This window comes from Gorilla gorilla, chromosome 9 (genome assembly GCF_029281585.2).
Source record: "Gorilla gorilla gorilla isolate KB3781 chromosome 9, NHGRI_mGorGor1-v2.1_pri, whole genome shotgun sequence".
NCBI classification, from domain to species: Eukaryota; Metazoa; Chordata; class Mammalia; order Primates; family Hominidae; genus Gorilla; species Gorilla gorilla.
Window position 1 is genome coordinate 38,119,141 of NC_073233.2, and position 144,179 is coordinate 38,263,319.

The 144,179-nt window shown below is 44.5% G+C and overlaps 3 protein-coding genes across 15 annotated transcripts in view; 2 read left to right on the plus strand and 1 right to left on the minus strand.

Annotated features, from left to right (window-relative positions):
- ELP4 (elongator acetyltransferase complex subunit 4) overlaps positions 1-8,776 on the plus strand; it is a 274,197-nt gene extending 265,421 nt beyond the window's left edge. For both annotated transcript variants that reach the window (XM_055356452.2, XM_004050887.5), the window contains exon 10: positions 8,388-8,776. In XM_055356452.2, coding sequence (XP_055212427.2) covers positions 8,388-8,519 — 132 coding nt within the window. In that variant the 3' untranslated portion in view covers positions 8,520-8,776. The remainder of the gene's footprint in view (positions 1-8,387) is intronic.
- A 5,246-nt stretch (positions 8,777-14,022) lies between these two features.
- PAX6 (paired box 6) lies at positions 14,023-42,941 on the minus strand. 12 transcript variants are annotated; one of them, XM_004050883.5, is made up of 14 exons: positions 42,801-42,941; positions 35,838-36,025; positions 31,847-31,923; positions 31,401-31,461; positions 27,697-27,827; positions 26,867-26,908; positions 26,557-26,772; positions 25,687-25,852; positions 19,646-19,804; positions 19,080-19,162; positions 18,706-18,856; positions 18,492-18,607; positions 15,695-15,845; positions 14,023-15,014 (listed from the first exon to the last, which is right to left on the minus strand). In XM_004050883.5, the coding sequence occupies exons 4-14, from the start codon at positions 31,408-31,410 to the stop codon at positions 14,929-14,931; spliced, it is 1,311 nt and encodes a 436-aa protein (XP_004050931.1). In that variant the 5' UTR covers positions 31,411-31,461; positions 31,847-31,923; positions 35,838-36,025; positions 42,801-42,941; the 3' UTR covers positions 14,023-14,928. The 12 variants fall into 12 exon arrangements, with proteins under 12 accessions (XP_004050931.1, XP_063567127.1, XP_018892419.1 ...); XM_063711057.1 differs by lacking the exon at positions 42,801-42,941 and adding an exon at positions 37,096-37,114; XM_019036874.4 differs by lacking the exon at positions 42,801-42,941 and adding an exon at positions 36,125-36,322 and having other exon boundaries at positions 26,758-26,772.
- Positions 41,494-111,959, plus strand: LOC109028876 (uncharacterized). The gene is made up of 3 exons (XM_055356459.2): positions 41,494-41,631; positions 110,211-110,291; positions 110,458-111,959. The coding sequence occupies exons 1-3, from the start codon at positions 41,494-41,496 to the stop codon at positions 110,545-110,547; spliced, it is 309 nt and encodes a 102-aa protein (XP_055212434.2). The 3' UTR covers positions 110,548-111,959.
- Positions 111,960-144,179: the final 32,220 nt, after the last annotated feature.

Sequence of the window (144,179 nt, forward strand, 5' to 3'; positions counted from 1 at the left end):
GCTGTGTTAGCACCTACCCTGAAGTCCACATTTCAGCAAGTGGGAAGAGGGAAGTTAGATTCATCCCTAACATTCAAGGAGCCTAGAGCAAGAATGCAAATAAAGGACCACATAATTATTATATGCCTAAATACTTTAAGTTATTAAGCCAACAAACTATTAAATATGTTCTATCTTCCTTCACACATATACCTCCCTGAAAAGCCAAGTTTAAACTTAGGATCAGGGCTCCACTCCAGAACATGAAACACACGGAGAATTGGCCTACAGCATGCCTCCTTTCTCTTCCCACCACTGCCCCCTTACCACACACAAGGGCACATTCACACATGTTTGTGGATGCCCAGCTTGCACATCAAAACTGTATCCCCCACAAATGGCCATCTCTTGGCTACTCCTTGGGCCCCATGTTATACACACAGACAACACAGTCGACCCTTGGGGAATGAACCTGGGGGAGAGAACTGTGCAGGCTTTGTAGTCATTTGGACAGGGAATTCTGAGGTTATGAGTACCCAGAGCATGTTTTATAAAGAAGGGCAGGATGGACGTGGTAACTGACACCTGTAATCTCAGCACTTTGGGAGGCCAAGGCAGGCAGATTGCTTGAGCCCAGGAGTTCGAGACCAGCCTGGACAACATAGTGTGACCCTATCTCTACAAAAAAGCTTAAAGGCCGGGTGCGATGGTTCACGCCTGTAATCCCAGCACTTTGGGAGGCTGAGATGGGCGGATCATGAGGTCAGAAGTTCAAGACCAGCCTGGCCAACATGGCAAAATCCCGTCTCTACTAAAAATACAAAAATTAGCTGGGCGTGGTAGCACATGCCTGTAGTCCCAGCTACTTGGGAGACTGAGGCAGGAGAATTGCTTGAACCCGGGAGGTGGAGGTTGCAGTGAGCTGAGACTGCACCATTGCACTCAAGCCTGGATGACAGAGTGAGACTTCGTCTCAAAAAATAAATAAATAAAAATTAAAAATTAAAAAAAATCAGTTGGACTTGGTGGCATGCATCTGCGGTCCCAGTTGTTTGGGAGGAGAAGGTGGGAGGGTGGCTTCAGCCTGAGAGGGGAAGGCTGCAGTGAGCTGTGATTGCGCCAGTGTACATCAGCCTGGGCAAAAGAGTGAGACCCTATCTCACAAAAAAAAAAAAAAAAAAGAGTATGGGATCTAGAAGCACATCTCCTTTAGCCCTGTAATTCCTCACCCTGTAGGATGGGGCATGGCTAAAGGAGGTGTGGATCAGGACCTAGGGCAGGGGCTCTCTTGCCAAGATCTAATAGCAATTTTAAGGGAAAGGATAAGTAGATGGTGCCTCCTCTTTAAGGAGCTCACCCTAAAGTTAACCATAGCACTTCTGCTCCAGATGAAGTGACAATAACTTAGTCACTCAGCCTCTTCTATTGGCAAGGGACCCTTAGCTAGGAACTGTGACCTCTGTTCTAGAAGGCTATGTGCCTCACTAATATTTAGAAATTCTTGTACTCTCTGAAAAGGAGAATAGATTTTGGGAGTAAACTGGCAATCTTTGCCACAGACACATGCCTTTTCACAAATCACACTTTTGTTTAGACTGAGTTCTTCTCAATCTGCTTTCAGAGAGGTGAATTTGGAGGCAAGACAATACTGTCAGTTATAATTGACGGTCAAAATAATTGCACACCTGAGCATTTTTCAATGGACAGCCAATGTGCAGTGTTCCAGTGCTGAAATTTTGTCTAATTTTCAAATCAGTCAGGAAGAACCCAATGAATATTTTTCCATTTAAAGGATATAGTATGATTATGACATTCAATAAAATTCAATTAAGATTAATCATTTTAATCTTAAACCCTGGGCATGAATTCGGCCTTAAACAAAAACTTAAACCTAAAACCTAATCATGTTTAGCAGAATTTGCTCCAGAAATATTCAGCTGCTACCAAATGTACACTTGCCAATCCAAAAAGAGCAAATATTTGGTTCTGGCATTGTTTCCACTGGCCTATTCATATATGACAATAATGCAAAATTCAGCAGATGCATCCTCCACACTGCAAATCCTAACCAGATGTAGAATAATTACAATATAATATTACATTGTAATAATGTAATAATTAGGGAGTACTACAAATATAGCAATATAAAATATAATGATTATATAATAGCATATAACATTGATTTTTTTTTTTTGCAAGTTGAAACAACACTCTGAAATCTTGTGAAGATATCATAGCAATACTATGATGGTGAACATAGTCTGTCTCCTCCCCTCCATCCTCCTCCTTGTGACCCTGAAAGGAAATCTGTCTTTCCACAAAGGAAGGAGAAATTCTGTGTTTATCCATAGAGCAGGGGAGACTATGAACACATTGCTTTTATTCCCACCCTCTGGACTAGTGGGGTCATCAGGTATGCATTTCTTGGTCGGAAACCATGAATGGGGCCCTCGCAGTCAGCTATAGTTCACATACTGAGTGAATGCTTCTGGATGGTGATCATTTTGCTGTGGCCCTTCTGGAAATTGACATGCCACTAGTTGTCTCCCAATATCCATTTACTCCTCCTTCCATAGTAATATATTTGTTAAACATTTTTACACACTTTTAGACATTTCCCAGCCTCCCTTGCAGCTAGATGTGGCCATGTCTTTGTTCTGGGCATGAGTGGAAGTGATGTGTCCAACTTTCAGGTCTTGCCTTCCTGGCCTCTTTCTTCTCACAAGCTAAGAGCCAGCAAGAGCATCAGCCTTGCAGCCAGAAGTGGAACCCCTTGTTGAGAATGGCAGACCAGTCCTTCCCACTCTGAATTGCTTACTTCTGGACTGTAAAATGGAAAAGGAATAAACTACCTTTTATAAGCCATTTTTGGAAGAGGGTAGGAATGTCTCTGTATTATAGCTACTTAGCCTGTACTCTAGTTCATTCCCTACCACTTGGAGCAGTTCAGAATACAAACTGTGGCTGCAGAGATGAGTATATCATCCTGCAGTGAGTGCATCACAGCTGAAAACCTGCAGTGGAATAGGATGGCGTGCCTTTTGAGCGTTTGTTTCCTCCCCATTATATAAAGGGGGGATATGCTTTTAAAACTTGAGTGGGAAAGCTTCATCTTCTGACATTTCCTTTATTAGTTATTTTGCCAGCAGGGAAGACATGTGCAAAATACAGGTTTTAAAAATAAAATGCACCCTAAATTGCCTCCTTAATACAGCCATGCATATATACACTGGCCCAGAAGCCAGGCATCTTACATACCCCACTTTCACTCCTACCTTACTCAGTATGAGGGAAAGTATTTAGACTTTTAAAACCTCAGAAGCAGGGACTGCAGTTGCACTTTCCTTTATATGTCTGTAAGGAGCCACAGTAGAGAGTAATTATACTAAATACTCAGATTCCAGGCAGACTGAGACCTGGTGGCTAAGTCTGATGTGCTGTTGCTATTGTTTATATTTGTTAATTATATTTGTAGATTGATTTCCTTGACCTAATAAACTCACTTGTTTTTGTCTTGTTATACCATGTGTACTTTTATGAACCACCTCAGATCCATTTTTGAAGCAAGAAGAGATAAATAAATTAGTGTAGAACTTGATAGTTCACAAAACACTTACACATCTCATTTTATTCTGACGAGAGTCTTATGAGGGAAGAATCATTCCCCCATGATAGATGAGGACACTGAGGCTTAACCAGCTGAATTGACTTTTCTGAGGTTACATGGAGAGTGAATGACGGAGGCAGGTATCAAACTGTCACTCTCTGCCTCTGTGTCCAGTGCCCACAAGTCCTGGCCACCTCTGTTAAGGGACCGATGTAGAACCTGTGTGTTCTAAGGTATTTATAAGTTGTTGTTTTTTGTTTTTGTTTGTTTGTTTGTTTGTTTTTTTGAGACAGTTACTAAAGTTTTAAAGGTTTTTTTGTAGAGATGAGGTCTCACTGTATTTTATTGTCCAGGCTGGTCTTGAACTCCCAGGCTCCCACTTCGGCCTCCCAGAGTGTGGGGATTACAGGTGTGAGTTACCCCGTGCCTGGCAAGTTTTCATTTAAATCGGCAATATTTTAAAGAAAAATGAAAAAAATCTATTAGGAGTATTCTGAAATATTAATGCTTATTTCTGTGATCCTGAGCAATACAAATTGTGACTTTTCAGGAAATGTCAGAAATTTTTAAAAGGTTTAAAATAAATCTTTAGTCATCTGCTAAGGGTTAAAGTATACTACATCAGTTGTTTTCAGAAAACAAACAGTGCCTGATGGTTTGGTCTTGGCAAAATGTGAAAAATATAAACTGATTAAACTTATTTTAATGAGTATTTACCTGCAATTTGTCTCAAATCCAGGTGTAATCTAGATTCATTATCTTGCCCCTTCTGTCTGGGAACTGTGAGCACTGAGCACAGGCCTGGCAGGCTGGGAGAAAAGGAATTAGGAAGGGAACTGTTGAGCCAGGAATTCCAATCTTATGTGTCTATAGGATCAGTTTAGCTGCTGGCTCAGAAGGAACAAAATATAGACAGTGGCTAAGCCCAACAAAGAGACGGAGAGGCAAGTAGAGGGGAAAGAATCTCAAAGTCCAGCTCTCCTCGGTACCTCTTGGAGCCTCAGAGCAAATCACTTCTCCTGCTGCTGCCTTATTATGACCCTGGGCTTCCCATGGGCCTAAGGGTGCCTTTTGGCAGGAGTCTCTATAATCTGCCAGAGTGTTTTGCTAGCCTCACTGTTTCCCTCCTTGCAGCATTGATCCAGTGGGATTACAGCAAATCACACTGGCCTGTGCAGGAACCGTGGAAGTTGTCACACCTTTCCCAGATCCGTTTGCCTACACAGAAATCATTGTTTTAGACAAGGCATTAATGGAAAAAGTAGGCAGCCAGCCAGCCAGCCAGCTATCCATCTCCTGCATCACACAGTCTCTTCCTCCCAGAATCTGAGAAAAGAAAATCAAGTGGAAAAATTTCAGCTCAAGAAGTAAGATATGGTTTTGGTTTTGGCCGTTGCTTCAGAACCCCAGGTATAAAATTAGAAATATGAATACCTTGATTTGGTTTTCAAGGTTGAGAATAATATGATTTTTTTGTGGTCTGATTTTTCTTTAAACCATTACTCAGTGAAACCTCAATGTCTAAAAGTTTATATACCCTACAGCCCTGTAGTTTTAAGTCTAAAGGAGGTCACCATGCTATGCAGAGTATCTTGCAGCATTTTTTTTCAGAAGACAGATCTGGGATACAGCAGCATCTGAACATTTACATGTCAAGTGTGTAAATGCTTTGGAAGCCTCAAAGGAAAAATCCCTGACACACCTGGCAAGCCTGGAACCTGATCTCTCGTTCTTCCTCGCTGTTTCACATCGCACTGACATGGCACACAGGGGGAGGCTCAGAAAGAAAGAAAACAAAACCCGCTGCTTGAGAATTTAGATTGCATAGTAAGCTCATTCAAGTAATAATCAACAAAAGCAGGCAAAATCACACATAGATTCACATATTTCCAAGAGCCATCCTTGGGCATTTTCAAAGGGCATGAATATACAACTAGCTTTACAATGTAGCATTTGGTTAAAAGCAGTTAATCGTATTACCCCTAAATTTTTATGCTCAGAAGTCTCACACGAATGATATTTGACTTTACTTCAAAGCCATTCAACCTGAAAGATTTCCAAGCATGTCACATGTCACATTTAGCTACTTTTTCTCTGAAGGGCTTTTGGCCAACTGGCTCACCACATTCATTGCCTAGAAAAGCAGAGGCCAAGAAATGCTGAGCCAGTCCACAAGCAAATAGGTAGGCTCCTGAAATAAATTGTGTTATGCTTGTTCTAAATAAAGCACGCAAGTTTTCTCATTTAGATTATCAGAGCAGTATGACCCATTAACTAAATGCATCATGTAATCGTAAAGATATATTGGTTCTCCTGTTAAGCAAATCTCCATTCTTCATGTCAGAATCCAGTTCATTACTTCAGACCCAGCCCAGATCCCTACCCCATAAAGCTTTTTCATGTTTTCCTTCGCCAACTGTGATTTCTGGTTTGTGTCTGCCTTTCTTGTATACATAACTTGGAGTGTTCCCTGTGAGGGTTACCTGTGTGCTTGCCTTATTCATGTTACTGTACTGTAAGGAAATGAATGTGGAAGGTACTCTATTGACATAACCTTTCAGAATCCCTTGCTGCAAGTGGATTCTAAATATTTGTTGACTCCACTTGATTTACCAAACAGCCTAATCACCATCTGACGTCATTTGTCAGGTCCCAACCAAAAGTATATACATGCACGTTTCTTTATGGTAATTTTTTTTTCAGATAACCTTCAGATTATGCATGTATCCTGGTCATTTTTCTTTTGCTCATTAGCAATAACTACAAGATCTTAAACATTAAAACTCAGACATATAATTAAAGGTTTCTTTCCCTCCTGCTTCCTCACATGGACACTGATAGAATTAACCCTACACAGACATTTGTAACCCCGAACTTTAGAACCATACCTGCCTTTTGGATTCCTGAGCCTTTTTTTTTTTTTTTTTTTTTTTTTGACAGAGTCTTGCTCTGTTGCCAGACTGGAGTGCTGTGGCACGATCTCGGTTCACTGCATCCTCCGACTCCCTGGTTCAAGCAATTCTCCTGCCTCAGCCTCCCTGGTAGCTGGGATTACAGGCACACACCACCACACCCAGCTAATTTTTGTATTTTTAGTAGAGACGGGATTTCACCATATTGGCCAGGATGGTCTCCATCTCCTGACCTCATGATCCGCCTGCCTCAGCTTCCCAAAATGCTGGGATTACAGAAATGAGCCAGTGTGCCTGGCTGGTTCCTGAGCCTTTCATACCTTTGTTTCTGCCTGAAATCTTTCCTGGAACAAACTAGAGCATAAAGAAATGAAAGAATTGCTTAAAACAAAGAAACAAATATGTCTTTATTTGTGCTTTTTTATCATTCAAGAAATAGACATTTAATTGCTTAATAAGTGACAGGCTGGGTCCCATGGATACTAAGGAATAGTTCTGTATGGATATTACTCTATGAGTGTTACAGCTTTTCTTGACCCTGTTAACCTTTCTGACATCTTCATTGATCATGCATTTGTATAATAGTATCTTTTATCCTAGATATATTTGTATTTAAAATAAGTACAGGCAGGTTGAAATCAAGGAAGAATATTTTTTCATAAATTATTTTTAGTTTTAAAATATTTTGATCATGTGCACACAGCTTGTGTTTACATGACAATAAAAAGCCTTTATTCAAGAAAGAAACTAACTGGAGCATATGCTTGTGGACCACAATATTTTGACCAAAATAATATGGTTCTCCCCTTTTTCATCTGTTTTTCCCCCCCATATTGAAGAGAGTTTTCCAAATGAAGGGTTTCAGCTAGGTTGTCTCCAGGTCAGTTCTCCTCTAGAAGGCTGTGTGCAGTCATCAGCGGGGAGCCCTATGCTGCCTTATCTTTAGCCTCCCACACCACTTTGTGTCTCACACAACAGATATGTTCCTTTAAGTTTGGATTTTTATGAAATAAATTTTGCGAGCTGGGAGCACGGAGAGTTAAATGAATTTGATATTCTTTTGAAAACAGAAAAATGTTATTTTGAAATATGGATGTTTCTCCCTAATTGCAGTAACTTCTGTAATTGTGGTCAGTTGCTGGGGTCAGTTTAAATCAGCCTGTATCTGCAGAAAAACAGTTGTGATGGGCGGGGGTTGGGAGGGTGTTCAAAGCAACACTATACTTTTGAAAACCTGACCCAACATTATGCATAGAAACAAACTTACCAAGACCGGTAATAGATGCTGTGGCTGACTTACCTGAACATATGAAAAAATTGACCCTCCAGTTGGTATCATTTTTTTATGTTGTCAATATTTCTGTGAAAATTTTAAGTTCCTAGAGAAAGTATAACTTTGAAAAAGAATCGTCAGGTCAACTAATAGACAAAGACAAACAAGTATTCATGGGAATCTATAATTGCTGAAAAGCTACATTTGACCTTAAAAATTGCATGTTGGAGCTCTGGCAAAATAAAACAAAGCCAAAAAGAAAAAAGACATCTGCCGTTATTTATGCGATATTTCCAACGTTGCTGTTATTTATGTGTTTACATGTGTTCACTTCTACCTAATGAGAAAAGATCTTAATACATTTTGGTTTGGACACTGAAAATGTTCCACTAAGATTCCTGGTACAGTTTCTGTGATGGCTGTAATTTGTAAAATCCAGTAGGAACAGGAGGTGATTATACTGGAATTCAGTCTGAAGAATTGTTTTAGCAGGAATTTTATATGCAAGACTAAATGCTGATCAACAGAGCATAATATTGTATTCTGAAGTATGCTAGCCAAAGCAAAATTAATTTTTTTTCTTCTTTTTTTCTTCTCCTGAAATCTTCTGCCATAGCGACTGCATTTGCCTCCAGACTTGTCAGACACAGTGAGCCGCTCAAGCAAAATGGATCTGGCAGAATCCGCCAAGCGGCTGGGCCCAGGCTGTGGCATGATGGCCGGAGGCAAGAAGCACCTGGACTTCTAGGGATTCCTCCTTAGTCGCTGCATGCAGAATTCTATGACACTCTAATTATGATTGCTAATAGCTTATGTAAATATTTTTCTTAACAATTTGACCCTCCACTCCTTGAAAAACACAGGATTATAAAATGGTGCCGCCATTTCTCATTTTTTAACTTTTTACAGAACTAGCACAGCAGAAATACTTTTTAATTTTTCCTTCATGCTCTAGAGAAAATAATTTTATTTTTAAATAAACGCCAAAAAATGTCAAAATCTCAAGATGCCTGACAGTGGTCATTCGTGTGTGTACTAAGGCATTTGGTGTCATGGTAAAGTGCATGTCACATCAGGTAGCATACAAAACATGATGAAATTCAAGATTGTATGTGAAAACATACTTTCTCTTTATTACAGAAACAGTCACTTGCCACCAAAAATGCTGTTTTTTAAATGAAAATGTGTTTACTAATATATAAAATAAATTTGCATTTATGTATCCAGTTATTAAATTGATAAAGACAAAATAATATTTTGGAATTTAGACTCCACTAGAGATAATTAGTCTACCGTAGTAGTTATTAAATATAAAGAACTTGAGTGATAGGAAACATAGAAAAAAGAAGTGGATGGTCTTTAGTTTAGTAATCCTAAACAATTGAAGTCAGTACTATGAAATTATGTCAACAGGCATCATTCAGGATTGAAATTCAAACTGACAGCTACATTAATGCTAGGATACCAGGAGAAAAACATATACTGAAGCTTGTTGAGAGATTTTACAGAACATAGGTCTGAGACAAAGTGAAAACATGAAACTAACTCAGATTTCCATTGCATCACATAAATATTTTGTTAATAATGAACATTGGTTGAGTGTGTAAATTTCTAACCATGTAAACATGTCTTTGGGGGGGTATAGCATATCGAACCAGTTTTCATATGAAACATTAGGTGTTTTAATTACAATTCTATATTCTCAAAGCTTTTGACAGATAATAGATAAAAAATGAAAGTTGAAAAGTAACTTGCATATTTAAGAGTCTTGATTTTTTAAAAGGTGTTTAACATCCATTGGGAGAAACTGAATTTCCAAAATACATTTTCAAATGTATTTAATATTTTGAAGCAGTTATAACTAGCATTTTTAAGCAGCTTGCTTTTAATATACCACAAATTATACTTTATTTGTTCTTGACAACATTGTAGAAAACAAAGACTAGGTTTTTAAAACTGTCTAACCAATATGATGAATGTCAGTCACTTAAAAAAACCCACTGTAGCATAAACACATACTGTATACAGCTTTTATTCAGAATTAGAATAATTGAATCAATGACAGTGATTTGCCAGGATGTCAAATCTCTCCATCATATCCTGTCACTACCAGTTTATTTTTTGTGATCGAAATCAAAAAGACAACTATTTTGTCACCCGCTATTTCATTAGTACTAAAAATCAGGTTTCTTATTCTATTTTTTTAGAATGTCGGGTTTATTTTTTTCATTTCTTTTAATTCTAAAGACACAGATTCTTCCCCATTTTCTTTTCAAAATAAAGTTTCAGAATTGATCTGTCAGTTAAAATTAAAGGGCTTTATATTAAGCAAAAGTGCTTTTAAATTTTAAAGCAACTTCAAAAAATTGATTTAGTCCATAGATAATAAATAATGTTGTGCGGATACTCCACAAAAGCTCTGCTATGTCCTTTGAAAGCATTATGAACATTCTGAATAAATTCAAATGAGTATTTTAGTCAGGTTATTATTTTAATAACTCTAACCTTTTTCTTACCGTGTTGATTCATTTTATACAACACACAATGGAACAATTACATAGCATTTGACTCGCTGAAAAAGAGATATGAGGTCATCAGATATGTAAATTGCTTGTCAAAATACTTAATAGGTCATTGATATACATATACTTTCATAATGTCTATGAAATTAACAGCCAATTACTAGTTAATATATGCTTTGCAAATAGATAACTACTATAAAAATTGAATAAGCATATTTGAACCCTTATTTTAAATATAGAAGAAACTTTTCAAACTCAGTAAAAGTGCATTTTGAATAATAAGAGTACCTGGGCTTTCCAAAAATCATATCCAAGTGCTTTGTTTTTCTAATTCACTGGGCCGGCTTTGTAAAAATAAGCTACTGGAGAGGGGTGTGTATTTTTGTCTTCCTCTGATAAAAACCCACTCTGAAAATGTGTTTTCCTTTCTTCTGGAAACATTATTCGTTACTCATTATGTTAATAACTTACTACATAAACATATCTCTCTTCAATAATGCTACCTTAGGTATAGACACCATTTTGATACATTATGAAATATACACTCCATTAACAGATTTTTTAAAATTATCAGCTTGACTCAAAGATATAAATACTTAAGAACAATGCCAAACATAGTATCTGAAATGATATCTCTTAAGTGTTTCTAGTATATGAACTTCAAAACCCTATATGGTGTTCATTTCTTACACTAGATTTGCCTTTCTTTAACATGAGATAAATATTTTGACTACTGCAGTTTGCTCAGGTGCTCGGGTTCTAAGACTTTTTGAATTTCCTTTTAGTAGCCACCATACAATATCTACTTTTCTCTTCCATTTATTCCTTATGTCCACCTCCAGGATCTTTAAATACTAACAGTAGACAAAATAAAACTACTTTAGAAGGAAGCGACACTCTGCAATCAATTCCCTGTCCATCTTTTAACAAATCAGACACACATAGGCATACAAAAGGAGAGTGGGGGAACCCCCCTATTCATTTGTTTAAGCCCATTATTAATGTCATTTCTAAGACAGCATGTTACTGCTTTCCAAAATAGTCACCATCAACATTATTGAAATAAGCAGTACTAACCCTAAGTACTTACACTTTGAACTTTAAAACCGAGCAGTTGAGTCATTCAGTACCAAGCCAAAACACAGAAAAACAAAAAAGCAGATGAGGTTTATTCTTGAGAAATGAAAAAGAGAAGAATATATATTTCGCCTTGGTGAGCCAAACATACAGAGAAGAAAAGCCTTTTTAAAATCTTATTAATATGAGAGGCCCAGAGTAAAAAGAAATAAGCAAAAGAATATAGACACAATCCTAAGATGATATTCACAGAACAAAGCTGAATCTTCAAATAATACTGTATGAGTGAATCTTAGGAAACCTAGTGATGATAAAAAGTAAGAAGAAATGGCAGTGAGCTGTAGCAAGAAACCAGTTGTTTACCATTTAAGGGTTAGGAGGCATAGCTTTGGGGGAAAAATATTCTAGAAATTCATTGCAGTAAAATGCATTTTTTTACTTAGAGCAGTTTGAACGTTTATTACTTAAAACATTCAGCTCTTATTCTATTCACCTGGTTTTCCCAAGTCAGTCAAGTTTGGAGAAAAATTTTAGACGTTTAGTCCTGGGATTCTACTGAAGTCTTCACAAATAATCTCCATCCTGGAAGATGGTGTCAAAACATCCCTGCAGATACCCCATTGATAAATATATAAATATATGTATCATTAAATAAATAATAAGCAAAAATAAATTATTTCAACAATGAGTAAAAGGCCAACTCCCAGGCACTGCTACCACACAGAGCCTGCCATGCAGTCCCCAAGAGAGTGCCTGGAGCTCTGTTTGGAAGGACAGCTCATGTCCCTAGGGTGTGGGCAGAAGGCAAGGCAGCCGTTCCCATCCTGCCGGACCAGAGGGCTTGTGCAGCTGCGCAGCCGCTTCTTCAGACTATACCAGACTGTGCTACTTTGCCCTGGCAATCCTGACCTTCAGAGCACACATATATGTGCCCAAGTGCACACATACAGACCCTCCGCTCCCACGTCACTCCTTTTCTCCCATTCCCACCTCTTGCACCTGGCGTGCGACACCCAAGTCTCCAAAGTCTCTGCTGTCTACACAACAGAACCGTGGGCCGGAACTGGCTGCCTGACCGTGGTGGAAATTACAGCCAGCGAGAAGGAAGAAGTAAGCCAGCCAGCAGCTGTGGCATGCACTCCCACATAGCCCTTCTCTGACAGTTCCCTCAGCACACGGCCCTCAGGGAATGTAGGCTGCAAAATGTCAGGAGGTAGAAATGTCTGCACTGGCAATTGTACCAACAGTGCGTATGTGTGCGCACTCCCCTGCAGAAATGTGCTGCTGTGCAGTGCAGGCTGAACAAAACTACATGCACACATACAAAAACTGCAACTTAGGAAGGTGTCTCCAAATGTGCAGCAACTCTGGCGGAATAAAATTATTAGTATATTTCATGCCGGAGCAATGAATCTCAATTATCTGTTCACAAGTAATTCCTTAACTAAAAAACAGTAGATATTGAACAAGAAGGTCATGTTTAAATCCTTCCATTAATTTCTACATTTCTGATCATTTGCTTTTGGGGATTTTTTTAAAGCAGAGTATAATTCAGTGGAAGTGTGTCTTTGTCCCCAGAGGTTTCTGCATGTGCAAGCATTTTAATCTAGACTGCCAGAACCCCCAGGCTTTTTAGTGAAGTTTGCAGAGGAAGACTTATCTGTATTGACTTATATGTTGCACAGAACAAATAAAAGTCTCAGACAGTCCTTTTTTACCCAACAAAGGCTTATTTTTTTCCATCCTTTGCTTGGGCTCAAGCACTCCTGCCCTGCGTGCCTCCACTTTAAACATGATCAGATCTGTGCTTCATTGCAAATAACAACTGACCAACAATGGGCCCTGCTTCATAGATTTGGGAATGTTTGGCTTAAGCTGCCAATGACTGAAGGTCTTTAATTCCCACCGGCCAGTCACAGTCTGCTTTGTTGTTGTCTGTTGATGTGTCTGTGCTCATTATTCCTTGACATGCAACATCCCCCCTCCACCCTCCAACCATCCACAACCGCACAGAAAGCAAGATTCAAATGGGAACAGCTGTAGTGGTTCAATGGGAAATGATGCCTCTTGTGCAAAGGGGAGGGAGACAGAAAAGGGAGAGGGCCTATTTGAAAAAGGCAACAGCTTTCAGAAAGTCTCCTTTAAGAAATCTACTTTTGAATATACTTCAGTGAAATCATTGTTGAAATAGGCTGACAATGGAAATCTGCCCAGATTGAAAATGCCAGTCCTAATTCAAAAAACAATTCCTAGCTAATCGCTTGTTGCATTTTTAAATTATTTCTAGACTTTGAGCTTTTGAATTAAATGGCTAACTGGGAAATGTTACCATTTTGTATATATGTTGTGGGTATAAATGGGCACAGATCTACACCCAGCTGTAAGTGGAATTTTTTTCTAACACGTTTTTGATTTATGGTATCTATAAGGATTATTTTTTAAGGATCATCAGGATGTAAAACAGAGTGTGTATGAAAGTAACCATTGGTTTAGAATGTTGATCTAACATGGAAATAAAATTTGTAACACCACACTATAAGGTTAAAAAGAAAACTGTATAATAAAGGAAATACAAAGGCTTTGGCATGGTTTTTTACAATCAACAATGGTTAATTTTGATATGTAGTTGTGAACAACTTCAAAACACTTAAGTTTAAAACTCTTGCAAGCACTTTTAATTGATTAGGAATGAACTCTAGATGCACAAAATGATTGGACCGTGAACAGTAATACAACTATATCTAAGAACAATTAACTTTTGCTGGCCAAAAAAGAAACGTGTGATTGCATGAAAATGTGTATAAAACATCTATATTCTTGTCAAATATAAATGAAATTAACTTTATTATAGAAATCATTCTGAGGATTTCTAGGGAAGACAAATACTTACATTTTGACATAAAACAAATTGGATTATATCGAAGACACACTCTACCTTTTAGCTACCAACTTTTTTTCTTCCTTGAATGTATATCTTACCCTTTTTTGCACATAAACTTCATCTGTTAACAACCTTTGGAAAACCAACAGATATTTCTGACATAAATCTAGTGCATGTTGTTCCAGGTTTAATTATATGCAAAGGAATGATACAAACTTGGAACATCAGTCCATAAACTATGAACAGATGGGTAGAAGTATTCAATATATCTTGATAAAACTCTTAAATTCGTGGCAAAGCTTGTTGATCATGGTTTTCTTTTTTAAAAAAAAAAAAACAACTTCATGACCAACACAGATCAAACATCCATCCAGTCTACATTGTTCTTTTTTTCATTATAACATACAAATGCCCATTTACAAATAATACACCAAAATGAATAAAAGTTTGGATACCAAAATGAAGATTCGTTCCAACTGATATCGTGCCTTCTGTATACAAAGGTCCTTGTTTCAAGTCCATTCCTTCCCCAGTGGTACAATACAGGACACAATTGTAGAACTGAAGCGGCTCTAACAGCCATTTTTCTTTCTTTCCTGAAAGCTCAACTGTTGTGTCCCCATAGTCACTGACTGAACTAACACAATATTTCCTTTCCTTTTTTTTTTTTTTTTTTTTTACTGTAATCTTGGCCAGTATTGAGACATATCAGGTTCACTTCCGGGAACTTGAACTGGAACTGACACACCAGGGGAAATGAGTCCTAGAAGTGGATGAAAGAAATAGCCATGTAGATATTCCCTTTGAGAAACAGACATGGAATACAAATTTATAGGTTTACAAAAAAAAAAAAAACTAATACTTTCTAACATTTTTTACTCTATTAAAAAAACTTCAATTGTTACAAATAAAAGTAGCACCTTCAGAAACTAGACAATATGTTTATATATACCTATTGGATCCCAAGTACCCCCCACCCCAATCCAAAGGAAAAGAAAAAAAAATCCTCTGTTTGTTTGCATGTTTGGAACTTTTACAATAAAGCTGTCTCTGGAAAACCAATGTGTCACTTTTTATTTCCAGCCAAAGGTCTAGAGGAGCTATGAGGGCAAGAAGCATTTCAACAAGCACGCACCTACAGCTCAGTGGGCCCCCTACTGAGCTTCGTCTAATAATCTGTCCTCAGAAAACTTGCAGTCTCAGGCCTTGTCTTCATACACAACTTTTGTGACCAAATTCAGGAAAAACAATTTTAGTTTTTGTCTATATGGTGTAAAGTTACTAATTAGCTTAACTGAATTTCGCTTTTCAATCACCATCCCCCAGGGACAAGGACAGCAAAGAGTTAAACACGCCCTCCCACAAGACCAGGAGATTCTGTTTGGGTAAACTTCTAGTGAAGAGAGATCGCCTCTGTGCAGCCTGCAGAAAGCAGTGGCTCACCTGTTGAAGTGGTGCCCGAGGTGCCCATTGGCTGACTGTTCATGTGTGTCTGCATATGTGGGGGGGTGTAGGTATCATAACTCCGCCCATTCACCGAAGGGCTGGTGGGCAGCATGCAGGAGTATGAGGAGGTCTGGCTGGGGACTGGGGGCTGTGAGGAGAGAGGCAAACCTGTGGTTACTGAGGAACACATCACACAGCCACAGCCCCAGGCTCCCTCCTCCCGAGGAACTCTGCCAACAAGTCTGATCATTAAAGATGCCTTCACTTGAAGTACTGGAATTCCATATGATAAATCTAAGATTGGGCCTCGAGCTAGTCCTTCCACTGGCCACAGCTAGAAGAAAGCTGCCTATGTATCAAGCCTCTAAAGCACTTTAGGTTCTGACAACTGTCCAGCTAGATGGTTGCCACTATCCATAAATTAATAGGATTTTTGTCTCTAACCTCTGCTAGCATCTTTGAAGAACCTATAGCATGAGGACCTTCATCAAAACACATCCCCTCTCCCTGCAAATCTGGATTTATTTGGGAACCCTATGACCCCCAGAGCCCATATCTCAAGCTTTGGGACAGAGAGCAGTGGGAGGAGCTCTCAGTAAAGTATGGTTCAGGGACTTTGGGAACCTTTCACTGATGGGATTAAAGATTCTTTGAAGAAGCAGATCTGTAATGACCCCAAGTTAAAGTGATCAGAAGTGTTAGTAAATATAACCACCTCCATCCTGAGAATTAACCACGACTTCCTAATAGACCCAAACCCCAGACTGAGTTAGTATATGTAACCCACCTCCATCCTGAGAATTAACCATGACTTCCTAACAGACCCAAAATCCCAGACTGACTTATAACTAGAAAACTGTTTTCACCCTCGAACTGTTCGGAATGGCAGCACTGAGGAGGTAAACCTTTCTCCTAACAAAACGCCTCATGAGCTCTCATGGTACTATGCCATGGCAGCAAACTTGGGATGAATTAAAAGAAGTGTGTCGGGAACAAGCAGGTCAGATGATAGTACAGTATACTATCATTTCTCTTCTCTGCAAACTGGAGAAATGTTTAATTTCCAAAATCCATATGCTCAGAGAGGGAAGCATATCAGAGAAGGTCCAGAGGAAGACACCCACCATTTTTAAAATGATGATTTTGGTCAAGAGAATGAATAAATGGATAGACAATCGGGCTCACCCACTCCAAAATTCAAAGAGTAGTTTTCTCTGAAGAGTAAAGTTATTGATCATTTTGATTTTCTTTATGCTTAATGAATGCATGTACTTTTTGAATTATACAAATTATGTAATTTTTAAAAGTCAGTGTTTGAAATAGATTCCCCACACTGGTCTGTATGTGGAAACAGCCCTAATATAATTGCAGCATCTACTTGTTCGTCTTATTATTTTCTCACATACACATTTTGCTATCTTCACAGAAACCTGGATGTTGTTATAATACATGAAACTGAACAAGACACTCTGTGGCCTTATTAAAGTCAGATGATGAATGCTAACATCAAGTTCAAAGAGGCAAACAGGCCTTGAGGGCCCTGCCAGAATTTCAGCTTGCATTTGTTTCTAATTCCTGCAATGAGTTCCTCTAGGCAACCTGACTTCTGGAAAATTCCAACGCAGTTATAGCAACACCAACTAATGGGCTGTTAATCCCTTAATTTACATCAATTGCACTATGGCCAACAATATCCAGATGCAATAAAAATAAACATGTGAATAATTCCTCTGAAGTTGCTTATCTAGCTGCTCCTATATTAGTCTGAAGACTGTGAAACATTTATTTTGCTGTTATTTGGATTTGAAATCCAGCAAAAAATGTTCAATGGAGAATAAACAATCAGTGTAGCCCCAGAACTGTTTCCAGCAGAGGCTCATGCTGGCCAATATTGTACCATCTAATATCTCTAATTGTTGCACAAACAGGAGTTCTAGGAAAACCACTGGGAAAGGCCTACCAGAAGATGGACATTTTTCCTGTCAAGAATCCATCCAGCAACAAAGGTCTAGTACAAACCATCTGCCTTATCCAACTTACATCATAAAGGGTGAGCCTAGTGCAGGACCTCTAAATGTAGGGGCTAATAGATATTTGGGACAGAACTAAGAGGAGAGGCAGGCTGTCATACCAAGTGAATAGCATCAAGCTTCCCAGGCAGCTAGGAGGGCCACAAACTCGTCACACCATTCACAGCAAAGACACACTAAATTTCCAGCAAATACCTGCTATGCCTTTTCTTATTGTAGATACAGACAGAAAACTAGCATTCTCATTATATTATGTATATCTCACCATGTAAATATGAATCCCATTTCTGATCCTTTTTTCTTTCTCACTAGTTTATCACATATACCCAAAGTAATGCCCCAAATGCATGCACAGATTCTATATTTAGCATACAAACACATTAATATAAACCCAAATTTTAAATTACTAATCTGCTATGTGATGATGTGCCAGCATTATTTCCACTTTCTGGTGCAAGGCTCCCTGGTACCCAAAACATGCTCCACCACCACCCAATGTTATCGAGGTAACAGTATAATAAAAGGCAGATCAACCTGACAAAACTGGACAGATTTTTATTACTAATTTTTTTAGGGCATGAATTAATGAGTCAATCACTTAAAAGTGATGGGATTGACTGTCTCCGACTTGACTGGTCAAGCCAATCACTGTAGTGCAAAAAGCTCTCAAGGGTGCAGACACAGCCGATGAGGTCCGCAGGCCCTGAGCCACTCCTCACTTCTCTGGGGCCTGGATTAGGCAGGCCACCACCAGCCGCACTTACTTGCATAGGCAGGTTATTTGCCATGGTGAAGCTGGGCATAGGCGGCAGAGCGCTGTAGGTGTTTGTGAGGGCTGTGTCTGTTCGGCCCAACATGGAGCCAGATGTGAAGGAGGAAACTGAGGGCAAGAGAAAGGACAGTAGTCAGGGTGAGAGTCAGAGCCCGGAGCAAACAGGTTGAAAGACATTGATTCGTAGTATTAGTATTTCAAATTACCAGGTGTGGTGGGTTGTGGAATTGGTTGGTAGACACTGGTGCTGAAACTACTGCTGATAGGAATATGACTAGGTGTGTTGCTGGCCTGTCTTCTCTGATTCCTCAGTTTTTCTTCTCTTCTCCATTTGGCCCTTCGATTAGAAAACCATACCTGGAAATCAGGTGGGACAGGTTAGCACTGTGTCTACGTCGAGCCCAGCCCCACCTTGGCACCTCCACTGCTGCCCTCCCCACGCCCATGGCAGCAGAGCATTTAGCAGACTGAACCTGTTATTAGTCCTATAAATAAATAGTACTCTGTACAAGCACCTCTGTCTCTAGGAAAGACAAATGGTATGAATCACAAAGTGTGAAACTGCACAGTCTCTCGGTACCTGTATTCTTGCTTCAGGTAGATCTATTTTGGCTGCTAGTCTTTCTCGGGCAAACACATCTGGATAATGGGTTCTCTCAAACTCTGAAAGAGTAAGTTGATTTTCCATATTGTGCCAGAACTACACAAAATATGTTGACCAAACTGTGGATCAAACTGGTTCCCACCTCCCCACTCCCATTACCTCCAACCAATTCCCTTTAAAATGCTTCTAGTATTGACTGTACTTGGAAGAACTTTCCCACCAGAACCAAGTTAAATTTTCTTTGGAATGGCATTCAGTGACCTTTCTGTGGCCTGAAATAGCCAAATCATCATTTTTCCTTATAAGTCAGACATTTAGTCTTTGAATTACTGGTAGATGAAAAGAAGAAACACACACACACACACCACACACACACACACACACACACACACTGAAAAGATGCCCAGAGAAATAAAAAGACAGAAAAAAGGAAATCTTTTCATTCTTCTATGCAAAGGGCCCTGGCTAAATTTAGCTCTTTGTACTGAAGATGTGGCATTTACTTTGATTTACTGCTTCTCTACTTTGAAAAACTCTATCACCTTTCTCCAGGGCCTCAATTTGCTCTTGGGTAAAGGATGTTCTATTTCTTTGCAGCTTCCGCTTCAGCTGAAGTCGCATTTGAGCCTCATCTGAATCTTCTCCGTTGGAACTGATGGAGTTGGTATTCTCTCCCCCTCCTTCCTGTTGCTGGCAGCCATCTGGAACAAAAAGAATAGGATGGTAAGAGAAATTTGGATTAACTTGGAGCCTCCAAAAGGGGCCTGGTGTAGTCTTAAACTCCAAGAGCATTATATCCCGACAGCCTCACCAAAACATTCCCAAGGTAACTGTCAGCCTTCTTTTAAAAAAATACATTTGTGACGTTAGTTACCTGACCACCATTTTCTTTGTTTTTATCAAGATGAGACTTTATAATACACACACTAAGTGGCATTTCTTGAATGAAAAAATAAGCAATGAAGTTTCCAATTAAAATGATCTTTTATAAGTAACCCCAATTCCCCAAATGCCTCACTCCACTCCCTACAGAATCTCTTTACCTATGGCTGTGTTGGGAAAATAGAAGAGTGATGTTCAAGATTTCAGTTGATCTATAATCAGTAATTCCTATCTAATCAATTAGATGTTGATAGGTTTGTAGAAAATGCTATTAAGAAACCAAACCAAGCTTGTAATCTTTTTAAAAAAATATTTATCTAGTTTTTATTTGAATTCTGCACAGTCAATTTCATTTTAAAGGTTGTGAATTTAGAAGTGCTCGCATTGTTCTGCAGTTTTATTCAACTATTGTATGAGTGCGCTTCGCCTTGACACCTATTACGAGCACAGCTGTAATTATATCATCACCAAGAACAGGCTATAATTGCTGAAAATGGAATTTTATATTTAGATAAAAGGACTGTCCATTCTTTGTAATGTGTTGCACCAGAGAAAAGTAAGATTTCTTTTAAATTTTTAACGTGTAATTTTAAAAAAGAAATAGTAGAGAGTTCACTAACTAGCTAAATATTCTATGCTGCAGCTGAATCTTTGGCATATCATTTAAGTGGTACATTTTTAATTAGGGCATTTCCACCACTTTTAATGTAATTTCTATCATTATACAGCGGGAAAGTTTTATGGTTTTCCCTTGCTGCCTGGAGGGCAAGATGTGCACTTGGGCTAGCTGGCTCCCGGCTTGCACCTTGCCTGTAAGGCCACAGTGAAGGGAAGCAGGATTGCCTAAACTCTGACTGGGCCTCCAGGGCCACTACAGGCTGGGTCCTGGGTCTGGGGTCCTGAAATGACCCCCAAGGGATACCAACATGGGCTACCCACCTCCCTATCCTCAAAACTTGGCCAGAGGCGGGGTGGAGGGGCCCCTAGGAGCGCCTTGGTGGGAATCGACTTGGCCAGGAATATTATTTATAACCAGGAGACAATAGGCTGCGCCTTCAAAGAGTTCAGGGAATTGTGACAGGATCTAGTGGGATCTTTTCAGGAACTTTGAAATGTTTTAAAACCCCAACTTTCTCCCCCATTTAAACAGGCGGATTCATCGGCACTGGCCACCATATGGGCCCTTGGAGATCTATTGAGATGACCACCAACACTTGAATAGCGAGGGGCTGCTTTTCAGCGCTGCACAATGCCCCGCGAGTAAGGGAAACTATTAAACTCCTGGGGCAGGAGCGTTGGCAAACTTTCGTGGGCAGAATTTTGAGGCTACAATGAGCGCGGACAACAAAAGGATTCTCTTGAGGCGTGCAGCGGGCCACATTGTGTTACAAGAAGCCCAGTCAACAGACTTTTCAGTGAAGTGTGTTAACCCCTCTGCTCTGCTATCATTAATCACTGTCCGAAGAGCGGGCGCCTCCGTGCTATTTAGGGCGCTTGGCTGGGGGGATGGAGGGTGGATGGGGGGCCAGGGCCCAGCATGGGGGGAGGCAGGGAGAGTGGACGGGGACCAGGGCTGGGTTCCTACATAGAGGAGATGGAGGGGAGGCAGGATGGAAACCAGCGGTGGGGGTGGAAGCAAGGGGGAAGGATTGGGGGGCCTGGGTTAGGGGAAGGACAGAGGGCGATGGAGGGAAAAAGAGGGCTCAAAAAAACACAGAGGCCAGAAAGGTATTTTTTAAAAAGGACAGAAAAGAATGCTGAGAGGAAAAAGAGACACGAGGGCCGAACAAGAGTGGGAGAGAGAGGAAAAGGAGGATGAGGGACAGAGAATATTAGTAACTGAGCCTCAGCTGGACTCTGGGTCTTTGCACTCCATCAGAAAGGTGGGGGTCGAGGAGGGCTACTTAGCTGACGGAGACGCGCTCCGCTCACGTGTGCGGGCACAAGCGTCTGTGCTAATTTACTGCCCCAAGTTTCCGGGGACTTTTCAAAGCGTTTTTCAAGGGAAGAAATGAAGCGACCACCCCCACCCCTCGCTTTATTTTCGGGTTTGGTGAAGAAGGAAGACTGGAAATAGCTCCTTTTGGCCAACTAGAAAGGCCGGAGGGTTATTGCTTTTGGAAAACAGACAAAAATCTGTGCACATCTGGTACGGGGTGGGGGGCACTGAGGAGAACACAATGCCCATCTCCCCATGGCCACTCATGCCCATGCCTTCCTAGGGGCCCCATCTCGGTCCCTTTCTGGCACATTCGATCTCGCCAATTAAACAAAGTTGCCCGAGTCTGCCTCCGAAGACCCCCGCCGATAGCATGCTCTGCTCTCATTTGCCTCTTTGACATTTTCTTAATTTTAAAACATGGAGATTCACATTCTTATCCATGTTCTGTCTCACACAAACATACACACGGGTTTACACAGGCAGCACGCGATCGCCGCCAGGCCCTGTGCTGCCTCCAGAACTGACACTTAAGAGAGAAAAGTCAGCAGGGACAGTAGAGCTCAATTTTAAATCTGGAAAAAAAAAAAAAAGATAGGAAGCGGGGATTGGAATTCCACAGCAAAAAGAAACCTGTCGCTGCAGGATCCCTTCTCTACCCCACGGGGAGAGCGGCACGGAGACAGTTCGTTACTTTAGAAGTGGCAACTGTTTGCAGCCAGGCGGTGACCTAGCGGCTGCTCTTACTTAAAATGGGTGCATTTCCCCCCACTTTAGTGGATTTGCCTTCCACTCTTAAAGCTTTTAACAAAATAAAACTAGAAGTTGGATCTCGACTCCCCCACCCCCACGATAAACCTAAGTGGTGGACAATTAAGATATCCTCTTCAAAAGGCGCCCCCTCGGAGCCGCGCAAAGCAGGGGCCTTCAGTGGGTGCCGTTCACCTTCCAGCCTAATCCGTGAGAAAGCGAGTGAAAGCGCCTCCCATTATCCCAGCCCCAGGACCATCTGACGATGGGAATAGGATTTGTTTCCTGGAAGGAGGTGAGAGAGAGAGAGAGAGAGAGAGAGAGAGAGAGAGAGTTGCTGGGAAATAAAGTCATTCCTTAGTTTCTTAGTGTCTTAATCAGTGAGGCGGAAAACAAGCAAGAAAAGATAGCAACCCGGTTGCGGCACCTTTTCAGCTCTGGAGCGCGGATCAAAACATTGTAGCATCTGTTGAAAGAGAGGCTGACTAAATCCTATAGAGCGCCTGGGTATTATGGGGGGTGGGGGTGGGGTGAGGGGAGGAGATAAGGAAAAGTGTCTCCGTGATCCCTAAAACCACCAAATCGCCGGAGAATTGGGGCTGGATAGAGTTGTCTCTTGTTGTTGTCAGCCCACGTCGTCGCGATTTTATTCACCGCCGCATGGCGTTGATCAGATGGAAACCATATTTGTCTCCCTCTGAGACCTAACCCCCGCCTTATGCTTTTGGAGTAATGGACTCTTTAAAACCCAAGAAAGGCTTCCTGGGCTGGGAAAGGGGGCTAGGGAGGGAGGGGGACCCTCTTAGCACCAAAAAGTCTGAGGATTCCCCGGGAACGTGAAGCGAAGCTCACCACCGGTGCCCCCTACCCCCACGCCGGCAACTCTGTGCTTCGTTTGGCCCACGTGTCCTCCCCACGCAACTAGGGGCGACGGTCCTATGCCTAAGGTGACAATCACCCCCCAAAAACCTCACTTGAGGGTAGGGGGGGGGGTGGTGATTATCAGTTGACCCAGAATTTTCTAGCAACTAGGTGCGTTAAAGTGAAAAGCCCCTGGACTAGCTCCACCTCCGGCCCCAACCATCACAGGCGGACCCTAGCCGATTTGACTCTCACTTCCCGCCCTCAGACAGCCGGCGACGAAAATCCGCCCGAATCGGGCGCCACCTCTGGTGGAAGCTGCTGTCCTCGGCTTCTGCCCAACTCCAAGAAGCGGGAGGGGGGTGTCTCCTGCGCCCCGAGCTCCTGGGAGCCCACGCACCGGGGAGAGCCCGGAGTGGAGGCTCTGGGCTCAGCCCTCCCAGGCCTAGGCCACCGTGCCCTGAGTCCCTCCCCAAGACTTCTCGGACTAAGTGGGCCAGACTCTTGTCAGGGGAGGGATCACCAGGACCTTAGATTGCTGGGGGCGGAGGGGTGGACGCTCGTGAGTGCGAATTTCGGGTGTCACTTGGGTGTGTCCAGTGTCTACAAGTGGGAATCCTACGGTTTCAAAAGTCAGGCAGGGATGGGGTTGCCTACACTCGGTGGGGTCAATCGCTAGTCTCACCAGAGGCGGGAGCGGGCCTGGGGGCCCTCTGAGCTCGCGGAGGCGGCGGGTTCGGGGCCCGTGCGGGCGGGGTCGCCCAGGGGAGCCCGGGCCCCGCGCGTCAGGAGGCCTCCGCCGGCCGAGCGGCCGCGCTGGGAAACAAGAAGCGAGCGCTTTGCTCCCTATCTTCCCAGTGTCCGTCCTATATTGTTTTCTGCTCTTAAAACTGACATGTCTAATTGGCAATTGGTGCCGAATCGTGTCCAGAGGTCTCTTGTGGAACATTTCTACAGCTGTCTCCTTCAACTAGACGCTTATTCATGTCGCCTTAATGAGAAACAAAACGTTCTCTAATGAGCAATTACAGAGCGACAGGATTGTTCCCATAACAAATTCTTGCGAGTGACAGAAGCATCCTTTGTACCAGATATTTCGCATACTGTTACCGATTTTCCCTTCCCTCGCCCGACTCCATGGAGGCGCCGGGCATCCGGAGCCGGTCCGAGAGCTCACGGACGCGCCGGCAGCCTCCTCGCAGTCCCGCGCGCCGCCCCCTGCCCCGAGCCCCCCGGCTCCGTTGTGCTCCTGGGAGTGAGACGCCACGTCCCATTATCCCGCATATTATCTCCTTGTCACGAGGACAACAAATACCGATTAATCTTCGGAGTAAACTGTTTCCTATTCTTGACCAAGCTACCTCGGGGTGTGGAGGAGGGCGGAGGGGAGCCAACTGACCCTTCCCTCCGCCGCACCCCCCCCCATCCCCCGCTCTTCTTCCTCCAGCCCTTCTCACAGAACCTGGGGTGTTTCAGGTCCCATCTCTCCTCCCAGACCAGAGCGGCTCCCGGCATCCCGCCGTCCTGCTCACAGTATCTTCACCTCACCACTTCCACATAGTCGCCACCCACAGAGAGTGAGAAAGTGGGGCCCAGGGGGGCGAACGGGGGAGGGGCAAGGATAGTGGGGTGGTTTTAGTTGGGAGACCACCACTTCCAATGCCCCATCCCCGACTCGCCCTGCATCTCCCTGCTCACCTTTTCATGTGCACCCTACTCATAGTCACATAATTTGTCAATTACAGCAAAAAGCAACACGATACAATTATGTTTACCTCGCAGTCTGTCAGTGCGTTAACTTGTCACACTTCTACAAGGGGGCTCTCCCTGCATTCTAACGTCAAATTTGAATAGTGCACCACGCAGCTCGCTCTTAAGCACACAGTGCTGCCCACAAACACACACACACACCCACCAGCCACCTTCATACCGCTCCTGACATACACAACCCTCACATTCCCAGGCCAACAAAATGGTTCAACAAACACCACCTACATACAATGTGGTCGATGTGTCCCAGGCCTTCAAATGCAGTCTCACCCATGACATTCCCCAAGCATGGAAGCCCTGAGAGGAAATGGTTGGGAGAGTAGGGGACAGGCAAAGGGATGCACATATGGAGAGCTGCGTGGATGGCTGCTTGGGTTTTACCTTGCGTAGGTTGCCCTGGCACCGAAGTCCCCGGATACCAACCAGGGCGGGTGCCCCAGCTTCCGGTCTGCCCGTTCAACATCCTTAGTTTATCATACATGCCGTCTGCGCCCATCTGTTGCTTTTCGCTAGCCAGGTTGCGAAGAACTCTGTTTATTGATGACACCTGCAAATCAAACCAAAATCAAACCAAATGGTAGTGTCTCCTGAAGACACAGTCACCCATCTCAGCTCACCCACAACCTTAAAAAGCAACTCTCAACCCGTTAAAAAGCTCCCAGCCACCCCGGGACAGTGGGTGGATTTGCAGATACACCGTGGAAAAAATGATAGCTATCACTTTGGGCATGGAAATTTAGTTGGATAGAGAATTGGGGGGAGGGGGTCCTTCACCATTGCTTGGTGTCTCTGGTGACCTAACTCACACGGTTGCTTTGCTTTGTTAAAAGACTGCCCGAAAATAAAAACTATTTCGACTTGGTGTAAAGCTTTCTTTCATTATATTGTTTAATGTTAGGATGGAAATGGATGTGTGACACCTGAAAGAAAGTTCTGGCAGGTGGATTAGGACGAAGTTACAATCTGGTTCTCATTTTCCTTCTTCATTCAAGTGCCTTTCCCTGGTGCCTCCGCCCTCTGTTTTGCAGCATGCAAATGAAGTGAATGACTCCCCACACTTGACTCCCATTTTCCAGACAGTCAAAGAAAAGTCAGGGCATTCCTCTCTGTTCCCCCAGGTACAAAGGAGACAAATGTGGAGCAGGGAGAGGACACAGACTAAGAGACAGTGGAGAGAGAGGGTGGGAGGAGGTAAAGAGGAGAGAGCATTGGGCTTAGGGCAGGGAGGGCAGATGTTCTCAATGAACTTACACTTGGTATGTTATCGTTGGTACAGACCCCCTCGGACAATAATCTGTCTCGGATTTCCCAAGCAAAGATGGACGGGCACTCCCGCTTATACTGGGCTATTTTGCTTACAACTTCTGGAGTCGCTACTCTCGGTTTACTACCACCGATTGCCCTGGGTCTGATGGAGCCAGTCTCGTAATACCTGCCCAGAATTTTACTCACACATCCGTTGGACACCTGCATAGGGGAAGTGGACAGAAAACCACATTATTAATAATTTCAAGACAAAAATAAAATTGTTTAAGTATGCATTAAACAATGACAAGCTTACGTTTTGATTGTCCAGCACTTGGACTTTTGCATCTGCATGGGTCTATAACACAAAAATATACCTTCAATGGTACGAGAACTTACTGTAGAGAGCTTTTTTCTTAAAATTACATTTGTAGCCCTAAAAACTACAAATATGATGATACTTTCAAACAATTTGAACTAAAAAACGAATTTAAAAGCTTTTTTTAAAAAAAAACTTTTCTTAAACACTGCCTGAAGATGCATCAAAACGAAGTAGATAAATTTATTTTTGTGCTGACCTTGCTTAAAGTGGCGTTATGTTTAAAGAACAAAGGTAAAAAATAAACTGATTTTTTTACTTCTTCTTCTTTAAAAAATACTCAGTTGAGTGAATATGAGTTAGGGAGGAGTAAATAGCATTTGCCTTTTAAAATCAATATATATTATTCATAAACATGAAGAATAAACAAATACCTCAAAAGCTGAGGTAAGCATGGGCTGGGGAGAGCAGAATGAAATTATGCTGGTTTATATAACTCAGCTTATTACAGTTCATAAACTGTTCCCACAATGAATGTCTTTACCAAATAAAAAGAGAAAGACTTTTTAAAAAAAATCCGCACACAATATTTTTCTGAAGCAGATGGGTTATCTTATGTAACTGACCCAGGTTGAAAGAGATAGGGAAGGATGGTGGAAGGAGAGGGGAAAGTGGGAAGGCAGGGGAGTGGGTGGGGGGACTGGGGACTGGGGTGGGTGAGGGTGGGGGGGTCCATAATTAGCATCGTTTACAGTAAGAAATGAAGAGAGGGCGTTGAGAGTGGAGGGCCGCGGGGGCGGCGAGTGGGGCGGCGCCGGGAGGATCACCTGCAGAATTCGGGAAATGTCGCACGGCCGGGCCCCGCTGTGAGCTAGCTCTACAATCTTCTGCCGGGTGGAGTCCGGCAGTGGCCGCCCGTTGACAAAGACACCACCGAGCTGATTCACTCCGCTGTGACCTGAGGAAAGGGAGAGGAGAGGAAAGGGGAAAAGAAGAGAGGAGAGCAGAGTGAAGAGGAAGAAGAGGGAGAAGAAGGAAGAGGAAGATGAGGGAGAACAAGAACAGAAAGGAGAGGAGGAAGGGGAGGAGGAAGAAGGAGAGGAGGAGGAGACAACCACAATGCATCCTCATTCCCCTGCCAACCTGTGCCAGCCTCGGCGATCAGTTCCCTGCTATCGATCAAATAAAGGACAACAGGACCACCAGCCATGCCAGACATCGGGCAGCCCAGTCCCAAGCAACCGTGCCCCTGCCCACTGTACTGCAGCAGCAACACAGAGTCAGACACATGCCAAGGAACAAGTACACATGGACCTCACTACAGCCATAACCCCAGCAGTGTCCCCAGCCCACTGCCCCTCTTCATAAACACTGCAGCCAGCCTCTGAACCCACAAAGCGCTAAGAACCGGCTCTATAAATCTCCCAGAGATCCCCTCTGAGTGTCACCGCAAACCATGGGTTCTACAGATCCCACACTGAACCTTCAAGGTCTCTGCAGTGTTGGGACAGTGATAGCAAACCTTACAGCCCTTGAGTGCTCCCTTAGACGCTAAAATCCAGAAATGTTTCCATCACCGTCCAAACTGGCCAAGGCCTGGCGCAAGCATCGAGTTGGGTTTTGTTTGGTTAGAATAGAAGAAGGAAGAGGAGAGAACAACCAGAGCAGCCAGTCTGTGGCTGGCGAACCCCAGTCCAGGTTTCCGCACCTCCAGTGCAGACGTGAGAGTCAGAACCCGGGCTCGGCTTCAGCCACAGACAAGTCCGGCCACCGCAAGTAAGGCTTAGAGCCGGGAGTCGGTTCGCACCAGCCACTGCTCGCTTTATTTCCGCCGCTGAACTCCGCCCTCCCCTTAGCCAAGGATAGATATTAGCAAAAATCAAAAACAGAAAAGAAAAAGACCACATCATAGTGTTCCCCATCCCTCCTTTATCTTTGTATCTCACAGCCTCATCCCTGTGGTCCAACCTTAGAGAATAGGGAGAGGGAGTTAGCCCCTCTTTGTAGTCCTCCTCCCCAAAAACCACAGACACACAAAGCCAATTGCCAATTTCCACTTCCTTAAAAATCTCCAACCTGCAGCCCCGACTTAGAGAGCAGCCCTCCCAGGAAAAGACGTGGCTCCCTGTTCAGTTCTCCTCTCCTCTCCTCTCTTCTCCTTGGAGCCTACTGATAAATTGACTCCAGGAGCCTGAGCTTCTTAGCAATAAATAAGCTCCAAATATAGAAGAGGGGGGAAAATATGATGAGCCTCTCTGACATTTGTCTTTAAAATAAAACTAGCTGCACGTCAAGTTTGAGCTTAATTTCTGGAAATAGGCGGAAGTCGCTCCGGATCATGCATGGAAGGCTAATTGAAAAGATCAGTCGGGGCGCTTGTGGCAGCCTTGTCACTTTGTGACAGTGCTCCGCTCCGGGAAATTGCATCGTCACGACAAACGGGACCGTGATAAAACGACCCTTTCCGTCCTTATTTGTAGATCACTCAGACGAGATTGAACTGCACTTGTTTCCCCTTCGAGGGGAGCCGCGTTTTCAGGGTAGCCGAAGGCTTGGGGCTGAGGGGGGGCCCTCACCGAGGCGCGGGTGGGGGCCGGAGCCTCAACTCGATGAGAAGTGACAGGCGTTTGGGGGATCTGGGCTCCGGCCGGCCGGGACCAGCGCAAGCAGGGACTTTGCGGGGACACCGCTTCTCCAACAGAGCAAGGCCTGGCCCACGTTTCCGGTTTCTCCTAACTTCCTTTTATTGCCTTCCTTTGCTTCGCAAGTTCCATCTACCCCTCCAGCTACAGAGCCCCACCTCTAGGCACAGGGAGCTTCCCGGAAAAAGAAAGGCTGTCCCAGAAAGAGACCGAGAGAGACTTTCCAAACTTCGAGCATAGCCACGGCAATTCCCAGTCTGCTAATGCCAAGGCGGGCGCGTGAGGCCGCCTAAATCTAGACCTCCCTCCTCACTCATTTCAAAAAATAACAACGTGCCAGCCACCTCCGCAGCTACCGCCGGCTGGTGCTTGCCCAGGAGACGCCAGGGCCAGAGCGCCACTCCCAGCATCGAAATGGCAGAGAGAAAGCGCAGCTCCAAATTCCCCTTCAGAGGTTAAGCCTCAATCATTGTGTCCCTTCCCTAGGGACTGCTGGCGCTCTCGCCCACTGGCGATGATTATGCGCCTAGAACTCGACCGCGAAGCAACTAATGGGAAAACATATGGTGTCAATTTGGATGCTCCGCGCCTCGCGCACACCCGGGAACGAGCGGCACAAAGCCCTGCGGGCCGGCCCGCGACCCCGCGCCCCTCGGGGCCTGCCAGCCGGGCCGCAGCGACAAACGCTCAGGGCTGCGCGCCCTGGCTGGGGCCCGCCCGAGAGACAGCCTGCGGCTGGGGAGTCTGAGCTCCAAGGGGAGAGCCCAGCCGCCGAAGGCGAGCCTACCGGCCAAGCCCTGGGGTCCGGCAGGTTCTGCACAACTACTCCCGCAAAGCTCGCCACCTTTGTGCCCCTTCCTCAGCTACGTGCTTACCAGCCCCGGAAGCACCAGGGGGCGACCGGCGTTTCCAGAACAGATGGATAAGGTGCTGGGGACCCTTCTTAAGCCTTTGTGGTTCGGCCAGGGCAGGCTGCTAGAAGACCCGGGCCTTTCCACACTTCGAGTTCAGTTGAGCCCTGACGCCGTGTGCCTCAACCGTAACCTCAAACCGGGCCTGGTTTCGCTGGGCCTCCAGGCTCCCAGGTCGGAGCTCTAGACTAGCCCTGCCGCGTACCAGCACCCACCACGAACAGGAAGGTGGGTGGGACCCCACGGGGTCTGGGCAGAGGATAGCAGGGAGGTACAAGGGCCATAAGTATCAAAAGCGCTCTGGGCCTGGGACTATCAGGACCCAAGCAATTGCAGTTGTCAGGGCAGGGATTTTCCAATTCCTGGGCACCTCCTTACCAGACCCAGTAAACCGTGCTCTCTCCCGCGCCCTGTAACAGCGAGTTTACCACCCCTACCCTGCTGCAGGCCTGGGGGCTCCTCTCCCCATCCCTTCTAGGCCCGTAGGTGGGGTGAGGAGGGGAGGAGCTGCCCTGAGAGTGACTTGGGGAGAGAAGCCCCCAACCCCGCCGGGTTGGTGGAGACTTTCAGTCTTGGCTAAGCCCAAAGGGGCCTCCTTCTCGCGCAACTAGGAGAAGACTTCGCCCCGCCCTGATCAGCCCAGCCCCTCTCTCCGGGGTCAGAGCCCGGGCAGGGGCGGGAGGGGGTGTGAGTTACAGGATTTGGGGGGGATGGGGTTTCTCTACCGCAGCTTCGAAAACTCGGGCGGGCTGTTCTTAAGGGCCCAGCCCCTGCTTCTCCAGTATTGAGAAGAGCCAAGCAAACGCCCTCCCCTCCCGGGCTGCCGGGCGCGGAGAGGGGAGCAGCCGCCGCAGGTCCCCGGGCCTCAGTCGGTCGGCGGCCGGGCCAGCGCGGGCGTCGCGAGCCCCTGTGTCCTCCCCTGACCCTCGGGTCCGCGCACCCCGAGCCCGAAGTCCCAGAAAGACCAGAGGCACTTACTGTTCTGCATGCTGGCTCTGGCTGGGGGCCGCGGGATTCCACGGGGCTCGAATATGGGGCTCTGTTAGCAAGAAAATAGGAGTTAATCCCCGGGCAGCTGCATCAGGTAGGCCTGAACTCCCAACCGAGGTGGACCTGGGGCTAGGACAGGAGAATCTCCGTTCTTTAGGAATTGATCCACTCAACCGCTTGGGGCGATCTGAGGGTCACCCAGCTCTGCCCTGCAGTGCATACAAAATCTACCCTTTGGGGCTTGAAACAAAGTACTGGAATATCCCCAATCTGTTTCCCCTACATTCTTTAGCAGTTAACCCTTTAATCAGTAGAAGCGATGCCCCAATTTTGATTTTTTTTTTCTATCTGAACTATAGTGAAGAAGCATACTGAAATAGTTTGTTTTGACTGTTTGTGGGTTTTGAGCCCAAAGCAGCCACCACAGAACTTGCCTGAAATCTCGGATGTCTGTCCACTCTCACAATAAAAGGCCTCACACATCTGCGCGCCCCTAGTTAAAGTCTTCCCCCTAAGACAAAACAGAAGGAGAGAAAGGTATATCAAGCTGTGGTTCAACAGCATACGTCCATGGGCTCTCTGAGCCTCACTCTCAGGAAAAACACATGCATCTAGGGCTCAGTCAAACTGTCATCAAACTCTAAGTCCCAGCATTACACCCACATTTTCAGCGGCGTCTGCCACAGAAGTCTCCATCCTTTAAAAGAGGCTGCTCTGGTCTGGCTTGGGAGAATTGGAAAATCTAGCAAGTTCGGATCCCACTTTGCAAAAAATATAAAGAACCAGGAAAAGGGGAAGGGGGAAACAGGAGGAACAGTGGAGTAAGGAGTAGAGGCCAAGAGCTGAGGTTGAGGGGGTGTGAGGGGAGAGGAATACCTGAAGTTTGGAGACCAGGGGAAGGGAACCTTGGAACTTCCTGGTGCCGGAGAGCATAGGCTGGAGCAGTTTGGGAGGGCTGCAGGGCCATACTCCCTCCTTCCTTAAGGAATTTCACAAGACCCCCAGAACCCAACACTCTGCTTACCCTTTATCTTCTACTCCTCTCCCTACACCAAAAAAACTTCCCAATGGCCCCCTCTCCACCTACCTCGCAGCTTTCTGGGACTTTGAAGGGGGCAAGCCCAACTTTTTATCCCAAACCTCACTTATTGTGATTAACTTCTCTTTTGGCATTTAGATCTTCACCCCTTTAACTGTACTGTGACACACCCTGTCTACCTCGCCTCACTGCTTTAAAAAGTACGAACAGGAGGGGGTGAGCGTGGTCGACAAAGCCGACAGACGGCAAACAATGGCTTCTATTCTCCAGCTTTCCTCGAACCCAAGGAGCAAAACCGAGTCTCCCTAACCAGCAACACAGCTTCCAACCAAATGTACCAACAACCCACCAACTCACAAAGGCAACAGAGGGACGCTTCTAGCTTCATAAGCCCTGACCCAGTGCAGGGTTCCCCGAGGCTGCTCCCGTACGAACACCTCCCTACCTTTCCCAAAGAAAAAAAAAAAAAGTCTTTTGGGTGAGTGGAGAAAATAGAAAAGTAATTTCTTGTTGTAAATATCTGGAGGTAATTGTGTTACTGGTGTGAGTTGTTAGGGGCTGTAAAAAGATACAACGGCACCGTGGGGAGCTCAATTGGGAAGAGAGAGTTACAATAAAGAGCCCATTCAAGAGGTCTGCCCCCCAAAAAGAGGTAAAATAACAAAACAGTCACAGCATCATTTCTCTCTGTTTTTTTTAAAATGCGTTATTTTTTTCTGTTTTACCTATGGTGATTATTGATCTGCCTGCCTGCAAGCAAAGAATTTCAAGAAGCACATTTTACTCTACAAGGCCATTCCTGGTCTACTTTTTAACTACTTGGTAGACAGCTTAAATCCATAAAAATAAACCGAAAATGAGGACTTTTTCTCAGCATTGGGTAAATACTGGCCACAGCAGACGGTTACTAGTTACCCTTATCTAGGTTGGCTCTCCAATGCTTCCTTCCTGTCTCTCAGTCCCGGCACCCATAGCCATGCCCTGGACAGGCAAAATCTCCAACTCTAATGCAAAATACCCCACCCCAACAAATGCAGGACCCTGAAGCGGCAAAGGAGTACTAGGTGGGGAGATGGGGAATGGAATTCCCCTAGGAGGGGTAAAACTTCCAGAACTCCACTTTGTAACCCACGCTGTGCACAATCACAACAGAATGCTCCCATCCTGGCTTGTAACTTCTTGATACCATTTTTTTTTTTAAATTCAGTAGCTGAGCACAAAGAGGCCTCGTTGATTAGTTTTCAAAGCAGCTGGGAAGGTGGTAGTATTTCAAATTCCAGTTCTGCTCCATTCCCACTTCCCGCTCGCTAAGAAGCTATCTAATTACTTAAGTAAACGTGAATACTAAGTGCAGAAGCAACCCGGGAAGTGGGGCACATCGACACCCGGAAGCAGTCCTGTGCACCAGAGAGGTCAGACCCCCAACTGCAGCCTGAGCCCCCCAGCTCAGCCCGAGGCTCTGTACGGCCTCGTTGGGGCCATAGAACCACATCCTGAACGAAGGAGTCTCCAGACATTTTGGAGTCGCCCCGGCCTTGGACCACAAAAGAGTGGTCACTGCCCCCACCTCTCTGTCCCCAACACAAGCCTCAGTTTTCAAATGCTGTTCTTTTTTTAATTACTTAATTCTCAAATTCCATCCCCAAACTCTTTAACTGGGGTAAAGGGGAGAGCTCTCGGTCCTCCCGCCCCCAGCCAAAAGAGTAATTAGCAATTAAGATGACAAAGTTTTACTCTCTAGGGCCAAATAAGATAACAACTAATCAAACTGCCTTCAGACGTTTGCAAAGGTCACTGGCTATAAAAAATGTAATGTCAACCGCAACAACTATTATTTCTCTTCAGTAAACTCGCCAGGCTTTCAAGCTCTTTGCCTTTCATTTCATTTTCTGCTCCCAGCCGCTTCTAAAACCTTCCCAAGTTCGAGTTAAACGTCCAAAATGGCTTAGAGAGCTTGGGAGAGTATAAGAAAAATAAAAAGGAAGAAAGAAAGAAACCACGTTCACTTTGTTTTTAAACTTTCTAGAAATCGCTCATGAATGAAGAGCCAGGTTTTAGCACTCGAAAAAGAAAGCATTTCCACTTGAAATTCAACTCCATTTCCCCCAATTACACTTGCTAAAATTCAGGGCTATTATGGCGCAGGGAGACTGAGAAAATCTGCACAAGGAAAGAGGCAACAACTTTATGAACTTTGAAAAGACACTTTTCCTCCTGGGATCTTAGAATCGAAAGCTCTCAAATTACTCCGACTAATTAGCCGGGAGAAGTGATCAGACTAGGGGGAAGGCCAATGCTTTCATACAGATTTATTCTCAAGGCCTTACTAAGAAAAACATAAGGGGATTCGGAGTAAAACAAACAAAAAAGCAAACCACCTCTGCACCTCAAAACTTGCTGAAATCCCAACACCTGGTGCGACTGGATCAGAGGAAAACAAGGAAAAATACCCACCAAGCGCAGGGGGCCGGAGGACAGGGAAGAGCCCCAGCCTCCGCCCGCAGGGCAAGGGAGATGAGAGTCGGGGGAAGCCTGGGGAGCAGAGAGTTTTCAAGTTCCGAGCTCAGCGCTCCAGTGGAGTTGGGGGCAAGAGCCCGGGGGCTGGATGGAAGCTGACAGTCCTCCCGCTCGGCTCTGAGCTCCCTCGGAGCGCGCGTTCCACCGCCTTGGCCTGGTGGCTTCCTTCCCGGCTCGCGCTAGCTCTCTCTTCCCTCTACCTCCAGCGTGCGGCTGCCTTGCCGACTGACTCCACTCGGGCTGGTGGCGGGCGCGGTGCCCCCCTCGGCGCTCGAGTGCCGGCTGACTCTTCTGCGCCGGAGCCCAGTGCGGCACAAAGCCCGAGGGCCGGCGGGCGGGCGGAGACGCGGCGAGCAGGTTCCCTCGGCGCTCCCTCGGCGAGTCCTCGGAGCGCCCGCTCTCTGCGCGCTCGCTGGGCCTCGGGCTGGACAAAGCAGCCGGCAGCGGTTGCTCTCTGCGGCCGTTCCAGGGCCTTGGGCACCACAGAGCCTCTTCGTCTTTTCCCGCGGGTCGGGAGCATTGGGCGACGCTGGGGCTAGAAGCTGCGGCTGCTGTCGCGCCTGGAGTCTCCCTTCTTCCCGCGAGCTCAGCCCGCGCTGGCGCTGGCGCTGGCGCTGGCGCTGGGTCTGAGCTGGCGGCCCGCCCCGAGCCCTGCGCCGCTCCCGCTCGCAGGCGGTCGCCCTCCGACGCGGGCTTTCGCTGGAAGTAGAAAGTTTGGGCTCCTGCGTGGAAACTTCTCCGGCCCAACTCTCCCGGCGTAGCAGTGGGGGAGGGGACCGGCGAGAGGGGAGGAAGGAAGGGGGGAGGAAGGGGGAGACCTGTCTGAATATTGAAATAAAAATAAAGCGAGAAGAAAGAAGCGGACTCACCTTTATGAGGCATCCTTTCTGGTTGTCACAGCTTCTGTCAAGAGTTTTGTTTGGTTGGGGTTTTTTGTGCTGCTGTTGTTGCTTGAAGACCACAATGGTTTGAAATGACGGTGTTTTAAAGGAGTTGCTGGTGAGAGTTTTCTCCACGGATGTTGCTGGGTTGGTGTGTGAGAGCAATTCTCAGATTCCTGGGAAGGAGACAGAGATTGACAATAAAATGGGCTGTCAGCGGCTGGAGAGTGAGAGATAAAGAGTGTGGGTGAGGGAAGTGGCTGCAGCCAGCACACCTATGCTGATTGGTGATGGCTCAAGTGTGTTAATGTGTGTGTGCCGGCGCCCGGCCTCGCCTCCACCGCTCCTCACTGGCCCATTAGCGAAGCCTGACCTCTGTCATCATCCTCCAGCAAAACACTTCCTCCTGCGCCTGAACCAGAGCGGGAAATGAGGCCGAGCCACGGTTCGCTTTTCAAACCCACTAATCACTCCGCAACATGCAAATGCACCGCTCGCTCTCACACAAAATATTGCTTTATGCAAAGCAGCGCCGGGGCCTCGCGCCAGCCGATTGGATGCTCCCTCTCCCCGCCTGGTGCAATTGGTCCGTTTGTTTGAATATGAATACACTTGTTTTCGGCTCCGCCGGTGGGTCCCGGCTCCTCTCCCCGGCGCAGGGCCCCCGAGCCCGGGCTCTGGCGCTCGCCTGCATCTCCCCGCTCCGCGCACGCCGAAATTCGGCGCGGCCCGCCCTGCTGCCGCGAACTTGAGCGGTCAAGTGAAGGTTTCTGGGTTGGGGGTCGCGCCCCCACTCCCCCTAAGCTGGACTCGGGACTCCCAGCCCTCGGAGGGCGCAAGTTTCTGCGCTGTCCTTTCTTGCCAACTCCAGGACAGCGTGGCCTGCCGCCCCGCCCCCGCCCACCCCCACCCCATCCCAGCCCGGGCCCCAAGACACAGAGCACAGCGGCGGCCGCACCCCAGCCCACCTGGCCCCTTGGAAGAAGAGGAAAGGGGCGGGAGCGTCACTGGGTCCTGGCAGCTCCATTCCAGCTGCGGAGGCCGCGGCGAAGCCTAGGCCGAGAGGAGGTTGCCGGGCCGAGAACTAAACGAGGCCAGAGGCCTCCCCAGCCCAAGCCTCCAGGGCCTGTCCAAATCCTCCACCCCGCTCTCCCGGCCCTTTCTTCTCTCCTTTCGGAAGCCGCGGTGCGCAGCGGAGCAGAGGCACAGCTCTGGCTGGAGAGGCCCGAGTAAACACGCCACTTACTTTGTGTACAGAGGGTTCTTGTGAAAAGCCCTGAAGAGTCCTCACCAAACACTCACCAACTTCTCCCACGTGCCATTTGTTGACTAAGTGCGGCTGCTTTTCGCAGCGCCCGAGAGGAGGGGAAGCCAGGGGAGATAAGAGGGGAGGGGGAGTGGAAGCCTGGGTGGGGGGGCGGATGACCAATGCTGGGAGAGACTCTCTGTGTGTGTGTGTGTGTGTGTGTGTGTGTGTGTGTGTGTGTGTGTGTCCCACTGGCGATGTCGGTATGTCAGCGTGTGTCGTGTGTGCCACCGGTCATCTGTGTGTGGTGCGTGTGTCTCCGCACCACGACTCCCTCTCCTGGGTCTGCTCAGTCCACGGAGGCAGCTCCCCTTCAGCTGTTGCCAGAAAACCGGGGAGGAAAGTAAGTAAATGGCTTTTCTCTTCTGACCACACACCAGAAGTCCATTTGTTGAATGCCGCACGATTAGGACACACCTCAGTACACTCCAAAGGCGCCCCTCGGAGCCTGCAGTTAAGGTGACAGGAGAGCGAGCGGCTGCCTGGTCCTGCGCTGTCCCGAGCTCTCTCGGCGGCTTCGGGCCATGGAGCCGGGAAGGAGAAGGAAGGCCTGGGCTGCTGTACACACCCCAGGACAGGGCGAGGGGGAATAGGGCTGAAGAGCTGAGGCAGGGAGGCTGAAATGAAGCCGCCGAAGGGTACGCTAGACTCTTCTTGACTTAGGGAAAGTGCTGAAAGTCAGAGCTCATCAATAAAATCTGCGCGACCTGAACTCGCTGCTGACAGGCCGCGTCGCCGCAGCCCCTGGCAGCCGGGACAGTGAGGACGCTGCAAGCCGCCCTGGGCCGCCGGGCCACGTGTGGGCCTCACCCTCTCGTTCCTGCCTGGGACCCAGCAGCCCTGCGACCAAGGAGCCCGGGCAGGGCTCCCGGGAAGCAAAGGCCTCCCCGGCCCCAGCCAGAGGTGGGGTCGCATAACCCTCTCCCCTCCCCGGGCTGGGGAGGGCTGCCGGCTCTAACCCTTCCCCGGGAGCTCGCAGCGCCGGGGGGAAACCTGGGTCAGAGGCGAAGGAGGTGGCGCTGGGTGTCCAGGTCCGCGGCCTCCTGGGCGAGGTTTCATTTCGCAGGAGCGCGACTTTCGGAGGATGCCGGCAAGTGGGGCCGCGGCCCTGAGTCCCAGACCAGCGAAAGTCGGCTTTCTCTTTCTCTCTCCTTTTACTTTCCAAGCGAGCATTAAAGAAGCTTGGACTCAAGACTCAAGTCCGCTGTGCATGAGCGAGGGACTTGCGGGGGGGCGGGGGGGGGCGGTCAGTGATTCTGTCCGAACTGGAGGCGTGTATCATTTTTACAACCTCTCAATTAGCGACCGAGTGGATTAGCACCTTCTTAAGCTTTGCCTCGGAAAGAAGCAGCCGTAATCTTGTTGCTATTTCCCCCCAGGGCACTGGCTCTTTGAATCAGCTCCTTCTCCCACCCCTCCAACCCCCATCTCGCTGCGGAGAAAAGTTTTAACAAAAAATCAGAAAAGGCAAGGAGCGAGGAGTGAATGCCACTGACGTCATTGGGTGGGGAAGGGGGCTCCGGGAAAGACTCCTGGAAACTCCTCCGCACAAACAAAAAACAAAAAGGACTTGGCTGCTTCCCATGTGTCAATATTTGGGGAGGGGAGTTCAACCCCAGAATGAAGCCCAGTTTTCAAAGTTTAAGGAGAGAGGGGTGAAAGTGAGATTTCCTCGTTCTCTCTGGACTGGTCTCAAGGAAGGTGGGGGTGCTGTTCTGCCTGGTGGGGAGCCTCACTCCCTCTGCCAAGTACCGGCTCTGGGGGCGACGCGGCCTAGGGGTGTGGGGGCCGAGACTGAGGTGCGGGCGCGGTTGCCAGAGGTGTGTACAAAACCGAGACAACTCGCAGGTCGCCATTTTAATTGCGGCTACCAACACGCCCGAGGCCCACTTGCTGCCCTCCAAGACGCGGGGGGGCGGCGGGGATTGCGCTTTAGGTTCTGTCTCCTTTCCCCGCCTCTCCACAGGCCCCGGTTCCCCCCTACCCTCCGCCCCCTGTGGCCAGAGGGAGGACCTCTCAGGCCGGCGGGTGCGTTCCCGCGGGGGCCGCCGGGGTCGTCCCACCCGGTAGCGGGGCTGTCTGCCTGGAGGGAGTCCCGCTGGGGGACCGTGGCTCGCCAGAGCCTGCCCAGAGCTTCTAGCCAGTATTGATGCGTCAACATGAGGTGAGGCAAGCATCTCACCCGCACCGATCCCTGGCATTCCCCTGTGCCCACCCCATCAGGCCTTCGGGGAGGCAAAGAAGTGCCCACTTCTGGGGGAAAGTGCCTCCAGCTCCCAGCTTCAGAACCGAGAGCCTCCCATCCGGAGTTCTGACAGTTCTGACACCTCCAAACTCTCTCTTTCCCCGGTCAAGCAGAGGCGCAGCGCCGGCGCGCTGGAAAGGGTGAAGACTGGCATTTTTTGGAGAAGGAAAGTCTTGGCAGACACCTGCGTCACTTTGTAGTGCCCCAAACGTCTCTCTTTTTGCAGACCCTGGAAAGGTGGGATCCCTTGTCCGCGGAGCTGGCAAACGGGTCCAGTGAGCCCTGAAGGCAAAGGCTCCCATCCCGGCCGCCCAGTCCCTGGTGCCTCCCCCCCTTCCAGGCCTTTGTCCCTCTCCTTTCTCCAGCAACCTGCCGGTTCCCGCTAACCCGGCAGCCTCGCCGAGCCCAGAGCCTAGAAAAGCCAAGAAGATCCCAGAGCCGCCCCGTGGCACCTTCAGGCTGTGGCCACTGCTCGGCTTGGGGGGAAGCCGCGGTGCCCTCGCCCTTCCTCGCCTCCTGCCAAATGGCCGGTGCTAGGGGCTCCCTGGGTTCAGTCCTCAGTCCTCTTCCATTCGCTCTGGGAGGCCAGCCTGTCTCTCTCTCTCTCTCTCTCTCTCTCTCTGTCTGTCTGTCTGTCTTCTCCCTGCCCACCCCCAAAATACCTTTAAAATAACATTGTCTAGTGGAGTCTCCCAGCAAAGGGATTCCTAGCAGCCCAGCGGGTCAGACTCCCAAGGCTTTGCCTCCCAGTCCCTCCATGCTGTTGTTCAGATAGGAGTTAGGTTTAAAACTCCTGACATGTAGGACAACTGAAATCAGCGGCACTCTCCGATTTTTGCAAATAGGGTTCCTAGAAAAGTTTGCTTTCCATTTCATCACCCTGTGACGATCCCCCCATCTCTCTTTTCCCTGTAACCTCTGCCCCCAAGAGGCAAGAGTTCAGCTTCAAAGGAAAAGCAAGCAAGTCAAGGCCACCTCAGTCCCTTCTCCCTGGATATCCCCTCTCTAAACCGCTGCCTATTCTAAAGGCCAACGACCCGGTCCTGCGATTTGTCCCGTTGTAGACCTGGGAACAGGCAGGCGGGAACTGGGGGCTTTACTGGGGGATTTGAGGCTGGGGAGGAGGAGGGAGCAAATGTCATGGCTGGCTCGCTCAAGCATCCAGGGAACCGGAGCTAAGCGCATCCTGACGGGCTTTTAAAATGACATTGATTAGGACAAGCTGTTCCCAACCCCAGTAAGAGTTAATCTGCCTGTTAATCAAGGCACTAAGGGGCTCAATGCGAGTTTTATTAGCGACAGGAGAACAGAGGCGGCAGCCAGGGATCAAAAGCCGGGATACCATATATTTGTCAGCGCTATCTCCAAAAAAAAAAAAAGTATTTTCAATTTGAAAACAATTCGGCGCTTTTCGTCACTTCCTAACCCAGTCTCACAGAGGGTGACTTCCAAACCTGGCTAGCGGGGAAAACCGCTGCCCGGGGGACAGAGGGGCTGACAGGAACTGCGGGTTGGCTCAGCCGAATGCGGCCGGGGAGAATTTAAGAATTCTCAGCCCGCGCGGCCCGATGCCTCTGATTCCTCACGAGAGGAAAGGGAATGAAAAATGAAGCAACAAATGACACCACCCAGGCTGGCAGCCCTCGTTCCCCGACAGACCCCGCTCCTCAGGCCCGGCTCTGGCGCCGGGTGGCGTCCAGCCCCTGCACGCGCGGCGCGGCCCGCGGGAAAGTTTGTGCAGCGAGAGTGACTGTCCTTCCGCCTCGCGCGCGCTGCCCCCTTCTGCCCCGGAGGGGCGTTGGGTTCCCTTCGGTTTTCCTTTCCAATTCTAAAATAAATAAATAAACTCCGGGCCCTGGGGAAATCTGAATAGTAATTCCAGTCATCCAAATTCTATGAGAAGGTCTGAGGAAAAAAAGACAAGCCTATCACGGGCGCCCTCCGATCACGAAGGGCACGGGCATGAGAAGGCGACAGAGGAGGTCCTCGGCTCGCCCTGGGCGCGGAGCGAGGACTCTGGTCAGAGGTAATTATGTCACCGCGTTTTCTCGCCGTGACAGCCGAATAAACACGATCTCCAATAAACATCTCTAATGAGGGAGGAGGCCCGAGGATGGCTGGGTTTGATTTATGACTGGAGGAGAAGGTCCACTTCCCACTGCGAAGCAGGCAACCTGCTCGCCGCCCAGCTCCAGGGAGAGGAACCCGCGGAGGAGAGGATCCCGGCCCAGGTAAGGCGTGCGGCCGGACTGCCACTGCGCTCGTCCCCCGTTTCCAGGTGAGGTGAGCAGGGGGCGGCCACCTCTCGGAGTCGGGCGGAGGTCCCAACACCTGTCACAGGTGACTGAGCTCCGAAGGTGCTCCCAGAAGACCTAGAAAGGGGGCGCAGGAGCGCGAGTGGGAGTGGGGGTTGGGGGCTAGCCGGGGCCTGGCCCAGAGGCCGCCCCAAACTCCCGGGCGGGGTTCTTGGGTGCCCCGCCTAAGCCGGCCTGGGCGTCTCCAGCTGCTTTTAGGGCCGGGCTCCCAGGACTTTCGCTCGGCTGAACCACAAGTTAGTCTAAGTTTGGGTCGTCCCTTCCCTGACTCACTAGGGGACACTTCCGGGCTCCGGCTCCGGCCCTCCAGGGGCCGCAGGGTGGTGGGCGCTGCTCTTTCCCGGGCTTGGCGGCCCGGCTCCCATGGCGCCCGCGCGCTTCCCGCCGAGGCAGCCAGCTCAGCGCCCGCAGTAACCGGAGCCCGCGTTCTAGCTCAGTGAGAATCGCTAATTATTAGGTCTTCCGAAGTGAAGCTCAAATCACACGCTGGGGGCTTTACGCGCTGCCCAGCTCTGTGGGCCGCATTCTTTCGTACTCCGCGTCTTTCTGAGAAACGAACCCCATCTCTAGACTTTGTTGCGGTCCAGCCATCTGCACTTTGCAACCGCGGGAAACTTCTGCTGCACCTCGCCCGACCCGCGGCAGGGTGTCTTTAAGCGCTCCAGGCGCGGGTACGGACTTTCCCAAGCGTGGATGTCGTGAACTGCGACGCAGAGGAGGTCTGGATGCAAAGTGCGTCCCCACCTCCTGCATTTTTCGCGGTCGCGAGTGGCTTTAGCAGACAGCAGCAGTAGACTCCCGCCCCCTACTCCCAGCTCAGGGCCGGACTGGAAGTCCACTCTTAGGAGTGGAACATTTTGCTACTTTTGCAGAAGAGCACACTCGGCAAAGACAAGTCCCTCCTCCACCCCCCTTCCTATCCCTCCCTCAGTAACTCGCTTCCATCTTTGTATGCCTCCTTTTAAAAGCAAAAATCAAGCCCCGGGGCCACTTGGGGCGGGCTTTGATTTGGGGACAGCAGTCGCGGGCAGCGGAGAGGCCCCGCGGGCCCCGAGCCGGGCCGGGGCCGGAGCCCGGGCGGTTACCTGGGAGCGGAGGGCGGGGAGGCAGGTGAGCCTGGCAGCGCCGGTTCCCACACTTCTCACCGCCGCTCGGCAGGGGAAGTGGCAGATCTGACAGCCGCGTTCTACGCGAGGACCTGCCCCAGAGTTTAAATGTCAATGATAAGAAAAGAGGGTGCTCAGGCAGGCGCTAACTTTCCTTAATATCCACGCCAGCGCCGTCCTCATTGGCTGCCCGGCCCGCGTGACGTCATGGCGGCTAGAGTTGGGCACAGCTCTGCGCCGACTAGTTTTCCGGCCGGGCGGGAGCCTGCTTCTCCCCACCCAGGGTCCGGCCGGCTCCAACCCCTGCTCTGGCCTTCCTTGGCCCGGCCTGTGACTGCCCTAGCCCGGCCCGGTCCGGCCTGGCCCGCCCTCCTGTATGGCGTAGAGTCGATCCCCAGGAAACTAGTCTTGCCGAGTGCGCTCCTCCGCACCTTCGGGCACTAGGGCCCCAAGATCTCTGCCCTTAGGCTGGCCAGCTACCTCTCTGGGTAATCACCCTGTCCCCTCCTCCGATCCCCAAGGGAGTCACTTCATCGGAGAGACCTGAAGGCTGCGCCGGGATTGAGAGGCGCTTTTGGCAGGAATCATTTTTAGGAGGAGTTCGAGGCTCGATGAGTACCCTCAACCTGGCCCTCGAGCCCGCAAGTCACTAGCTGGGCACAGACGGGGGCTCCGGGAAGAGGACAAGCGACCCCTTTTTCAGGGCCTAGGCCAAAGGTCTCTCTAGGCCTGCTGGGTTCTCAAGAGGAAAGCCCTAAAGGGGGCCTACCCGGGCTTCCCTCGCCCTCTGGCTGAAAGGCTCCAACCACATTAGAAAATGTAGGTGATTGTATTTATCTTCGACTTTGAATTAACTGCTGACTTTGTGACTTAGAGGAGGAAAACAGGAAAATCCCAGATTCTGAAGTCAATACTCATAGAAATTGGGGCGGGGTCTGCAGGACACTGACTTGTTGGTCTGTGCCTGTTTTTCCCTCACACCTTCTGTGGACTGCGAGATGGCTTAGCGGAGCTAGGCCTGGCTATCTTGGAATGGAGATTTAGACCCTCGTTGTCATTCCCGTCCCCCATCCCTCAAAACAGGAGGCTTCTCAACTCCTTCCCCTGTGCTTCCATCTGGCTCTCCAATTTGAAAGTGACAGAGGTCGGGCCCGGAGGGGCAGGGGTCGCTTGAGGAGTTTGCGGGAGAGGAAGGGGCGGGGCGTGGAATTTCCTTTAGGCAGCTCGTGGAGACCCAGCCTGGGTGGACCCGGGAGTGTGTGTGTAGAAGCAGGGAGGGGGACGCCTGGGCCGGAGGAGGGTCCTAGGGCCAGTCCCTGCGCGCCTTGATCCGGGCGGCGGCTAAGGGACAGCCGAGCACAGATGGCGCCGAGGCGGAGGTCTAGGATTCCCACTCCCGCCCCTGGCACACCTGGACAGGTGCCGGGCCTCGCAACCGGCCAGGAGGCAGCTCCAGGCAGCCCGTCTGCCCACTCCTCTTAGCCAGGACAGCTCCTAGCTGGACTTGATTTTTTGTCTTGTTCAGCCCGTCGAGGACTGGAGGGCAGAGTAGGGGTGGGAGTGGGGGTAGGGGTAGAGGTGGGGGTGGCGGTGAAGGTGGGGAGGAGAATGGGAGCTTTGGCTGAGAAGTTTCCGCAGGATGTTCTTAAGTATTTACAAACATTCTCCAAACTTTCTTTCTTCGTCCTAACGCCCTGGGCATCCTGTGTTAAGGCCTAGGAGCGCCCACCTCCCACTGGCCACTCTAGTCTGGGCCTAGACCTTTCCATGGTCCTGTCGCCCTGCTCGGCTGGGAAGGGATGCTAAGAGAGGCATTTGTTCTGGTTTCCCTGTCGCCGTCGGCCATCTCCAGTGACCTAGTTTCTTGGTAAGCCCCTAGCTCCCCTCCAGGACCTGGCCCAGCCTCCAGCCTCAGATGTCCTGAGGTCTCCCAGACTCCGCCGTCCGCCTTGGCGTGTGGGCTGCGGATAGGCCTCGGACCTGTGTAGGCCTTCCTAGCTGGCCAGTTTCTGTCCGGGTCTCACTCCCCACACCGTACCAACCCTAGGCCGCCGAGAGGGCTGTTCTGGGCTTGTTTGGAGTCCAGGCCATTAAGTGTGCGCAGATCCCTGCAACCCAGCAGGGTGCTCGAGAGCGACTCTGGAAACGCCACGGCCCCCGCCTGCTTATCTGCCTGTCAATAAAGGGCGCGTTCGGGCTGCGCGGGAGCGCCGGTGGTGCGGGCGAGGCCCGAACTAGGCCCTTCCGAGCTCCGGGCCAACGCAAGAGCCGCTCTCCATTTGCCCTGGGCACGGAGGCTGGGAGGGAGGGAGCCGGCGCTGGGGTCGCCGAGGGAGAAGGTGCAGGTTTAGCCGCTGCCTCAGCTGGATTCTCGGAGAAGCGCTCGACCTCGGAGCACTCTGGAGACCCTACCAGAAATCTAGTGCTGGGGGCTCCTCTCCGCGCCTGCCACCAGCCTTGGAGGAAGCTGGGCAGGGCCCCGCGTGGTGCCCAGCCTACGAGGTCCCACCTCGCCTCGCCCGGGCAGAGGCATCCTCTCTAGGCCACACTGGCTCGCATTGAGAGAAGAAGGGCACGGCGGGCGGCCCGGGGGCATCATCGACGACTCGTAGAGCCCCAAATGCTGAGTGCTACCTGAGGCAGGCTGTAGCTGGGGTGCAAAGGACCGGAAGCGGGAAAGAAACCTCTTTTCTTTCAGGCCTCCCTTCAGCCCGGGGTAGCACAGACTGCAAATTTCCGACACCTAGGGCAGCTCCAGGCTCTGATTCTCCACCGCACAGTGAGCGAGCTCGGCAGCCGCCCAGTCTGAGTAGGCTCCCAGGCCAGCCCCGGCCCCAGAGCTTCCCCATCAGCCAGCAGAGGCTGGGTGGAGAGCCTGGATGGGCGTGAGAGGCCTTGAAGTAGGGGAAGTAGTGGAGAGAGAGGAAGATAGAGAAATCGGCTCTTGGCTTGAACTGTTGTTCTTGTCGAAGGTATGTTTTCCCCTCCCGGCCTCTGTCGCTTTTCCTCTCTCCCCTTAACTACTTTATGCAAATAAAGCCGCTTCCAGACTGGAGGAGCCCCTACCGCTGGATCTGTGCTACCAGGTGGGTGGGAATTGATTTAGTATTTGCCTTTTTATTGAGAATGGGCACTGAGTCTCCCACCAATTATAAAATAAAAATGGATTTTCCTCTTAAAATTTAATTTTACTCAATCTGGAAGATAATGCATCCTGTTAACTTCTACAATATTTTTTAAAAAGGATTCCAGGGTGAGCGCTAACTTATAAAATGGTTTAATAAAGCTTTTCCATATACAAATTAATAGGAGAGGAAAAAGCCCCTAAATAATTGATTTAAAATACTGTGTATTATTTGAGTGTCATTTCAAATAGCTGTACAAGCCAGTAATCAATATATCATCTAAGGAATCTAATTTACTGGGCAGTACGTGTGGCTCTTGCTCTTCCTTCCCTCTCCACTTCCTCCCCTTTAAACAGAAAACTTGTTTTAACAAGATTTTTATTTTAAATCAAAATTGAAGGAACGTTTTGTGAATTCGAGCGTCAAAAAGGGAACTATTTAGCAAAGATAATATTTGCCATCTCTTCACCCCGGTCTCAAGGATTGCATAATGGCATGATTATGTGCAATTCTGTGGTTTCTCTGCTATTAAATTATTTTCCTGCTCTCATTTAAATAACTACTTTACTTTTTTCTCTCTTCTGTCTATTTTGCCACACGATAAAAAGTTTTCCCGGACCTCTGTGGAAAATCTCCAATCCTTCCAGTTAGCTTTGTCACAAACAAACAAACAAACAAAAAACAAACAAACAACAAAAACAAAACAAAAAACTCTACAACAATCAATTTGAGAAAACTCTGCTTTTTCTTTCCTTTTAAACATTTTCATATTAAGTCAGTTTGTGGCACCATGTTTGATTTCTTTCTCTCCCTTGTCCGGGTAGAGATGGAGACATTAGCTGAATTCCCTGGGGGTGATTGGATGCAATTCACTGAAAGTAGACAGGCACGTCCTGGATGTTAGAAATTCACTTTTTCTCAACGTGACAAGGCCGGCTTCGATCTACAATTGTATTTGAATGGGCAATGAGCGGAAAGATCTCTCATCATTAAGCTTGCTTCTACTTTAGCAAAATAAGGAGAGCCTTCATTTGCACACAAATGCTCATAAAACTCGGATTCCCTGCAACCCTTTAATAAAAAAGGATTGCTGCATAATTTAAATTGGAGGCCAGAGGAAGGCTGAGAGAGGGAGATGAGGGGGTTTCAACTGAGTCCCCTCCCTTCCCCCAAAAGGTCCATGTGATCGAGTTGACTTTTTTACTTTAAATCTTAAATAAGATGTGAGTTGTAACAAGAGGATTGGCACTTACTCCGTGACCCTTATAATTGGATTAAATATAGACTGAGACGTACAAAAACACACCAAGATTGACACCTGCCAACTGGACTTCCTTATGATTGATTGTGATGCTTCGTGCTGGCAACAATAATGAAATAAATTGTACGGATAAAACAGCACATTTGTCATTTCCGTGCCATGAGTGAGGAAGTCAACGAGTTAGGCAAGCTGTTAGCTGACAGGCGCGAGCGGGAGGCAAGCTAAAGAGATAAATAAGGATTCCAGGCATTGACAGGACAAATTATAACTTGTCACAACCTTTTTAAATTCAGAAGTTTTCAATTAACATATATATTGCTGTTACATATAAGATAAGGGGGCACCGACGTAAACATGCGCGGGGTGCAGGGACCCCCCCCCCCCCACCAGCGCCAAGGGTTTGGGCATCCGGGCTTGGGCATCCAGGCCTCTCTGGCTGTGTTCTCCCATTCTGGCAAGCCGGAGGGCACCCAGGTTTGCATGGCCAGCGTGTAGGCCCGGGGCTCCGTAAGGTGGGTGAGAGTGTGATAGGCTAAGTGCAGCTGCTTCTTTTGCTAGGAGCCCCAGTTCACAGGTCCAGCACCCTTTCTTCATGGAAGCAAAGCTCCCAGATCAAGGGAGAGGCTGGGCGAGGCCTGGGCCCAGGTCTGGAAGGACAAGTCCTGCTCTGTCTCCTGGAGTCCTATGTAAGGAGTAAGAGATAGAGGGCAGAGGCACCCCCTTTTGCGCTCCAAAGTCTTGCCCTAATAGGAAAATCTGAGCTGCTGGACACAACATATCAACAATGGCCACATCCTGTGGGCAGGCCTAGGCCACTGAAACCTGGTGTGGCCTGAGGCTGCTCCTGAGCTCTCAACTCCTTCTCTGACTCACTGGCCCAGTGCCGCCAAGGAACCGGTCCTGTGTCCTATCTAGGAAGAGCTGCTTTTCCCTCCTCAGACTTTGATTCTGGTACAGTTCCCAGGGCTCTTCCTTGACCCATGGGTAGGAACGAGTTTGCCAGTGGGTCCCTGATAACCTGAGGCCATTCACCTAGAGCGAGTGAGATTTTCAGAGGAGCAAAGCGCTGGAGTCACCCTGCGAGGCTACAAGTTAGGGGAAGCCATGAGATTTCTGGGGAAGTCTAGGTGTTGTGACTGTGACTGGGGACTGCTGTGGGTGAGGTTTGAAGAGTGTGGAGGGACTGTAAACTCTGCAACCGTCTTCACCCCAAAGGAGGCTGGCTTTTTGGTTTTAAAGCTAACCCCCATCCTAAAGCAGAATCTAGACTTGCAGGGCCTCTCTGAACTCAGGTCCCGGCCTCCCCGCAAAGTCCAGCTGGGAAGGAAAGTTTGGGCGGGAAGCGAGCGTCCCCGGGTCTGAGGCTACTGGGTGGGAAGCTGGCCTAGGAGGGCGAGTAGGGAGCAAAATAGGGCCTGGTCCTTGCGGGGCCGGGAAGCTAGAGGCCGCAGGAAGCTGGGAGGGCCCGTTCCAGGCAGGCGGGGCAGCCTCCTGGCGTGGCCCTAGGCGCGAGGCAGCCGCTGGCTGGGGAGGTCCAGTCTCCTGCAGGCCAGGGAGGGCTTCCTCTGGGTGCAGCCGTCTCCCTCCGCTCCTCAGCTTGGCTACGTGGTGCTCGGACCCCGCATCCTAGTCCTCGTGCTTGTGGGACAGAGGCCAACCTTGCTGTCGAGGCCCCGATATGTCATGTCACCACAAACACTCCCAGAACAAGAGCATCAACCCCAAGCTCCAGAACTCCTGGTCTTAGCCTACTGGAGCCTGCCACCAAATTAAACACCGCGAAGGCTTTGAATCCCTGCAAAGACGGAGGCTGGAAGAAAGGGAGGGAGGGAGGAAAAGGGAGGAAAAAAAACAAGTTACATGGAATTAGTTGGAAGCGGGCGCATTCCCCAGCGACCGCAGCCATTAACATTATAATCTCAAACGCCATTTTTTATGTAACACTATTGTTAGTAAATCAACTCCTCAGGTCCTCAGAGACGCTGACCCCTGGCAATTCAGTGAAAGTGTAATTATCTCCCCGAATCTTGGACAGATTTAAGAGATTACATTTCAACTAAATCTATATCAATGCTAATTCCCTCTCTCCCCCCAGCCTGCAGGTGCTAGGCACGGGAAATGGCGTCAGGCCCCAGCAGAACGCTTCACAAAGAGGAGAGGGCTAGCTGTGTACAGGGCCAAAAGAAATGAAGCCCCACATAAAATTACACCTATTTTTTTTTTTTTTTTTTTTTTTGCTACAAAACCTGGTTCTTATATAGCAAAGTTAAACAAAGCAGCTATGCTAAATTAGCGTTACATAAAGGCGAGTTTAATGCTCGGTTACAGTCAACTGGTGTATCTCTGATGGCTAATTGTCTATCAAAATTAAAAAGAAAAGAACAAATGATTCGTTATAAGAAGGTGTTAAAAGCCTCAACAAAAGGACATTTCACAAATATAATATCGGCTGCTCCCGGATTGCCTGCGGGGTTGTTCAGGCCCCGGGCCTGCACAGCTATGAGAAGTGGGGTGCAGGGTGCTATTTGCCCAGCAAGAGCTCATTTCCTCCCAAATGAGTATAATGAAAACCCGAGAGGCGATATTAGTGTAAAGATCGGGATTAGTCCAAATAGGAGCCGCGGACTTGGGCTTCAAAGGCGACCCCTACTCTTTTTGCCCAGTCTGGGGGCGGAGGGCGCTCGAAGGGATACTTCAAGGACACCACATCCAACTTGTCGCAGCCCCACGTTCAGGCACGGGAGGGAGCGAACATTGGGCAGAGGGTAATTTCAACAAAGGACGGCAGGCTCCGGGGATCCCGGCTTTTCCCTGAGTTCTCTGGGTTGGAAGGAGACGGTCCGGGCTCTGTCGGAGAAGTGGGTACAGTCCAGCACGTGCTTTTCTGACGCGCAGCGCTGGCCTGGGGAGGTGGGTGCAGGCTGCTGCAGCCAGCCCCCACCCCGCCCCAGGCTGGGAAGGACGCAGAGTATAATACGACGGCCCCTTTCCCCAAGGCGACACTAGATCCAGAGCTCCAGGCATATTTGTTGTTCAAAGTTAATTATACCTGAAAGCAACCAAAATGCGCACGACAGGCCCACGGAGCCCGATTCCCGACCAGCGTAGCCGGCCCGCAGAGCCAGAGAAGCCGCTCACTCCGGCGAAGTCTCTGCAAGAGAATCTGAGGCTGGGGAATAAAAGCCGAAACTAAATCAGGCAGCAAGAGTAACAAACCGTCTGGAAAACGGACCCACGGAGCCGCAAGAATGTCCTTTTTTTTTTTTTTTTTTTATCCTTGACAACTTGTGTCCTAAAGAAAGTGTGTTGAAGATAATTGAAATGATTGCAATTCATTGCTGCCTGACTTTGAATATGAACAGTCACATAATGACATCCCCGCCGCACGACAACAGTTTAATTTCCATTATCCGACTTCGGGATCCTAGCGCCAGCCGCCGGGGCAACGCGGCGCTAATGCAGAAATCTTGGCTCCTGCCTGCATTATTCATTTCGGGGACGTAAGGATAGGATAGGAGTGGAGAGTGGGTTTGTTCCCCTCCCCCGAACTTATTCTGAAAATCCCGGGGACCAACGGACACCGAGGAACCGAAAGCCGAGAGAATCGCTGTCAAGGGGCCACTTTGACCGACGGGGCTGCGGTCGACGGCGCTCCCGGCCTGTCTTGTTGTCCCAGGGGTTCCCAGGCCCGCAGGGCTAGGATCCCCCAGCTCCCACCCTAGTCAGTCCCAGTCAGGGAGGACCTAGGCCAGGGCCTCCTCCCAAGGCTGTCATCTGGCGGGGCAAACGCTCTTCTCTCATTCCTTCGCCTCCCTTCCAGCCCTCGCATCCTTTCCTTCTTTCTGCTTCAGAGATCTCAGGCTCGCGTGCAGGGCGGGATGGGCCCGGATCGGGGGCCCCTTCGCAGATTTGAAAGTTGCCTCGGCCTTGATCTTCTCCCAGCCTCCCTGCTGGGGACTCACCCCCACATCCCGCGACCCCCCGGGGAAAAGCGAAGAAAGCCAGAGTCTCTTTGCACGGCGGGGACGCTGGCGCTCACCTCTGGGCGCGGCCTCGGTGGAGCCTCAGGGCCAGGGCGGGGTGTGGCGGGGTGTGGCCCGGTGGGGTGAGGGAGGGACCCGGGGTGCAAGCCAGGCCAAGGCCTCCTCAGTGCGCAGGCGCCGTTCGGGCCCGCCGCCCCCTCCCAAGGCGTGGGGTCCCGGGGACAGACCCCGAGCCCCTCTCTGCGCAACTACCGCCTCTAAAAAAAAGACCATCTGGTAATTGTCTTTCTTTAGATCTTCCCTTAATTATGCTTTTAATTAAAGATGGTTCAAGGCACCGGACCACATGAAGGGCAGTAATTACAAATTACATTACAAACCCGACAGATGTAGCAGGATCTGCTGGGAAAAAGGTACCGGAATAAAAATTTGACTAAAGTTTGGGATAAATTAATCGGTGGCTTGAAGAACAGTAGCACATTTCTGATTATGTAGGCTCCAGCCAGGATTTAAGTTTTGTGTCATGATTGTTTTCATATTTCTTTGACATCTATTGATTTGGAGGCAGCTGCAAGCCTTTGTCACAGGAGAGAAGAGCAGTCACAATATATTAGCTTGATGGCATAACTCGAACCGGAGAAGCGAGGGGAGTCTGAGTGACTGGGGGGCACATGACCCCCCTCCTGGGGCCTTCGGGCTCAACCCTTACTTTTAACTTGTTCTAACAGGAATAATGGAGTAGTACTACTAATGCATAGTCAGAAGGGGCTTTTCTGTCTAGAACGCAGGCGGCGGGAGTTGCATCGCCACAGCCCGGGAGACCAAAGAGTCTCCACTTCCCGCTCCCGGCGCCTCCTCGCCGACCGGAGCCCCGCGCCCAGTGAGCCCAGCCGGTCCCACGTCGAGGGGCGCTGGGTTGGGAGAAGTTCTGCTGGTCGTGGGCTCGGCCCCCAGGCGCCAGGCCGAGTGCCCACCTCGGCTTCTTTAGGGGGCCTACAGCGGGCAGCCGAGCGGCTGGCGGACCCGGAGCTTGGGAGGCGACCGCAAGGCTGGTGCCCGGCCTGACCCGGCGTTCGCGGCCGCCCGCTCGCCCGCCGCGGGCCGGGAGCGTACAGGAGTGTGACGGAGATTGTGAAAACAGAAGGGAGGGAGTTGGGTCATTTCCTTCGCTAATCATCGCCCCCTCCTGCTCCTCCTCCCCACCCCCATCCTATCCTCGCCGCCACCCAGCCTCGAACACTTCCTTGCCAGAGTCTGCCTCACTTTGAGCCAGTGGCTGCACTTTATGGAGAAAATATACGTGCCCATCACTCACCCATCTATTTGCAGCGCCCATGCAGCGCCTCGGGGAACACGCATGGACAATTAAACACACCCACTTACGGCGGGATGATGAGGCTTTCTATTAACCACATGTGTTCAGAAATGGATACAGCCCTAATTTTGACACGGAATACAGCTAACGCACCTTGCTATAGATGTACGTCTGTTGGAAAAGTGTGTGATGGGCACCTGATCTAAACGAAGAGAACAGGGCTGTCTGCAGAAAACCCAGCGGCCTGACACCTTTTCTTGTTGCCGGGGAAGGAAAGTTTTTCTTTTGATTTGTCCTCTCACGATTTTTCCCTTTTCCTTTGCATTACAGTTTCAGAGAGGAATGTAAATATTTTGACTAGACCTCTGCAGGGGACTTTTAAACACCAGGCACAATCATCTGTGGAATACTGTAGTTCATACTTTCAAAACTTGGGTGTTAAAGAGTCTGTCTTGCTGAGGAAACCCATAGAACTAGTGGCGACCTTTCAACTCCCTATTTGTGTGATGAAATGAAGTAAGCCCTAGTGATTGTCGAATTTTAAGGACTTGTTCTGTCACTGCTACTTTCCGATCGTTTGCAGGGAAGAAAAATCAAACAGACCTTTGATGGGGTTGTGGCAAGGTCACATTTCACTGTGCTCCAGGCTTACCTCTTCTTAACGCCCCTCCCTGCTGTGGAGCGTGTGCAGGTAGTATGCAAAACTCTAGAAATAATATTTGAAAAAATTAACACCTTGTTTATCTCTTCTGTGTATTTGATATAGGGGTTTCTTTCTTTTCCTGTTTTGGTGTTTAATACAAGGCTGATATATTTGAACAGAATGCAGACTTCAAAGAAACTAAAATTAGGAGTCAAATAGCGTCAAGGTTTCCTCGGTTTCTGTATGTAGTACAAATAGTATAGCGTCTTTTCATCCAAAAAGAAGCAAAAATTGCCAGGAGGCATAAAGCATCTCTGAATATCCGTTTTTTTTTTAAAGAAACAAACATTTCCCAAATATTGATGTACCCATGGTTTTATAGTCTGAAAATATTTCTAGGCACAAATATGGCATAAAAACATTTGTTTCAACTCTGTCTTTGTTGTTAAAATGACAGTAAATTATAGTTTATTTTAAAATACCTCCCTGTTAATGTCAGTTGAGGTTATTTTAGGGCCTGGATGCTCTAGGAAGACCACCTAAAATGTGTTTATTTCTCTGCCCAATTCACCTATAGTGTAAGGAGCATTTTATTTTATTTTATTTTACTATTATTATACTTTAAGTTTTAGGGTACATGTGCACAATGTGCAGGTTTGTTACATGTGTATACTTGTGCCATGTTGGTGTGATGCACCCATTAACTCGTCATTTAGCATTAGGTATATCTCCTAATGCTATCCTTCCCCTCCCCCCATCCCACAACAGTCCCCAGAGTGTCATGTAAGGAGCATTTTAAATAAAATATTTTGGGCATCCTTAAGTCCTTTTTTAAAAATCCAACACTCTACAATTGTGACAAATAGGCTGAAAAATTTTGTTTTGTTTATACCAAATTCATTTTAATAAATAAAGCATTTGCAGAGATTTTAATACAACAAATGCCAACAAAATGCATCAGAGTAGAAAAAAGAAAATATTTTCAGAATTGCCTATAATATTGCTTGTGATCCTAAATTTTTTGATGCAAGGAACTTGAATTTTTCAGCTAATATTATTCTGTTTTCTTATTCTGTGTTTCTATTAGAACACTCACCTATGCCCTGCTTCCCTTGCTGTCTTCCTATAGCTTATGTGTGCACTATGAATTTCAATAAATATAAATTACTGCTTAAAAGAGTAAAGAATGGCTACTTTATGACTCATTGTTCTCTCCTTACAATCTGCTCAAAAATCTTTTTTACAAATCCCATTGTAGCTACTTCCCCTCAATTCCACGATGAAAGTGAATGGCAAATGCCATTCAATTTAGAGGAACTCAAGCACAGAGAATATAAAGATGTTGTTCAAAGCCTCCATCAAATCTATTTGTAGGCTTGCAAACAAAATGAGACTGGAGGCAACATCAGTACACATCTCCGACTCCATATGAGGTTACTTGAAGCTTTGGGGTTCACTCTGGAAACAGAAGACATGCATCAAGGTATGTGTTCCTTAGAGACTGACAAGCAACAGTGGACCTCAGGAGAAATAAAACAACTCATGCTCTCAACTGCCTTTGATTTGCAGACAAGGAAGAGTTTTCTCTATTTTTTTTTTTTTTTTTTTTTTTTTGCCTGCATTACTTTTTCTGTGCTTGGTGGCTAAACCAGAGAGCAGCCTGCAACATTTTGCTTTTGGGGATTTCCTGTGGCTTTGCCACATTCCCTGGAGAAACTCATAAAGTCCTGGAGTCCATGGAGGGATTACAGAGAACCATAAACATCATTCTTCCTCTAATCCATCTGGGGCAGATGCAGTATTGATAACAACCTTTCTGTTACTTGACAGTTTCAGACCATTCAGATGAGAACAAATAATAGGAATTTGGTAGTGGAGGTGGGGAAAATAGGGGCAATTGGTATAGTCTTCTGAGTTGAAAGGACTGGTTTCCATTCCAAAATCGTGGAAACAAGTACAAAATTAAACACTTTCCATTCAATTCTTTAGAAGTGATTTCTTCTGTCTTTGGTTATTGTAGTGCATTTGTGTTGGGGAATTGATGCATTTATTCACTTTGTCCCTAAGAGAAGACAGTGCTCAGTTGCTTGCATTTTGTAGCTTCAGTTTGTTTGGCTCTCCCAGCTTGAACCTACTATGTTAGGTAATAAGGAAGCCCATTTGCATTAGATAATAAGAATCAGGGACAAGGCAGACACAATGCTGATTAAACAAGGGCTCATATCCCATTTTGAGAGCTCCCTGATAACCAGCGCCACAATCACATTGGTAGGTCAAGCAAAAATCTGAAGATAAAATCAATGTCAGTTTTCTGTCTTGGTGACAGACAGCGACCCACCAGAATTATATCCAGTAAATCCTGTTATCAAGTTCCTCACTGTCGTTGATGAATTCACTTATGCTGTGGGTCAGAGATTATGCTGTGGCCACCACCTATGTGATGATGTCTACAGCATCCCTCACTTTGACACAGACTTACACAGAACAATACGCTAACAATTATAGCTGTCCAACCGCCTGGTCTGCTTTGTAAGGTAAGGGGAGTGAAGACACTGGGAATGTTCATGTGGAATCTGGGGTGTGGGGAAGAATAAACCTGCATGAAGGAGTGGTTAGGGAAATTAACTTACTTCCCAAACTGTATCAGGGCCAGAATCATCCCAGAAACATTTATTTTATCTATTGGTTATTTATTAAATAATTTAAATATGATTACTTGTCAAAATGAAAGTACATTCATGTGGTTCAAAATTCTGAAGTTCAGAAAATATTTTGTGAAAATTATTCATATCCAGTCATACAGCCACCCCCTTCTTACCTATTGAAAGCAACCAACACTATCAGTATCTTATGTATAGGGGAGCTTTAAAAATATGGAATTCCAAGGCCTACTTAATGAGACTCTTTGGAGACAGAGGCTTTGCTATTGGTGTTTTAAAAAAATCTTTCCAGATAAGTTTGTTGATATGTGGGCACTTAAGTGATTTTTAGACTTCTTTCAAACACTGAGATTTTATGGAAATATATAATGTAATACTACTCATCCCCTATGTTCCTACAATGTGTGTAAAGTATTTTCAAAGCTAGTATATATTTTTTTCTTTTTGCAACCCTGTAAAATAGGTATTATTTTCTGTCCCCTTCCCATTTTTCAGAGAATGGAAACTTCTGAAAAAGTCTCAGAAGTTTGGACAACTAGACCAATGTAACTCAGCTAGTAAACAGCAGGGTCAGGTAGCATCATTCAAGGCCATGCTAGGACCTAAGTGCTTTTACTTTGAGCTTTACCCCACATCACATCAAATGATAACATGACCCATACTTCAACATAATTATTTGCTATAAACTGTTTTAAAATAATTTTGATAAATTTGAATTTCATTAGGAATGAATTATTCATTTCATTTTTATGATTAAACTTTACTACATTTATACATGACATATAAGTTGAGTTGCAGCTGGTGTGTTGACATGATGTCAACTTTTTTAGTCATGTAAACATTTACCAATGCTGACTCTGTGTGTGTATGTGTGTGAGACAGGGTGTTACTGTGTCGCCCAGGCTGTAGTGCAGTGGCTGTAATCTTGGCTTACTGCAACCTCCACTTCAAACGACCCTCCTACCTCAGCCTCCTGAGTAGCTAGGACTACAGGCATGCACCACCATGCCTGGCTAATTTTTAAATTTTTTTTTGTAGAGATAGGGTTTCACCATATTGCCCAGGCTGATCTTGAATTTCTGGGCTCAAGCGATCTGCCTACCTTGGCCTCCTAAAGTGCTGGGATTACAGGAGTGAACGCTGCACCTGGCTGATGCTGACTTTAAAGTTGCTGCCTTTTTTTTTTTTTCATATTTTGGAGCTACTAATTTTGGGGATAAGGGCAAGAATTCAAATATCTTTTCAAGCTTTTGAGGAGCTTGTAGGTTTTAGGTTCTATACTTGAGGTGCTTGTTTTAGTTAGGTTAAGGCTAAATTTCTCTAACAAATAGCCCCAGAAAAAATTCAGTGGATTAAAGAGAGTAAGAGTTTATTTTTCTTTCATCTAACAGTCTGAGGTGTATGTTTCAGGGTAGCAGGCAGCTTGCTTTATGTAGTTTTCCAGCCATCTAGGATTCTCTATCCCTTAGGCTATTGCCTTTATCTGCATGAACCATAGATTCCTCCAGGTTCTGGTTCGTAAGTGGAGAAAGTGCAGGAGGTGTGTCCATGGTTTTTAGGTCCATGGTCTACCTTGAAACTGGCACACATTCCTTCTGCTCACATTCCTTTGTTCAGAACTTAGTCACATGTCCACAGCAAACTACAAGTAGAATTGGTCAACCCATATTGACCCAAATGCGGTGGTGACCCACATGTGGTGAAACAACCAGCAGCATTCACAACAATGCATAATGCAGCTAGGAGACTGTTACAATAATCCAGGTAAAAGCTGATGATGGTGGCAGTGGTATTTGTGGGAGATAACTGAATTCTGGATATATTTTAAAGAATATCCTAACAGATTGGATAAGGCTGTGAGTCAAAGAAGAGTCAAGGATGATGTCCAGGTTTTGGCCTGAGAAACTAGAAGAACAGATTTCTCATTTATAGAGGTGAGGAAGACTGAGGAGGAAATTTCTGTAGAAAGGCAAAGAATTTGGTGTTGGATATATTGGGTGTGAGATGCCTATTAGAAATCCAAGTAAAAATGTCATGTAAGAGTTGAGCATATGAGTCTGGAGTTTTAAAACTAAACACTGAATAAAGCCAACAAGGAAATCAATATAGGCAGAGAAGAAGCCTAAGGATCAAGCTTTGGGACATGTTGATGTTTAGAGGTCTGGAAGATGAAGAGAAATTGAGGGGAGCCCCTAGAAAGGCAGGAGGATAACCAGGAAAGGCTGGCACACAGGAGTCCAATTGGAGAAAGCATTTTAGGAAGCAGAACATGATCAACCTTTAAACAACTATAGTGTTAAATACTGTAAATAGGTCATGTTGGATGAGAACTGAGAATTGACTGTTGGATTTATCAATATGTCTTGGATTTTTGGGGAAAGTGACTAGTAGGAATAGAATATTGGAATAAAAACATAATGAAAGGAGAGAAATTTGAGGCAGCACAAGTACCTATAACTATTTCAGTGATTTTTGTTGGAAAGGGGTAAGCAGAAAAATGGGGCAGTAGTTACAGATCAAGGTTTTTTAAAGGTTGGGTGAAAAAATCTTCATGTTTGGATTCTATTGGGAAATCATTCACTAGAGAAGGAAAAATTAATGATGCAAGGAAGGAGTGGAGAATTGTCTTATCAGTGTCCATGAGAAGGCAAGAAGAAATAGGACCTAGTTCACAAATGGAGGTGTTGGTCTACTTGCAAGCATGGATGATCCATTCACGATAATGGGACAAAGCAGAGTGAACAGCTCAGATATAGTGTAGCAGGATGTGGTGGAAGTGCTTGTTCTTTTCTGATTTTCTCAGTAAAATTGTAAGTCAGGTCATTATTTCAGAAGATGGAGAAGGAGACACTGTGGGTTTGAGATGAAGAGGGAAATTGGGAAAGTCAGCTAGACGATGGGTGTGTGAAATAACAGGAGACTTGTATAAGGTTTTTGGGCATCTCTGGGGCCTAGTCGGCCTCACTGGTGTATACTTTTCTCTAGGCACAGCTCAGGTACAGAGTAGGCTGAGAGTTGGATTTGGTTAGGATTGGGCTGTTGCAAGGAGAGACAGTATGATGAAGGGAGAGAAAGAGGCAAGGGAGTTACTTGTGTGTGCAAACGGGTTACTCCATGGAATCTAAACTGGGTAGAAAAGGAAGTGAAAACCTGAGGGGATAAAGACCAGTGGAGAAGTGATAGGATTAAAGGATTTTAGATTTAAGTGGGTCAATGAGTTGTTGAAGTGATGGAGTGAGCAGGAAAGATAGTAAATGATAGTTGGAGAGTGAAGTGGAGATGACGGAGGGGTGAAATTAATGTCAAAGTATAGCATAAGACCATGGGAGTGGGTGGTAGCTGGAGCAACAGAGGTCAAGGAACTGAAAAGCAAGGGCACTGGAAGGATCATAGATATTGAAATTCTGAAGAATTAGGGCAGGGGCCATGCTGGAAGGAGGGATGGTGAGATAAGAGCTAAAGCCTTGAAGAATGAGTGGGAAAGACCTGGGAGTCTATAGACTTCAGCTACCAGTGTGGGATAGCTGGATAGCCACCAATGTGGGATAGTCTGATGGCATGAGAGTCAAAGCTGGAAGATTTTAGGGAGGAGGAAGAAACAGGTATGAAAGTGCCAGAGAAGGCAGGCCCTGTGGTTTGAGTGACATGGAGAGAAGCTACCACCTGAGGGGGCTGCAGAGGAACAGCCCAGTGTCAGGAAGAGAAAGTGAAGGTCCCTCAAAGAAGAGGATAGAGGTGATTGTGCTAGGACAGACCCGAGGGCACACTGGAAGGATATAGGGACAGATTAGAGCACGTATGGAATTCTATGGAATCTTGAACCTTCCAGGTCCTGGTTCATCTATGAATGTTGATATCTTATGACTTCAAATTTACTCCCTCCCTCTGGGCTTCTCTCTCTTGCTTTTATAGGACAGTCCTTTCTGGTCATTCAAATCATTTATCTGTCCTCTCTGCCATCCCTCTCATGTACCTTTCAGGTCTTCCACTTATTCTATTCCCTCCCTCCCTCCCTACTTCCTTCCCTACCTCCTTCCCTCCATTCTTCCCTCGCTCCTTCTCTCTCTCTCTCTCTCTCTCACACACACACACACACATACACACACACACACTCACATCTATCTCCGTGAACAGAACTTTGGCATAAACTGCTGAGCGTACGGAAATAGATTTGGCTCCTTACATTAATAAATAATAGTATGCATAATGAGGAAAACATTTAAATCTAAACAATACAGAACTTAGTAAGGTAGGAAGTCAGTTTCCCCTACTTTCATTTCAGTCCTAACCACAACCTTTTTTAAGCAGAATCCATATAATGTTTATTATATAACCTTCCAAATTATTTTTAACGCTAGACATTTACGTACACACACTTGTATATACTCATTAATGGAATAAAGGTCCTGGTTTTTTTTCCGGCGGAGGGTCATTTAACATAGATTATCTTTGCAAGTCACTGTCATATTATTTTGTTTTTAGCGGACACACATTATGCCATTGTGTGAATAAAACATTCTGTAGTGATGGACATTTAGGTTGTTTGGAACTTTTTCTATTATAAATAATACTGTAGTATATTTCCCTGTACATATCCTTGTGCTAAAAATTTGGAAGCTAGACTCCTACAGCTAAAGTTGCTGAATGTTACACTGAATGTACATTTTAAAATTTGGCTGACACTGCCAAATTGTCACCCTCCCCAAATCATGCACCAATTTATACTCCCACTAGCAGTTTATGAGTGTGCTTCTTTCCCCATACCCTACCCAGTAATTTGCCTCCTTCTGGAGGTTTGTAAAGAAGCAATCTGTCAAACAGTGGAAGAGGCAAATGAGAATCTGTGTACAGTGAATACACCTGACACCTTGTTGAATCCCAGGGTTGGTTCTGCTGATCTGGTTGACTAAGCAGGGGGTCCCCCTTCTCCCCCTCTCTCTGGGCTCCATGGGGATCCCAGCTGAGGAACGGTTGATGAGGGGCACTGGGGTGCTCGCCTTCACTTTGATTTAAAGTCTGCTTCTCAGTCCACTGCTACTCGGGGACGACATGCTCTGATGGCTAATAATATGCTCTATTTGTATTCTAGCTGGATATAGGTATTAGAGCCAAGTGTTTATTCATTTCCATCAGGGGAAGTCTTCAGGCACTGGGTGCTCACCTTGATCTTTAATTTTAATCACAAAATCAAAGCCCTGCTGTCATTTCAAAGGCTCACTCAGACACTAAACTTTAGAAGGTCTATTAGTCCTCATCCCAAATGGGTAGGAGAGGTGGATGCTTCCATTACAGGGCTCCATCCCCATTGCCTTTTCCCCTGATTTAAACTAAGGTGTAAAGGAAGAGAAAGACTGCTCACTGAAGCTCAGGACCTTTTAAAGTACCAATAATTTGCATGAACAATGATGCCCACTTTTGTTTTTAAGACCACTTAATAGACTTCATTTCTTAAACCAAAATCACTGGTTAATCTTTCCAGACTGAGTCCTCAGAAGGGAACTGCTACAAATTTATTCAGAGGATTTCAAGCAGTAAAAATAATGTGCAGTTCTTTTTAATGGGTAGTAAAAGTCCCCAAGAAAAATGAATCTTTCTAGGCATAGAGTAGATGCTTTTCAAAGGAGACTCACTATCTCCTTTTTAAAAAAGAAGAGCCTTTTTGTTTTTGTAAAATCAACACATTTAAAGTTTAAAATTCAAATAATGCAGAAAAATATAATGAAGATGGTTAAAAAACACGTGAAATTCTACAACCCAGAAAAAAATCACATTACCATTTTTGCCAAAACACATTTCTATAAACACACTATAGATTTATACATATATGTGAACCATACTCTTTTGTAAATTGCTTTTTATTTCACTCAAGAATGTGCAATATCCATCTCCTCATATATGTTACTTTAATATTGGTAAACATTTTATTGTATAGATGCCTCATCATTTACTTAGCTAGTGTTCTAATGATGGACAGTTAGGATCCTCCTAATATATTTCTGCAATTGCAAATGATATTGCTATGAAGAACCTTAGAGCTAACTTCGCACATGTCTTTATATACTTCCATGTAATACTTTCCAGAAGTAAAATTAATGGCAGGTAAGAATTCTACCACTGAACCACCCATGCTAGAAAGTAAAATGAATGGATTGAGAACATTTGTACTTTTTAAAGTACTTTAGAAAGGTATTGAATTGTAATTTCACAGCAAATTATGAGACTGCTATTTCCCCATACGGTAGCAGATATGAAATAATACCATTGATGTTGATTTTTGCCAGTTTGATAGATGAAATAGCACTGATTTTTGTTTGTATTTTTAAATAGCAAAGTTTGACTCTTTTTCTTTTCTTTCTTTGTTTTTTTTTTTTTTTTTTTTTTTTTTTTGAGACAGAGTCTTGCTCTGTCGCCAGGCTGGAGTGCAATGGTGCGATCTTGGCTCACTGCAACCTCTGCCTCCCGGGTTCAAGCAATTCCCCTGCCTCAGCCTCCCGAGAAGCTGGGACTACAGGCATGAGCCACCACACCCAGCTAATTTTTTTGTATTTTAGTAGAGACTTGGTTTCACCATGTTGACCAGGATGGTCTCGATCTCCTGACCTCATGATCTGCCCTCCTTGGCCTCCCAAAGTGCTGGGATTACAGGTGTGAGCCGCCGCGCCCGGCCGACTCTTTTTCATATACTTAATGGCCAGTTTATATACTTTGCTCATTAAAAAATGGGATATTAGAATATGTATTAAAAATAACCATTTGTCTGTCTTATACATGTTACATACATTTTCCCAGTTAATTTTCAAATTTTGTTTTAAATTAAATTTAAACAACCATATTTTTGCATTTCCCTTTAAAAAGTGAAAAATATATTTTTAAAGGGGAAATGATACATGTATCATGATGCTGCAGAGAGCTTTGACTGAAGGAAACTTGGAGGTAGGTGGCAAAGTGGGACAGATGGCATCCTTGGTTGAGATGCAGAGGATCCACTTGGGAGTTACTCAGCCAGAGGCTTTATTTAAAGATATTCTAATCGTTTTTGCTTATGTGTTTTCAAAAAGTAAGAGAAAGAAAAAAGCCAAATGGAAATATCTAAGTGTAACACACACTTGTTTTTCCATTGGTTTTCCCCAAGTTTTGTGAATTGCTCAGGCTACTAAAGACTGGAGTTGTTTTCAGGGAGAGTTTGGATGGTTATAGCACGATGGCTGCTAAAACAAAAACATAATGGGACAGGTCTTCCTTGACTGTAATTTGCTTTCTTCCACTCTTTCCTCAAGGGCTTCATATCTAAAATCGGCTTGAAGATTAAATATGTGGTCCTTTGCATAAGGGATTAATGTCAATTTAGCTTTACTTGGCAATTAGAGGGTAAAGGCAAGAAACCAAACCAGAAAGAAAACAACCTTAAAAAACACTATTTCAGGTTTTGATGTGCTTGCATTGTAGCACTTAAAAAATGATTCTACTTGAATAGGAAATCTTTATTCATTTGGGCTTCAAATGGCTTTCAAAATTATAGGGGAGATATGTTGCTTACTCAAAAGAATGCTCTGCTTCCAAGAATTTTGGCAATTTTATGTTGTAGAGGTGGATTAATATTCTATAAATTTGAAGACATTTACTATGGGTCAGACACTGTTCTTGGTGCTTTTAAACATAAATATAAATAAATACACACACACACACACACAGATCTGTATGTATATCTTGCTTAATTTGCTTGATGTGACCTTGCCTTCCCCCAAGCCTTGAAGGAGCAAACTGAGGAAGCTTTAGGGTGGTCCTGGAGTTCTATGTCATTGAAGACATGGCCCTTTGCATAAATACTTCAACCTCTTCTTAGAGGGTTGGACTGAACCAGGTGTATAAGGCCTGAGTCATCCTAACTATATGAGGAGTCAATGATAGGGACTTATCCTTCAGTCAATATCAAACCAGGATTATACTTTTCATTCTTAATCTTATACGTTTAAGGAAAAACCTAGGTTTTTAAAAAGTTATTACTTTTTTAAAATAAATAATTGATCCACGTGGTAGAAAATTTACAATGTACCAAATGCATACACTGAAAGATGTCTCCTTCCCTTTCCCATACCAACCAGTTCCCCTCCTCAGAGTCAACTATTATTGTCATGTATATCCATCTAGAAATATTCTGTGTTCATATAATTATGCATGTGTTCATGCACACACACACACTCACTCTGCTCCACCTTTTCATGGAAATAGAAACATACCATAACACTGTCTTGCTTTTTTCACTTAATACAGTATCTTGGAGATGCATTATTGTATTCTACTGTGTTGATGTGTCAAATTTATTAACCAGTTGAAAATAGTATTTTGCTATTACCAACCAAAATGGCAATGAATATTCTTAAACATACAACATTTTGCGTGAATGTGGGTGTATTTGTTGGACAAACGATCAAGAAGTAGAACTGATGCATCACAGGGTTCATGCATTTTTAATCTTGAAAGATAATCAGGCTCTGTGATTCTGCAGAACAAGTTAGTAGCCCTTTTTTGTAAGATCTCCCTGTTTGATAAATTAGCAGGGTCCAGGTCAGAAGTGACTTCAAAGTTCCTTTCTTGAAATGTCTCCGCTAGGTGCAAACTATGACTCTCTGGAACATGTGAAAAAGATATCCAACTTGTAGATGTGGTACTCACCTGTTAAAACCAATGTCAAGGTAGACCTTAGAACCCTGCAGATCCTGAAGGGCAATAGTAAGAGACCTCAGAGTCATTGCAGTATGACCCACTGGGGCCACCAAAGTTATACACTGTATTTGATGCCACCTGCTATTAATTAGGCTGAATAATATGAAATTATTACAGGCAGTGGCTCATGCCTGTAATCCCAACACTTTGGGAGGCAGAGGTGGATGGATCACTTGAGGTCAGGAGTTTGAGACCAGACTGACCAACATGGTGAAACCCTGTATTTTGTAAAAATACAAAAATTAGCCGGGCGGGGTGGTAGGCACCTGTAATCCCAGCTACTCGGGAGGCTGAGGCAGGAGAATCGCTTGAACCTGGGAGGCGGAGGTTGCAGTGAGCCGAGATTGTGCCACTGCACTCCAGCCTGGGCAACAGAGCAAGACCCCATCTCAAAAGAAAAATAATGAAATTGTAGACATTAGACTAGTTTTTACCTACAAAAATGGCAATTTTTCATTTCATTTGATAAGTAGTTCAACTAATATTAAGTTTATTTTTTGGTGTCTTAGGGAGAATTCCTTAGGGAACTGGGAAAGATTTCACACAGAAGGTAGGTTTTCAAGCCTGGGAAGCAGAGAGATAGGAAGGAAGGTTGGGAACGTAGACAAGAACATTGCAAGTTGTGAGTATAGAAGACCTCTGGGAATGAGCCTGCATGGAAGGTAAAAGTGTGAATCAAAGGAGTGATGTTTTGTTTCTACAACTTTTCATGAACTGAAGTGGATCTCCCAGCTCCTTGTGTGAAGCAGAAAACTGTAGTTCATCAAAAATAATTGGGTCAGTGAAGTGATGGTTCACATTCCCAAATATGTACATCTGGATTAGGGTTTTAACCTCAGAACAGAAGGCGATGGGCATTGAAATTTTGGTATATCCGGGGTTTTGGTACTGAAAACTTCAGTTGAATATTGGGGTCAAAATCCACCCCGTTCGTATAGACTTAGAAGTGGCCCTGAAGTTCATTGTCTTAAATGGTTGCTAAAGGGATGATTATAGGGATTTCCCCACACTTGGAGAAGAGTCATCCTGGAGCACTGGGATAAATATAGAGTGAGGGAAAGTGTGTTTCCTTTTAAAATTAGAAATACAATATAACAACATTGGAGGGAGTTTAGAAATAGAGGGTTATCTTCACCTATAATCACCACCCTAACAAAACAGCCCTGAATGTTTATGTAATCCTTCGACTTCTTGGCAATTTGCTTTCATATTTTTACTCCATTGTAACTACAAGCTTTTCTTATTTTACATTTCAGTTTTGCTAATTATTATTTTAAATGGCTGCATACTAGTCCCTTGAGTGGTGGCATTATAATTTGCCCACTTATTTTCCCATTCTCAGACATTTCAGGTTACTTCCAATTTTTTACTATTAGAGAAAAAAGTCTTTTTAATCTCTAGGCTGATAAAAGGCTTCAGTCCACACTTTAGTTTTTTCTTTCTTCTTTCTTTCTTTCTTTCTTTCTTTCTTTCTTTCTTTCTTTCTTTCTTTCTTTCTTTCTTTCTTTCTTTGACAAGGTCTGCCTCTATTGCTCAGGCTCGACTGCAGTGGTGTGATCTCAGCTCATTGCAACCTCTGCTTCCCCGGCTCAAGCCATCCTGCCACCTCAACCTCCCAAGTAGCTGGGGCTACAGGTGTGCACCACCATGCCTGGCTAATTTTCTGTATTTTTTGTGAAGATGAGGTTTCATCATGTTGCCCAGGCTGGTCTCGAACTCATGAGCTCAAGCAATCCTTCTGCCTCAGCCTTCCAAAGTGCTGGGATTACAGGTGTGAGCCACTGCACTCAGCCTAGTTTTTTCTTATTAAAGTAAATTACTCTGTCACATGGCTTCCCTCTGTCAGCAGAGAAACCTATTTCTCTATTTTACTAGCACTAAAGGCAATAGTATTTATTGCAAAGTGCATGGGATAGTGTGTGACAAATAATGAGGGCTATGTCAATATAAGTTATTATTATAACTAGGATTCCTGGTCACCAATACCAGAAAAAGACCTGTAGATAAAGAACCTATTGAGAAGATACTGGATCACCCACAGAGAATTAGTATCAACGAATATGGAGCAGCCAAGGGAGGCTGGCAGCAGAACTGTAGCCTAAATTGTGCCATAGGACTTGCCTGGTTTCTGGACAACTCCGCTGAAACTGCTACCACCAATGTCCCTGGACTGGATTGACAGTACTCCATCCCCACCAGGAAGAATTCTACCCCTTGTGTTTTTTCATTATCTACTTAAGATTCAAGATAGCTGAATCTAAGTTATGTTGCTAATTCTTATGCATCTATAGTGGGAGATAGGGCTCTGCGTCCCACCAGGACTCTGACAGTGGGGAGAACACCCTCAAAGGGGAAGGTTGTTCAAGTTCTGGGGGGTCAAGTGGTAAATATCTTCACTTGCTCAGACTGCCTCTCACCTACAATATGGCTCAGTCAATAAAGGAGATTTCTACTCTACTGATTGCCTAAAGGTAAAAGAGCTTTTGGGATAAGCAGCAGGTTGAACCTTTGTTATCCAAGGGCTCTTTTTGAGGGGGAAAAATGGCAACAGAAGGGAGGTTCCCTGCACCAGCAAAAATGCCCATGAGAAGCCTTCTGTTGCCATTTTTCCCCTTCAAAAAGAGTCCTTGGATAACAAAGGTTCAACTTGAACTATGACTTATATCAATGATGGGGTTATTTTGTTTCCTGGGGTATTAGATCCCGGTACAATTAGTTAAATGTCTCCTCCCCTCCCCACCTCTAAAATAAGAACTGAAAGCAGAGACGAAGTCAGAGTAGAAAATAAATGACATGTTTCTTATGAAAGCTTACTAACAATTAGGAATTTTTTTTTTTTTTTTTGAGACGGAGTCTCACTGTCACCCAAGCTGGAGTGCAGTGTCACCATCTCTGCTCACTTCAACCTCCGCCTCCCAGGTTCAAGCGATTCTCCTGCCTCAGCCTCCCGAGCAGCTGGGACTACAGGCATACACCATCACACCCAGCTAATTTTGTATTATTAGTAGAGAAGGCATTTCACCATATGGGCTATGCTGGTCTCGAACTCCTGACCTTGTGATCCGCCTGCCTCGGCCTCCCAAAGTGCTGGGATTACAGGCATGAGCCACCGCGCCCAGCCAACAATTAGGAAATTTGACCCACTCCCGAACTTGAACAGTACTGTACTGACTCAGAGCTCTAGCAAATATACAAATTAAGAGGAATAGATTGCAACACAGTTACATAATTTACTTAAAACTCTGTCAGTGGCTTCTCGTTACTTTAGAACAAAATCCCAAATCGTTCTTCCTGACCTATCAGACCCTACATGTTCTAGCCCTGACCTTTCTATCCAGATCCTGTTTAATACCCTCTAACCCCAGTTCTTGGCTTTCTTTCTGATTCCTCCTTCCTTAGGTCCTTGTCATGTTGTTCCTTCTGCCTGGAAGGGTCCCCTCTGTGTCCAGGCAGCCCTAGGCCCCATCTAACACTAACTTCTGATCTCAGGGAAATCATCTGCTGCTTTAGGGAAGCCTTCCCTGACCCCAGGTTTGGCACCCTGTTATATACTCCCATAGCAACCTGTCTGTTGTATCACTCATTATACCTGTTATTTCTGTTAGGCTGTAAGTTCCATGAGTGTGGGCACCTCAGTCATGTTCAACATGGTCTCCTCTGTGCCTAGAACTGTTCCTGGCAGAGCATGGGCACTCAATAAATGTATATAGAACAAACTGAATTAAAGAATGAATGAATGTTAGCTTTGCTTGTCCTTATATTAAATGTGCCCATAATCATGTAGATTATTTTAAAAGAATGTTTTAAGAAATAATTTTAAGTTGCAAAGATAGTAGAGGGTTCTTGTAAAGTCTTCTTCCAGTTTCCTCTGTTAACATCTGACATAACCATAATACGTTTATCAAAACGGAGAAATTAACATTGACACATTACTAGTAAGTAAACTACAGACTTTGTTCAGATTTCACCAGTTTTGCCATTAATGTCTTATTTTCTGTACAGTGTCCAATCCAGAGTACTATGTTGCGTTTAATTATTCTGTCTTCTTAGTCTCTTTCTATTTATAATTTTTCCCCTTTTTCTCTTTCTTTGTCTTTCATGACCTTGACACTTTGGAGAACTAGTGGTCAGATATTTTGTAGAATGTCCCTCAATTTGGGTTTATTTGCATTTTCTCATGATTTCTGGAGTTACAGATTTGGGGGAAGAATGTCACAGAAGTGATATGTTCCTCTCATCTCATCACATTATAAAATACATAATGTTGGTGCATCTTATTACAGCAATGTTAACCTTGGGCACTTGGTTAAAGTGTCTACCAGATTTTGCTGTGTAAAGTGTCAATTCTTCCTTTTCCATAGCCTATTTGGTAGAATCAAGTCTCTAGGTTAAGCTCACACTCAAGGGCAGGGGAGTTTAAGTTCCATCTCCTGGAGAAAGGAAAATCAAATGATTTGTAGATACATGTTAGAATCACCACAGCTATTTACTTTGAGGGAATTAACCTCAAGGCTATGCACTGTCCTGCCTCTCCTGAAAGTTTTACCCACTTATTTTAGCATTCATCGTGGATCTTGCTTGCCCTACGTTTATTATCACAGTGTCCATGGATTCTTTTTTTGTACAAAGAATGCAAATTCTTGTTCATAAACTGCTATGAAATTTGAAGTTTAGTTCTTGTTTCCTTTTTCTTTCTTTAGAGAGAGGCTCTTGCTCTGTCACCCAGGCTGGAGTGCAGTGGGGCAATCATAGCTCACTGCAGCCTCAACCTCCTGAGCTCAAGCAATCCTTCCACTTTAGCCTCCTGAGTAGCTGGGACTACAAGTGCACACCACCACACCTAGACAAAAGTTTTTATTTTTTGTAGAGATGAGGTCTTGCTATGTTGCCCAGGCTGGTCTCAAAGTCCTGAGCTCAAGTGATCCTCTTGCGTCGGCCTCCCAAAGTAGCGGGATTACAGGCATGAGCCACTGTGCTGGGCCCACGTTTATTTTTCTTAGTAACTGAAACATTATTCATATGTCAAAGACTATTCATCCTGGAGGAATGAAAATGAGGTATTGCCCTCCCCCCGACCTTTCTCTAGCCCTAACTTTAAAGTCAAACCACAGCTCTTAATTTATAAGGACACTGTAAAGTTTTCAGCTCGGATATTTCTTATGAAAATTAAGATGGGAGAGTTAAAAATAACAGAAGAAGTACCATCAACAAAGTGGGATAATTAAATACTTAGGCAGAAATTAATAAGACCCAGAGAAGCTTGTTGTGTTTTCAGTTTCATTAGCAAATCTCATTACTTCTGGAGTCTTAAATGTTGCTTAAAACACAAAGTTATTATCCCTCTCCTATGCTCTTTCTGGCATCTAGAAGCACATTTTATAGTCAATTCTCTTAGGAGAGATCAGGGTGGTGGCGAATGAAGGGACAAGAGCTTTATAAATTGTAAAAGTCCTACAAAGGGGAGAGATTGGTATTACCATTTTTCTAATTGCTCAATTTAAAAAAAAAAAGCAAAAACTTGGCAACCCAACATTGCCTTGTTTCTTGGAGCAAAAGTGGGAAATAACTTTGTCTCCATCTGCTAGGGACACCAAAAACAGGCCGACTCTTTACTGAGTGTGTAATCTCCATAGGAAGTGGGATAGAATAAAATGGAAGCCACACCAGAAAGAATCCTGAGTTCTACATTTTAACAAATGGCAGGGGCTCTGGAAGAGCTTCAAAATGAAGAGAAAAAAACAGTGGTATCTGACAGTGGTATCTGAACACTGATGTGGGATGATTAAATATTCAGAGGATAAAAAAACATGCACATAGAAAGCCATTCAAAGGATTAAGAGACAGGTTATTTTGTGACTAAAAAGAGAAAAAAATTAAAATACCCACCCCCATAACGAATACTTCCTAACAGTACCATGGAACCTTGACTCTTGACTCTGTGCTGTACCTTGCATTCCAGATGACTTGTAAAGCAATGATTTATTGGTCCCAGAGCCAGTGAGCTTGGGAGCAGTTCAATAAGACAGTGTGGTCTGTGGGTCCTGAATCATTATTCTACCTGGCAACCTTATGACACCTGCTGAATCTTGGAGGGGGCCAGGAGGAAATGATGTTGATTTATAGAGGGAGTGAAATTGTTTGTCAATGAAGGTATAACCGTGCTTCTTCCAGGCTCAGGCAACTATAGGAAACCAGATTGGCCTTTACTGACAAATTAACATAGGCCAAAATTTGGAAAAGAGAGCATTGCCTTGCATTTTTATTAAAACCTTGTACTTTTGTTAAAGATTTCACTATAGCTCTATTAACATACTTTCTATAATATTGGTCAAAGAATACAAAATGTCATTTATATAGGAGAAATAAGTTCAAGAGATCGATTGTACCATATGGTGACTATAGTTAACAATATACTGTATTCTTGAAAATTGCTAAGAAAGAGGATATAAAGTGTTCCTACCACAAAAATGATAACTATGTGAGGTAATGCACATGTTAATTATCTAGATGTAGCCATTTCACAATGTATGCGTACTTGAAAACATCATGTTATACATGATATATTCAATTTTATCTGACAATTTAAAAATTAAAAAAAAAACTTTCTTTGAGATAATTGGTACAAACTTCTTTATAACATTCCCCATAATGTTTGTAAAGTGGTGCTCTGGGCCAGGCCTGGTGGCTCAGGCCTATAATCCGAACACTTTGGGAGGCAGAGGTGGGTGGATCACTTGAGGTCAGGAGTTCAAGACCAGCCTGGCCAACACGGCGAAACCCTATCTCTACTAAAATACAAAAATTAGCTGGGCATGGTACTGCACACCTGTAGTCCCAGCTACTCACGAGGCTGAGGTGGGAGGATCGCTTGAGATGGAGGTTGCAGTGGGCCAAGATTGCGCCACTGCACTCCAGCCTGGGTAACAGAGCCAGATTCTGTCTCAAAAATAAATAAATAAGTAAATAAATAAAGTAATGCTCTGATGAGTGAGCGTGATGCACAGTGTACCTATATCTTTCAAGAACTAGTTTTGTATTTTCTAAATGATCATAATACCCTACATTCATACGTGTATGTGTATGATATTACACTCTTAGTTTCATTTTCTTTTTATAAAAATCATGTGTTAAACCCATTTTGAAAGATGAGGAAACTGAGACTCAGAGACCTTAAATAACCTGGGTAAGGTTAACCAGATAGTCACAGAGCTAGTAGCCATAGAATGGAATGTGGCCCTTCACCCAGTTTTTCCACTGCACTGGTTCCTGGATAGAGAGTTTTGTGCTGCTAACCTCCTAATACCCATTGGAAAATAAGACAGGTACATGCGTTGTGGAGTTTGGCAGAATCAACCAAAAGCAATTCTATTTTCTTTACATTAAGCACCAAAAAATTAAAAGCCATCCAGGCTTGAATTTTAGATAGACAGGTAATAAGCTGTGATTGCTCTTAGATAGGGCCCCCCAGGAAGAAGCTCTCAGCTCTGGATGGAAGACACATTAATAAATAGTCAAACCCATCATAAGAATAATTCTGCCTGGGATTTGGGAAGGAGCTGCTCAGAAAAAGTGGGGACGATTCTTTAATGGACTACAGAGTCTAGAGCTTCAAAGCCGAATCTGGGAGAGCCTTGCGTATGGCACAGAACCTTGGAAGGAAATTAAAACCAGCAGAGAATGTAATTACTTGAGTAGGAAATGGGCTGCAATTTACCTTCCCCAAGGGTGTGCATTCTTTGGTTACTAAAAAGGTACTTGCTTTCAATGAGTTTAGTACAATAAATGGATTTTCTCATCCTTGTAGTGGATTTTAAAATCCAAATGACTTGGGCTGCAATTTAAAAAAATTCTGCTATTAGGGGCTGGGTGCAGTGGCTCACGCCTGTAATCCCAGCACTTTGGGAGGCCAAGGCAGGCAGATCACCTGAGGTCAGGAGTTTGAGACCAGCCTGATCAACATGGAGAAATCCTGTCTCTACTAAAAATACAAAATTAACCAGGCATGGTGGTTCATGTCTGTAATCCCAGCTACTCCGGAGGCTGAGGCAGGAGAATAACTTGAACCTGGGAGGCGGAGGTTGCAGTGAGCCAAGATCATGCCATTGCACTCCAACCTAGGCAATAAGAGTGAAACTCCATCTCAAAAAAAAAAAAAATTATGCTATTAGGGACACACATATATGTATTATGGATTATATATTAATGGCCTCTTAGTCAGTAAATTAACATTGAATAGAATTTGTTCAAAGTACCGATTTCATTCTAATTAAGCCTGAAGTCTATGTTGCTCTTGAGGAGAAATAATGAAAATATTTTAACAATTCCAATCAGATACCATTCTTTTAAGAATAGGAGTTGGTGGAAAGAGTGAGTGATGTAATCAAATTCCAGTAATTATTTATATCCACACATTCATTCTTGTAATGCTGGCCTTCCAAGTATTTCCCAGTGTAGAAACTAACTTTTATATATTGAAGGCCTTAACTGAAGATGAATCCAAGATCCTGATAAGACACAAGACGTTTTAAAAATGTGAACATTTAACCTTCCACATTCATAAATAAACTCATCAGGGTGAAGCAATTTCCAGGGGCATGGGCAATAATGTTGGGGCCTAAAAGTCAGTATCTCATTTTAAGTTCTGTGTCTTGGTAGGATTTGTCCACTGCACTGGATTTAGATTCCTCCCATTAGGGAGCTGCCATTCCCCAGGATATTACCAGGAAAACCCCTAAGTGTCAGTCTCAGGCCAGGTGACTCTCTGACTAGGCTTCCTTGGGAAGCAGAAGAGCCAAGGTGGGCTTCATGGGGTGCTCAGATTCCCCCACCCCCAACATTGGGAGAGCTCAGAAGCAATCACATCATTTCTGGGTCCTTGCTTTCTCCTTTTGCACAAAGTGGACATCCAAGTATTAATATTTAAGTATAGAAGAAATTACTGAGGAAAAATATAACATTGAATATTGCTGAGAAATGAGGGTAGTTCTAAAATAAGTCAGTTGATGAGAAGACAATAATTTCAGTGTAAATGGAAAATGAAACCTTTAGTATTCATGTTATCTTCTCTCTGAGCCTTTCTTTGAGTCTCTATCACCAGGATTTTAAGAGTTCATGGTAAGCTTTAAGTGAAAGCAGGAGGGACCTCAGCTCCTCTACTTAAAATCAAGGTCCGTGAAGCACTTGCTGACTGGCAGTCCTGGGGACATTCTGTGCAGAATTGCAGTGCCCTATAGTGTGAGACCACTCACATTCCCAGCTTGTTCTAAAATGCCATTCAGAGCAACCACAACTCCAGACGGCTGGTCTTTGTGCATTTGGAAGAAGGAGAAGTGGGGCTCAAATTTAAAGCTTTTCATTATTATAGAGACAATAGCCAAGAAAAGTTCATTCTGAACAAAGTTTTATGTTAAAATATTTTTTTTTCTGCTTCCTGAGACTTGCCCAAATAGTTTCAGAAAACTTGGAGAGATTTTTGCCTATGGCCCTATTATAGTGGAACATCATGTTTCTTCTTGTCCTTTGCATATAATGACAAAGGAGCTAGCTGTGCTTCTAGTCGGCTCTGATTCTGCATTTTCAGCAGCATAAAGAAAAACATCTCATTCCTTTTATAGAAATGCAATCCCCTGAGGTTGTCCCTTAAAAGCTGTTTTGATTCATGGATGTTGTTGCTGCCAAATTCTCCAACTCCCAAACTACCATTATGCATTTTCTCTTGGACAGGGAATTTTAGGATCATCCCTCCTGACCCCATAATAAAGCCATTTATTTCTCCCTGAGATGGAAGATTCATTAATTTTTTTCTTGTTTCTCCTTTGCAATTATCTCTATTACTACCCATAATCTTCCCAATCTTTTTCAATAACATCCTGTGATTAAAGCCAATTGGCTCATGTTGAAAGCTAGAGGAAAGTTAACCAGGCACAGAAATATCACCCTTGGGTTAAAGAAAACCAACTTTCACTAGGGTGGTGCTTGAGAGATTTTTGATAAGGAAGGGTGGATATTGAGCTGACACTAACGTTAAATATTGTTGTAAAAAAAGAAAAAAAGCTGATGCTCAAAATAGGGCTGAGTAACATATGGTAGTTCCTTACGGCAGGCCAAAGGACAGTTTTGCCTGCAAATGAGGTCAAAGGATGTCTTGTTGATTTTCAAATATCATCCTAATTATTATACTGGGCAGCATTTCAGAAGAAGAACTAGGGAATCTTAATAATAATAATAATAGTAGTAGCAGTAGTAGCCACCACTTATTTAGCTGAGTCATTTGCATTTATTATCTCACTTTATTCTTTCTATAACCCTTTAATATAGGCATTATTATCCTTGTTTTATAGAGAGGCTAAGTGATTTGCTCAAGGTCACCCAGCTGGTAAGTAGCAAAGTGAGGATTTGAACTTGGGTGTGAACGCCCAAGTTATTTTATGCCCAGGATTGTGCTTGGCATCGTAGGGGAATATAATAGAAGCACAAACACTTTTCTTGCCTTGAGTTAACAGTTTGGCTTGGGGCACTAGGAATCCTTAAAGAGCACTGAACAATCGTATACAACTAAATCCCCTCAGTACTTAATCCCGTTACTAGTTAATACCTTTTTAATATTAGATAGTCCTTGTTCATGTTACTCGTGTAGCTTCTGTCTCCTGATTAGATCCATGCCATGGAGGCCACACACTGATAGGAGCTGAGAAGAGGCAAGGAATGTGGAGGGCAGTGTTTGAAACCTGGAGATACTGTTTATTGGCGGTAAAACCTTGGGCACATACCTGCTCTTTCAGTTAGCTTCCTCATCTAAATCGACCCCAAAGGAGTGTTGGAGAGAAAAATGAAAAAGTGTGAGGAAGTGAGTTTGTACACAGTAAGTCTTCCTTTAACAAAAATGACAACATCAATACTAATATAATAGCTCAGAAACAGTGCTATTAAAATTCAGATGTAGGCTGGGCTCAGTGGCACATGCGCCTGAGGTCCTGCCTACTCAGGGAAGCTGAGGTTGGTGGATCGCTTGAGCCTAGGAGTTCAAGGCTGCAGCGAGCTGTGATTGCATCACTGCACTCCATTCTGGGCTACAGAGTGAGACCTGTCTCTAAAATTAAAAAAAAAAAAGAAAAAAAGTGAACTCTATTACAAATAAAAGGCATACCACCACCACACTTGTTTTTAGTAGGAACATTTTAAATCAGGCTTGTGTTTGGACCTGTGAACCTGGTCCATCATTTCAACTCCTCTAAGGTTCCTTTGAAAATGCTGAGTACCGCATTATGGGGTGCTTTGTTATATGATTTTGTGGATGCTTTGGTATTTCTTTTTGTTGTTGTTGTTATGACAGTCTCTCTCTGTTGCCCAGGCTGGAGTGCAGTGGCACGATCTCAGTTCACTGCAGCCTCCGCCTACCGGGTTCAAGCGAGGTTCTCCTGCCTCAGCCTTCTGAGTAGCTGGGATTACAGGTGCCCACCATCATGCCGAGCTAATTTTTGCATTTTTATAGAGACGGGGTTTTGCCACGTTGGCCAGGGTTGTCTCAAACTCCTGACCTCAAGTGCTCCACCCGCCTTGGCCTCCGAAAGTGCTGGGATTACAGGCGTGAGCCACCACGCCCGGCCTGGATGCTTCAGTATTTCTGACCAGATGATAAGCCACTGAAGAGAGGGGATGACAAATCTTATTTCTTGGGTCTCAGCTCTCCTTTATGTCAATTTTAGTGCCCTGTACACATTAATTTACATGCAGTAGGTGATTTTTATTCAGTATGCTTTTTTGTTTAAGGTCCTCTTTCTCAAATATCTCACCTGTTAAGGTGCCACAGTGGGTAAATGTTACCATTTTTCTGATTTTTGGATAAAGACTACTATCTGTAGATATTCTTTTTAAATTGATTTACTCCTGGAAGGATTAACATATGGAACTGCTAGTAATCATTCATAACTTAGTGTGAATTAACCTATCAGGTAATTTCCAAATAGGAAATGACCAGACAACATGGAACACCTGGGAGAAAGAAAATGCATTGAAAGTTAGGGGAGGAGAGTGAGGGAAAGGAGTAGGCACAGACTACTAATTCTACTAATTCTGATGAGAGCTACACCTACACACTGGATATGTACAATAAATATTCTCTTATCTCACAGATACAGATTCTCTTATCTCAGATATAGGAATTATAGCAGAACTTTACCTGCTATCAGTAGATTTGGGTGATAACATAATACAGAGCTTAAATGTGTAGGCTCTGTAATTAGCTAGATCTAGGTTTGAGTTTCAGCTCAGTCATCATCTAGCTGTGTGATATTAGGCAAGTCATTTTACCTCTCTGATTCACTGTTTCCTCAGCTGTCAAATGGGGACAATAATGGTAGCTACACAGAAAATCTCACTGAGGATTTAGAGAAATAATGCATGTAAATGATTAGCACAGAATTTAGCATGCAGTTAGTAGCATTAACTATTATTATTATGGTTACTAAATATTACCCAGAGTTAGGCCATGGAAAAATAGTCTCATTGTGGTATTATGAATCCTATGACAATCACAGGATACAAACTACTGTGGTCAGCCTGATAATGACAGTATTAGATGTTGATATTTTCCTAGAAATCATAATTAAGTCCTAAAATTTTTTAAAAATTTTTTATTTGGAATAACTTTAAATCTATAGAAAAGTTGCAAAGATAGTATAGAGAGTTCCCAGGTACCTTTCACCAGCCTCCCCTAATTTTAACACACTGAAAATATCTTTGAAATGTGTTTAGATATATTAATAATAACATTCTCACCATTCTATTAGTTCTAGTTCTTGTCTTTTTTCTGGTTCCTGTTTACTGATATCTAGCATGGTAGACATAATTTTTGTCTTCATTTCTTCATTACCAATGGTAATTTTAATATCTGCATCCTTGCCATAGTCTCACAGTGGGCAGTCTCACAGTGGGCAGAGTATATGCCTCTATTCCTTGTCTTAAGGTTTGGCCATGTGATTCCTTTTGGCCAGACAAAACACAAGCAGAAACTTAAAGTGAACTTATGCAGTTGGAGCATTTGGGAAGAGAGGAAAAATAAACAGAGGTGCAGTCAGTCATCTTGAACTTGAACTTGAATTCCCCAATCAATCTTCTGTAACAATAATAGAAGTGCTAAGACCTCAGAATAATTTATTGAGAAATACTGAGCTCATATTTATAGTGGGATCTGTTTACAATCTTAGCTATATTTTAATGTAAATATGAATATATACACATGTATTTTATTGTATGCATTCTTTATGTCCTCTATAAAGGATATGAAGTGAAGTTCTGGTATTATTTTCTTTTCATTGAGTCCTTTATTTAAAGCACTGGTTCTCAACCTTGGTTACACATAGATATCTGATGCCAATGTCTTGCCTATAGAAACTACAATTCAATTATCTGTTTTGGGACCCACTCGCCAGTTGTTTTTTGTCTCTGTTTTTGTTTTGCTTTGCTTTCTAAGCCCCTAAGGTAATTGTGATATGCAGCCATGTTTGAGAACCACTGCTTTAGAGTATATTTTGAGATCCTAAATGTATAGTTTCACACCTGATTTCTCTTTCTGCATCAGATTGTTTCAATGAGTCCGTTCATTCCTTCATGCAATGCTGATGGCCCTGTCATTACAAAGACTGGTAACTGTAATATCACCTGCCCTATAGCTCGTGCTTCAAGCAACGCTGCAAAAGTTGAAAAACAGGAAATGCAGTTGATTTGGAAAATGACACCCCCTGGAAGGAGGAGGGAATTATAGCATGAAAAAGGAGCTGAGTAACACACATATATGGGTACACTTATTCTATAACTGCCACTTATATAATTATAAATATTTAAAATCAGTGTGGCCAGCATTGTCCTCAACTCCTGATTCACCTGTATGTGCTCTGGCTTTCAATTTCTTGAAGAAATATTTCTGGGAGAAAACAAGGGCAGTCAATTATCCATGTCATGAGAAAAATCTCTCACCTGCTCAGATACCTGCCCAGGTGAGATGATGTGGTTAAGAAAAAGAGCTAGCAAATAAGATCACGCACTCCCTTTCCTGTATTGTGTGAAGGCAGTTTCATTGGGCTCAATGCAGGAATCAAAGGGAACGTGGTCAAATGCATCACATCACTGGCTCATTGGCATCTAGTCTTCTCATTTTTAAACCAGAAGCCAACAGGAGGTTGACTTGGAATTTTGACTTCCTTCATTTTACATCTTTGCCTTTCTTCTTTCAGACTTTTCCAGGCTTGAATTTCCAGTCAACCCTTTGTCTTCACTCAAGGTTACGTTATTCCAACCTCTTTTCCTTTCCTTCGTCAATGGTGTCATTAGAAGTCAGGATCCTCAAGTTCCAATCCAGCTCTGCCTTTCATTCAGTTATTTCACTCTCTGAGCCTTAAGTTTTTTACTTCATTTTCTAGATCAAAAAAAAAAAAAAAAAAAGAGATAGAGAGACTCATGATACTTGTCCATCTCTAGGATTATTTGTAGGTTTAAATGAAATAATGTCTCAGAAAGGGCTTTGTAATTGTCAATTTATTCTCAGTGTTGACTGCTTACCTGCCATTGCTATGGGAAAATGGGAAGCTATTAAAATATTCAATCTTGATCTTTATTCTTCCCTTTGAAACCAACAGGGATTTTGGGTGACAGAACAAAGAACAATTTTAAGTGAATATTGAGTAGACAAATATGCCCAGATTGTTTCAAATATTACAGAAGAAATTAGAAACCAAAATGAAAAATTTAAAAAATTCCAGAACAAGGAGGTTTTCTTTATCAGAATTTGTTGATTATTCATTTTGGAATTTGAGTAGAAATAAAATTCCTATGAATACACTATTTTCAAATATGGATTAATAAGAACAGGAGAATAAAGTCTTTGGCATCAATTTCTGGATTCCTTACAATATCCCCCAACTTATCAATCACACAAGGAGTTATGCCCTACAGAGGTGTTTGTGAAAGTCACAGGCAATGAGTACCAACATAAAACATTTGGATTCTCATGTGCAATTGAGGAAGGTCAGCTACCACCAACCAGTTCCCTTCCTGTTTTCCTCTATCCCTCTTTGGGCTAAATTCCTTCAAGATCACCTTGCAGTCAGCAACATCTTCCTGGTAATAGCAGATAACGCTTACTAAACACTCCCAATGTTGCCACTGTTGGTATATTGGTATATTTTTGCTTTATTGGTATATTTCATTTGACTCTCACAATAAGACTACAAGGTGGATGTAGTAGCCTATAAATAGCCCCCCAAAAGATATCCATGTCAGAATCCCTGGAACCTGTAGATGTTCCCTTATAGGCAAAGAAAAGGGTCTTTGCAGATGGGGATATTATTCTAGATTTTCAGGGTGGACTTGAATGCAATCACATACATCCTTATAGGAGGGAGGTAAGGCCGGGTGCGGTGGCTCACACCTGTAAACTCAGCACTTTGGGAGGCTGAGGCTGGCAAATCACCTGAGGTCAGGAGTTCAAGACTGGCCTGACCAACATGGAGAAATCCCATCTCTACTACAAATACAAAATTAGCCAGGCATGGTGGTGAATGCCTGTAATCCCAGCTACTCGGGAGACTGAGGCAGGAGAATCGCTTGAATCCAGGAGGCAGAGGTTGCAGTGAGCTGAGATCGCGCCATTGCACTCCAGCCTAGGCAACAAGAGTGAAAATCTTTGTCAAAAAAAAAAAAAAAAAAAAAAGAGGGATGTAGAGGAATATTTGACATACGGAAGAGGAGAAGGTAATGTGACCACGGAGGAGGCAGAAATTGGAATAATGAGGCCACAAGCCAAGGAATTCGGGAAGCCACCAGGAACTGGAAGAGGCAAGAAGTGGATTCTGCCCTAAGACCTCTGGAGGGACTGTGGCCTTACTGACACCTTGATTTCAGCTGGTAAAATTGACTTTGGACTTCTGGCCTCCAGAATTGGGAGAGAATAAATTTCTGTTGTTTTAAGCCACCAAGTTTCTAATATATTTTACAGCAGTCACAGGAAACTAGTACAGCACACATTAATATCATCATGGCCATTTATATAAGGGGAGAGCCACATTTGAGGGAAGCTGAGAAACTAGACCAAAGTCAAGTGGCATAGTCAAAATTTGAATTCTGAAAGTCAAACTTCAGAGTCAGCACTTTTAACTGGTGACCCTTAACAGTCCATAATAGTACTGTTGAATGCTGGCCCGGTGTGCAGCACCTGTGGTGATCACACATGGTATCATTACTGGTTTCCCAAATAGTCATTTTCCAAGACCTTGGGGGTAAAGAAGAGTTCTACACTCCTTCCCTGATATCATTCAGCCTTTGGGTAGTAGAGAAATGGAATCACCATCCTATTTCCCTCCCTACCTGCTATGGTCTGAATGTTTGTGTCCTCCTCAAATTCAAATATTGAAACCTAATCATCAATGTGATGATATTAGGAGGTAAGGCCTTTGGGAGGCAACTAGATCATGAAGGTGCAGTCTTCATGTTTGGAATTAGTGCCCTTATAAAAGAGGCTCCAGAGAGCTGCCTTGCCTCCTTTCATCATGCAAGAATACACTAAAGAAGCGTCATCTATGAACCAGGAAATGAATCCTTACCAGACACAGAATCTACTAGCACCTTGATCTTGGTCTTCCCAGGCTCCAGAACCATAAGGATAAATTTCTGTTGTTTATAAGCCACCCGATCTATGGTATTTTGTTATAGAAGCCCTCATGAACTAAGGCTCTACCCTTTCAGTTTCCAGCAAAGCATTTAGAGCTTCTAGATACATTCAGAATAAGGGGAGTTTGTTGAAGGTGACACTAGATCCTGAGTTAGCAGAAACTCACACCTCTAGCTACACCAATGGATATTATTACAATTTCTTGTTAAGTACTGTAATTAGTCATACACATGGGTCTGAATCATCTTTTGGCCTAAACTACCATTTCAGTTTCTCCTTAGGCAAGGGAAATAGTGCAACTGCTATACACAGGTGGATACCTGTACATCACGCATACATACCTATATTTATTTACATATCCATTGCAGCTCACAAATAAAGATACCAATGATAAATAATGACTACCTATTTATTGATGACCATTTATGGGCTACGGTCTTTATACACATCCTTACTTACTTGATTTTTCACAATAGTCTTGTGAAATATTGTAATACTGTCTCTTTTTTTTATAGATTTGAAACTCCCCAAGATCACTAGGGGAAGGGGTATTTAAACTCAAATTTGTCTTGCAAACCACATGTTTCTAATCACTCAGCTTTTCTGCTTTTCTATTTTGCTTCCTTACACAAGAGTCTATTAGAGGCGTGCTCTCTCTCTCTCTCTGTAGAAGCGTTATTGTGTGATTAATAGAAGACAGAGATTTTGGTTTATCTTCACCAGTGGAAGGCTTTGATACATTACTCAATGTTCTCTGTGGTATCCTATATTGGATAACAGTCTCAAGCTCAAAATTAAAGATTTCTTTAGATCAAATTTGATTGCAATCAACAAAAATTTACCTAATTAAAACTTTGGAGAGATTTCTCAGGTTCTTCACCATGGGAAAAGGGCTTTGAAAGCCTAAAGAATGAAAATAAGGCATTTCCTATCATGAATAACGGTGCGAAATTGTCTTAGAAAGGATTTTGTTGTTGTTATTGCAAAGGATAGACACCTACTAAGTCAGCGAAACAAAGAGAGGGAATGCATAAAGAAGCACAGATGTCTAACTGAACCCAGAATAATGCAATGGGGTCTCAGGAGAAAAGGTATCCACTACAGACCCAGCTCCTAGAACAATGCCTAATTTAAAGTCAGGGTTCAATAAATACTTGTTGAATGGAAGAATGAATGATTTCTAAATTTCTAGGAAATAGAATCCACTTTGCTCAGCTTGGGTCAGGTGTTCATAACCCAGTTCAATCAGTTTTGGCCAGAGGCAGAATTATATAGGGCCCTGGTGGGAGGAGAGGATGTGTTTCTCAGAGAAGGAAGGAACACTGTGACTGAGAAGACACCTCAAAAGGTGACAAAGAAGCAATGCCTACCTTGCCTCGATGGAGGGCTGAGTCCCCTTTCGAGTGTAACAACATGGCCCTGTTAGGGAAAGTGTCGTAAAATTGGGACAAGGTAGAGGTAGTTGAACAGAAAGGTCATCTTGATCATATTTTGCCTTTATACTTTTGAATATTGGAACAAATGAAATATTCTGAAAAGATGAAGAGAACACTTCTTTGTTTATGGAACTAACCAACTCTGTTGAAAGTGTCATGGATGTGTGTGTGTTTGTTTTGCCCAGTAAGGACAATGTTGTTAGGGGATGCCATGGTGTGAATACCTGTGTCCCCCCCAAATTCATATGCTGAAATCTTGCCCCCTCAAGGTGACAGTATTTGGGAGGTGATTAGGTCATGACAGCAGGGCCCCATGAATGGGATTATTGCCCTTATAAAAGAGAAGCCCCAGAGAGTTGCCTTGCCTCTTCTACCATGTGAGGACAGAACAAGAAGTTGCCATCTATCTGAAAACAGGCCTTCACCAGATACCGAATCTACTGGTGCCTTGATTTTGGACTTCCCAACCTTCAGAACTGTGAGAAATAAATTTCTGTTTTTCAGAAGCCACCCAGTTTCCGGTACTTTTTTTTTTAAATAGCACCCTGAACGGACTTATATATGGTGCTACTTTACAAGGCAAAGATTAAAGTCAGGGTCTATGTTTGGGGCAGAAACACCTAATTGACAATTTGCAGGCTTTGATTAGCTCTAGAGAAACCACTCGAATCTGAGCTTGGTCAGGGAGAAGCCATGCTTCTAAGGACAAACAGGACCTCTCTCAGTTTGGTCATTGCCTACTTTCTTGGCTCCTCTGTCTTTGTTTATCTCCCCCGACTCCATCCTCAGCACATTCACCAATGCTTCAGCCATACTAAATGTCTCATCTTTCCCCAAACCTCTCTATTCTTCCAGGCATCCATGCCTTAACTCAAGCTTTTCTCTCTGCCTGGATTTTCTTATCCTTTGGGTGAACAACTACTTACCTTTCAAGGTTTCACAGTCACCCATGAAATCTCCTCTGACCTTCTCTCTACATCCTCAAACTCCCCCTTTTATACTGTTCGTTACTATAGAGGATAGGAAGACAAAACCATATTCTGAGAAATTCTTGCAGTAAGCTTATGTGACCAAGGTTTGAGGAAATGGCTTTGTTTACCTGACACGTGGAGGTAGAAGTGAGAAACAAAGATGCAGGCCACATAGAGGGAGGCTGTCCTGGCAAGCATGATGGTAGAGGCATTTGATTCTTCTGAAACCAGGTGGCAGCTTTGCCAGTGTTCAGTCTCTGGTATTATAGCCTCTAGCAACAGAGAGTGTAGAAATAGGGATACTGCTAGGATAGTCCCGAGGTGTTGATGATAAGGCTTTTTTTTTTTTTTTTTTTCTGGATGTGTAACATCCAAGCCTGACTCTCTTGGAAATTCTGCAAGCTGTAGTAAATTAGTAAATTCCTTTGTACTTACACTACAGAGGATTCTGTAGTCTTCAACTAAAAACTCTTATTGACACTGCACCCCAGTTCAGGTTATATATATATATATATATATATATATATATATATATATATATATTTTTTTTTTTTTTTTTTAAGATTGAGTCTCACTCTATCGCCCAAGCTGGAGTGAAGTGGTATGATCTTGGCTCACTGCAACCTCTGCCTCCCGGGTTCAGATGATTCTCCTGCCTTAGCCACCTGAGTAGCTGGGATTACTGGTGCCTGCCACCACGCTCAGCTAATTTTTGTATGTTTAGTAGAGAGAGGGTTTCACCATGTTGGCCAGGCTGATCTCGAACTCCTGACCTCAGATGATCCACTTGCCTCGGCCTCCTAAAGTGCTGGGATTACAGGCGTGAGCCACCGCATCTAGGTTCTAGATCTGAATAAGTGCTGTGTTTCAAATATCTTGGATTTGGTAAGTGCTGAATAATGGATGCATGAATGAGTGGGTAGATGTGTCTCAAAGGGCAATCTCTAATTCTCTAGGTTCCAAGATAGAAATGGGAAAACCCTTGGTGACAGTAACATGAATTGAGTTTGAAGAGCCAGGGGCTGAGTGTGAAGAGCACAGGGCAACTAGAAGGAAGCTGAGGAAAAGTAGCCTTCACTCCTGCCAGACAGAGCACAGGGGCAGCTTTCATTATAATGTAAGGTCATGCTGTGTCTACATATACCATGTTGATTCACTATCTCCAGCAGAAAAATGCCTGGTTAATTTCAGTGAAAACAGGTAAACTTGATGCTTGGTGTTGTGCTGACTAAACACGCAGTGAACTGACAGAATCATATTGAATGACTGGGTTGGTGGCACATCAATATACAGTCCCAGAGACCCAGCCAAGTAGAAGGGTGAGAATTGGAGATGAGATTGGGTCTGAGGAGTGCACCGCAGGGCTAGGGATGCTGAGCAAGGCTTGAGGTGATGGGAGGAAATAAAAGGAAATGTGGCTTTCCTATTGTGTTTTCTCTTTTCATTTTCTATGGCAAGGAGATTGATAGTCAATATGATTGTACGTTGTAGCTAATATATGCATAGATGTAGCTATATGGATGTAATCACCATATTCTATGACAGTAGTTATCTAATTCTCTGTCCCACCTAGCCTCAATTTTCAGAGGGGCTCAGGACAGGCAGGACAAATGGAGGATAGTAAGGAGTCCCTGAGCCCCAATGGTCAGTAGGACGGCTCAGATCACTTGCAGTCACTGCCAACAATTCTATCTATAGTCCTTAACTTAGGACTTTAATTCATTAGGTATATTTTTGAGAATAAATTACTCTCACCATGGGAAGTTTTTATCTGGTCTTAACAAAGAGCTAACTTACATCTAACATGCTGGACAAGTGTAAATTTAATTTAAATTTGCACACCTCCCTTCCCCCACTTACTATCCCCAGGGAGCTGTGTGTCATAACTCAGGGGCAAGGCATGTTTGCATTCTGGCATCATAGTGGCAGAGGGGAAGGAGAGAGGGCTGGTTGGGAGTTAGGGAACTAAGCCTGCTACAGAAGCTTCCCTAGTTCTAGGCAGTGTCTTGAGCAGGGATTCTTCACTGAGGGAGCACATCAGAATCATCTATAGAACTTTCAAAAACTACACATACTCATGGACCTTTCCCCAAGCCAGTAGGTTTAGGGTGTGGCCTAGTCATTTGGATTTTGAAAAAGCCCCATGAGCAGTTCTGATGTGCCCCTGTTGACGGAGAACCACTGATAGGCGCAGCAATCTCAGGCCTAGTTCTGATGACTATCCCTGTGGATAGGGACAGCATCATAGAGCAAGATGTGAAGAGGAGTCCAGTTCAGAGGGAGCAGGTGTACTATGAGCTCAGTCTGCAGGTGGCAGGACCCCAGAAGCAGGTAGGGGATCTTAGAGAACAGAGCCTAGCCTTACAGGAGGGAACTAAGCCCTAGTCCCTGCTGGTATTCAGGTTGAGGCTCTCGGTTTCCAGCAGAAATCTAAACTATTGGTAGAAACCCTGGGACTCAAGTCCCCCGGCGTGTTCCTCAAACACAGGATCTGCTCAATTGCACAGGAGACTAACCATGATGGCCACTGTAGCTGGGACCCTGCAGCAAGATCTGGGGCGTGGTCAAGAGTTTCAGAGTGAGGCCTAGGGAGAAGGCCATCCATATCCACTCCAACCTTGTCAGAAATGGGGCTGGTGAACTCAGGAGGGCTTGTTGTCAGTCCCACCTGGGGAAGATGAAGGTGGAGGAAATAAGGCAAGGGTTGGCAGTGGTTGTAAACAGCTGGCCCAGGATGGCTTGGTTACTGTCCCAGCCAGCAAGTGCCTCCACAGTGGTGCCCTACAGACACACTCTACAACTTGGGGGTTTGATCTAGATGGTTCGTTTAAGCTCAGTGTGTTTTTTGGGGTTTGTAAACTACTTAAATTGTGACAAAATTTTGTTCACCAGGGGTTCTTCCCTAGAAAGCTGCAGTCTGGTTATTCTGTTATGAGGTCTCTGTTGCCTCTGCTGCAAAATCTTATGGCTTGCTCTGCCTTTTGCCTGTGCTCATGCATTTCCGGAATCGGTCTGTTTTCCCTGGAAATTATGCCTGCTCTACAAAATGTGCTGATTTCTCTGATTTGGGTCATCTTCTCTAGGTCACAGGTGCTCTCATTGTCTACTACTGCTGATTTGCCCTGTGCCCATCCTGGCTCTCATTGACAGCTTCCACCTGTTTGCACACTGTCCACACTTCTGCTGCCTCATGGTTCATTCCCAACTCTTGACTCTGTTCTCCATGGGAGGGACTATTTCACTGCAGAAACCCAATTATTTAGGAGGGAATGAACAAGCTTCTTGGCATAGAACTGCTAAAAAGACCCACTTCCCGCCCTTTGAGATGAAAAACACGTGTTTATTTCCTGGTATCTCAATTTCTGGTCCCTGATTACATAAAGTTGTCAGATTTAGCTAATAAAAATACAGAATAATCAGTTAAATCTGAACATTCGAGACACTGTTACATTAAAAGTTATTTGTGGTTTACCTAAAATTAAAATGTAACTGTGTGTCTTCTATTTTATCTGGCAACCCTATGACTGAAAGAAAGTAGCTGAATTTGAAAGTAATCAGAAGGGTACTGGAATACTGAGTTACAGACACACACACAAACATCCCTGATGAGTCAGATTACTTTATGGAAGGTACTCGGGCAAATGACTGCTAGTTGTTATCCAACATGTATTTTCTTCTTTTAGTAGAACTTCCAAATTTATTCTGAGCACAGGAAAAGAGAAGGGTGTATATTGCTCAATATCTCTTGCAGCTAGAAGTTGCCAGAAGAGTATGAGCAGAAGTGATGTGTACAACTTCAGGATTATGCCCTTAGACGGAAGGGCCATACTCTCCACTCCCCTTTCTCACTGATTGGAATATAGACATGGTGGTTGGATCTGGGACAGGTATCTTAGGGTATGAGACAGAGGTTGTGTGTTGAGTATGGGAGCTCAACAAGATGGAAGAGTCTTCAACATCACATCAGCCCTGCCTGCTTGCACTGATGGTTTGGCTCGGTGTCCCCACCCAAATCTCATCTCAAATTGTAATCCCCATACGTACAGGGAGGAAACTGGTGGGAGGTGATTGGGTCATGAACAGCATAGTTTCCCCCATGCTGTTCTCATGATAGTGAGAGAGTTCTCATGAGATCTGATTGTTTATAAGTGGCAGTTTCTGCTGCGTGCTCTTTATCTCCTGCCGCCATGTAGAACATGCCTTGCTTCCCCTTCTCCTTCCACTATGATTGTAAGTTTCCTGAGGCCTCCCCAGCCATGCAGAACTGTGAGTCAATTAAACCTCTTTCCTTCATAAATTACCCAGTCTCAAGTAGTTCTTTATAGCAGTGTGAAAATGGACTAATACATGCACATAAACTGTTACTGGAAAGAGAAATAATCTGTCTTTTTAAGCCATTGTTACTTTATTGTTGTTGGTGATTTTTTTTTTTTTGTTTTTTGAGACAGGGTCTTCTTCCATCCAGGCTGGAGTGCAGTGGTGCAATCATGGCTCACTACAGCCTCAATCTCCCAGGATCAAGCAATCATACCACCTCAGCCTCATGAGTAGCTGGACTACAGGTGTGCACCACCAAGCCCAGCTAATTTTTGTATTTTTTGTAGAGATGAAGTTTCGGCATGTTTCCCAGGCTGGTCTCAAACTCCTGGACTCAAGCGATCCACCCGCCTCAGCCTCCCAAAGTGCTGGGATTAATGGTGTGAGTCACTGAGCCCAGCCTGCCACTGTTACTTTGGCTTTTGTAGGAGCCAACTAACTGGTATTCTAACTAGCACAGGTATCATTGTTGATTCTCTGGCAGACATATTTCAGAATTCCAAGAGACCAGATTTGTAGTGTTTTACAGGAAGCTGTGCTTTTGTTTGCATTGACATTCCTTTTGCTTATTCCACAGCAGACATGGAAGCAAGACACAGGTCCAGGATAGGGCGGGAAAGTGGCTTTCTCAGTGACTTTTCAGTGTGAATGAGACTGACCCAGGGAGTTTGTTAAAATGCAGATTACTTAGCTCTCTCCTTTGGGATGTGAATTTTACAATTCTGGCCTGACCCAGAGAATCAGCGTTTGAAAAGTATTCCACGTCATTCTGATGGCAGCCCTTGGGCCACACTGAAAAAAAGAACTCTGGTCTATAAGTGGAGCCCTTCAATATGCGGGGCTCCTGGGAAATACTTCAGTGAATTAACTCAGGAAGCTTCTTAACTGCTACAGAGATGCTGTTGATGGTGGTGTTTAGCAGTCTAGGAACAGCGCCTTGGAAATGAATACTTGGAAATATTTGATGGGACACTCAGTGAAATGCAGACATTTGGAAAGTTACAAAGCTTTACTCTGGATGGCCTGTAAATACCACACACATGCACTAATTAGATAACCAGACATAATTAAACTATTTGGAGACATGATTGAAAAATAAATATTTTAAGGGACAAGAGGGCAAATTTTAAACACTCCATTCTTCACGCTCATTTCTTTAGTTCACAATGTTGACTGAGAAGTCGGGGTAATTACAAGTGGTAATAATGCTTGATAATTATATATTTGCCTCTGTTTACATTGGACATGAAATTAGGAAACTCACTTCCTAAGTGAACCCTTGTGAGCATCCTTTCACAGAGAGTGAAGTTCATATCATAATCAAAGCAATAAGAGGGAGTAATCGTGACACTAACCACAGGAGGAAAACAATCAGGGATAAACTTTCAGCCCAAAGGAGTGAGATGGGGACTGAAGAGAGGATAAATGTGCCAACCAGCCAACCAGATAAATAATAACTTTTTTTTGAGTATCTACATTGTGCAAGGGCCCTGTGCTAGGAACTATGTGGGGGTGGGGCAGGGTCAGAGAGACACTGAAGATGGAGAAACTTAAAATGTACCTGGGAGCCAGGACGCATCTGAATGCAAAGTGCCACTGTAAGCGATGTGGGAGTAGTGCCAAATCAGCACTTCAGGGACTCCAAGGATGGAGACGCTGGAGAGGGTGCAGACAGTCAGGAGGAGCTTCTTCAAGTAGCAAGTCGATCAACACTTATGAGCCGTTGTTGGTGTTGGGGATGCAAAGATGGCCAGGAAGGAGTCCTTCTCCTCAAGGGGCTTCCATTCTGGTGGAGGGAGACTGATCTCAGAATACTATTACTGGATAGAAATATTGAATTTGTTAATCAATAATAGTAATAATTGATTGCTGTTAATGTATATTGTTGGCCAGTTGGGGTGGCTCACATCTGTAATCCCAGCACTTTTGGGAGGTGGGAGGATTGCTTGAGGCCAAGAGTTGGAGACCAGCCTGGGCACCATAGCAAGACCCTGTCCCTACAAAAAATTTAAAAATTAGCTGGGCATGGTGGTGTGTGTCTGTAGTCCTACTACTTGGGAAGCTGAAGAGGGAGGATCACTTGAGCCCAGGATAGGAGTTCCAGGCTGCAGTGAGCTGTGATGGTGCCACTAAACTCTAGCCTGGGCAACACAGGGAGACCCTGTCTCATGCATATGTGTGCATGTGTGTATAGTTAATCACAGATAATCAATCCATAAATCAGATATTTCCTGATATGGATAAGAGCTACAAAAAAGCTTTGATAAGATAAAATGGTGGAAGTGAGTGGAGCTGAGTGGGGTCAGATGGTGGTCCCAAAAAGCCTCTCTGAAGAGATGAGGGAGTCTGAGGCTTGACCCTAACCAGGAGAAAATGGCAGGTGTTGGGTAGCTAGGGAAAGCATTTGCAGGCTCAGTGTGCCCTCTAGAGACTGAGGAGGCCAGCATGGCTGCAGAGTGGTGAGGGAGGGGACAGTGGTGGAAAAGGGACTGGAGAATAGCTAGGGCCTGGAGGCTGGGGAAGGAATTTCAGGGTTTATTCTAAGGATGCAGGCTATTGTGGAGGGTCTTGGGGCAGGAGTGACATGATATAATTTGTGTGTTTAAAAAGAAACCATTCTGGCAGCTGTGAGGCAGTAAGCCCTGGGGCTCAGGCATGGAGCTGGAAGATCAGCGAGGGGCTGTTTTGGTGGCTCAGGGTGGGCCTGGAAGGATGTAACTAGGTGAGGCTAAGGGGAGCACGCCACAGGGTGGGGACCCAGAGCATGAGCACTGAGGACAGGAGCCAGCAGGGTGTGTGGGGAAACTGAGGCCACCAGTCAGATAGGGGTGGCAGGGGGCGAGAAGGGAAGGCAACAGGCGAAGATGGGCAGTGCCCTCTTGTTGTTTGGGGAAGGAGCTCACGTGGGAATTTAACGTGAGTGGCTGACGCCCAGAGATCTCCATAGGAAAGTGGTCAGGCCTTCACAGAGGGCCTTTCTTGCTGAGAAAAAAAGCCCAGCTGGCCTGTAGAATGAGGGAGGTGTGCACAGGAAGCAGGCGCTGACATGCCATCAGCCCCTCTGCGTGACAGGTGCTGGAATTCAGAGCACACTAATGTGGTCACAGCCCTCCCGGGTCTGGCTCATCAGCCTCTTCCTTTCACAGAGGAGCACACCCAAGTCCAGGGAGGTTTTCAAAAGCAGCCCAGCCAGGAAGAAGCCATGCCAGGGTGAAACCGAGGTCTTTCTGACTCCAGGTCGGTCGGGTTTCCTAACCAGGGCACCACAGTCTCCATGCTGAGCGGACTGTTTTCCTGCCTGGTGCTATTTTCCTGACACTTTCTTCCCTTTCCAACACTCTCTTCTCTTTCCTCTTCACCGTGTTCCTACCTAGCCAATGACTACTACTACTATATATATAGTATAAACTATATATATATATATATAGTTTAAAGTGACTAGGATCTTCAATCTTAAATCCAACCATAAAAACAAAAAAGGAGGTGTTTGTCCTTGGAGTACATCTCTCCCCCGGCAGGGGAGAGGCCTTGCGCACACATCCACTGGACGTCACACACGTGAGCTGAGCTCATGAACGTTCCCTAGACTGTCAGGGCTGTCTATTTTGGAAGGAGGTTGAGGAATTTGCCCAAAGTCACCCAGCTGATGGGTGGAAATTATTCTCAGTCTCGACAACTCTTGTGCTTTTTGGATTTTCCCAGCAGCCCATGCTGCTCTGAGCCATTTCTCAAGATGTCTCCTTTTCCCTCGTGTTGCCTGTAACACTGATGACATAAACCTCACCCTTCTCGCCTTACTCCCATCTGAGTAGTGTCTCAGTGATGTGTGCCTCTATCCTTCCTGTCCCTCCAGCCTGAGCGTGGAAAATTTTTGTGACTCCCAATGCCTTTCTACCCCCTGCATCTTCTTGCCCTCAGCTTCTCTGACATGTTCAAGAACAAACCTTTGGCCTCCATACCTGTGCCTTGGAGAACAGATCTACAGCATTAAAAATAAGCACGTGGACAAACTGTTCCATTGTATGCTGCTGTGTTACAAATGGCTCCTGAGTTGTGTGAAATAATAGCCATGTTTTTAGGCTCATAGTTTCTCTGGGGCAAGAGTTTGGACAGAGTACAGTGAGGAGGACTCACTTCTGCTCCATGATTATCTGGGGCCTCAGCAGGGAAGACTTGAATGGCTGCAGGTAACTCAAATGGTTGGGGACTAAAATCATTCTTCATTCACATGTCTGGCACCTGGCTGGGCCCAGCTGGGACGGTTGACCAGAGTGGCTTACGTGTGGCCACTCTGTGTGGCTTGGGCTTCCTCACAACATGGTCGCAGCTAGTCAGACTTCTTACTGCAGATTTGAGGCTTCAAAAGTCCATGTTCAGCCAGGCGCAGTGACTCACACCTGTAATCCCAGTACTTTGGGAGGCCGAGGTGGGCGGATCACCTTAGGTCAGGAGTTCGAGACCACCTGGCCAACATGGTGAAACCCCATCTCTACTAAAAATACAAAAATTAGCCAGGTATGGGGGTGCATGCCTGTAGTCCCAGCTACTCAGGAGGCTGGGGCAGGAGAATCACTTGAACCCCGTAGGCGGAGGCTGCAGTAAGCCAAGATCACACCACTGCAGTTCAGCCCGGGTGGCAGAGCAAGATTCCGACTAAAAAAAAAGTCCATGTGTCCATGTTCCAGGGAGCAAGATGGGAACTGCATGATCTTTTGTGACTTAGACACAGTGTCATTTCTGACATACTGTATTGTTCAAGACAGTCGTTCAGGTTTAGGTAGAAGTGACATAGACTCCACATTTCAATAGAAGGAATGTCAAAGAATTTGTGGCTGTTTTGAAACTGGCATGCAAATAAATAAACATTTTGTAAGGCAAAACCGAACAAGCCCCCTGTTATAATTTTTAACTCATCAGAAAAGTCCCCAAAGTCTAAAACAGCAGTTCCTAACCTTTTCCACACAAAGTTCTTTCCAATTTAAAACACAACAAAAATCTCCTAAAGAAATAGTTATTTTTTTTTAGAAAAACACACACTCGTGACAAATAATTCAATACAGCTAAACACAAAGAATTAAGCCTAGTCCAGATAATGTAAAATATTCCTAAAACCTCATAGTCTAGAGATAACTGATTGTTAATTTTTGAAGAATATCCTTTAAGATATTTCTCTATGCATGTACCCACATAAATGTATGAATCGTTTTACATAAATAGGATCATCATATTCAGTTTTTCTGAAATACGTTCTCCTTTTTACAGTCAATAACATGCTACAGCCATTTTTCCATTTCTTTTTTTTCTTTTCTTTTTCTTTTTCTTTTCTTTTCTTTTTTTTTTTTTTTTGAGACGGAGTCTCGCCCTGTCACCCAGGCTAGAGTGTAGTGGCACAATTTCGGCTCACTGCGAACTCCGCCTCCTCAAGCGATTCACCTGCCTCAGCCTCCCGAGCAGCTGGGATTTACATGCGCCTGCCACCGCGCCCAGCTAATTTTTGTATTTTTAGTAGAGATGGGGTTTCACCATGTTGTCCAGGCTGGTCTCGAATTCCTGACCTCATGATTCACTGGCCTCAGCCTCCCAAAGTGCTGAGATTACAGGCATGAGCCACCACACCTAGCCCATTTTTTCATTTCAATAGTCACAGCAGAAGACTATTGGTTTCTCACACAGCAGATATTGTCCCTTCTTTTTCTTTTTCTTTCTTTGTTTCTTTCTTTCTTTCTTTCTTTCTTTTTTTTTTTTTTTTTTTGAGGCAGGGTCTCATTCTATTGCCCAGGCCAAATATCCTCCCACTTCAGCCTCCCAAATATCTGGGACCACAAGCCTGTTCCACCATGCCCAGCTAATTTTTACTTTTTTATTTTTGTAGAGACGGGGTTTGATTGTGCTGCCCAGGCTGGTCTCAAATTCCTGGGCTCAAGCGATCCTTCTGTCTTGGCCTCCCTCCATGCTGGGATTACAGGAGTGAGCCACTGCACCGGCCTGTCCCTTTCTACCTTCCTAACAAAAACCCTGTTTTAATTCAGGCGTCCATTCTCCTTTGAGAGGCAACATGTTTCCAGGAAAGCAGACACTATTTCTAATTTCTAGTGTAAAAGACAATTGGGCTTAGCTAAAATAGCAGTCCGTTCCCCTGGCCAGTGACTGAGGTAATGACAGAATGTGACATAATTCTGGCTAAAGCGATGGCAAGACTGATGGCAGGTTTGGGAAAATGGGATCCTTGGTGATACAAAAGAATAATTTGGAACAGCCTCACTTCTATTCGGTTGGTGCAGAAGTAATTGCAGTTTTGCCATTAAAAACCACAATTACTTTTGCACCTATCAAATACCACATATTGTCATTCCTGCACATGATGGTTGGAACTACAGCAGTTTCAGATATTGTTGGTTTTTTTTTTAAAGATAAGAAATGACTCATTGTTTAATTTAAATTGATTGAGCTGCATTTTTCTGTTGCTTATAGCCCAAAGTATTCTAACTGATGAATGTCACACATAAAATTATACAAAATTACTTTGAACTGTTCCCTATTTTATTGTGTGGATACACCATCACTAACTCTGTAAAATTCCCAGTTGCTTGACATGTAGGCCATTTCTTTCTTTTTATTTTTTGCTATAATAAACAACAGTGATGTACTTTGACTAATTCAATTTTCAGGCAGTACTTGATGTGTCTATATAACCTCCACCCTCTGACAATAATTAGTTTCTAAGCCATAAGATTGGTCCCACTGAGGCACAGCTTCTTAAATCTGACTGTTTGGTCTGAGATGAAAGCTTGCAGCCTCCAATTATCTCCATTTTCCCCCCTTCCTCCAGTATAAAGAGCATGGGCTTTAGAAGCAGACAGAAATGGTTAGAAATCCTCTGTCACTTCCTAGCTGCACAGTGTCATGAGTTTCCATTTCCCTGCTCTATAAAATGAGAACAGAAATACCTACCTTTGTTGTCAGGACTAAATGAGATGATGTATAATAAGCATCCAGTCTGACGCCTGATACACAGTAAGTGCTGAAATGGTCATTATTTTATATTTTATTATTTATCATTTGGAAGAATATGTGTGTGGAATAACACGAATAGGAGCTATTACCCTTAAGAAGTGGCTGTGGAATGCTGTTTGCTTTCTTTCCAGAGTGGCAAGACTTCTTGCTATTTTTTTAACTTTTTATTTTGAAATTACTTTAGATTTATAGAAGAGATGTAAAGATAGCACAGAGAGGCTGGGCGAGGTGACTCACACTTGTAATCCCAGCACTTTGGGAGGCCAAGGCAGGCGGATCACTTGAGATCAGGAGTTAGAGACCAGCATGACCAACATGGTGAGACCCCTGTCTCTACTAAAACACAAAATCAGCTGGATGTGGTGGCGCATGCCTGTAGTCCCAGCTACTGGGGAGGCTGAGGTGGGAGGATCACATGAACCCAGGAGGTAGAGGTTGCAGTGAGCCAAGATTTCACCACTGCATTCTAGCCTGGGTGACAGAGTGAGATCCTGTTTCCAAAAAAAAAAAAAAAAAAAAGTTCCTATATAACTTTTACTCAGCTTTCCCTAATGTTGACATCATCTTTGGCACATTTATCAAAACTAACAAGTTAACATTGGTAATATTATTAACTAAACTACAAACTTTATTTGCATTTAACCAGCTTTTACACTAATGTCCCTTTTCTATCCTAGGACACAATCCAGGATACCATGTCGCCTTCGGTCCAGCTGGTTTTTAACGGACTTACAGCCCTTTCCTTGGAGGGCTGAGTTGCACACTTCTGCTGGAAAATTAGCCAGAGCTAACATTGATTGGGTGCTTAATGATTAGCCCTTCTCATAACCCTATGTATTCCATTCCTGCCCTCATTTTACAGATGGAGAAACAGAGACTCAGAGAAGTAGGAGGCTTGATCAAGGTCACTCAGAGGCAGAGCAGACACCGATGAGGCAGCCTGGTTCCTGCTTAGTTGCCTTTCCTAGAGGAGGTTCCCCCCTGGCCCTCTCCCCAGAGCCTGTCCTCCCTGTGTGGCCAGGAGGAGAGAGGAGGTCCTGCAGCAGGGACAGCCTTGCCTGTGGGCAGAGCTAACTCTGGCTAAAACTGAGCACTTTCTGCCCACCGGGCCGGGCTCTGAATTACCTCCTCGCTGCCTGGGCAAGGGCCCGCCACGCCCCTTTCTCCCACCCCCTTCCCTGTCAACTCTCGGTCTCAAGGAAGCTGCTGCTGTCAATCCTATCCCTGTGCGTTTGGCCACAATGCAAAGGCGCCTCCTGGTGTTTGCATTTGAATAGAGACCCAAGCCCGAAGTCAAACAATGAGGCTCGTGGTGGGAATGGGAGAGATTTGGGGTAGAGCGCATTCTTGCAGCCCCTTCTACGCCTCCGTGAAGGCAGTTCCCTTCTCCACTTTCTCAGAAGTCTTATTTCTCCACTTGCTGGGGCTACCCCTGCTCCTGGGGACAGGAAGGGGATTGCGTTTCAGCCAGGGCCCCATCTGCACAGCCTGGGGTCTTCTGGCTTCTTCATCCAGGAGCGCTGTCCACTGCCAAGTGGGAGGAAGGCAGCCAGGACTAAAGCTTGCTCCCTGTGATCCCTGTGCCGTCACCACCGCTATCTTCTAGGTGGCTTCTAATGACAGCTTTCACATAGGAACACCTTCTATATGCCTGGCAGCTGTAGGTACATGGATCGCTTTATGTGATAAGGAAATGGGGGCTCTGAGCTACTCAGCTGGTAAATGGCAGAGCATGGCCTCAAACTTTGGCCTGGCAGGCTCCAAAGTCCCCAGTCCTTCCAGTATACCAAATACCATCATGATTGCTTTGGAAACAGGGCCCTTGCCAAAACCAGCCTCAAGTTCCTGGTGCCAGGAGGGCCCCACACCTTTCTGGGCTAGGCAGTGTGTGGGTCCCGCCTCCGGAAGACCAGGCTGGTGATAAAGCCCCTTTCTAAGGCACCCGAAGGGGGCTTTTTGCTGAGCAGGCAGGTGTGCCATGGTAAGGGCCCACATCCTGTCAGGGATGGGGTATTTCCTGATTCAGGTGACACAGCTTAAAGAAGGCTGATAAAGAACTGCATCTCTATTTATCCAGGCAAACTTGGCCTAGCTGAGGTGTTAACTGGGCCATGGAACAGCTTTAATCCTTTTGTTTACATTGAGATGGTTCAGTGAAACTAGCACTGTCTTAAGCTGGAACTGCATTTCATCTTCAGGTCTGCTCTCAGGACTGACACAGAGACCAGCTTTGGGTGGAAATAATCATAACATTCGAGCTGCAACCTGGGGTGATTCATCTCAGAGTCACCAACAAGATCGCATCCTTTTTGGTCATCATGAGTGGCTTCAGGGCACTGGCTGGGCACTGGCAGTTTCTACTAACGAGGACAAATAAGAACAGTAAACAGGTGTTGAGCTATTACTATCCACCAAACACTTAATGTGTATGAACTTAATTGATCCTTTTAACAACAGCAAAGTAGGTGTCATTATTATCTCTATTTTTTAGGTGAAGAAACTGAGGTACAGAGAGCTTAAGAACCTTGTGATGGGCTTCAGGACATTGCTGCCCCCAAATATGGCACCTTGATATACTGAATGTTTCAAGCTGAAGGAACTTGAGAAAATGGCAGAAGCAGTTAAGTTCACACAACCCTTAAGTTGCAGAAGAGGGAGTTGAACCCAGGCAGTGTGCTTCCAGAGTCTGGGCATATAATCTTTACTCTGTGTGCAGATAAATAGCATAGGCAGAGGTCTGGAGGGACATAGACCAAAGGCTGCATGCTGGCTGTCTACAGGTGATTTCTTTTCTTTTCTATTTATTTGTCTTCCCTTATTTTTGACAAGTTTTGAGGGGAGCAAAACGTTAAGATTTACACTAGACAAAAGGACAGGTCCTTAGTGGGTGTGAGTTGCATGGGACAATGTACTGGGCTCCCTCCTGGGGGTGTCCACAGAAAGCCAGTTTGGAAAGACACTATGACACAGGTGGACAGAAGGCAGACAAAATCACTGATACAAAATGAAGGGTTTGCTTATTAACTCATTCACGTATTGATTCAATTATTCACTCATTGCTTCAAAAAAGCATGGAGAGCCTACTCTGTTTAAGCATTGTAGTGGGTGCTGGGGATAATTATGTGTAAGACAAGGTCCCTACCTTCCAGGGGTTCATAGTCTGGAGGCGGAGGTGAGGGGAAGCTACTTTCAACTAAGCACCTAGTAACTTGTTAAGACATAAAGTAATTTGCAAGTCTGATTCTTCCACAAGGTTTTGAATCCTTGAGGGCAGGGACTGGTACAATACTGGTATAGCCACATATTTCAACCATTGATGCATTCCATGCATGTATTCATGCACTTTTACATTACCACATGGTGATTGAACATACATAGGGTGTACAGTGAAGGAACAGCCCACGTGATTGTTTCTCCAGGTTGAAGGAGGGAAAGAAGAGGGTGGTTGGAAAAATCTCCATAGAGATTTGAGCAGAGGCTTAAGAACTGAGAAAGTTTGCCAGGTGCAGTGGCTCATGCCTGTAATCCCAGCACTTTGGGAGGCTGAGGCAGGCAGATCACCTAAGGTCAGGAGGTCGAGACCAACCTGGCCAACATGGTGAAACCCTATCTCTACTAAAAATACAAAAATTAGCCAGACATGATGGTGGGAGCCTGTAATCCCAGCTACTCGGGAGGCTGAGGCAGGAGAATTGCTTGAACCTGGGAGGTGGAGTTTGCAGTGAGCCGAGATCATGCCACTGCACTCCAGCCAACAGAGCGAGACTCTCTCTCTAAAAAAAAAAAAAAAAAAAAAGAACTGAGAAAGTTTTCACCCAGTGGGGAAGGTACTTCCAGGGAAAGGGAATAGCATATGAAAAATCACAGTGGTATAAGGCTGACTGGTGCATTTGAAGAACTGCCAATAATTAAGTCCCAGGAGCTAGGACTTAAATGTAGGTAAGTCATAAGGACAGAGAACCAAAGCAGAGAGTAAGGGGTACATGTGCAGATGGAGCCTAGGGGATAAGGAAGCCTCCTCCTTTTCCTCCTTCTCTTCTGTTTAATAAGCCCTCCCCCTACTCTTTTGGAAAGGAGTGAAAGGGTAGGAAACTACATCTTTAAGCACCTATACATGCCAAGCCCTGTAGCATGTATAGGAAACCACATCTTTAAGCACCTATACATGCCAAGCCCTTTAATCCTTACTTTGGCACAATTCACCAGCCCCATTTTCCAGGTGAGGAAACTGAAGCTCAGAATGGTGAAGTGACTTACTCACACAGTCAGTAAGTGGCAGAAATAAGGTTTGGATTGAAGTGCATCCAATTCCAAAAGCGGCACTCTTTGTAGTGGGCCAGACAGAACAACTGAAAGTGGAATCACGCTTTTATCTCTGCAAAATGCTTTCATGTACCTAGGCTCATTTGATTCTTACCATGATATTGAGTAACAATTGGTCGAGTATCATAATTTCCATTTTTTTCAGTAGGAAAACTGAGTCACACAGAGGTTCATTTTGAGTGATTTGAGAATTTCAGAATTAAATACATCCAAAGTACCAACAAGAGGACCCAGCTGAAAAACTATACATGAAATGAAGATCGGCCCTGAGATGGTTTCTCAGTGCAAAGGGGCAGCTGAGGACGTGACACATGTGCACATGAGAACCTTGTGTGCATGTGGAGGTTTGCAGCTGGAACAGCCGGAGGGGCCAATCCAAGTGGCTGAGCTAATCCTTTCCTCTGCCTTCTGCCTGCTTCCCCTGTCACCTTAGGGGCCCCTCCTGAGGGGACATCTGTGAATTCTCCATGGAATCCCTCATTTAGCTCCCAAGACCCAGCGCAAGCCTGGGTGCAGAATGTTGGTGCAATTTTGACAAGATGCTCACAGAGGTTCAGTGACTAGTTTTAATTAGGCCATCTTTGTTTACGTTTGATGTTTATCAGCTAATTGGCATGGCAAGGTGTGAGTCACACAGCTTTCCCCTGGCATGGAATCAGTTGTCAGAGAAAAAGCCAGGAGAACAAATGATCCCAATTATGAGAGAACCCACCGGGCTAATTATCGTCCCACTAAGGATGGAACCTTCCCCCTCCTGCTGCTCCTGCTACTGCTGTAGCTGCACCAAGTGCCCTGGGATCTCTACACCCCTTCCCCCAGCCCCAGAAACCCAGAAACCAGGATCTGGGCCCCCAGCTGGCTGCCTGGAGATTTATTCTCTCAAATTCAAAACTTGCATGTTCCTCTAGCTCAGACACACCAGGGCAACATTCTTCTTTAGTTCAAGATCATTCTCCTCTTTAGCCCCTTCCATAAATGATTGCTCATGTATGTTGGACTTTTCCTGTGTGCAAGGCACTGTTGGAAGTACCTGATAATTATTTTCCCCAATAACGTACAGTCAGGTCGCATTATTATCTCCGTTTTACAAATGAGGAAACTGAGTTGTGCAGATCTTAAATAACTTGTTTGAGGGCAAGCAATAGGGCTGGGATTTGAGTGACATGATCTATCACCATGGCACCTGCTCTTGACCATCAAATGATTCTTGGATGCTCAGAAAGCCCTAAAAATCAACCAATTAGGATTCTTCAGGTGGATTTCTGGGTCCACTCTCCCTCTAATTATGTAGGTACAATCGCCTTCTAGAACAGTGCTGTCCAGAACTTTCTGCAATGATAGAAATGTTACACTGTCCTGCCCAATGCAGTAGGCAGCCACTAACCACATGTGAAATGTGGCAAGTGGGACTGAGGGACTAAATTTTTCATTTCATTTTATTTTAATTTATCTTAATTTTAATTGAAAGAGTTGCATATGGCTAGCGGTTATCTAGCGGAAAGTGCAGTTCTAGCTGGTCAGCCCTTAGTCCTCAAACGCTGCAATTTCCTAATCAGCCCTGTATGTGTGTCTTTTCCTCCCCCTCCTCCTTCTGCAGCTTCCTGGCTTTCTTGGTGCAGGGCAGGTCTCTTCATTTTCTGCATTCTCTCCTGCCCATTCTCTAAGCCCCCTCCGGGCTGAGGGGCTTGTGCAGAGGAATGCAGTTTGGCTGCCCTTGAGTTGAATGATGATCGTGGACCTTTGGAATGTCCACAAAGCCTCGCACTCTCGGCCTCCCCTGTCTCTCTCCTTCGCCGGGGTAACAGATGGCCCCGGCTTTCACCAGCCGGGCCTGAGCACATTGTCACTCCCAGCTGAAAGTGAAATATTCAGTGGCATTTAAATTAAATAGACTCTAATGCTTCAGTAATATTAATTACGTTTTCATTCATCCCTGGCCTAATAAATCAATGCGTAAAGAGAGGATGCTCGGGAGGCTGGCAGCCTAGTGGGGCCACTGGGCCTTTGTGTGAGCCCGCACACAATGCCCCCATTCTTACGGGGCTGCGCTTGCCCCTGCAAACATCTGTGCTCAGCCCCTCTTGAGGAGGAGCCAAAGAGGTAAGTAACATTTACACTCTGCTCCTCCAATTTGTCCCTGCACCAGGGTCTGAGTCAACGGGAAATGTGAAGGCCACACTGAAAACCACATTCAGAGCTGCTGCTGCTGCTGCTACTACAGTGTGTGTGTGTGTATGTGTGTGTGTATTTGTGTGCACACGCGTGCACATGGAGCTGGGGGATTTGCAAAATTCTGAGGCAGAGATTCAGTGAATGGAGACAGGAGTCTATTGGTGCTGGGACCTCACTTCTAGCTGCAAGATTGTGTTAGTTCAGCCTTAACCTATGAGAAGAAGGAGAAAAGGAAGAAAGAAAGGAAAGAAAGAAGAAAGGACAGAAGGAAGGAAGGAATAGGAAGGGGAATAATAACAGCTACCATTGAATGAGAGCTTACTATGTGCCAGGAACTGTGCTAAACACTTCTATGAAAATTCTCTTATTTATTCCTTACAACAATTTATAACATAACATAGCAACTATTATTGGCCCATTTTACAGATGAGGAATTTATCTATAGTTCAGAGAAATTCGGGAACTTGCCTATGGTTCCAGGCCATGTCTGTTTGATTCCAAAGACAATGTTCTTTACCTCTAAGTTCTACATCCATCAGAAGAAAATACAGAAGAACAGAAGAGATCTCTAAGGCTATGGTTTGTGTAGGGGGCAAGGGGCCAATGTTTGAGAAATTTCCAACATTCCCCTTGGTTTCTGAGGTTTTTTGCCTGTGGGGAGGTCCATCCCCAACGAGCAATGTCCCCACCCCCGCTCCAGGGCTATACATATGTAAAAGAAGCCAATAAAACAATCCAAGAGAGCCTGCTCTCCTAAATCTTCAGGGGACAAAACCTCCTACTTGTGATGCTTCAAAGCTGTCCAGAGCTACCAGTTTACCCCCAGAAGTCCCGACTCAATGCCTCTGATTGGAAAATAAATAGCTTTGCACATAAAAACCACAGGCCAATTGTTAGCCTAGGAATGGGAAAATGCTGTGTGCATCACTGCGTATCAGCCCTGGAGCCTCACTCCTCCAGGGAGGCAGCCTCTCCTCTGGGGGATGGCCCAGGAGCTGGGGGTGAAGGCACTTGTAAACATGGGAGTTTCAAAAATGATTCCTTAGGAAGATTTTTAAAACAGTAAATGTTAAAATCTACAAGAAATCGTGTTTCTTATAGAAAAACTAGAAAATACAAATAAGAAGGAAGGGCAAACATCAGCTGAATTCTTCCACCCAGAGTTAACACTTGGTGTTTTTTCCTCTAGAAAATTCACTCTATCACTACTTGGCAAACATTGGGCCATAAGATTCAAACTGTTTTGCAACCTGCTTTCCCCCACCATTTACTGTGATCCAAAAGTCTTCCCATGGCATTAAATATGTCTCTCCAACACAGTCTTCTTAATGACAAGTTTTGCAACTTATAGGTAAAACATGGTTTGGTTATTTAATCAATCTTCAATTATTGGACATTTGGACAATCAAACCAGAATGAAAATAGAAACCAGGGTTGTTTCTATTTTTTTTCCTCCCACAAAGTTTAATGATTTTCCTTGTGGCTAAATGGTAGAGCACGCACATTCCCAATTACGCTCTTAGAATAAACAACTGAAAGAGAAATTGCTAAGTCGAAGTGAATATGCATGCATATTTTGAGGGCAGAGACACTGAGTGTCTACTATAATTTGTAAAAAATGACTTGGAAAGCTCAATCTCAGCTTCAGACCCAATTCCTACCCAATGTAAATATTCCTACTCTCTGGTGCTTGAGGCTGGTTTGATTGTACAAAACCAAGTTTGGAACTTTCTGGTCATCTTGTTGGTAGGTTAGGACTCAGCACTTGCAGCTTCATTGTGAGGGTTCTTGAACCTCAAGGTAGAACTGACATCATTAATGTCCCACAGGAAGCAATTGAGTAGAGTGACCAGCCTGTGATCTCTGGAGTCAGCCTAGATTTAACACCAGCTCTGTCTCTGACTTGCTGTGTGCCCTAAGGGAAATTACCCAGTCTCTCTGGGTCTCAGTTTCTTCATCTGCAACCTAGTGTGTGATACTTGTATCCATCTTATTTCAGTGAAGATTAAATATATGTAAAACACTTAGCACAGTGACACGTGGTAAATGTTCAGTAAACATTTGCTACTACGCTGTTATTATGTTGACCCACTAATGAGCTATTCAACCAACCTCTTAGTTATTCAAGTCTTGGTTTTTTCTTGGAGCCATCAGGAGAGACCATGAATTGCACCCTATTTAAATTGGCCTATATCACACAGAAGGTGATTTAATTCAATCTAATACTGACTGAGGTCCTGGCACGAGTACGGCCCTGTGGTAGCAAGATGAATGTGTCCCCAGGAGCTCATTGGCTAGTGGGAAAGCCGGAAACATGCATCGGTAACTCAGATCCAAGGCAGCCTGTTGCCAACGGTGTAATGAGAGGTGCAAATAATGCATGTGGATGGGGCCTCTCCAGTGGCATCAATGGGAGGAGGATTTGAAGTGATGCTCAGGGAGGTCCAATCACTTGTCCAAAGTCACACAGTTACTAAGATGTGGAGCTAGGATTGGACTGTAGGTCTGTCTGGTTTAAAAAAAATCATGCTTGTTTCCTCCATATTAATAAGCAATTCAAGGTCAAAGTCACTCTAGAGCAGACTAGGGCTGTCCAGTAGAACTTGCTCCCATGCATATGCTCTATATCTGTGCTGTTCAATATGGTGACCACTAGCTACACTTGGCTACTGGGCACTTGAAACATGGCTAGTGTGAGTGAGACACTGGGTTATTTTAAATTTTATTTAAACATGGCTAGTGGCTACTATGTTGGGCAGCAAAGGTTTAGATGGAGGAACTAATTTAAGAGAAGGGCTAATGTTAAAGATCAAACTATTTTTTTTTTCTTGTTATGAGACAGAGTCTCACTCTGTCGTCCAGGCTGGAGTGCATTGGTGCCATCTCGGCTCACTGCAACCTCTACTTCCCCTGTTCAAGCAATTCTCCTGCCTCAGCCTCCTGAGTAGCTGGGACTACAGGTGTGCGCCACCACACCTGGCTAATTTTTGTATTTTTTAGTAGAGACGGGGTTTCACCATATTCGCCAGGCTGATTTTGAACTCCTGAACTCGTGATCCTCCCTCCTCAGCTTCCTAAAGTGCTGGGATTACAGGCATGAGCCACTGTGCCCAGCCCAAACTTTTTAATGACAGGAAAGTGAGAGATTTCAAAAAATAAAAAGTAAAAATGAAGGCAGACTCTAATTTGAAAGGAACTGTTAATAAATAAATAAAAATAATAATAATAATAATAATGTTTTCATGGAGGCCAAATATTTTTCCACCCTTGGAGCAACACATGCATTTGGTTGATGTGCTCTGACCATGCCATGTTTGTGGCTCTTTGTCAAACAGTTTGGGGCCAAGCCAAAGCCCATGGGGAGGGCTCCCTTTGGCAAATGCATTCCCTCTTCTTCTCTGTTTTGTATTTGGCATTAAACTGAGTAACTGTCTCATGCTGAAACCACCACACGTATCTAATTCCCATTTTGTTCTCTGTCAGATTCAGGCAGAGAGCTGATAGAATAGCTGACACTTTCAAGTCAGAGAAAACTTCCTATCTGTACTTCTCAATGGTTGGAGCTGTGCAAAGACACACTAGGCAGCCTTTGTGGGGGGAGGGTGAGTCTCCCATCAGGAGAAGTGTTCAAGCATGCGTTGAACAATCATGGGTATGTTGTGTCAAGGTTGCAAACGTCAAAAGAGAGAGGAGAGGTAGTTGGAATAAATGACCCTTTATGTCATTTCTAGCCTCTAAAGTCAGAGCCTTTACAAAGACTTTTGTACAAATGATTTTGCTCTGTAAAAACCCTTATCTATCTATACCCCATAGCCAAGGTTAGACTGGTAATTCTCTGAGGTCAAGGCTGTATCACAGTCACTACCGTGTTGTTGAACTAGCCATGGTACTTGGAACATGAGAAGTGTTCAGTAAATTCTGGTTGTTGTGGTTGAGAGAACACTGGAATCTTAACGTCTTAACCTAAATATTAAATGGTAGTCTTCATTTGTTTTGATGAGAGAGTGGATGCGAAGTAAATTCAATGCAAATTTGGGTCTGATCTCCAAAAGGACCAAACAATCATTCCCCCTTGTGTGCTCAGTCCTGTGAGATTAAAAAGGTAGGGCAAGAACTGACAATTACACAGTGTCTACCAGGTGCTGAGTACTGTGGTAGGTGTATTTGCATATATATTATAGTATAATTCCCAAGACAACCTTGGAAGAGGAATTACTGTCCCATTTTATAGATAAGGAAGCTGAGGCTTGACAAGGAATTATTACAAAATCGCACTGATAGTAAGTGGCTGAGGTAACAAACAGTCAACAGCCTTTAGTTCTACCCTAAACTCATTTATGTAGCAGATGTTATATAGGAGGGATCACTGAAGGTAAGGACATGAGACTGAAGAGACATCTTGGGCAAGGTTATGGACATCTTCAACATTGGAGAGGTGAGGAGATGCCTTCTGCCTCTTTGCCAGAGAGACCACCATGTGTTAGTGAATCAGAATGATTTAGGACCATAGTAGATAACATCACCTCCTCATCTCACCCCCTTGCCCAAATCCTTACAAGTTCTTATTTGCCAGTGGGAACCCCTCAGATTGGCTTCTCTTTCTCTCTCTCTCTCTCTTTTTTTTTTTTTTTGAGACAGAATCTCACTCTGTCACCCAGGATTGAGTGCAGTGGCGCGATTTTGGCTCACTGCAACCTCCGCCTCCTGGGTTCACTCCATTCTCCTGCCTCAGCCTCCTGAGTAGCTGGGACTACAGGTGCCTGCCACCACACCTGGCTAAATTTTTTTTTGTATTTTTAGTAGAGACGGGGTTTCACTGTGTTAGCCAGGATGGTCTTGATCTCCTGACCTCATGATCCGCCCACCTTGGCCTCCCAAAGTGCTGGGGTTACAGGTGTGAGCGGCCGTACCTGGCCGGGTTGGCTTCTTTACACTTCTAAGGAATTACTTCAAATGCAAGACCTTTTTTTCTCAATTCCTTTTCATTGGCCAATTTTTAAAACCCACTGTAGATGTATTAACCAAGACTCTTTCTGTTACAAGTGGCAGAAATCCAGTTCAAAGAGGTTTAATTACAAAAGTTGTTCATGGTGCTGAATGAGCAAGACTTCATGGATGCCTGGATATGGGTGCTCACATAATGGTATTCCAAATATCTCTCAGGTGTCTTTTGGCTCTTCTCTCCTGTTTTGGATCCCTTATCAGGCATGGTCACCAGCAGTTCCAGATTTACTTCTTAGCATCTTCAGTAGAAACAGTGAAACTTTCCCCCGGTTGTTCTAACATGGAAAGAAATGAAGCACATGAAACAATGTTGAAACTATGAGGTTTGCACTGGATCTGATAGATGTCAAGTACTGCTGTGTTTCTCTTGAAATTTTAAACTCTCCGAGGCAGCCCTGAGTGTTCTCTGTGGCGTCTCAGCGTGCTTCATCATACAGTTTGGGATCCAGTGTTGTTGGGTCACTGTCTCCCCTTGCCTGACCTGCTGCTGCTCTCTCTGTCCTAATTCCTGGCCTCAGCCCTTCCTGTTTGTAGAGTAGTATTTTGAATCTCATCCTCGATTTTTATTAATGAATCACCTTAAGCAGGTTACTTGTTCTTTCCACACCTGACTTTCCTCATTGGTAAATGGTGATTGTACTATCCACCTTGGAGGGCCCTTGTGAGAATTAAATGATATTCTCTGTTTAATATGCTGAGTGAAGTTCCGTAAACACAATCAGTATTCAAAGTTGCAGCTATTATTCTCCTTGTCTTTCTTCTACATATTGTTATTACTATCACTACTTGGAGCAGCTATATTAGTTGGCATTAGGCTTATCTGTGAATGGCAGTAAACCCCACACAAGTAGCTTAAAGACAATTGGAGGTTTATTTCTCTCACATGCAAATATCCAGGAAGGTGGTCCAAGGCTGGTGTGATGTTACCTAGTGTCAGGAGTCCAGGCTCTTTCTGTCTTATTTATCTGTGGTTCATAGGTCCATTTTCAAGGCCACATCATGGCCCAAGTGGGCTGCTCTAGATCCAGCTCTTATGCCCCCCTTCCAGCCAGAAGGAACAAAGAAAGGGGAGGAGAAGTTCACATTCCCTCTCTTCCTGGAAGGTGCACACCCCAAGCCTATACAACTCTCATTGCCAGAGCTTGTCACACCTAGCCGCAAGGGAAATGGAGAAATGTAGTGTTATTCTGAGTGGCCACAGTGCGCAGCTCAACGTTTTATTACTATGGAGGAAGAGTAGGCTCTGCCACTGCAGGACTAGAAAAGGACCCTAGAAGCTGGACTGACCCCAGATGATACAGCTCCGAGAAAACCATGCTTCTGCTTAAAGGGAAATACTGTACATCTTTTGCCACCCAAGGAATGCAAAATTCCCTTGGGAATTTTTAAGAAAGCTGGAAGTTAAAACTCAAGTGTGAAGCTCTCTTCCCTGAGCCAAGGAGCTTAGTTCAGTCTTTCTCCTCTGATTGCCAGCCGGGGCTGGGGAGAGGCAGAGCACTGGCCCCAGGCAAACTTGGTTTGAGGCCAAATTCCAGGACTCTTGGGGCTGACTGGCAGCCACTCTGTCTGAGCAACCTGGGGGATCCTGAGAAAAGAATGAACATCCGAATCCCAGAACAAAATCAGCAATGATGATGCTCCTGCAGCCCGGGTCTGGCTGGGAGGCCGCACAGTGGGGAGGATGAGGTCATGGTGACAAATGAGAGAAGGGGGAGGGCTCTAGAGTGCAGCAAGTCTGCCCACCAGCCAGAGCCGGGTGCTCAGAGCAAAGCCAGCCCCTCTCTTGTCTGCCACCGCTCTCCTGTGTGATCGTAGGAGAGTCACAATGTTTTTGGACTTCAGTCTATCCAGTGAGAAGATAGAAAACACAGCAGCAACGGCTAGGTTCAGGAATGTCCAGAAAGTGAATAGAATTATTAAAGAAAAAGGGGCTTGGTTGCTAGGGGTTTGGGTGGAGCACAGAGGATTTTTAGGTCAGGGAAGCTTTTGTGTGACACTATAATGATGGATGCATGACATTACGCATCCTTAAAACCCTTAGGAAGTATAGCACCAAGAGGGAACTCTAATGTATTCTATGGACTTTGATTGATATTGACGTGCCAATGTAGGTTTATCTATTGCAACAAATGGACTACTCTGGTGGGGCATGTTGATGATGGGGGAGGATGTCGAGGAGTGAGGGGAGTATGTTGAAACTCCGTGTATTTTCTGCTTCATTTTGCTGTGAGTCTAAAACTACTCTATCATCTGGTCCAAAAGCCTACTTTAGGGCTATAAAGACAAAGTAATCAGATATTAAGTAAATAATGATATTTTATCAAGGATGATGTAATAAAAGAGATTAAGGAGTCCCCCCAAACATTCGTGTACCATAAAATTGCTCACATCTTGGTGTTGAGTAGTCCCGTCCATTCGATGGGTATGGTAGTTTAATTTGGAACTTGGAGGGAGGAAGTAGACAAAAAACATTGCAGTTGCACTTTCTGCATCTCACTGGTATACTTTTAGGTCATTCCAAGATCACTGCCTTTTAAGATTTAGGAGATACAGTTACCTTTTGATGATCTGCAAGTGCTTTTGTTCAGCATGTAGGTTTCCTGCTTTTTGAAGAAAGCCAGGATTATATATTGACCTGAAGACAGTGCAGCAAGGAGCCCTGCGCCTAGCACTGTTGTGGCTAAAATGGTGGTGGTGCATCTACTGTCCTATAGAACTCTCTGTGATGACAGAAATGTTCTAATTTGTACTTCTCCGATGTGGTAGCCACCAGCCACGTGCAGCTACTGAGCACTTGAAATGTGACCAGTGCAATTGAGGAACTGAAAATTTCATTTTATATTAATATCTTTAAACTACAAATTGAAATCATTTTATTTTAATAACTTTAAATTTTAATATTTTAATACTTTTAAGTTTACATAGCCACACATGGCCAGTGGCCACTATATTAGACAGCATGGGTCTAGGGCCATATCCTTCAGTAGTGCTTTTCCTACTCACCTCATGGTTTCTCAGGAGTTTGCTTTGCACGTATCTGTGTGTCTGTGGAGAGGAGGGAATCATGTACAGGAATGCTGCAGTAATTCCCATGGATATGCCAAAGGCTTACCCTCAACCCACAAATATCTCAGACCCAAAATGCTGGAGCATCCTACTACATATCTACCTTTCACCTAAAAAAAAGAAAACATACAATGGAATCCAGGAAACAAGGCAGGGACTATGTAGAATTTCTTCGCTGTATATCTTGTTTTAAAAAATAGGTCATTACATTTATAGTTGTATTATGTATAATCGGTCATGGGATCAAACTGAGGTCTAAGGCTAGTCCTGGCTTTTGTGCCTTTCAGGATTTAGGAGATACAGTTACCTTTTGATGATCTGCAAGCCCTTTGCTTGCTGTCTTTTTTGCTTTGCTTGCCTTTGCTACTAAGTTGTTGTCTGGCATGTGACAGCCCTCCTGGATTTCACTTTCCCCATGGTTAGTAAATAAAATGGGATAAACAACCTGTCAGCTCTCTGATATTATCTCAGATCTGAACAGAATATATCATTTTTTATTAAAAAATATGGAGACAGAAAACTTTACTTTAGACTGGTCTAAATCTGTAGCAGATTATTCAAAATGCATACCATATTCTGCAGTATGTTGCAAAGGAGAAAAGGGCGCTGTGGTGCAACCAGCTTGGGATACACAGGTTAAAGTTACATAGGTTTCTTGATTTTAGGACTCCTCAAAGCCTTTAATATTCTAATGTGCATTATGACTTTTCAGGTGGGGAATCCAGCTGCTGCCTTTCTCAAAAGACCCTCAAATTATTTCTGCTGGAGGAGTGTCTTCCAGGAAGGACTAATGGTTTGTGGAACACACTTTGGGAAGTGCTTATCTTGAGGCAGCATGAGAGTTTTTTCGGGACTCAGCTGTCTCCCCAACTTTGGCCTGTCCTTGCCCGTCATGCTGGGCATGCAGGGATGGAATTCTGCACACGGCAAAGGGCTGAATCCTGCTTTTCTTCACACAGGTGCAGCTCCCCGCAGCCCCAGCTCTCCAGCTGCCCCCACACAGCCTGTTTTGTGCTAGGGCTATCGCGATTTGCAAATTTCTTCTCTAGCTCAAGTGCATGGACCCAGAAAATGCCCCTGCTTGAGGGCCAATGTTGACCAAGACCCTCAGCAGTAATGTGGCCTCTGTGGGAGCAGCACCTCACAGAGGGCAGAGTTTGGCTCTATGCTTGTACCATTGGTGGTAAATTCTGCTGAGCTCTATGGATCCATCTGGATGAAAAGGTCTGTATAAATGCAAGATCATTATCATCATCAGCTGTTCCAGTTGGAGCCTACTGATTCTCAAGCCCACAGTCAATGGGGCCTTTCCAACAATTCCATTCTACATGGCTTGAAAAAGGTGTAATTACATGAAGCTGAATATCTTCTGGAGAGACAGACAGGTTCATGTCTGTCCCAGGAGTGTTGGAGAGGAATCTCTCAGGCCTCTCATTAGGCACATGGAGAGAGGTGCCCTCCAGGCCTGGCCCAGGTCAGGGACAAGTCAGAAGCTGCATCTGGAGCAGATCCAGGATCTTATCCTGGTGCACACGAGGGGCCAGCATCGCGCTTGCACATTTATAGCTCAGGTGCTCTCTGGTGTTACCAGGAAGCTGCTGGGAAGAGACGGAGGCCGGAGAGTGTCCCAGGACAATGCTTCCTTCAACTCATGTTCATTTTTAACTTTAAAAAATGGCCTCCATGATCCCCAAAATGGTCTTTTGGCGTGAGGGAAGTGGTTGCTGTAAGGAAAGTCTCTGCTCGACACACACAAAAATTCTCCTCCATGACTTTGGACCATGTCTCTGATAAAAAGACTGGCTGGGTGAGGAGTCCAGCCTGCAGATCTCCCATTTGGCCTGAGTCCTCTGTTGCAGGGGTCCTCAATCCCCAGGTTAGGGATCAGTACCAGTTCCTCTTAGGAACTGGGCCGCACAGCAGGAGGTGAGCAGCAGGCCAGCCAGCAAGAATTGCTGCCAGAGCTCCGCCTCCTGTCAGATCAGTAATGGCATTAGTTTCTCGTAGGAGCGTAAACCCCATTGTGAACTGGCCATGTGAGATATCTAGGTTGCATGCTCCTTATGAGAATCTAACTAATGCCTGATGATCTGAGGCGGAACAGTTTCATCCCAAAACCACCCCCGCCCACTGTGAACTCAGAGAGCACCTCAGCCTATGGTCAGGTACCATCTATAGCACTTGTGCCTTAAACACCCATCAGCAGATGTGAAGATTTCCCAAGGCATACCTCAATTAAGGGTGGTTCAAACTAGTGTAGCCTCTTGCCTATAAATGAAGACTAAGGGCTCCATCCAACCAGCTCTCTTGTCTGGGTCCAGTCTCCAGAACTCTTCCAGCTTCCCTGTAGTAAAAGAACACACCTTGGTGGGCATTGTTCATTTATCAGTGCACAGGGCCACGTTGACAAAGTCTTAATATTTAATGGCTTACGAGTCTAATAATAAAAAAATTAAAACTCTATCTCTCGTTGTTCTTAAAAATGAGCCTGATTTATCCCATTCATTAGGTCCTTATGTCTCTGTCTGGAATCAAGATGTCAGATCTTTAGCCTAAGTAACATTAAGAGTAAGGAGGATAATGCAAATAATGCCCAAGGTTGCCCTTAAAAAATCGTAAAGAAATGAATAGGCTATCCCAGCTTTAGTAGCACATATTTCACAAGTTGTGCTTAGCAAATACAGTCCTCATGAGTGCCACCTTTTATTTGGCAGTAAAACCTCCTATGATCCCATCTGCAAACCCAGTACTTAGCATGGAAGGATCCCATGAGCTAACATCAACTGGCTCAGGAGCACCCTCTCCAGGTGCTGATTTTCATTCATATCCCAGACTACCAGGATTGCATGTAAGGTGGGTGGATCACGAGGTCAAGAGATTGAGACCACCCTGGCCAACATGGTGAAACCCCGTCTCTAACAAAAATACAGAAATTAGCTGGGCATGGTGGTGTGAGCCTGCAGTCCCAGCTACTTGGGACGCTGAGGCAGGAGAATCGCTTGAACCTAGAAGGTGGAGGTTGCAGTGAGCTGAGATCACACCACTGTACTCCAGCCTGGCAACAGAGTGAGACTCCGACTGAGAAAAAAAGAAAAGAAAAGAAAAAGATAGAGGAAGGTGAGGAAAGGGAAGTAATTATGTTATTTTGAGTCTAGTAGGCACTAGATGAGGTGCTCATATGTTCTTCCTTAAGCCTCTTCCACTTGACCCTCAACACCAATCCAGGAAGTAAATTTTATTATGCTGGTTTTGCAGATGAGGAAACTGAAGTTTGCAGGCATTAAGTAAAGAATCCAAGTTTCCGTAACCTTGGAACTGGAATTAGCAGGATGCTGGGATTAATGCCGGGATGACCAGCTTCTCATTCTCTGTTCTTCTGACTATCCCGCACATGCGCCCTTTGCCTTTTTTGTCTATTTCTGATGTTACCACTCCTACTCACGTGACCTAAGTTAGTAGTTATTTAATTTCTCCTAACCTCAGTATTCTGACCTATTCAATGGAAATAGCAATATTTGTTCCACTGCCTTCCCTGATTGCTGTGTGGAGAAAATGAGATAATACGTGAGAAAGGGAAGGAGAGAGGCTTTCTCTGCTTCTTTCTAAAAGTTTCAGACCAGTTCTATCCAACTCAGTCCAGGAAGGGAGAATGACTAAGTGTGTGGAGAGAATGCTCTGGGTGAGTGTGATTCTAGAGTAACAAATCAGCTGTTTATACTCCATATGACCACATCTCAAGGTATGGGAAGTTTGTTGGGTTTTTTTTGTTTTTTAAATCCCACACCTTTAAGATGAAATTCTGTCCCACTGAGACCCTGCTGAGCAGAAAATAATAGGTATCAACCACCTTTCCTCAAGCTTCCTCCACCTGAAGCCTGAGAGCAATGTGGCTGAAGGGAGACAGGAGGTGTGTGGTGAAGGGGTGGAGAGGTTTCTAGCTTGAATGGTTTTTTCACTAGGTCAGCTCGTGGCCTCCGTGACAGTGGGGGTGAAATTATTAAAACAGAAACCTTCACTGCAGCAGGTTCAGTTGTGACACATATGATGTTTTATAAAGTCCATATTTCTGTCCAGTATGGGAAATTTTCAGATCAAACCTCAATCAGAAAGCTATTGAACTAGCCAAGAAGAGGAAGATAATGTGGAGACAGAATTGCAGTCCCACATAGGATGGGGCTGTGGGCCAGGGCACACATGTGCAGGTTATAGGGAAGCACAAATCCATAGGGCCAAGGAAACAGAGAGAAGCAGTTCAAGAGAGGAGTGCACGAGGAGTTCTGGGCATCTTCTAAAGTGTATGGAAGAGAGATAATCTTCTGAGAGTCACTTTTGGCAGAGCCCATGCAGATTTTTTAAAAAACCTTTTAGAATGTTGAGAACATTTCAAATGTGCAGAAAAATTGCAAATATATCCAAAGAACTCCCCAAAACATATTCTTTATGCAGACTCACCAAGTGTTAACATTTTGCCACATTTACTTTGCCATGCTGTCCCTCTCCCTTCCTCTCTCTCTATAATTTTTTTCCTGAACATTTAAGAGCAAGTTGCAGACACAATGACATTTTACTCCTACATACTGTGTGGATTTTCTGAGAACAAGGTCATTCTTTTATATAACCTCGGTACAATTGTTAAAGCTAGGAAATTTAGCAAAATTTTTTATTGAATCCAGAAGTAGGTAAAATTTTTTTCTGCAAAGGGCCAGGGAGTAAATATTTTCAGTTTATGGGCCAGGGGTGTTCAATCTTTTGGTTTCCTTGGGCCACATTGGAGGAAGAAGAATTGTCTTGGGACACACATAAAATATACTGACACCAATGATGTTGATGAGAAGAAAAAAAAACCCTCAAAAAAAATCTCATAATGTTTTAAGAAAATTTACAAATTTGTGTTGGGCCGCATTCAAAGCCTCCTTGGGCTGCATGCAGCCTGCAGGCCGTGGGTTGGCAAGCTTGTTATAGGCTATACAGTCTCTGTCACAACTATTCATCCATGCCTTGGCATACAAAAAACTGCCATAGACAATACACAAATGAATGGACATGGCTGTGTTCCAATAAAACTTTATATGAAAAAATGAGTGGCAGGCCAAATTGGGCTACAGGGCCATAGTTTGCTGACTGATGATCAAACCTGTGTCTTTCATGATTGACATTCTTTTTTTTTTTTTTTCTGAGACAGGGTCTTAGTCTGTCATCTAGGCTGGAGTGCAGTCATGGCTCACTACGCCTCGACTGCCTGAGCTCAAGTGATTCTCCCACCTCAGCCTCCTGAGTAGCTGGGACCATAAGCATGCGCAATCACACCCAGCTAATTTTTTGTTTTGTTTTGGTTTTTTGAGATGGAGTCTCACTCTGTTGCCAGGCTGGAGTGCAGTGGTGAGATCTTGGCTCACTGCAACCTCCACCTCCCGGCAAGCAATTCTCCTGCCTCAGCCTCCACAGTAGCTGGGATTACTGGCACAGACCACCATGTCCTGCTATTTTTTTTTTTTTTTTTTTTTTGGTATTTTTAGTGGAGATGAGGTTTTGCCACACTGGCCAGGCCAGTCTCGAACTCCTGACCTCAGGTGATGCCCCTGCCTCCGCCTCTCAAAGTGCTGGGATTACAGGTGTGAGCCATCACGCCCAGCCCACACCCATCTAATTTTTTTATTTGAAGAGATGAGGTCTCACTATGCTTTTTTTTTTTTTTTTTTTACACAGAGTTTCGCTCTGTCGCCCAGGCTGGATGGAGTGCAGTGGCATGATCTTGGCTCACTGCAAGCTCCATCTCCTGGGTTCACGCCATTCTTCCGCCTCAGCCTCCTGAGTAGCTGGGACTACAGGCGCTCGCCACCATGCCTGGCTAATTTTTTGTCTTTTTAGTAGAGACGGGGTTTCACCACGTTAGCCAGGATGGTCTCAATCTCCTGAACTTGTGATCCGCCCGCCTCGGCCTCTCAAAGTGCTGGGATTACAGGCGTGAGCCACCACACCCGGCCGAGGTCTCAGTATGTTACCCAGGCAGGTCTTGAACTCCTGAGCTCAAGGGATGCTCCTGTCTTGGCCTCCCAAAGTGCTGGGATCACAGATGTGAGCCACTGTGCCTGGCTAATAATTGACATTCTTGAAGAGTACAGGCCAGTTATTTTGTAAAATGTCCTTCAATATGGTTTTCCCTAATGTTTCTTTGCAATAAGATTTAGGTTATATAATTTTAGCAGGAATATGACACAAGTGATGTGCTTTTCTTAGTACATCATAGCAGGGCCACGTGATGATGGTTGGTCCTCCTATTGGTGCTGAAGCATATGTTTTTAAAATGAGGGATTTCAGTAATTTCAAATAAGAATAAGAAATGGAATAAGATTCCATTCAAATGGAATAAGAAATGGTTCTGCAGATGGTAGCAAGAGCCGTGGCACATAGAAGGGATATCTGAAGGGGAGGGCCTGGGCAAGGAGAAGGGGCATCCAAGCCTTGCTAGAGCACAAAGTGGAGCAATAACAGTAGTTATTAGTAATAATGAGATATTATGTATTGAACACTAACGTGCCAGACACCATGAAAAGTATTTAAAAATATGTCATCTCCTTTAATCCTCTCATAATGGTATCAAGCATGATCTATTATTATTCCATTTCACAAATGGAATAATAAAGATGTAGGGGAGGTGGGAAAGGGCAACAGTAGCCCCAGTTCTTCTCTCCTCCCTATATCTATTGCTGTTGCCATGTAACTTTGCTGTTCTTTCCACAAAAGTGTCAGGGTATTGTAGAGGAGGCAAAATATCTTTTCCTCACCTATTGCTAGGTTCATGGCTAAGGCCTCTGTAACAAAAGATGGTTTAACAAGAGAAAAGCTTACAAATTTATTTAAGATAAGTTTTACATGACACAGGAGCTTTCTAAGGAAAGGAAGACTCAAAGAAACAGTTAAACTTGTGTATTTTTATGCTAAGTTTGATGAATAATGGACAATCATGAAGACAAATAATTGGACAAAAGGGTTATGGTGTAATGGTAATAAACTGGGAGAACTTAGCAAGGCCTCTTTGGTCAGATTCTTCTCTGATACCCTGTGTCTTCAGAGATAAAGATGTTTCTTTCCTCCAGGTATAGGGAGAACATCTTGCGAATGGGGGTCTTATATGACCCATTTCAGGGTAAGGTCAGAAAATCGTTCTTAGGTTTTGTGACCTGCTTCAAGGGAGAAGGGCGAGAGGAAGGTGAGAGCGACCTTCCTTCTCCTGCTGTTTCCTCAGATGCCAAGGCGCCATATTTTGGGATAGTGTGTCCTGAACTCTGTCACTGTATTTTCTTACCCCTTGGTACTGAGTTTTGCTGTGTGACTTCTTTTGACCAAAGGAATGAGGCAAAAGTGACCATGTGCCAGTTTGGAGCTTAGGTCTTAGAGACTTTGCATGTTGCTGCTTGCTCTCTTGTGCCTCTGTCATTGCCAAGAGAAGAACATGATGTGGGCTCCCTCTGGTCCTGAGAAGAGGATGAGAGATGTGCAGAGCAGAGCTTTAGCATCCAAGCCCAGCCTATGTCAGCCAAACCTCAGTTGACTTGCAAACTTGTAAGAAATATAAAATGATTGTTAATTTAAGTCACTGTGTTTGGGGATGATTTGTTATGCAGCACTGGCTAACTGATATAAAGGACTTAATTAACTTGCCCATGGCCACACAACTACAGTAGTCCCCACTTGTCCAGAGTTTTGCTTTCTGCAGTTTCAGTCAGAAAATAGGTGAGTACAATTCAATAAGATATTTTGAGAGAGAGAGAGACCACATCCATATAACTTTTATTACAGTATATTGTTATAATTGTTCTATTTTATTATTAGTTATTATTAATCTATAACTGTGCCTAATTTATAAATTAATGTTTATCATATGTACTTATGTATATATAGGAAAAAACATAGTATCTATGTATAGGGTTCAGTACTCTTTGAGGTTTCAGGCATCCACCAAGGGTCTTGAAACATAGCTCCTGCAGATAAGGGGAGACTACTGTACCAGCTATGCAGCCAGATTTTGAAGACAAATGAATATTCCATAAACTGTCATTTTAACCATCATGCTCTAGTTACACATTGCTGTATAATTTACGCTTATGTGGATCTTTCCCCAAAATCCTTTTGTTGACTTTATAAAGTCCATGTGTTCTTAGAGAATCAGGGGTTCTTAAAATGTTGGGGATCATTTAGAGAATCTGAGCCTGCTTCCTTCTCCCCACCAAAAGATTAGGCAAACAAACATACAAGACTGCACGCAATTTTGGGTGGTTCATGGGTTCCCCCAAGCTTTTTTATGAATCACCCGGAAATGTATGAACTACAGGTAAAGAATCCTGGCTCTACATCTGAATCTGATCCAGGTGGACCCTCCCTAATGGCTACAATCAAGATTTTTGATTATAAAAAAACAGGTGGACAGATTCACTTGCTAGATTCTTCCCTTTCATTTGTGTAGCATTTTCTGTATTTGATGCCAAGCTACTTTGTCTATCCTCATACCTCCCATTTCCAAAGCCCTTTGGCTACACTTTAAAAACCAAAAATATCTTCGTGGTAATCTAGAAACAAGTGGGTTGTGTCAGAGTTGCTCTCCTGCCCCATTTTCTTTGCTTTTGCCATGATTTGCTCGTGTTTCCGGCTTAAACCAGACCATATTTAGAATACCCCAGTCAGCCCCTCATTCTTCCTTTCTGGTAGGGCTTGGTATTGGTTTCTCTCTCAGGCCCAGTATCCATGTGTCCAAATGCTATGAGCTAGAAAGATAGCAATAGCTGACATTGCTGAAAGCTCACTATGTGCTAAGCATGGAGAAAAGTTCCTTTTACCCATCATCTCACTAAATCGTTATAACAACCCAGGGAGGATGTTTACATTATTATCATTTTTATAGTTGGGGAAGCTGTGGCTGAGAGCTAAGTAAACGAGTAAAGAGTGGTGCCGGGACCCGAACCCAGATTCCATAGCCCGTATTATTACCTACTGGCCTTCTTTAGCACTAAGCTTCCGGACTTCTCTATTGTTTTTTGGGTCATCTTTTACGCTAATTGAAGGCAGAGTCTATGTCCTGTAATGATCTCCTATCTCCGTTTACTCCATAAATTATAGCTCTCCTCACCCGCATGGGCTTATTGTCCCAGGAATGAATTTTTGTTTGGCTTTCCTGTCCAATTTTGTTCTTATCACTTCAGTTCACGGAATTGGGCCCTTTCTCTAAGCCCCAGTATGACAGGCTGGAGCTGAAGAGATTTCGTGGTTGATAATTGGATACTGTGTGACCCCCAAATTACCCTGACCCTCAATCCACTACTAATGAATCCCTGTGGAAGCCACTATGTTGATGGTTGTCTATGCCTTTTCTCTGTGGGTTGCAATGGCCAGGAAAGTTTTCCTGGGGAGATTGAACCTGGGCTGGTCTTTGAAAACTGATAATCTGAAAGGCATGGGGAAAGAAATCATTCATGAGTACAAGGATGAACTCCAAAGAGGCTGTTTCTAGGAACATAAACAAGTAAGGATTCAGTCATACAGTGATATTTTGTGTCCACCGTTTTGGTGAAATTTGTCCTTCTTCAAGCAGCTGGATTTGTATAATGCTGCCCCCACCCCCCACCGAGCCCACCCCAAAAAAGAGGCTTAATTTGTTAGACACATGCAGGCAATATACAACTGTCTTTTAGGTAAACCTCATAAAAAGAGCTGATAAAGAAACACATCGTCCCTTTATTAGAAGGAGAGGAGAAGTTGGTAACTAAGAGGTCACCAAAAAAAGGCCAAGGCTTCTAAGGTTTTGTTTCATTGTGTTTTAATCTCTCTCTGGTCAAATAAGGACAAGTGTTATCTAAATGCCTAAGGAGCAGCAAGTGAGATGGAAAGACCGGAAGTCAGGTAGCACTCCGGAAATCAGTGGTCCATTCACAGGGAAAAACTGAAAGTGCTCCCACCCTGGGACCTGAGGATTTGTAGTTTCAAAAGTGGCCAAAGGAGGAAAAGAAGAACCCTATTGGTCATATTGGGAGGACTGGGACACTGATGAACTTGCCAAAGTCTTCAGGGACAACAAACGGTAACCCTCATCATCCAGGTCATTGCTGCCAAGTCAGGAAGCTTGGTCAGTCACCTCAGACAATGTGGGCTGGGTCCCTAAGACCAATACAAGAACATAGGAGCAACCAAATCCTCAGTGTGTGGGAATGTGGGCCCAGGGCGGATTACAGGTGAGCTGGGAGGTTGTCAGTCAATCTGTTATAACTTTAAGTTCCTGAGTTTGCCAAAGGCCTTAGGGTAGGAGTGGAATTCAAGACAAGTAGCTGGATGCAAGTTTACATATGCAGAGATGACCCTAGTCTCCTCCATCCCCTATGTCTTAGTGTATCCTACACTTGGGGTGATGGTATTTCTTTGGAGAGAGTAAAAGTGAAAGTGGGGTGGGATGGTATTTGTTGTCTCTTTCCTTTCCATCTCTACCAAGTAACACTAGCTTTCTGTTGGAGGGAGGAAGCTGATTTTTATCCTGACTCTTTTCTCTTAGGTTGAAAGTTTTAAAATTTGTCTAACTTCCGAGAAAAATGCCTCAATCTGTTCTTTCTTTCTTTCTTTTTTTTAATGGTTCAATCTGTTCTTAAGGTCCAGAACTTCCACTGTTTTCCCATCAGACTTTGTTTGAGAGCTAAGAATAGCAAGCAAGTTTCCTAAAGCAAAGTTAGGAATAGCAGAACTAATTCCTTGACTGGAGAGCTTGTGGGCCATAAGATGCAAATGAATGCTAAATTGATCATTGATATGCTAGAAAACTTCAACCCAAGGCATCTCTTGGTAGTTTTCTTTGACCTCCTATGTCCTTCAGGCCCACAGCAGAATTAAATACTACCCTTCTTTTAACCCATTGCACTGTGTGTGTGTTAATAGAATTTATCACATTGTATTGCAATCAGTTTATGACCTACTTGAGAAGACAGACTGGACCTTCCTTAATTTTTTTGTGCCTGGAACCAAGTAGATGTTCAGTAATTAATTGTTGGTTGACTTGAAGTACATTTTCATGTACCTGCTAGAATCAAAATTCTTTAGAAATAAAATACGTAAAACATAAACTTTGATAAAGATGCTCTTTTCATTTATCTTTTTCTCAAGCTTTCCTTTAAATCACTTCATCTTGCTTTTCAACAGACCATCTTATTTTCCCCTGGGAGTCTGGACAAACCTCCTCTCTACTTCCTGTCAAAGATGAATTCCCTCTTAGGCATTCTTAGAAGTATAGCACAGTCATTTAAAAGTTATTTTAAAAATGGAGTAACCTCCACTAACATATCTGACATATCTGCTAGTATTACAAGACTTGGATTCTATAAAAGCTTTTTTTTCCTAAAAAGCATCGCATTGATCAGTATCATGTATTTATATGATAAACGTATCATATATTTATATGATACTGATCAATGAGGTGCTTTTTAGAAAGCAGGATTCAATTAATTGAAGCAGCTCTTTACAGAGATGGTTTTTCCCTCATCAATGGATTTTCTCTAGTACTTTTTTCACAGGGATGTTATGAGGTGATAAGAATAAGCTTTGACCTTAATCTGGACTCTAGAGTCCTCTGTGTTTTTATAAAAATACATCAGAGTTGCAGAATTAATCACCATTGTGCCTTGTCCAGGGCCCCAGGGGTCAGTATATAAGGAAGTTGTGTCCATTCTTCAAGAACAGAGACATCTCATCTAGGGATTAAGAGTATGTGACAGATTAAGGAAGTTTATCCCTTTAAGCATGAAATCTTTTCCATTATTTTAACAATCTTAGATGGAAATCTCTTTCAAATGCATTACATGCTTACCCATCTTCCTTTTTTGTCTTTTCTCTGCTTATTTCCTAAGTCCTCAGTGCTTCACATAGTTTACTGTTTTCCTAGGGGCTCAGGGCAACATTGCAGCTGAGGCTGGCCGTTCTACAAGGAAGCCCCAAGGTTCTTCATTCTAGAAAACCCATCTGGGATTGTTCACCTTTCCTACCTCTCCCCCATTCCCCAAAATGGAAATAATATTTTTTTTTTTTTTTTTGCTGGTCATAGGAATAATAGATATTGTTGAAATTTAAATACAATATAGGGCTATATAAAGTATAGATAACAATTGGGAATGTATCGTTTAGGAATTTTTAAATGCATAAAAACACACACTACTTGTTAGCTGTATAACCTCGGACAAGGTGAGGAACCTTCCTTTTCTTGCTCTTGTTTTCTAGTCTATAAACTAGAGATCATAGCAACCTTACAGGATTGTTGTGAGGGTCAACTGAGCAGTTGGTAGAGTAGCTGGCATATAACAAGGGTTCAATAAATGTTTATTCTTTCCCCTAACCTTCCCCTTGGTAAATTATTTTAAGAGATAGTATAGTTTAAAATATTAGTTCCATGGGCTCTTCCTCCAGTGCTGTCAGTGAACATTTATTGAGATGTGACCATGTGTAGTAATGACAACATGATTGAATACGTTCTGTGTGCCAAGTTATCTATCTTAACTCTCAAAACTCTTATGAGGCAACAACTATTGACTGCCCCATTTCACAGATGAAGAAACTGAGGCTTGGTGAGACCAAGTAACTTGCCAAGATTACAACACTAGAGCCAGTGGTGGGTAGAGCCAGGAATTACATGGAGGAAGCCTGACACCAGACCCTGTGTGCTCAATGGCCACATTATTTTGCCTCGCATTAGACCGATGTAATATAAGAGAGAAGCATGTCAAGCTGAGGAGATAAAGTATGGAGATGTGCATAGGTCACTAATTCCCAAACACAGGTATCTATTCTCTCTTGGGCTTATCTTGCCCCATGGCGTAAAGGAGGCTTCACATGGCTGACTCCCTCTGCTCCATGTTGGACCTGACACTCTCCTGGCCTTGGATGCTCCACTCTTACTGCAACTGACCCACACTAACTGAGCTCTCCTCTACCAATGCCATCTCCATGCCCTCTTCAGCTAGTGGCTCCACTACTCCTCCCAGGCCTGGAATCTCTGCTTCATGCTTCCCTTTCTTGGCTTCTCTTCTCCTCTGTCATCCCATTGTTCTTTCTTTCCTTTGAAAGGACTCCTAGTTCTGTGGTTACTCTTCATTTCTCATCAGTTCTCTAGGCCAAGCCTTCATGACCTCACGCCTAGATAATGACAAGAGCTTCACTCCTACTTTTTGAAAAACCCAGTTTCTCTAGATGCATAGAAACTCAAATATTTGGAACTAGAAGACTTTTAGGAGACCAACCACCTAGATTTCCAAAAAACGTGTCTCCAGAATCTGCCTTTCTCATTTAAGACTCAACTCAAGAGGCACTTCCTTCATGCCACTGACTCTGACTCCTTAGGGAATCTGTGCTTTGGGTAACATTCGTTCTGCTTGCTCAGCTGGGTGTAGGGACCAGGTGTTCTAGATTCCCACCCCCACACCCCCACAGCACCCAGCACAGGGCCGTGTACACAAAATTTGTTCAATAGATAGCTATTAATTGATGAGTCAGTGAAGCAAACAATTGTATAAATTAAGAGGGTACCATAGGGACTGCAGCAATTAGGAAAGACTTCATGAAAAATCAAGATGTGTGGTGGGCTTCTGAGGATGAGCATTCTGATTAATTTTATTTATTTTGACCAGAAACAAAAATTAGATCTGCAAAAGGGTTTTTGCATTGCTTTTAGGTGGTCTGGGAGATCTGGGGAGACGTGGCCTTCTCACAATTGCTGACTCCCAGATGTGTATCTCCAGAAGGAGTCTTCCACTTGAACTCCAGATTTGTCTGTCCAACTGCGTGCTTGACAGTTCCATGTCACAGACATCCCAAATTCCTCATGTCCTGGACCATCACTGCCTTTCCCCTTTCCACCTGCTCCACCTGTGGTCTTTCTCATCTTAGCTAATGGTACCTCTACATTCCTACTTGCCCAGGGCCTGAATCCCAGAGCCATCCTTGACTGGCCTTATGCACTTGACATCCAAATCAACAAAAAATCCTATCAGTCTACCTTCAAAATATGTCCAGAATCTGACTTCTTACCTCTTTTACTGCTCTGCTCCCTTCTAACTGGCGTCCCTACTTTCCTTCTCACCAACCCTATTTTCTTTTTTTAATTATACTTTAAGTTCTGAAGTACATGTGCAGAACGTGCAGATTTATTACATAGGTATACGCGTGCCATGGTGGTTTGCTGCACCCATCAACCCCTCACCTACATTAGATATGGTAGGTGTTTCTCTGAATGCTATCCCTCCCCTAGCCCCCCACACCCCCGACAGGCCCCAGTGTGTGATGGTCCCCTCCCTGTGTCCATGTGTTCTCACTGTTCAACTCCCACTTATGAGTGAGAACATGTGGTGTTTGGTTTTCTGTTCTTGTGTTAGTTTGCTGAGAATGATGGTTTCCAGCTTCATCCATGTCCCTGCAAAGGACATGAACTCATCCTTTTTTATGGCTGCATAGTATTCCATGGTGTATATGTGCCACATTTTCTTTATCCAGCCTATCATTGATGGGCATTTGGGTTGGTTCCAAGTCCTTGATACACCAACCCTATTGTCAACACAGCAGCCGAAGTGAATCTTGGTAAAACATAAGCCAGATCATGTTAGTGCCTGACTCAAGACCCTGCAATGGCTCCCTGCTTCTATCAGAGAAAAACCAAAACCCTTACAAAGGCTGCACAATCTGGGGTCCCCTGAACCTCGCTGACCTCATTTCTTACCATTCTTCTTTGGCTTATTCTCCTCCAGCCACACTGGGCATCTTCTTACTTTGCAAGGCTGCTTGGGCTTTAGAACTTCCTGCTCCCTCTGCCTGAACCCTTCCTTGCCCATGTATCTGCTAGGCTGATTCTCACATCCTTCAAGTCTTTGCTTACATGTAGGGCAATCATATGTCCCTGTTTGCCCAGGACAGTCCAAGTTCTCACCTGTTGTCCCGGCATAATTATGAATAGCTTCCCTTTGTCCTGTTAAATGTTTTTCAGTTTGGATGATAAATTATATGTTCACTCTACTCAAATGTCATATTCTCAATGACTCCTACCCACTTCACTTAAAGTTTACCCTCCAAACCAACCGTTGACATTCCCAATTATCCTTACCCTATGCTATTTTTTCCATTGCAGTGATCACCCCGTAACCTGTTATATAATTTGATTATCTGTTGAATTTATCAATTATTGTTCATCTCCTTCACTAGAATGTATACTCCACCAAGGGAGGAATTTTTGTCTGTTTTGTTCACTGATAATATCCCTGTCACCTTTCTAGTGCATGGCAGGAGTTCAAAAGATGTTTGATTAATGCAATCATTTTGGAAGGCAAAGAAGTGTAATTCCTTAGATCTTAAAATAGTTTATCAGGAAAGCAAAGCTGAATATGTGAGTGATATCAGACTGACACAAAATCCAGGATATGTGCTTGCTGTATCGACCTGCTTGAGAAGGATTTGGAAGTCATTTATTAAAATCAGCATTCTATCTCGATGTGCTGTGTTAGGAGCCTCTTCAGAGCAGAACATGGGGGTGAAGAAGACAATTATACTGGGAATCCAAGACAACTGAAGTAAAACTTCAGTCTGAACTTCCCAGAGCTCAGGCAAAAGGGAAAAAATCAGGTTGTATAGCTTCTGTCTCCTCTCCTTGTTGCCTGATTAAAAAAGAAAGGCATTTATTCAAAGAAGACATATAGCTCCAAGTTTTATGTTTCAAGAGGGAATCATCATGTTGGCTCTTTTTAATTGGTGGTATGGATTGGGCATGTTGATTTTTTAAAGTGGGAGTAACCACACACCTTAGTGTGCCCAGGATAGTCACAGTTTATACCTGCTGTCCCAAGGAAATTGTTAATATTCAACATGTCTTGGTTTGGATGATATATTATGAGGTCACACTGTAAGGGACATTGAATGACATGAGAGATAATTACTTTTGCCTTTACAGAGGGAATGCAGACAGTTTCCTCATATGACCTTTGGAAAGCCCAAGGCTATGAGGATAAGCTATGTTCCCTTGAGAATCAGGACACTCTTTGAGCAGCACACAGTTTCATATTTGCTCAGGATCAACTCAAATTTGGGGAAGTTCCACCATCAAGAAGCTCCTGAAGCTCAAGCTGGCTCTTGATATTTGCTGCCAGGACCCTTGTTTACCAAACACTTCAATTACAGTGTCCCCCTTCTAGGTTCATTTGCTCATTGTGGGCCTTTGCAAGATGCTGGTGAGGTCAGAGTTTTCACTGGATCTGTTTGGGGTGCTGGAGAAGTTTCCCCATAGATTTATGAGTCTCTTTAACGTGGTCTGAACTGTACCTTCCCATCCACCAATAAGATTTTTTTTTAGACAATAATACAATTTAGACCCCCATATGCTATATTTACAAACTATAGATTTCTGATGAAAAATCAATTCCTTCATTCTACCATGTTCAGTTGGATAGTACCTAAAAACAACAAAAGGCCACCTGGGTAAACTCAAGTGATTTTCTAAGAATCTAGTCTAACAATTCTCTTGGTTTACAACACCTTATGCATTTTGACCTGGGAGGGGAAAGACCTGGTTCTTTGTCTTGGCCCTGCTGTTCCTTCACCTCTCTGAGCCTTTATCTCCTCATATGAAGGAGAGGATATGGACTCTATTTCTATAGTACCTTGTAGTTTGATTGCTATATTTCTCCTGTACAGCTGTTCATTCAGAACATCTCAGCACTGGTGACAGGAATCTTCAGAACACCTGGTCTTCTGGGCTGTAGACATCAGAAACTCCTCAGAGCTCAACCTGCAGGCCAGCCTCAGGCCTATGAGAAGGCAGAGAGAGTTGGACTACATCCTTGGTCCCTTCTCCTCACCTTATTACTTCTCTTTTTCATAGTTCAGGAGGTGTCTTAGTCCCTTTGTGCAGCTATAAAAAACTACCACAGACTGGGTATCTTATTAACAATGGAAAGTTATTTCTCACCATTCTGGAGGCTGGAAAGTCCAATATCAAGGCATCAGCAGATTCAGTGTCTGGCAAGGGCCTGCTTCCTGGTTCATAGAAAGTCTTCTTCTCACTGAGTCCTCACATGGCAGAAGGGGCAAGGGAGCTCTCCAGTGTCTCTCATGGAAGAACACTAATCCCATTCATGAGGGCTCCATCCTCATGACCTAATCACCTCCTAAAGACCCTACCTCTAAAAACCATCCCACTGGGGATTGGGTTTCAACATACTAATTTTGGAGGGACACAAATATTTGGCCTATAGCAGGAGGGTCCTTCAACAGTGACAAGGTATGTCGGAACTAGGGTCTTGGGTAGCCCCAAACCGCAAGAGTTCTTGTCTTCACTTCTCTTTCCCCATCCATTAGTAAGAATGGATATAGTATATCCATCACAAAAATGAATTACCTATTTGGAGCACTGACCATGTGCCATGCATGGTGCTGAGTATTTTGCCACATTTAATTGTCACAATGACCCCTGAGGCAGAATGATAGTTATTCCCATTTTGTAAGTGAGGTCCTGAGTCTCGGGGAGATGACTTGCCAAAGGCCACGTAGTTAAGATGTAGCAACGTAGCATTCTAACCCAGATCTGTGTGTCTCTGAAGTGTACATGTGTAAAGCACATTACAGCAGCTGAATTACATCTGCTGTCTTCAAAATGGCAGCCATTAATCTGATCCATTAAGCATGGGCCAATAGGAGAAACCATTACTCTGCCATTGCCTCTAATCTAACATGACCGGTGAGGTAATTTCAGGTTAGCTTGAAGTGGGGAGAAAGAGGAGATGTCCTTCAGAGCTGTACTGCTCAGAGGGCTCTAAGGTCACACCAACTGAAGCCAGAGGCACTAGGCCTGTGAGGAAGAAGGATCCAACTCCTTTGTCCCTCAGAGTGGGCCAGGGCTGAACTGTGAAGGTGGGTCTGACACCCTCTCTTCTCACGTCAGCTTCCAGGTTACTTCCAATTTGAAAGCCACTGAAGTGGATGCAAAAGGCAACAGAGCCTGAGGCCTTGGCACCTCTGCCCATCCTGCAAAGGTCAGCACAGTCTTATCTAGAACACAGCTGAGGAGGCAATTTCCTTGAATACCCGGGGCTGGGATACACTTTCTCCCTCTTCCCCCTTTTGTGTTTCTCCTGCATTTCCACAAGGCTCCAGGACCCTGTGCTGGTGAAGTCTGAAGAAAGAGGGGGACACGGCTTGGGGGAACCAGCAGGGGAAGAGGGCAGGAGGAGGGAGGGCTATGTCTGGTCTGGTCTTGTCTGGTCTCCCTTTCCACTCCCACATCACACGCCATCACCTGGAAGCTTCCTAACCTGAAGTACAAATGAGACCCCCTGGGATCCCAAAATAGCTCCCCTCACAGCTGCACAGCATCCATTTATAGCTGTGCCTCCCTACAGCCCCAGGCTGCCTCTGAGACGCACTTCTGAGGTCTGCGCCTGTGAACACCAGGCTCAATGTCATTGGAGAACAGAACTGCTCATAAAGAACCTATTATGGTCTTGTGACTGTTTTTCAGGACTCGCCCCAACCCTCAGAGACTTTAAAGGGCCAAATTTGTTTTGACCTACAGCCAGACCACTTTTTGTCCAACAATAACCCAGAAGCGGGTCAGATTCCATCCCCTGTGCCCAGCAGCAGGTGAGGACATTGCACTTGGTGGCAGCAGGAAAAACAGTACTGAAGTTATGCCTGGGCCTCAGGCCAAGTAGCTCGGACACCCCCAGCCAGGGAAGATCGACCATCGGGCTTTATGTATGTAAGTGTTCTTTTATTAGCAATAAAACTTGGGCTATTAATTGACTTTCTTCACTCATGTTATTCATATTGATTCTGAATGCCAAATTATAAAGCAAAGAGAAAGAGCCCTAACCCCACCAAGCTGTGTTCCATACTTCCTCTTCATACTCCATCTAAAACAAATTAGCTTTGACCCACTATCTCTCACATGGCTTATTTAGAGATGGCCCAAAATAGTCCATGAACTAAGTATATTTTGCTTTTTCACTGTCAATCCTAAGTAGAGCCACGAGGGCAGGAGTGACCCTGGCTGGCCTCTCGAGTTGTAGTGAGCCTCCTACTTTCTGCAACAGCCATCAGCGCTTGTCTTCATGAAATATTTTTTGTTGAAGTGAACTCAGGCCTCATCTGGAGCTTGTCCTGGGCAATTCTCTGAAGTCAGGGTCTTTCTTTCTAAAGTTGCTGAGCAAGAGCAAGTCTTGGTGGACCTACAATATCAGAGTGGAAGCCTGACATGAGCTAACAAAAACTTAGGCCATTGATTACACACAGTTGCAAGCTAAGGCATCAGAGGCCCTCCAACAGGGGGGCCAAGAACTTATGTCCTGCGGCCACACAGCTTGCATTTCTCCCACATTTCCATTAAATGCTAGGTGTGTGGCTCTCAAATAAGCTACTTCTATTCCTGCATGCCAGTGCTCCAGTCTGTGGAGGAGGTATGGTGACAGTTTGTTGACATGAGATCTTCCCGTATGGCATATGATGCATATAAATCACTTGGATTAACCATCATTATTATTTTGACAGGGAAACAAACCGTATCACATATGATCTTTGTTGTATCTTATTTTCGAGCCAATGCTTTAAAAAAAATAAACATATGCTACAAGTTTTCGTAAGGTAAATGATAATACGGCCTTCTCCTCTCCTTCTTATTATACTGAGTCTCATTTATCTCTCAGAATCCTTTTCATTATCATTGTCACTAAAAGCATTCGGGGTTGGATCAGCGAATATTGCCTAAAAAAAAAAAAGAAGAAGAAAAATCAAAAGCCAACTAATTCAGATGCATATAAAACAAAACTTTCTTTTTCTGTAAGCAAACTTAAACATTTTTTTGGTACTTTGAGCTCTCACCCTTGGTAAACAGAAGAATCATAGTCACAGCCAATCTAGGGCCTTTCCTTTCAAAGCAGGAATTGGGCTTTTATTCTGGGGTGGGGATTGGAGGAGGGGAAATCGGTTTGGAAATTGGGACCTCTGGTCTTCAGCCACCATCATGCAGCCTCTCTTGCATCCACTCTGAAGTTTCTGTTTCCTCTGGGATTTGAATGTTTGTCCGTGGGGGTCACTTTTGCACTTCAAGGCTCTCCTGGTTTGGCTTTTTCTCGGTGGCTTTCATGCCATACAGGCAGCAGGAGCCCTGGGGAGCTGTTTGAGGTTCTGTATTATCTCTGTGCCAATCTTGGGCTTTCCTCCAACCCCACGACATTCTGCGACCTGTGGGAATTCTACAAGAAGGCAGTCTCAGACCTGCTTGTCTAGACACGACCTGCAGCTACCCCAGCCGCTACCACACCTGCACATGATTTGGTGCAAGGAAACACTGAAGCATGGAATTTTCCTGGGCTCTACTCAGGAACAGGCACAGTCCCTCCCTTGTCACATGCCTTAACGTTGGATCAAGGCACAGTGCACTTCTTTGGGTACCAGTTGGCATCTACTCTCACTATTTCTTCTTCTGTTATTCTTTCTCCCCTGGCTTATGACATCTTTCACCTAGGGACAAGAAAAACTGATCATGGGTATTTCTTGTTTTCTTCGAAATAGACTTTAATTTTTAGAAAAGTTTTAGGTTTATAGCCAAATTGAACAGAAAGTACAGGGATGTTCCATATCTCCCCTGCCCTCACACATGCATAGCCTCTGCCACTATCAACGTCCTGCACCAGAGTGCTACGTTTGTTACAACTGATGACCCTGCACTGATGTGTCATTATCACCCAAGGTCTACAGATCACATTATGGTTCACCCTCGGTATTGTACATTCTATGGGTTTTGACAAATGCATAATTACATGCATCCATCATTATAGTATCATACGGAATAGTTTTACTGGCCTAAGAATCCTCTGTGCTCTGCCTACTCATTCTTCCTCCTTGCCAACCCCTGATTCTTTTACTATTTCCATAGTTTTGCCTTTTCCAGAATGTCATATAATTGGAATCATACAGGACGTGGCTGTTTCAGATTTGCTTCTTTTACTTAGTAATATGCATTTAAGTTTTCTCCATGTCTTTTCATGGCTTGATATCTCATTTCTTGTTAGTGCTGAATAATAATCCATTGTCTGGATGTACCAGTTTATTTATCCATTCACCCACTGAAGGACATCTTGATTGCTTTCAAGTGCTGGGAATTTATGAATAAAACTTCTATAATTTTCTGTGCATGGTGGCTCACGCCTGTAATCCCAGCAATTTGGGAGGCCAAGGTGGGCATATCACCTGAGGTCAGGAGTTCGAGGCCAGCCTGGCCAACATGGTGAAACCTTGTCTCTACTAAAAATACAAAACTTAGCTAGGGGTGGTGTGTGCACCTATGGTCCCAGCTACTCGGGAGGCTGAGGCAGGAGAATCACTTGAACCCAGGAGGCGGAGGTTGCAGTGAGCTGAGATCGTGCCATTGCACTCCAGCCTGGGCAATAGAGCAAGACTCTGTCTCAAAAAACAAACCAACAAACTTCTATAATCATCCATGTGCAGACTTTTGTCTTCAACTTTTGGGGGTAAATAGTAAGGAGCAAGTATCTTAGTTCATTTCATGTTGCTATAACCGATTACCACAGGCTGGGTAATTTATAATAAGTAGACATTTCTTTGGGTCACGGTTCTGGAGGCTGGGAAGTCCAAGGCCATCTGCTGGGCGTCAGATGAAGGCTTTCTAGCTGCATCACCCCATGGTGGAAGACAAGAGGGCAAGGGAGAGACAGAAAGAGAGGGGAGAGGGGGAAGGTTGCTGAACTTAACCTTTTATCAGGAAACTACTCCCATGATAACAGCATTAATGCCTTCATGATGGTCACCTTCTCTCTTTGTCCTCACATGGCCTTCCTCCCTTCCCCTCTGTCTCTCTATGTCTCTCTCTCTCCTTCCTTCCTTCCTTCCACCACTGCAAACCACCACCCCTGGCTAATTTTTGCATTTTCAGTAGAGACAGGGCTTCACCATGTTGGCCAGGCAGGTCTCAAATTCCTGACCTCAGGTGATTTTTTGTCTTTCTTTCTTCCTTCTTTTCTTTTCTTTTCTTTTCTTTCTTTCTTTCTTTTCCTTTCATCTCATTCTGCTGCCCAGGCTGGAGAGTGGTGGTGCAAACGCACTCACTGCATCTCAACCTCAAGCGATCCTCCCACCTCAGCCCCTGGAGTAGCTGGAACTATAGGGATGCACCACCACACCTGGCTATTTATTTATTTATTGTGCATTTGTGTGTGTGTGTGTGTGTGTGTGTGTGTAGAGATGGGGTCTCATGTTGCTCAGGCTGGTCTTGAACCCCTGGGCTCAAATGATCCAACCACCTTGGCTTCCCAAAGTGCTGGGATTACAGGTGTGAGTCACCATGACTGGCCCACCTGGCCTTTCTTAGATGAATGTGCATGGAGAGAGATAGAGAATGGGATGGACAGGGGATTGCTTTCTCTTCTTAGGAAACCAGCAATCTGGCCAGGCACAGTGGTTCACGCCTATAATTTCAGCACTTTGGGAAGCTGAGGCGGGTGGATCACCTGAGGTCAGGAGTTCGAGACGAACCTGGCCAACATGGTGAAACTGCATCTCTACTAAAAATACAAAAATTAGCCAGGTGTGGTGGCATGCACCTGTGGTCCCAGCTACTCGGGAGGCTGAGGCAGGAGAATCACTTGAACCCAGGAGGTGGAGACTGCAGTAAAAAAGAAGACCAGCAGTCCTCTCAGATTAGGACCCCATCTTTATGATCTCACTTAACCTTAATGACCTCCTAAAAATCCTGTCTCCTAATACAGTCACATTGGGGCTTAAGGCTTCAACATATGAATGTTGGGGACACAGAATTCAGTTTGTAGTAAATGTCTTTTAAGTGTCTTTCAATCTATAGATCTTCCCACTCTTTCTCATTTGTCCCCTCCTTCATTAATTTTGCTGGTAGAGTTTCCCACAGTTTGGATTTTGCTGTTTGCAGCTCTGTGGTGTTGTTTTAACATATTCCTCTACGCTGTATGTAAATGGATAGTCAGATGAAGAGGAAAGGTTAGATTGGCAGAACTATTTCCTACGCAGAGCGGTAGGTTTCTATCAGGAGGCACTATTCCCTAGGAGTCTCTGTTTCTGTGAAGTTAGCAGCCATTGGTGATTATTGCCAAATCCATTATTCTATTAGAGGTTACAAAATGGTGATTTTATAATTTTATTATTCCTTATTTATTAACCAAAATAATTCAATAAAATGAAAACTCCTCCTTATCAACTATTTGGTTATGCTGAGATCTAGTGCAAATAGAAAAGATAGACATCAGAGAATACTATAAACACCTCTATGCAAATAAACTAGAAAATCTAGAAGAAATGGATAAATTCCTCGACACATACACCCTCCCAAGACTAAACCAGGAAGAAGTTGAATCTCTGAATAGACAAATAACAGGCTCTGAAATTGAGGCAATAATTATTAGCTTACCAACCAAACAAAGTCCAGGACCAGATGGATTCACAGCCGAATTCTACCAGAAGTACAAGGAGGAGCTGCTACCATTCCTTCTGAAACTATTCCAATCAATAGAAAAAGAGGGAATCCTCCCTAACTCATTTTATGAGGCCAGCATCATCCTGATACCAAAGCCTGGCAGAGACACAACAAAAAAAGAGAATTTTAGACCAATATCCCTGATGAACATCGATGCAAAAATCCTCAATAAAATACTGGCAAACCGAATCCAGCAGCACATCAAAAAGCTTATCCACCATGATCAAGTGGGCTTCATCCCTGGGATACAAGGCTGGTTTGACATACACAAATCAATCAAGTAATCCAGCATATAAACAGAACCAATGGCAAAAACCACATGATTATCTCAATAGATGCAGAAAAGGCCTTTGACAAAATTCAACAGCCCTTCATGCTAAAAACTCTCAATATATTAGGTATTGATGGGACGTATCTCAAAATAATAAGAACTGTCTATGACAAACCCACAACCAATATCATACTGAATGGGCAAAAACTGGAAGCATTCCCTTTGAAAACTGGCACAAGACAGGGATGCCTTCTCTCACCACTCCTATTCAACATAGTGTTGGAAGTTCTGGCCATGACAATCAGGCAGGAGAAGGAAATAAAGGGCATTCGATTAAGAAAAGAGGAAGTCAAATTGTCCCTGTTTGCAGATGACATGATTGTATATCTAGAAAACCCCATCGTCTCAGCCCAAAATCTCCTTAAGCTGATAGACAACTTCAGCAAAGTCTCAGGATACAAAATCAATGTGCAAAAATCACAAGCATTCTTACACACCATTAACAGACAGAGAGCCAAATCATGAGTGAACTCCCATTCACAATTGCTTTAAAGAGAATAAAATACCTAGGAATCCAACTTACAAGGGATGTGAAGGACCTCTTCAAGGAGAACTACAAACCGCTGTTCAGTGAAATAAAAGGGGATACAAACAAACGGAAGAATATTCCATGCTCATGGGTACGAAGAATCAATATCATGAAAATGGCCATACTGCCCAAGGTAATTTATAGATTCAATGCCATCCCCATCAAGCTACCAATGACTTTCTTCACAGAATTGGAAAAAACTACTTTAAAGTTTATATGGAACCAAAAAAGAGCCCGCATCGCGAAGTCAATCCTAAGCCAAAAGAACAAAGCTGGAGGCATCACACTACCTGACTTCAAACTATGCTACAAGGCTACAGTAACCAAAACAGCATGGTACTGGTACCAAAACAGAGATATAGACCAATGGAACAGAACAGAGCCCTCAGAAATAATACCATACATCTACAACCATCTGATCTTTGACAAACCTGACAAAAACAAGCAATGGGGAAAGGATCCCCTATTTAATAAATGGTGCTGGGAAAACTGGCTAGCCATATGTAGAAAGCTGAAACTGGATCCCTTCCTTACATCTTACACAAAAATTAATTCAAGATGGATTAAAGACTTAAATGTTAGACCTAAAACCATAAAAACCCTAGAAGAAAACCTAGGCAATACCATTCAGGACATAGGCATGGGCAAGGACTTCATGTCTAAAACACCAAAAGCAATGGCAACAAAAGCCAAAACTGACAAATGGGTTCTAATTAAACTAAAGAACTTCTGCACAGCAAAAGAAACTACCATCAGAGTGAACAGGCAACCTACAGAACGGGAGAAAATTTTTGCAATCTACTCATCTGACAAAGGGCTAATATCCAGAATCTACAATGAACTCAAACAAATTTACAAGAAAAAAACAAACAACCCCATCAAAAAGTGGGTGAAGGAGATGAACAGACACTTCTCAAAAGAAGACATTTATGCAGCCAACAGACACATGAAAAAATGCTCATCATCACTGGCCATCAGAGAAATGCAAATCAAAACCACAATGAGATACCATCTCACACCAGTTAGAATGGCGATCATTAAAAAGCCAGGAAACAACAGGTGCTGGAGAGGATGTGGAGAAATAGGAACACTTTACACTGTTGGTGGGACTGTAAACTAGTTCAACCATTGTGGAAGTCAGTGTGGCGATTCCTCAAGGATCTAGAACTAGAAATACCATTTGACCCAGCCATCCCATTACTGGGTATATACCCAAAGGATTATAAAACATGCTGCTATAAAGACACATGCACATGTATGTTTATTGTGGCACTATTCACAATAGCAAAGACTTGGAACCAACCGAAATGTCCAACAATGATAGACTGGATTAAGGAAATGTGGCACATATACACCATGGAATACTATGTAGCCATAAAAAATGATGAGTTCATGTCCTTTGTAGGGACATGGATGAAGCTGGAAACCATCATTCTCAGCAAACTATCGCAAGGACAAAAAACCAAACACTGCATGTTCTCACTTATAGGTGGGAATTGAACAATGAGAACACATGGACACAGGAAGGGGAACATCACACACCGGGGCCTGTTGTGGGGTAGGGGGAGTGGGGAGGGATAGCATTAGGAGATATACCTAATGTTAAATGACGAGTTAATGGGTGCAACACACCAAAATGGCACATGTATACATATGTAACAAACCTGTGCGTTGTGCACATGTACCCTAAAACTTAAAGTATAATAGAAAAAAATAGAAAAGGTAGAAGAGACCACTCATGATGGCTCACACTTGTTCTCCCAGCACTTTGGGAGGCCAAGGCAGCTGTATCACCTGAGCCCAGAAGTTTGAGACTAGCCTGAGGAACATGGTGAAATCCTATCTCTACAAAAAGTTTAAAAATTAACTGAGCATAGTGGCTCATGACTGTAGTTACAGCTACTTTGGAGGCTGAAGTGGATAGATCACTTAAGCCTGGGCAGTTGAGGCTGCACGGAGCCATGATTGTGCCTGTGCCACAGCACTCCAGCTTGGGTGAGAGACCTGTTTCAAAAAGGAAAGGAAAGGAAAGGAAAGGAAAGGAAAGGAAAGGAAAGGAAAGGAAAGGAAAGGGCAATATTTGATTGCTTGATTCTTACCTTTTAAAAATAATCTAGTTTCCAAATAATTATTACCTAGCATCCTCCAAAGTTAACTTTTAAAAAAGGATAACTGAAAACTCATGAATTTAAACACATTTGAAGTGTCAACATCCATTAAGGATATTTTTATGGAACCTCATATTGTCCTATCTTTGGCCAATGAGATCTTCTTTTAAGTTGGCCCCTGAGTCTTTTTGACATGACCCCAGTAACCTGTGATACTGTAGTTGCTCTTTGGTTTGATGAAATATTTCCAAGCCCTTTTATAATATGTTTCCTGTCTTTGCCTTGGAATCAGCCATTTCTCTAAGGATTCCTGGTTCTTTTCATTTGGAAATAGTGATTCAAAACCACAGCCTTGGCACTATGGGAGGGCATTGGATTGGTTATTGTCTCCAGATCTTTTTGGTGGAAAAGGTAGGGATAAAGAGAAATACAACATAAATCGATATTGATAAACATCATTTTAAATTTGAGACTACAGTGTTTCTATTTAACTGCATCTATCTTGCTTCTCTTTCTTCTTTGTACGCCAGATTCTGGTTCCCAAGGACACCAACTTACTCATTTCTTTTAATCTATAATACATATTAGAACACCCGTGTTAGACTACCAACTCCACCATCAATGATATAATGATAGAAAATTGTTTAGGGTTTTTTTTCCCCTTCAGTTCTTTTTGCTTTTGGGTGATATCCCATGAGGGATGTTTTAAGACCCTAAATCAGATTTTTGCTAATTAAAAGCTCTGGCTTTTGAAACACCAAAGGCAAGAATTAGACTCTTGTTCTCCTGTCTGGAGGAGCCCTACCTTAGAAAATGCAGTGGATGCTGGGGGAGGAGATAACAGTGAACATGTATGGAATCAGTGTGTGAATTCTAAGTGATGGAGGTTGTGGGCAAAATTACCTCTCAATTTTTCACTTAGAAATCTCTGAACATCTAGTTTATCATTGGGTCAATACTAGACGTTTGATACGTAAGTAAATTAATTAGACTTACCCACTAATGGCTCTAGCCTGGACATATAAACTGACAGCAATTTCTGCAGATAGCGATGCCAGAGTAGATGTTTCTCTGGATCCTAGCTGCCTTGGGTTTCCAGGTAGAATATTTCCTGTTGAGAGCTGTGGTGCCTGGTGCTCAGAACTTGGTGAGGCCCTTAGGAAGCTCAAGTCACCACAAGGCAAAGTGCATCCCTCTTGAGTCACCTGCTTTTGACTTTTTATATAACCCGATTCAAAGTTTTCACCTTTGTTAAGGGTAGGACTTAACAGTTTATTAATCAGTAATTATTTCATAGTAACTATGTTAGCACAAACATAATAGTTATATCAACATAAATGTATTACATATATAAATATGTGTTACTTATCATTTCCTCTTAAGTCACTAAGCATGAGTTGCATCATCTAAAGAGTTATTCAGGGAATGGGTGAGTTCTGACTGGTTCCACAAGTGCAAGATCTGATTGGTCAAAAGTTTGCCAGAGACATCCCTACACAAGTCTTTTTATGTGGGTGTTTTAAATTTTACAGAGTGCATAATAGCTTTTATTTGTTCTAAGCAAATATCTGACAAGGTCCCAATCCATTGATTTTGCAGATGAAATGTTTCAAAATGCGATTGCCTTTTCCTAAAAGCCAGCTTGAAACCCACACATGTTTATATTGCATGTTGTGTTCAAAGTGCACCTGAATGAGTGGAGTGGGTTCTGCCTGATCTTGTTGGGCAGGAAAGATGTTCCACGGTACTTGAACATGGGAGACCCTAGGTGGCACTTCAGTTTTTCCTCCTGCAGGTAGCATCAGCACTAGGCACTGTAGTGGGGGGAGAAATGGTCTGAGATGCACAGGGCCTGGGTACCAGTTTTGGCTGTCCTACTGAAGAGCCACATCCCCTTGGGAAAGTGCCTAATCATTTGGTTCTCACTTCCTTAACTTTTATTTTAGGTTTGGGGGTACATGTGAAGATTTGTTACAAAGTAGGACTCGTGTCATGGGGGTTTGTTGTACAGATTATTTCATCACCCAGGTATTAAGCCCTGTACCCAATAGTTATCTTTTCTGCTCCTCTCCCTCCTCCCAGCCTCCACCCTCAAGGGTACCCCAGTGTCTGTTGTTCCCTTCTTTGTGTCCATGAGTTCTCATCCTTTAGTTCCCACTTATAAGCGAGAACATATGGTATTTGGTTTTCTGTTCCTTTGTTAGTTTGCTAAGGATAATAGCCTCCAGCTACTTCCATGTTCCTGCAAAAGACATGATCTCCTTCTTTTTTATGGCTGCATAGTATTCTATGGTGTATATGTATACCTTTTCTTTATCGAATTTGTCATTGATGGACATTCATGTTGATCCCATATCTTTGCTACTGTGAATAGTGCAGCAGTGAACATTTGCATGAATGTGTCTTTATGGTAGAATGATTTACATTCCCTTGGGTATATACCCAGTAATGGGATTGCTGGGTCAAATGGTCATTCTGCTTTTAGCTCTTTGAGGAATTGCCATACTGCTTTCCACAATGGTTGAATTAATTTACAGTCCTACTAACAGTGTATAAGCATTCCCTTTCCTCCACAACCCCACCAGCATCTGTTATTTTTTGACTTTTTAGTAATAGCCATCTGACTGATGTGAGATGGTATCTCATTGTGGTTTGGATTTGCATTTCTCCAATCATCTCACTTCCTTACTTCTATCAGGGTTGCCTGTCCACTGCATCTTACCAGGTTGTGGTTAGGGTCACATGAGACCTTGTACAAGCATGAAAGCCTTGGTAAGCTATACAGAGTCACATGCATGTTTTCTTGTACATGCTGCTTGTTGAGTGTCTTCATAGTAACTAGCTTTATGAACAGCAGAGGAAGAGAAGACATTTCCCTTGAGGAACAAGCAGAATCCACCATCCTGTAGAGGCCCAGAACAGCACTGCTGTTTTCACTTTTTAGTATGGTGCATTTGCTTTTCCTCAGTTGTGCTGCAGTAACAAACAGCCCTCCAGCTCAGTGGCTCTTGAAAAAAGGTCTATTCCTTGTGTTCCATCACGTTTCAGCAGTGGGTGAGCTGCAGCTCTGCTCCATGTGTCTTCCCTCTGGGATCCAGGTTGAAGAGGCTGTTGATACACACGTCATGAAGCTTTCCTGGCAGAGAAAGGAGAAAAGATAGAACTACCTGTTGGCTCTTACAACTTCTGTTTGAGTGTGACATATGTTACTGCCGCTCACATGCCATTGACCAAACCAAGTCACAGAGGCACGCTTGATGTCACCTGGGTGGGAAGTACAATCTTCTCATGAAGAGGGACAGCAAATATGCAGGAACAATAGTAGAATCTCCCATGGAAAGGAAGGTCACTTACCATGGTGGTCCTCAGCCACCAGAACCAAATATCATACCAGTGAGATGCTTTTAAGCTTCACCTGGTAGATCATCAAGCTGGTTGCTTTTGCCACAGCTCTCCCTGAAGTCATTAGAGAATTGAAGACTTGATTGCCACACTGGGTCCTTGCTCAGTTAGGATAAGGAAATAAACCAAAAAGACTCAGAACCTTGGGGTTGGGCTCTGGAAGAAATGATTAAAAGTCCTAGTGGAGAGGAATGTGCACTGACTACTCTCAAAGCACAAAGATGATTTTTAGGGAACAGAAACAGGTAAGCAATCAGATGGGGAAGTAAAGGAAAGAAAAGTGAGTTAGAAATGGGATTTCTTGGAAAAAAGGCCATTGGTTTAAAGAGACAGTAGGTCAAGGACCACCCTAATTCACATGAGGACTAATTACAGAGGAAAGGAAGTTGCTTGGCCACCAGATTTGGGAGTGATGGTTCTGGCTGCTGTGGTCTTGCCAGCATCTTTGGTGGTGTTTAAGAGCAACACAGGCATGGTTTTGATGACATCAGATAACCTTCCATTTGAATGGATTTCTTTCATTTGGGAACAGCAACATGTTCGTGTAAAGATATGAATAGAGATAAAGGAAGAGGCACAGGCAGCAAATGAGGTGGGGCGAGTTGGCGGTGAGAGAGCATTTTACAATTTATCCAGCTGTAAGCACCCACCATAATGCCTCCCCAAACCTCCAAAGTCTTACTTCCTCCTCGAGAGATCCCTCTGTCCTCAACAAGATGAACAGAACAATGTCCTCATACTCTTTTGGTTGAACAATTCTGTGACAGAGCAGGGGATTTGGGGCTGATGACATTTAGGGAGCAGACCCTGGCTGCCCCAACAATACAGCCCCTGTCTGTGTTTTCCTTACTGAGTTGTTTGAATGTTCAGGTCAAGGGGCCAGAGCCTTTTGGTACATTCCCTGTGCTGTAAGTTGAAGCTCTGGCATGAGCTCATCATGGGGTTGTTTGGAATCATGGGCCAAGATTGAATGTCTCAGAGCAACGGGGGACCTTACAGATCAGGAGCCCAGTGGATAAAGCTGCTGGCTCAGGTTTACATGGGAAACCTGAGTTGGAAACTATGACACAGATCAGGAGCCCAGTGGATAAAGCTGCTGGCTCAGGTTTACATGGGAAACCTGAGTTGGAAACTATGACAGGACCAATGTCTCCTGGCTTCCAGGCCACAGAATCCTGTACATGCCATGCCAGCTCCCATTCACAAACTTGAAAAATTATTTCCCCAAATACAATTCAGATACTTTTCATAACAGACTTGGGATAGTGGCTCCCCCTGAGGGCCTTTTCCAGACACCATCTCAAATGATGGCTCTCTTGACACAAACTCTTGGGCTTGACTGAGCTTCCTCCTGCATTGGTGAGAGCCCAGTGCTACAGGCTGTTCCTCTACAAGAGGATTAGGAGGGAGCTAAGTACCTGTCCATGGGGCCAGAGGTGTCAAGGAGGTAGTCACCTGAGGCCTGGGTGCAAGGCCAATCTCAAAGAGCTAGGGCAGAGTCTTGGGAGAATAACAGGTCAGGAGACAAGGCAAGGTCTTACCTTAATTTCTTTTGCTGTCTTAGAGCCACCCTTGTAATCAAAGCAAATACTCCAAGGCTGGGAGATGCCATAGCTCCGTCCTTCTCACCCTTCTTTCCGGAAATAGTTGTAATCAAGAGCTGGGGCTTTCTATTTAGACTAGATGGCTTCCAATTCCAGCTCCACTGTTTACTATCTCTTTACCTTTGTGCTTCTTATATAAACCCCCTAAGCCTCAGTACTATTGTCTGTAGAATGGGATAACAGTAGTACCTACCTCATAAGATTGTTCTGAGAATTAAATAAGAGAAGGCACCTACAGTATATAGAGCAATGTCTGGAAAAGTGCTCAGTGATGGTTTCCTATTAATATTGTTATTATTATTATTATTATTTTGAGACAGACTCTTGTCTGTTGCCTAGTCTAGAGTGCAATGGCGCCATCTCGGCTCACTGGAATCTCTGCCTCCTGGGGTCAAGTGATTCTCCTGCCTCAGCCTCCTGAGTAGCTGGGATTACAGGCATGCACCACCACGCCCCACTAATTTTTGTATTTTCAGTAGAGATGGGGTTTCGCCATGTTGGCCAGGCTGATTTTGAACTCCTGACCTCAGGTGATCCACTCGCCTCGGTCTCCCAAAGTGCTGGGATTACAGGCATGAGCCACCATGCCCAGCCTATTATTTTTAAATGATGCTATTTTTCACATACTGGATACTTAGTTACAAAAAAGTCGTATGCATACTCTGCCCTTGTGAAGGCCTGATCTAGCAAATGAGCATTTTGCCTTCACATTGGTCCTTCATAATTTTTGGAAATTCAGGATGCTAATGCTGGGAGATCCTTTAGGGATCAAAGGTCAGCCCTCTCATTTTATGGCTGAAGTCATTGAGGCACAAGGAAGAAAAGGGATTCAACCAAGGTCTTGAACTCAAGTGTTAGATGCTGTGTTTCTTTCATTCATCTCTATTATTGTCATTAATTAATTTTGATATTCTTTCTAATATGTTTTTTAACTTTTAGGGAACTTATATTTGTCAGCTTTGCAAGTGGGGCTCAGTTTCGGGGAAGGGGTGAGAGAGAAGAAAGGAAGAAACTGATGAAGAGAATGAAAGAGGAAAAGACCTGCCTGACACCTGGATCTTAGAAACAAACCTTTCCTAACAACAGACCTCCAAGCATAGAGAGAGTATTTTCAAACAACTCAAAAAATCAGTCTAAATCAACGATATTCAAAAGGACAAAGAAAAAAATAATAGGGGATTATGTTCTTTTCTCATCTGTCTTATGTTCTGAAGTTATTCATTTGACACCTTCTGCTCTTGTACGATGGCAGGCCTGTATTCCCAAAGATGCCCATTCCAGCCATCTATTGCTGTGTAACAAATGACGACAATGTATGATGGTTTAAAATCACAACTATTTTATTTCATCTCTCGATATTGTGGGTCAGAGTTCAGGCTTGGTGAAGTGATTCATCTGCTCTATATGGCTTGAAGAGTGGTCTCAGAGTGGTATTCTGCTGGTGAGTTGGCTAGTTTCAAGGGTCTAAGTGAAGTTTAGAGGCTTCACTCACATGTCTGCACCTTGGCAGGGATGGCTTCAAAGGTGGGGTCCATTGGGACTGGCGACTGGCGCCCACACCTGGCCTCTCCACTCAGACTTCTGACAGTAAGCAAGGCAGAGTCACATGACTTTTTATGACCTAGCTTCAGAAGTCACAAAGCATCATTTTGGTCATACTCCATTGGTCAAAACAGTCACAAGCCTGCCTAGACTGAAGAGGCAGGGGATGGACACTAGCCTTTAATGGAGGGAGTGTCAAAGAAGTCATACTTCCATGGCTCCAAAGTTGGGCTCCAATGTGGAATGTGTTTACCTTTTTCCCTCTGAATGGGCCCCATGAGCAGCCATAACTGTGAAGACTGATACAATGGCAGGGACCATGGCGCCTTCATTTCCTAAGGTCGATGGTAATTTTCTGCAAACCAATACTTCTCCTCAATAAACACATTATAGAATAACTCCTTCTAATTTGGGTCCAGTCTTGTTATAATTGTAATATACATGACATTTTGATATGACCATTCTGACATTCACATCTCTTTTATGACTCTGAAATTGAAAGTGTTTGGCTTAAAAAAATTTTTTTACCAACAAGTGAACACTGAACTCTGCCCATTTCCTGAACCTTACACCATGGGAATGGAATAGATTCAGACATGTTCCTATCACTTTATTCAGGCAATAGTGTAGTTATTTTTGATAATTGGCTTTGTGTTAGGCACTGTGCCAACTGATTTTTATACACTATCTTGTTTATGCCTCTTAATAACCCTGTGATATGGCTATTATGTCCATTTCCCGGATGAAGAAGCAGAGGTTTGGAGAATTTAAGTAACTTTCTCAAAGTTCATCTAGTTAGTAAATGACTCACCCATTCATGCAACAAATACTTATTAAGTGCTTACTATGTGCCAGGCACTGACCTAGGAGCTGAGATTACAGCTGCAAACAAAGCAGACAAAAGTGCCTGCCCTCATGAAGCTTACATTCGAGGAGGGAGCAACGGAGACAGATAATAAGAAACAAACAACATGCATACGTAACACATCAGGTGATAAATGCTATGGAGAAAAACAAATGAGGAAAGATGGGTGGAGGCAGTGGGGGTGCAGGCAGATTGCTACTTTAAATCCAGTGGTCAGTTGGCATAGCAGCAAAAGCGACATCTGAGCAAACACCTGAAGGAGATGAGGGAGGGGGCTAGAAGGAAATCTGAGAAGAAGGAACAGTGTTAGAGTTCAGGAAAACGATTTGACCCCCCCGTCTGTGCCATGCTAAATCCATGTTTATAATCACTGGACTATAGTACAGTGCCATAGCCACTGGGTTGGGTCTGAGCTCAGTGCTGCTCATGTTTGACCACACATAGGATCGTGAAAAGGTCTTGTTAACTTGAGATTCCTGGGCTCACCTTCAGAGATTCTGGTGCTCTAGGTCCCCTATAGGGTCTGAAAGTGTGCATTTCTAACAAGCACTCCGAAAATGCTGACACTGCTGGTTAAAGATCATTCTTTGAGAAGTGCTGTTAAAGAAACTCACTTAGTAAAGTAGGGCACGAAGAGCAAAGAAAGTCCTGTGAGTTTCCAGGGATGCTTATGGATACTTCGGCTAACAATAATTCCCATACCCACAAAACTCCCCCCTAAAAGGGCCAAGTGTTCTCCATTCAACACACAGACACGTAAACGCACACACACACTGGATCAA

Excerpts from the sequence above, each read along its gene's own strand:
- PAX6 (XM_031015752.3), bottom strand. The coding sequence starts at position 31,895 with ATGTGTGAGGCCTTTTATTGTGAGAGTGGACAGACATCCGAGATTTCA. Across the intron at positions 19,805-25,686 it reads GCCAGGGCAACCTACGCAAG|ATGGCTGCCAGCAACAGGAA; the intron begins GTAAAACCCAAG and ends TTTTTGTTCCAG. Across the intron at positions 18,857-19,079 it reads TACCTGAAGCAAGAATACAG|GTATGGTTTTCTAATCGAAG; the intron begins GTACCGAGAGAC and ends CCTGATTTCCAG.
- LOC109028876 (XM_055356459.2), top strand. The coding sequence starts at position 41,494 with ATGAGGGAGGAGGCCCGAGGATGGCTGGGTTTGATTTATGACTGGAGG. Across the intron at positions 41,632-110,210 it reads AGGAGAGGATCCCGGCCCAG|GTGGGGAATCCAGCTGCTGC; the intron begins GTAAGGCGTGCG and ends ATGACTTTTCAG. Across the intron at positions 110,292-110,457 it reads TCTTCCAGGAAGGACTAATG|GTGCAGCTCCCCGCAGCCCC; the intron begins GTTTGTGGAACA and ends TTCTTCACACAG.